At 40.6% G+C, this 144179-nt stretch overlaps 1 protein-coding gene across 2 annotated transcripts; it reads right to left on the bottom strand.

Annotated features, from left to right (window-relative positions):
* Positions 1–15535: 15535 nt before the first annotated feature.
* Positions 15536–78626, bottom strand: LOC149010822 (annexin D5-like). 2 transcript variants are annotated; one of them, XM_089163731.1, is made up of 6 exons: positions 78485–78626; positions 62738–62883; positions 62322–62534; positions 16650–16865; positions 16453–16542; positions 15536–16295 (listed from the first exon to the last, which is right to left on the bottom strand). In XM_089163731.1, exons 1-6 carry the CDS (start codon positions 78558–78560, stop codon positions 16092–16094), a joined length of 945 nt encoding a protein of 314 aa, XP_089019857.1. In that variant the 5' UTR covers positions 78561–78626; the 3' UTR covers positions 15536–16091. The 2 variants fall into 2 exon arrangements, with proteins under 2 accessions (XP_089019857.1, XP_089019858.1); XM_089163732.1 differs by having other exon boundaries at positions 16174–16295; positions 16453–16558.
* Between the last annotated feature and the right edge of the window lie 65553 nt (positions 78627–144179).

Consider the following 144179-nt stretch of genomic DNA (forward strand, 5'->3'; position numbering starts at 1 on the left):
AGATCACCAAAGAATGCAAGGGAATGGGTTAGATTAGGGTTCTAACTCGTTCCAGAGGCTTAGGAGGCAGAGGAGGCGGAGTATTCCCGAGATTAGACTTAAATAGAAGAGACAGGATTCAAATTTCAAAAACAGAATCAATTGGTCGATTGATTGGTCGATTGGTCCAATCGACCAATGAGTCGACCAATCAAGACAGCAACTTCAAAACAAGGAATTGAAGGCTCAGATCAAGTCCAAACATCAAGGGGTTTTGCACACCTCTAGAGTGACTTACCTAGGAGTTAGAAATGCCTTTGAATCAATACAGAGACCACTCCAAGACCATCAACTAATCAAATCTTCATCCGGGTGCAAGTTCCACCATTGGGACACTAGCATCAACACTCATGGATTCCAATCCAGCCATCAAGTCTTCAACAGAAATGGCCCAAAGATGACTTCTTGCCTTACTTCGGGTCACTGGACCTACAATAAACAGAGTTTCCGGATTGGGGTCAGGGCTGGGTTTCACAAGAGCAGAGCAGTTGCTCCAACATGAATCAAAAGGTTTGAGTGCGGATTTGACGTATGATGAAGAACCGGCTGAGATTTTTGATCGGAAGGACAAGTAGTTGAGAAACCGGACTATACCTTTGGTGAAGATCAGATGAAAGAATCATTCGTTTGAGGAAGCATCTTAGGAGAAAGAAGATGAGATGCGGTCCAAGTATCCTCACTTTTTGGACCTTCACGTACGTTGTAATTTCGGGGATGAAATTTCTTTTAAGGAGAGAGGAATGTAACAACCCCCGTATTTTTAACCCGAGATCCGTATTTCAGGTCCGAGAACCCGAAGGTCTAGTCGGGTGAATTTGTGGAGTGTCCAGATAGAAGTCCATGTTCCATACCCTGAACCCATGGATCTGGATCCTTTGTCTGAAGAGCCTGCCTTGCTTGGTTTTTGGAATTCTGGAAGTCAACTGTTGTTCGGAGATGTCCGGAATGAAGGTAAGATCTCCCCCATCTCTTCTTTAGGGCTAGGTTGGCCTTGGGTATCACCCCCCTAGCAAAAGCACCCTTGTATGGCAAATTACATGGGGGCGGTTGCTAGTGGCGGTCGATTAAACCAAGCGACCGCCTGGAGCGACCGCCCGGTCTGTTTTCGAGAATTTTTCCCTATTTTGCCCCCTGACTTCTATAAAAGGCAACCCTCGTCTAAATAACGAATATTTTATTCGTGGTTGCTAAATTTGGAGGTTAGACGGCTGCGGGGAAGTTGCGAAAGTGGATCTGGAGTGCTGGCAGTGACTTGGAGATCAGTTCTTCCCATTTTCTGGCTTTCTGACGTGAGGTAATGAATTTATCCTTTGTTCTTTACTCTCTTTGTCTGTTAGTTTAGTGTTAACCCATCTCCTCGTCATTGTGGTTAACCCCTTTGATCATTGTGACTCTCTTTCCAATCTGCTTGAGATGAATTACCCGTAAACGAAACCCTGTTTTCGTGAGAAGGATAATCCAGTCAAGGGGAGAGTTCTGGGTAACCCAATGATGGTAATTACTAGGATTTCCTTCACCCTTTGGCTTAGGGAGTATTAGATTTGAGACTTAGGTCATGATTACTCGAAATCCGGATTGAAAACGAGTAATCAGAAGCCTAAGTTTCGGATTGAAACTCTCTGTTTTTGGGGTGGTCACTAGTGGCGGTCGCTCAACCTAAGCGACCGGCTGGTAAACAGAGACCAAATGACTTTTCGTTCTGATTCTCTTTGATTTATTTAACTTATATAGTATTGTAACATTGTGTTTAGGTATACTCTGTTTGAAAAGAAAGACTTGTAATAGTTAACGGATATCTTTTTACGGACAGTTTTACTTATATGCAGGTAAGGACAATTCATCCTATCTCTTGAATAGACTTGTAATATGTTAATCTAGTGTCTATTTGAAATTGTATTTCTTTATATATGCTGTTGTATTCATGTCTTAAATATAAATCATGTTACTTTATTGTTGTTTGTCTTACTTACATACATACGGTGTTGATTATGAAAGTTATGTATTGATGATAGTTGGTATATGGTTCTGATGGATGAGGTATCTAATTTTGGGATATCTTAGCTAGGGATATCAGAAGGTTGTGGAATGGGACACATGCCTTCTGATGTCTCCAGCACCGTCTTTACTAATTGATGGCATTGTTAGGTAGAGTCTAGAATTGCATGGCTAGGTACCCCACATGCTACTACCCTTTCGGTAGGGGGATTGAAACCGAGTGACCCGTGATGACAGTAAGGTGACATTGGTCCACTGTTAGTCATGTAAATGGTAGGGTTGCATATGTTAGGGTTGGGCTCATGGATGTCCAAGGATCGGACTGGGTGTCGTGAGGAATCATGAGAGCATCCGCCCCAATAATATGTGGATGACCATAGGGTTAAGGAGTGGAGTCCAACAACAGTAGTCAGTCCGTGAGGATTCTCTCTCCTAGGTTGTGAAGGATACTGAACCGAGTTGGTTGGTGCCATAGGGGATGTATCTGGACTTCATGTAGACATGTAACCTGTCACATCCACCCAGCCGGTATCCTATCTAGCATACCCGGGATGTGATCCACAGCCCGAAGATCCAGATCGAGCAGCCATGCCTCCCACATACACGATAACATAATCATGAACAATATAATCATGAACAATATAATCAATGTATAAAACAAGCCATAAATAGATCAATTGAATAAGAGAAGATAGTAAATCAGAGTATGGAAATATATTAAGTATCGAATTCTAAATAACAAAGTCTCAAAGAGAAAGAGTGATCAGAAGTCACACCTTCACCAATAGCGGAACAGTGATAAATCAAGTTAAGTTACACCCAGTGTTATGAACAAATACATAAGAACTAGAGAGAGAATATCCAAATGATTACAGTCATCCAGAGAAATGGGGCCTACACATAGGTTTCCTCAATCCTAATGATATCCTCTTCAAAAGTATGGATAAAGTAAACCCAACGTTGCCACTCCCTCACTAATGTGGGGCTAACCCTGGTATGCACTATAATCCTCCTCGGTATAGCAATCCTGACTCTTCGCATAGCCATCACCCGAAGGGTAGTATGCGGGATCATAGCTCGGGTCATAAGACGTGCCATCAAGGTCTTCTGTACCTGCAGTGTAATCTAAAAAATTGCACAAAAGGAATGAGTTCAAAAAGAACTCAACAAGGCAAGTCGTTTCATAATCCACAGTTCAATCAACATAAGTCAAAATAGGATGCAATATGATATGAGATAATGATGAATGATGATTCTAATCTTAAGTATGCTAGTCTCTAGAGTAGACATGCTTTAAGTCACGGCACCATACTTCTTTGGGTCGTCAGTCACTCCCCTTAATCATAAGATATCTTGGGTCTGCCCGGGGAAGTTCGGTAAAGTCATCTCAAAACCATGGTTGGGGATTTAGTCACCACTCTCTCACATCAATGTTTGGTATAAGTACTGGCGCATGTCAAAGGAAAACCTAGCCCAATGCAAGTCATCTACTCAGTCATATCACGTCAGATCCTGATACGTCCATTCCTCGCCCCCGGCGATCCTTTCCAGTATCCTTCACACTAGAGTCAGCATAATCCTGGATTACGGACTCATCAATCCTATTGGTCATCCACATATAGTAAACGGGAAGCTCTCACGTCCTCTCACGGGTTGGTTACCGGTCTTGAGCGCCCGTGAGCCCAAGTCTATCCATATGCAACCCTACCAATAAATGGCCCCTTTCGGGTATCCGCAATATAGTTCAAGTCCTCTCACGGAGTGGGTACCGGTCTTGAGCGCCCTTCAACCATATTCTACCACAAGTCGTTCGGTCTCAATACCCTTCCGATTCGGGTCTGATATGACAAGGGAAATCCTAACCATACACCAAGACAATCCTATACATGTCATCCAATAACCCGAGAAAGCGTCGATGGACACCTTCGGGGAATATCCCATACTACTTCCTCCAATGTCCAAGGACAGAAGTGTCAAAAGGACACCTCTCAATCCCAAGTCATACGTAGTCAATCACAATCTCAATCTCATCATATTATACTAAATCAATGATTCGTCATATAAACAAATACATATCATAACATGATTAATCATACATGAATCATAAAGTAAAACTGAACATGATATTCTAAATGGTATATACATTCTATTACTGATAAGGAAACACATAACAATCATGTATAGTAAAGGATTTCTCATATGATCATAACCAATAAGTTCCCATAATGTAAGCATGTTGGTATAATTAACATACTTGAGTTAACGACTGTCCTTACCTTACTCAAGTTGTAAATAGATTCAATGATTACCAACTATGGTCCCAAAATCAATGTTGATACCCTAGATAATCATACAATTAATGTCAGAGAAGAAAACAATTGAATTGGGGTTCAAACGGATCAAATTGGTTGAGTACAGAGCCTTAACAACTCTTGGTTGACTGGCTTGGTCGACTGTCAGTCGACCAAGCAGTCGACCAAGACTTGTTATCTTTAGGAGAGCAATGGAAACTTGATCCGAAACTGCCCTTACGGTGCTCCAATCGTCATGAAATTTGGAGGGCATGTTTATAACAGTAAGAGGATATTACACACTAATTTTCATTATGATCCAATGGTTCAATCAAAAATACCCAAATCAAATTTTAGGTTCTATATGATGCTTAGCAAGAATTAAATTGGAACTTATAGAAATTGAAAGGGATGAAAAGAATCAATCAAATGAGTGCTAAGAATCAAGCTAGAATCTTAATTTCATTACAGCCTAAGCTTATCATGCATCTACATATCAGATTAGAATCAAAATAGGTTAGATTGAATAGAATCAAAGTGATGGAGTGCAATTAATCTCATTTGAATCATAGCATAGCAAGAGTGGAGGAGGATTAAGGAATTGAAAGGGGGGAAACCCATGGTTAATTGTTTGCAAGGTTGCAGCACTTCAGCCATGGTTTCAAGATCATTAATTGATAGAAACATGAGTAGATTAGAAGAGGAATAGGAGAAATCATACCTTGAGTTGATGATTAGTGTATACAATAAAGAATGGAGTCAAAGATCTTCCCAAACTTCAAGGAATAGCCCAAGAGAGTGCCCAACCTCGAGCTCTGGAGTGCAAATGATTAGTTTAGGTCCTCATTCACAAGTTCCAAAAAGGTAGGGGCAAAATAAGAGATTTAGTGCAAACTCAGATTTCATTACTCTTGGTCGACTGTCAGTTGACCAAGCACTCGACCAAGCTATGACAGCAACTTCAGGAGTGGATTTGGAAGGCTATACAGGGTCAAATTGAGCGGGGTTTTCTCCTACAAGTCAATCAACAAGTCTAGTTTTAGAAGATACCTTCGGATTGATCACGGGGTTCCGGGAAGTGATTCAACTAATTCAATCTTCATCAATGCGCAGATTTTTACTCAACACTGACAAGGTGCACAAGTGAGGGGCATCATTGTCAATGTCCATAGGCTCAGCATCAAGCATCGAATCATCCACTAAGAGGGCCCACAGGTCTCTTCTACCACCACTTCGGGTCTTTGGACTTGCAACAGTATAAAATCCGGGCCGGGTCAGGGTAAGGATAAGGCCGGATTTTACAAACTAGTATGACCTTGCATTGGATTAGAAACCCCGACATGCGCCAGTACTCATTACCAATGGTCGTGGTGAGAGAGTGTTGACTTAACCCTAGCCATGGAAATGAGAGCCAGGTGTGGATTTTTCCTTTTTCCCAGGATCCCTACAGAGGTAGCCAGTCCTTGCCGGATCAGAGTGATGAGACTTAACCAAAGGAGGGCTGGTGTATAACTTAAAGCATGTCAACTATTAGAGACCTACATAGTTAGAAATCATAGTATCATTCATATTTTGCATTCATTCTTATTATTTGTACATTTTGGCATTGTTGGATAATTGATGGGATTTGTGATTGTTTCTTACTGAGTTCTTTAGAACTCACGTCTTTATTTTGTATATGTTTATTAGCCTGCACAGAAGAAGGAATTATACAGGAAGATGGAGTGGTTTCCTATGAAGGAACCATCCCGTATGAAGAAGATGTGGCACCGTCAATAGGAGATGGAAATAGCATGTGCGGGAGCTCCTACAGCTGCATGGAGTGCGCTTATCGCACCTATTGATGGTCAAAGACGGAAGGTGGTCAGAAAGTTCGCTCAGCGAATAGAGAAGAACTGGAGGACACCCTACCTTGAGATTCATGAAAAACACTTTTTAAACTTAGAAAAGGAAACTGGGAAGAAATTGATATAACTCTTTTGTTTACTTCCGTTGAACCCTTATTTATTTTATTCATTATTTCTTTCCTTTAGTATTGTTATTGGAGTATTTGGACTCTTGTAATTCATTTAATTCAGTTATTGAATAGTCTTTGCTCTTAATTATCTTTATTTGTCTTAAATATTGTTGATAGACTAAAACCTTGGATCTTGTGACGGATCGCACCCACGGGTTGTCGGGCGGGTAACCGAGACCGGCGGGTGGGGTGTGACAGTTGTAGTTTCTTAACTACAGTAGTACTTGTTCCTGTGATTCAATTATTATTTTAGTCATGAATGATTATTTACTTATGTGTGGTTTTACCAGTTGTGCTTGTGAATGACTGATGACTGACTTGGGAATGTGATTGCCTGTGTTGTGATTGGGGGAATGGGGAATGGCCTTTGGGTGCTTCTGTCATTGGACACCAACGGAGGTGGTATGGGACGCATTCCTATGGTGCCCCTTGGCGCTTTCACTAATTACTGGTTGACATACTTAGGGCATGTCTAGAAGTGTTTGGCTAGGATGTCCCTATTATATCAGACCCGATCGGAAGGGAATTAAGACCGAGCAACCCATGGCAGCAATGGGGATTCGTGGGCACTCAAGACTGGTAACCAACCCGTGAGATGACATGGATCACATTATGAGGGGTCGTTCATTGGTAGGGTTGATGTGGTGGACGTGGGCTCATGGGCTCTCAAGACCGGTATCCAACCCTTGAGAGGACATGAGAGCTACTTGTTTACTATTTGTGGATGACCAATATGGTTGATGAGTCTGTATTTCGAATTGGTTGTAGCCATAGGATACGCTGACTCTAGGGGGAAGGATACTGGAATGGATCCCATGAGGGGAGGAATAGAAGTATCTGGATCTAAGTTGATATAACTAAGTAGAAGACTTGCGTTTGTTTAGGCTTATCCTTGACATGCACCAGTACTCAGGCCAAACAGAGGTGTGAGAGAGTGTTGACCCAAACCCCAACCAAGGAATGTTCGAGAGGGATGCAGGACCCATTGCCAACCGGAGAACCCAAGTTACCGAGATGGTTGAGGGAGAGTGATTTAGACCCTACCTGGAGGAGTATGGTGCTATGACTTAATGCATGTCTACCAATAGAGACTAGCACACATAGATTTAGAATCATACTTGCATTCTGTATGATTTGCTATCATGTGTTATTATGTTATTATGGAATGAGCTACCTTGCTGAGTTCTTTTGAACTCACTCCTTTTTGCAATATCTTTGTTAGACTTACCTGTAGGTACTGATGATTATGATTGTCAACACTATGAAGAACAAGCTGATGACTCATACGATACTCAAGGTACTAGCTATGGTGACTACGACGGTGAAGACTACCAATACAAGACTAAAGCTTATCAGGATTAGTTTGACTATAGCACTTGTGTGCTAGCGATGGGACATCATCTCTTTCTCTTTTTGACTTTTATAGATTCGATGAGACCTTAGAAGTTTGTTTTCCCTTTCATTTTGGGAATCGTTTGTAATCTCTCTTTTACTTTGATCTACTTTTCTGTTGCTACTGTAAAGTATATTTCCGCTACACTCTACATTTGATTTATTCTATTGGTATCATTTTACCGCACTCTGATTGTATTCTCTTGAATCTTATCTTGATCTTTTGATTCATATAATTAACTTTGATTTAATCTTGTTCTCGATTATATTATTGTAAATGTGGGAGGTTGATTTCCTTGATACTGAATCTTTGGGAATGTGGATCACACACTCGGGTATGCCAAATAGGGTACCGGCTAGGTGGATGTGACAATCACCCTCATCGGCATCCTCATCCTCAATATCATCATCCTCAGCATCCTCATCATCATCATGCTCATCCTTTGACCTAGCTACGTCACGAAGCCTCATCTTCCTGATCAACTATGAACCGATGTCCTCTCCTATGTCTCGGCGATAGAGCATCGCTATATCCTCGAGATTGACATCAAAGTATTGGAAGATGCGTGTCAAGAGTGGACCAAAATTTAAGTTCCTAACCCTAGGAAACTCAACTCATTCGATCATGACGTGCTGCATGATGTAAGCCAAGTCTATCTGAAAGCTGGTGTAGATGTTGTATATGACTAATGCCTCCATCACCGACACCTTGCTGTGGTGCCCCGCCTTCGGAATGATATTTCACTCGATGATGCGAGCGATAACCCAAGAAAAGGGATGCATTGTAGTGCCGCTCTGTAAACTGTGGCAGCGAAAATCATCCCAAAGTGTCATGCAGATCTCATGAAGCTCATGCGGAAGAAGAGCCTCTTTAATGTCTGTGCTAGCCAAGATCCACCAGTGGGAATCCTGAACGTATGGAACATCAAGAATGCGGGCTAGTACCCTGGTGGTGATGCTGATCTCTCTGCCCCTAACCATAGACTGAATGACAATCCTAGAACCATCGCGTGAGTCTAGCTCTGCACGGATGGTCAGGTTACTATAGAAGTACTTGACAAGGTTTAGGTAAACTGGATAATCCATAGTGTATAAATGCAACAAATCCATAGCCCCAAGCCTTTGTCTGATGCGGAATGTCTCCAGATCATCTAAGATAACCAACCGCCCATGCTCAATCGGTAGATCTCTGAAGTAGTACTCATGTTGGAACTCGGCCTCTGGAGTACTAAAAAGACCCTCTTGTAGAACTACTGGCCATGGAACGTGTCCCCGACCCTTGTCTACTCGTCGTCCTCCCCTAGGCATAGTGAACCTGTTGAGATAAGAGAAAGATTGCAATTGGATTAGTTCTTGTGCTTGTTTGTATTAAAGAAGGGCATTTTCCTAATTTTTTTGAAAAATTTCAATTTTGGCAAAATTGCAATTTGGACATACTAGCATGTGCATAAGACTTGGATAAACATGTTGGGATGGATTGTTTGAAGAAAATCCATCAAAAAGAAGGAGGAAGAAATCCTCTTTTGGGCTAGGTTTTGTGATTTTTGGAAAGTCGGGTTTTGGCCGAACAAAGTGCGTGAGCATCTTCCTCATATTGAATCAGTCATATAGGAAATGGTTTGGTGTCAAAATCCCTTTTGGTTTGAAAATGGTGCATGTTTTTCAAAAGTTGGGATTTCGGTGTTGTGAAATCGGTTCAAAGTGTGTGAAATCTTGTTGTTAAAGTATGGCATTGTGTGGGAAATGGTTGGAGCATGTTTCTAAACCTTCCTAGACATGTTTCTAACCTAGAACAACAAGCATTTTTATAGTTTTGAAAGAAATCAAGATGTTGGTAGTGACATTAGAGAAGTGAGAAAGTTGCTTACTTTATGTGTTGATCAAAGTGTGATGAAGAGTTGTTGTGGAAGCCTTGAGCAAGCCTTGGAAGCCTTAGAAACCCTAGAAAACCTTTTCTCCAGAGCTAAAATTTGAAGGGAGTGGAATTAGAAATGATTTTGAAGTGAAGGAAGTGGGACCTTAAAAGTTGTTTTTCGCGCAAATTCCCTTTGGTCGATCCCATTGATCAAAGAGCATCAACCAAGCGGGCCAGTTTTTGCTGTTTTGGCCATTTTTTAGAAATTTTGATTTTTGATGCCTTGTTTGGATTTCTAATGGCTTGTGCAGTTGAGTTAAGTGTATTTGACATTTGGGAATGTAAGTTTGACTTTGGATTAAAATTTCGTGGATTTTTTGACTTTTGTTGGTTTAGCAAAATGGTTTGAAGAAGGAACCATGGTGCCTCCTCTAGTCGGAATGGAAGTAGGATTGCCCCTAATGCTAGTGTATCTACTGATGGTGTTGATGACCAGAATCCTCCGAATGGTCAAGCTGCTGGTAATCAACCCATGCTCCTCCAATGGTCAGTATCCATGATATTGCTAATATCATGGGGTGTGATGCAATAGCAGAGTGCACAGTTTAATCAAATGTTGACTATGATAATGGCTATGCACAATGAGACCCGTGCTGCTGCCTAGGCAAACCCTAATCTTGTTGTTGTGCCTAATGCCGAAAGGTATGCGGGAACTCCTTATACCCGATTAATGGAGAGTTTTCTGAAGCTACAAGTTTTGAGCTTCACAGGTGTGACAATGGATACTTTGTTCCCTAACAACTGGCTGAGGGAATTAAAGAAAGCTTTTAGAAACTTGCAGTGCTCTGAAGATCCTGTTCCCCGACCAGAAGCTCCAGCACGAAGTTGATGCGTGGTGGAGGAACTTGACCCATCCTATCCTTGAAGCCTTGCATGTTGATGGTATCTCTTGAGAAATATTTAAGGAAGCATTTTGTAAGAATTATTTCCTTGAGTCTGTGAAGGATGCGAAAGAGTCGGAGTTTATGGCTCTTACACCAGGTCCCCTTTCTGTACTTGAGTATCAACAAAAATTTGAGGAATTGTTTTCTTCTCTCCTGAACCCTTGAAGGCAGATAGAGATAAAGAAAAGAAGCTCTTCAAAGGACTGAGACCCTCGATCAAGGCATATCTCACCGTCTTGCCAATTGAGAGCTATGCTCAAATAGTGCAGAATTCGAAGAAAGTTAAAGAAGCTAAGAGAGAGAATGTTCGTCACCTGAGTTCCCTGCCAAGTAGAAGTCTCAGTTATGTTGACAGGACCAATAGGAAGTTCACTAGACTTGTACCATATCCCACCTCGACTTTTCAGCCCCAAACTGTGGGACAAGTTGTTGGGAATGCAAACCCAAGGCCAGTGACTGAAAGACCTCTAGCATCAGTGCAACCTGTGGGACAGAGAGAGCTTGTTTGTTATTTCTACCAACAAACAAGACATCCCACCCGTCTTTTCCCTAGTAAACCAAGTCGTCAAGCTGCAATAGTTGTGAAGCCAGTTCAAGCCCCTCCTACCAGTAAAGTGTATAGCGTACTTTGAAGCGAGATAGACTCGAATCAAGATGTCATGACCGGTACGTTACTCTTAGCCTTAAACTCCTGCTGTTAATTTATTCTTTGCTTGTGCATTGCATACATGCCATATGCATTGTTTTGATTTATTCCTTGCCGTATGAGTTGCCTAGTTTCTTTTGGAAGAAGTTGAGGGACAAAAGTTTAACTCCGAAGGAAATTTTTGGGAGAAGGAAGTCAAGATGAAAATGAAGTAACCCTCATCTCTTTGGAAGCCAAGTACTCTCCCAATTTCGAGGACAATTTATTTTTAGGGGGGGGAGAATGTGAAATCCAGCCCTAACCTAACCTGGACACCCTGTCTGTTTTGGATGAGAAGTGACTTAAATGGTGTTTGACCTTGAAGGTGGACCTTGAGTTCAATGTGGATAGCTTTAGAAGGTCCTAGGAGGTCAGGTTAGACTTTTCCCTAAGTTGGTTGAAAGCCTAAGTGTCGGTTTTGACCCTAGAGATCCAAAATTCAGCATGTTGACAAAGGGAAACCCTTTGGTCAATCCCATCGACCAAAGCAACTCCGAAAACAGAATTTGTTATTTTTGGAAGTTTTGGATTTTGGATCCCCTATATATTGCAACCTCATTCTAAACCTAATTGTTTGGCCTCTAAACTATTGGAGAATGTGGGAAGAACCCTAGAGCCTCTTCCTCAAGCCAAGGAAGATCCCCAAGCATTCAACCAAGGTTTCCTCTTTGATTTCTCTCATTCAAGGTTTGTGATCTATCTCCTACTGCTGTAATCTCTTCTCTCGATAGAATGATCGTCCAACTCGGTACTAATGCTATTTCTCCTTGCAAAATGCAGAAAACCATGTTCACTTCCGACTTTCAGAGTGAAGTAATTTCCAAAGAGATTGATAGAGGGGGTGCGCCCCATCTTTTGGATGAATGCACAAAAATAGTTGATAAGTCTCCAACAATTTGGAGTCAATTGGCAATGACATATTTTATAGTAATCAAGAAGAGATTGAACCCAAGAACTTAGAGGAATCCTAAAGCCAGCCTCTAGACACTTGATGTAAACGGCGATAACACCAAGAGTAGTCTGATGAGTGCGATTAGAGGGTCCAGGGATCCAAACTTTGGCCTTAGGTGGGATTTGATAATCACAAAAATAAGAAGGTAACTTGGTCATCTTGATCTTCATAGGGTACCACTTAGGACCAGCTGTTTTTGAATTCTTCTTCGTTTTTTTTAACGTCCACAAGTTCATAAGGGATTCTTGCTTCATTATGGGCTATGGAATAGGGTTCCAATCTGAGTTAGGGGCTTGACTAGCAGAAGGACCGGCATGGTTTTCTTTTGGAACAGTTTTTAAAGGGGTCCCAACTTCTTGAGCAGAACTGGAACCAGAAGGCACAACAAGATGACCCATGAAGGATTGGAAAGAAAAAAGTTAAGAAGATATGAGTATTATCTAATAGAGATGTGGAGTAAGTGGTAGAGAAATAAGAGAGGCAAAGATGAAGTTGAGAAGCAGACGAATAGGGAAAGAGGCAACGAAGAGGGAGTAAATATAAGGAACATAACGACGTGAATGGAAACTCTCAAATCTTGGAATTTTGGAGGGAAAATATGCAATGATTCGAATAGACGGTTGTGACTAGTCCAAACTGACGTTTGAGTTGAATCACTTAAGTTTTGGAAATGACGTGGTTGGACACATGGAGAAGACGAGTAAGTCAAGGAAAAGTATTGAAATCGTACATCAAGAGATTAGCCATATCTGTTGAAATGAAGGATGACATTTATGGAGAGAGAGAGAAAAAGGCTGACAAGGTAAGGTTTGTGTCAAATATTCAAGGTGATTTTGGGGGCTGAAATTTATCTTCGAAATGATTACAGAGATTAAATGTTTTCCCAAGACAGAAAAATTCATTTCCAGAGATGTTCAAACCGCAAATTATAATTACAGTTTCCAAAAATTAACTCTGGTGAGTTCAAAAATTCAAACATTGACGAATCCAAATCTTGTCACGTGGATGATGAATGTGAGAATCAACATTCAAAGGTGAAACAATTAAACTCCCAAAGTAGAAGATAACTGAAGATGCCTCTTATTGAATCAAGTACTCATTGACGAACTCTCCAGCTCAAAGAAGGATTTGACGATACCCGATGATCTCCCTTGAGCAAATGATGAGCTCAAGATCCTGATGAGCTCTATAATCCAATAGATTGAACTCAGGATTTTTGATGAACTCAGTTGGTCAAAGGATGAGCTCGGAAGTTTCTGATGAGCTCCATAGGTTGGAAGATGAGCTCGGAATTTCTGATGAACTCTTCCAACTAGAGGATGAACTCAGTGTTTGAATATTTTCTCTTGACTAGAGATGAGCTCAAATACTGAAGAATTCTCACAGCCCATATTAGATGAAGAGACAAATGGAAGTTAATCAGACGAAGGCAGTAGCTCTAAAGAAATTGGAGGAAAAACCTAAACCTCCTTACAAGAATTTCAATATTGATTTCAACCTGGTCAACAGGCTTGGGGGCTCATGTAGTAAATAAATTGCCCAAGACCCAGCTTGTATTGGTTGAACCGGCCCTAACCGACAAATTGAATCAAGTGCGGGGTCAACCCGAAAACCGTACAAGGATCTAATCCTGACCATCAGATTTATAGCATTCAATCGACGGTTAAGAGAAGATCAAGTTAGTAAAAGGAATCTATAAATAAGGTTTGAAGCATGTACAAAAGGTAAGACACTCTAATTCACTCAATCGCCTACACTTTTCCCGCCTTTAGGCATTCAAACACTTCCTAAGCTCCAAGGAGCTTTGCAACCTAAAACCTTCAACACTCACTAACTTGACCGTCGAAGACAAAACACCGATCCAGCTGGTCGGCTCCTATTGGCGCTCTGTTTCTAACATTCCTTCCTTATTCTTACAGGTTAGAATGGATTCAAGTTCAGATTTAGCCAGATCTAAGGAGTTTGGTGTGATTCACGGTTCATAGGTATCGGCAAATTCTGTACCAACAATACATCAGCTCGAATCACCTTGCTAGTCTAAGCAAGATGAGCAAACCAAACAAATATAATCTAAGATAACCCGAATGGAATCTTGCGGTAACAACGTTGTCTATGGGAACGCATACAGAAAGCTAAACCCCACCTCCGTAGCAAAACTCTCACCTGCCTAGTGCCTCTTAGCCAGGACCAATCACACAAACCACGACTAAGCAGAGGGAGTCAACCTTACCAGTAGCTAGGCACTAGCTAAAGGGGCTCCACCCCCACCATCTAGGGCACAGATGATGAACATGTTCTAGGCCCTACTAGCCCACTTGACATTGGTCAAACATTGGAGGAGAGGCCTAAGGGTGGAAAGAGTTGGAGGCTTCAAAACTCACCCAACAAGCAGCAAGACATTGCTATACAATGCACGAAATGAAAGTTAGGCCAACACCTCTCTACTACATTGTTGTGAATAAATTACCCTAACTCCGGTTCATACCGGATTTAGCTAATGATACGAATCATTTTACAGGTCCTCCAGAAGCTTAAACAGAGGTCTAATCGTGACCATCCGATCTGAACTTTCCATCCGACGGTCATCAGTGATGAAAGATTACATGAAAAGCTTATAAATAGGGCCAAGACACTGACGAAAAGTAAGACATTCAAATTCATACAAAAGCTCACTCTTCCCGCTTGTTTTCCACTAAAGCTCTTCAGAAGCTCTCAGAGAGCTCTGAAACTTGATTTCTAGTCAACTACTTACATCATCGTCGGAGACGAAACGCCAATCCAGCTAATCGGCTCCATTTCTAACAACTTCATTCATCTTGTAGGGAAGTGAGTTCAAACCAGATCAATCGGATCTGAGAGTTTGGTGTGAGATTCCTAGTTCACAGACCTCGATGAGATCTGCACCAACATACATTGACACCAAGAAGGGAAGGGGGCATGCCACATACTTGAAGAAGCTGAGTCCTACTGCTCAGCTCACGCAACCTTGGTGCCCCCAAGGGAAAGACGGAGGGCCTCGCACCTACATGATGAGGTAATGGATGCAAGACTACATCATCCAGTGAACGAGCAGAGCAATGGAAGTTATTGGAGGCTTCTAACAACGTTGCAGATTGCCTAGCCAGGAAGGCATAGACCTTAACAGGAGAGATTGTGGGATATTTCCACTCCCTGGTTGCAAGATTTGTGTTTTGTAACCTCAATTTTGCCCGTTCTCTAATTGAAGCATTATTACGAAAAAAAAAAAAAAAGAGGAAGTTATTGGAGGCACCATGAAAGGCGCTGCCTCAAGGAAAGAGTCCCATAGTTCTTTCTATTTAGTCTTAATACAAGTGACATTTTACCGAAAAAATATAAAATTTATTTTGTACAGATTTCTAGAATTTAGTTTGGGGATAAATATTAATTTCACCAAAAAAAAAAAAAAATTAACTTCCTGGATCTATCTAGTGCTGCAAGCCTCTATCAGAATAAGGCTTTTGCAACTATGTTTAATATACTACAAAACATATCAGGATTAATTGATTAATTTTATCCAGTTCACAGTACCTTGCTTATCAAATAATCTCCAAAAAGATCATATACAATACCAAACCAAGAACAAGAACCATTGCCAGCACCATCTGCTTGAGTAGACTAATCTATGAATCAACATTGAGATTCCCATTTATGGGTAAATTCAAGTACCATAAGCCCCAAAAGCATAAGTGCTCCCACATAGACGATAGATGAACTCTCAAAATGTCTAGATACATAACAGAAAGTTGTGTAAATACACCATCCTTTTAGAGTTGACTTATGAACAGCGAGCTTGAGCCAAGGGATTTAGAAACTAGGAGGAAATGCTCAGACCAAGCATCTCTTGCAATTCGAGTAGACTATATATGATATTTACAGTACCCACCTATTTATGATCAGTAGCTACTCACCATGACCCAAAAGAAAGAGAAGAAAGGTCCTATAATGGCCAGAAGTGTCAGAATGAATTGCATCAAACAAAGTCTTTCCACGTTTCTTGAGGTACTCTGCCTTTATAGATTGCATGTCAATTTCAGTCCTTCCAACAACTATCCTTGTTAGTGTCTTTTCATCTGTTCCAAAGCCTTTCAACGCCTTGTACAGCAACTGAAATGTTTTGGGGCACAGAAGCATTCTTATATTGGCTTGACTTAATGATATAAATGGATAACGAAACAAAATTATACAAGGTTCAACCATCTACTAATGAAACTCAGATATCATTCAAATAGGTTTTGCAGGAAGGAAAGCTGTGGCAAGATACCTTTGCGAAATATTTGCAAGGATTCTCTGCACATCGTATGATTGTCAAAAGAGCAAACTGAAAGTTTCCAGATGTTTCCTTCTTTATTGCCTGCAGTAGACAAAAACTGTTTAATTCTCAAAATAACTACTCTTTTTTTTTTTTTTTTTGGGGGGGCAAAAGTAGTACTTCAAACAGTTAGAATTAAGGTTATTTACCTGTTTCAGGGAGTTGCCATACATTCTATGGTAAATCAGATTAGTAGCAGCTAACTGTCGTCTACTCCGTTCACCGAAAATTTGGATGAAGGGCTCTTTATCTATTCCCCGTTCCTTCTCTCCAGCATCAAAAAGAGCCTTTGCATCCTTCTCAGCTAACATTTGATCAACTTCTGGGCCTTCATAGCGTGTCTTCCTTATATATGCAATCAGTAGCTGCAGGATGGTAAGCTCTCATCTCTCACCATATTTAATACCAATAAAAAATATAAATAAAAATTAAAATAAAGGTGCAAACAGCATACACCCCTGTTACGTTGGGTAAATCAAAGACTCTTGCGTATCGTGACCTCCTCTCACTTTATGCTTAAACATTAGTCCACTTCGTTACTTCTGTAGTTCATTAATTGCTTATTATTTCATATTCCCAATTGCTTATTATTTCATATTCCCAAAACTATCCTTCAGTATCTTGTGACGTTAATACAATGCCCATATTCAGTACTTCCAAAATCAGGCTGGATCTCACTGTGAAGGACTCTCTTGCTCATTGAGCTTCACAGAAAACCAAATCTAACAAATCTAGGGTCTCATAAGTAGACACAAAACATTCCCACTATGGGTTTTGAAAGAAGTGTTTCCAGCAACCTCTGACCAACTGTACAAGTGGAGGAACCTCCATCTCATCTTGTTCTGGTCCAGGCTCTACCTTAGGTTCAAGAGTTTCTTCTTCTCTCTTTTGACCTCTCCTCCATTCTGCAATAGGTCCAGGCGAAGGTTTCTTCCTTCTCAAATAAAATCAGGTGCAGGTTTCATTCTTCATCATCTTATCTTTGCCTTTCAATGAACACAGCCTCGCCTGTAACTCGTCCCTACTATGAGCCATCCACTTTCTTACAATCCCACCCCTGCTGCTCCTTGGAATTACAGATCCAAGGCTGGAGTTCATCAGAATCAAAATGTCAGACTCCACCCTGATAGGGTGATGTGCCCAAGGTTGACCCCCCCCCCCCAAAAAAAATAATAATAATAATAATAATAATTAAAATAATATATAACTGGGCCCAAAAGACCTTATCCAGAGCAGACCAAAATACCCCTGGGTATTTTGGTAATTTTTCTAGCCCTTTTAGGGCTCAAGATGGGTCTGGTTGGAACCCCCTCTGATGTGAACACAAGCACCACACTATACTTGGGTCCCAAAATCCAGATCGAAATGGCCAATCCAAGCTAATCAAATGCCCCAAGAGTATTGGTCATTTTCCAGCCCCTTTTAGGGCTCAATATGGGACTGAATAGATTCCCCTCAATCCAAGGGTCATGGAAATACTTTTGGTTTTCTGTTTGAGTTAGTACTTTACAGTTATTTGAGAGTTTAAGTTGTGTTGAGTTAGTTGTGGATAAGATTCCTTATCCAAATGGCTTCTTATCTTTAGAGTTTGTTTTTATTTGGAAGTGTTAGCTCAAGTCCCAAGTCAAGTGTTTTTACAAGATTCCAATCCTAGGGTTGTGGTCCTGTAGTAATTTGCTTCCTTCTTGAGTGTAGTAGTCTAGAGTTGGGAACCTTATCTATTAAGGATTCCCAACCCTAGCCAGAGTCTTTTATTTTAGGCTATAAGTAGCCTCTTCTTGCATTGTAACATTCAGTTTGGATGAATTAATGAATTGATTGTTTGAGGTCAGGGTCTTCTGTGTGGGTAGGCCCTGGTTGAGTGAAAAGCTTTCAAGTCTTCATTTTCTTCTTCAATTCAGCAGCTCTCAAGAAGTCATCAAAGCATCAAAGCAACCATTCTAGCAGGCATTCCCAAACTCCAAGTACAGCAGCCTTCCCACCCTTCCCCCTCCCTTGCACAAACCCTAGAAGCCCTCTCTTAGCAATTGTAGCAATCTTAGCATCACAACTAACCCCTGCCCCTTCCCTTTCGACTCCAATAAATCCTAACCCTCTCCCTTAGCATTCATGGCCCCTCCCTTTCCCACTTCTTCCCAGCGATACAGCAACCTAGTTCCATTAGGATATCCAAATTCCCAGCCTCTTTCCAACCCCATTCACCCCCAATTGGATCTCAGGATACCCTAGGTTCAAACCCTACCATTATCCTCTATAAATCAGTCTTATCTACCTAAGTTAGAAAAACCTGCACTTCATCTTGAACCTCGGAATTCTAACGAAATTTTAATTTTCCAGAAGTCTGATTTTTGTTGAAGTCTGATCAATTGAACTCAATCTAGTTGAAAGGACAGCAATAGAGTCAGTTCTTGACAGCAGAATCAGCAAAGAAAACCCTTCTCCCACCTTCGCTGAAACCCTAGTTTGACTGTTGAATTAAAATTTCAAATCTGAAATTCTGTTTGCAATAAAATTCAGTTCAGGTTTCCATTCTCAGCAGGCCTAAAACCATCCTAGAAACCCTAATCTCTTGCCCTTTTCACTGGAATTTCCTAGGCAAAACCTTAAGTCTAGGGGAATTACCTGCTTATCCTTTAGCCTCAGACCTGGTTTACATCAATTGTTATCAGAGCTACAGTTTCCAGCAATCCAAACTCCATCTTTGATACATTCCTTACAGCCAAAATCATGGAGGAGTTAGCAGACAACCTTCATATTGAAGGTTATTTCAAGCATGGACTGATAAGACCCTACCAATATCTCAGAAAATCAATATGAAAATACAAGATTAACAAGATAGAACTAGTTTTAATGGTGCCAGTCACCCCCACACCCAAAGGTGTCCCTCAGCCTACGGCTGCCCAAGAAAAACTCTCCAAAACATTCGATACCTCTCCACTCAATTGTCCCTCTATTTATTACCCCTCAACTAACCCTAATTCTCTCTCTCTCTCTCCTCCACATGGCCTCATCCTAGGGTCCTACCCACCGGCCCCTCAAAATCACCTTATCCTCAAGGTGATGGAAAATTTGAGGTTTGGTCTTCACACTTCACATGCTTGCCACATAAACATGCTAGGTCAGCTTCTTGAATGATAGCCATCTTTGGCATCCCATACTCTGGGTACCCCCACAACTTTAAGCAGCCCATATGAAGGAAAAACCTTGAAAATTGGAGCTGATAGAAAGAACACACGAGGAGTAGACATCCGACTGGTAAAATCGACGAAATAGGGGTCTTTCAATCGACCATCAGACTCAAGGGAAATGGATCCAATCTGTCCGTAAGCCTCCATCAAACCCTTGTGAACTGGTTCTGCTACGTTACCTTTGAGATGATCCATCACATATCGAGTTGCATTGAATTTTAATCGAAGGATGAGGGTTTCACTCGCCGTAATCAAGCACTGTATCTCCTCCTCAGTCGCTGCAGCCCCAACGTCACCGCCTCCCTCTCCATCTCAATGTTCAGAGGTTGAAGACGATGGTTCGATCGGACTGCTTATTGGGTAAGTCCTTGGTTCATACTAGTTTTGGGGTTGGGTCTTGGTCCAACTGAGTTATTTGGGTCCAATTTAGAATGGAGAGATATTGGGTTTTGTTGTGATGAAATGGGCCAGGCCTATAATGGGTCTTTTGAGTTGGTGGAGTTCACCCACTTAAACCCATAAGTAGGAAAGGATAGGCTGGGTATTGGGTGAACGGAATGGGCTGGGCTTAATAGAATGAGCTGGGAATAGTGTTTCTTGTAGATCGTTTAAGCCTAACCACTTGAAATCATGGGCTAAGAAAATTGGCTTAATGCAATAGAATGGGCTTGGTTTTAATGGAATAGGTTGGGCCCGAGGTGGGTCTTTTAAATGGGTGGTGTCCAAATACAGACCATGGGTTAAGAGAAATAGGTTGGGCGTTGGTTTGATGGAATGATTTGGGCTTTGGTTCATGAGAATGAGATGGGCCCAAGGAGGTTTCTTTGGGAACCAAGTGACCCAATCTTTAATTGTGGTTTGCTTGGGCCCTATGTGTGAGAATAAACGTACCTGAATTTGGCCCAAATAAAACCATCTTTGGCCCTTAGGGTGTGGACCAAACCCACAAGCCGGTTTGAGGTGAACCAGTCTAACCCCATATACCCTCGAACACCAGCGTCTTCTTCCCCATTTTCTGCAAGCAAACACCCTAACCGCCACCTGCTGGTCTCCGCCGATTGCACTAGACCTCATGCTAGGCTTCTGTTCTTCGCTGTCGTGATTTTCTGCTACTGCAATTTCACCCCGGTAGGCGTCGACATTGAAAACTCTCATTCTCTTCTTCTCTCTTCTCAAGTATCGTATGGGACCACCGTAGCAATCGATCGCTCTCTTCCAGTGATTTCACTTGGCGTTCTTTCCATCAGATTTGCTTGGTCTCCCATTTCCACCACTCCATTAGCACCCATAATTTCTTCCTAGTTGTTGTCCAAAATCACACTCACCTCTATCCCTGGCCATTGCCAAACTCAGTTTGCAGGGCTTCTCTGAAACTCACCCAATCAAACACCGGCCAATTATTTTGGTAAACCCACTCCAAGGCTTCACCATCCAAATGCTGGAGAGCCAGACTCAGTTGTTGCTTATACCCGATCTGATTTGCCCAACAGAAGAACAGTACCTCTATCAACCATTTATGTGCACTTCCATTTCCGAAAAACAGTGACAATGTCATCTCACCTCCCTGGGATCGACACTGCTCTAATGCTAGTTGATAAGACCCTATTAATATCTCAGAAAATCAATACGAAAATACAAGATTAACAAGATAGAACTGGTTTTAATGGTGCCAGTCACCCCCACACCCAAAGGTGTCCCTCAACCTATGGCTGCCCAAGAAAAACTCTCCAAAACATTTGATACCTCTCCACTCAATTGTCCCTCTATTTATTACCCCCTGAACTAACCCTAATTCTCTCTCTCTCCTCCACATGGCCTCATCTGAGGGTCTTAACATGGACCAACGATGAATTTCCTCCCAAAGTTTTTATTTCTGAAGATGAAGATGAAGATTGGAATAGGAGTTGTCCTTTACTGAGGCAAAGCAGGTAATCGTACGGGCAAGGTACTCATTGATAGTGGCAATAGTGTCAACTTGGAATTTGATGTGTTTGTTAAATGGGCAATCTGAAATTAGAAGAGCATCTCCACACCTACAATGTCTCCCTTCTAAATGATGATAGGGTAGAAGTTTCTCAGAGGTGTTTAGTTCCTATCAGTCTTCATGTTTGCTTTGATGAAATTTGGTGCGATGTAATCCTGTGAGGGTAAGTGACATTGTATTTGGGAGAACTTGGTTGTAATGACAATAATATCACCACTAGGGGGAGAGAGAATGTCTATCAGTTTAGCCAAAATGGTCATGTAACTGTCCTATTACCACTAAAACTACCAGCAGAACAAAATAAGGTACAAGCCAGCCAAGCACATCAGATTAGTCCTGTGCCTCAAACTGAAGATCAGCCTGAAGTCAATTTCCTCCCAATCTAGGAAGAATTGAAGCCATAAGCCCTAACTCAAGAAGCTCTACACATAGAAGGCAGCACCATGAGTGACTCTACACACCATTCCACATCAGATGGAAGATCAATCCCACTGACGTAAACCAGGCCTAGGGTTAGGGGTATTTTCCCTTGACTGAGGGTTTAGCCCAGGAAGTTCCAACAAAAGAGGGAAGGGTTTTAGGGTTTCTAATGGGGTTTAGAGCCCACAGACTGATTACCAAATCTGGATTATATTGCAAATACAAATACAGATTTGAAATTGACTCAACAATCAATCAAACTAGGGTTTCAGCTAGGGTCGGGGAAGGAAAAAGGGTTTACTCTCCTGCTGTTCAAACCCACAGATGATAATATTCTGTAGTTCCTGTAGTTCAGAGGTTGTTTCATTGAATGAGGGTTGAGATGTTAGGTACTTAGGATGATGGGGACATCACACCACAACCACGCACCACTCGTTACTACCAGAGGCAGAGGTGGCAGAACCTTTCCATGTGATTCAACTACTAGAGAGGGTCATCTAGACCCTTAGAACCATGGTCCACATACCACATTTTTTCAGATATATTAGTATTTGTGTTGGGGGTTATTTTGTAAGGGTAGTTTAGGATTTTCTTTCTACAATTTAGAATTATTAGATTTTATTTTATTTCCTTGTGTTATTGGGGTATTCTTGGTAGTTTCCTAAATTTATTTTCTTTTAAATATGTAACCAGCCAAAAAGAAGGACGATTACTGAAAAAAGAAAAAGAAAAAAAGAATAGCAGTCTCTCTCCTGGCAGAATGGCTCTTTGTGCTAGCTTCTTCTTCTTCCACCAGTAAGTTCTTCTCTCCTTTGGCCTTATTTCTTATCCAGAAAAATTCCCCTATCCCTCCTCTTCAAACATCTAATCTTTTTTTCTAAAGAAAACCTTTCTTTCTTGCCCTGGAAAATTTTATTTTCTTCCTAAAATCTCGCGGCAGCTCTGTTTCTGCAGAAAATTTCTTCTTATTTTTCCCTTCTTCTCCAACCCTTACGGCATTCTCTGTTCTGTACTGGAAGTTTCTTCTCCTCTTCTTCTACATAACCTCACGGAAGTCCCACTTGTTACCATTATTTATTTCCTGGGCTCTATTTCCTTAGTGTCAAACCATACAGGCAGACTTATTTTTGGCAATATTTGTTCTCCTAATCCTTGTTTACCTAGTTGTTCATTTTCACCTTCCATCCGTTACAGTAGTGCTTCATGCTGATTGATGATGGGTTACTACCTAGGACTGCTGGTTACATAATTGTTACTCCTTTTTAACTCCTACTTGGTGTTGGTACATATTAATTGATTTGGGTTCGGGAATATGAGTTGTGAAATCCAGCCCGAGCCTAACCCGGAATCCTTGATGTTTGTAGGTCCGAAGACCCGAAGTGGTGGGAGAAGACAATTGTGGGCCCTCTCAGTAGAAGACATGATGTTTGATTCCGAACCCATGGACATTGATGATGGTGCCCCTTACTTGGATGCACTGTCAGTGTTTAGTGAAAAGCTGCACCTAGAAGAGGGAAGATTAGTTGAAGTACCTAATGCACTTCTGGACTTGATTCGAAGGTAATACTTTGACCTAGACTTGTTGATTGAGTTGTAGGAGAAAGCCCAAGTGAATTTGAGTTGATCTGGCCTTCCATTTCCCTGATCTAAGTTGTTGTCATTGCTTGGTCAACCAACCAGTCGACCAACAGGTTATTAAATGCGAAATTGCATTTTTCTTGATTATTTTATGCCTACATAAGGGCACCTCGTAGTTAGAACCCTATTATATTCATTTAGCCTCCTGAGAACGTGGAGAGAGCCTCCTAAGACCTCCCCTTGAAAGTTGTGAAGCATTCTTGCATTAATCATTGTCTCTTTACTCAAATCTCTTCTACAAGGTATGTATTCTCTCACTCTCTGTCTAATCTACTCTCACCTCTTCTCTTTGTTGCTGTTGAGACGATGAAGATGGTGCTGCAACCTTGCAACCACCTCTTCTTGTGTTCTCTCCTTGCAAATGCATAAGCCCCTTTCAATCCATCTATGCTATGCTCCCATTTTGATTATTAACCTTGCATTTCCATTATTCTCTTCATAGCAACTTGATTTCTTATCTTAAACTGATTTGTATAGTATGCTAAGTCTGATTTCTTATTAGTATATGATTCTAATCTATTGCTTATCATTCCCTTAGTTGACTCCCTAATGTTCCTAGCAATTACAATCAATTTCATTATGGAAAATGATATTTAGCATATAGAAGTTAGGGTTTCAAATTGGGGATTCTTAATTAGACCATTGATTGATGTTAATTCTTTGCTAGATACTCTTCATTTACTGTTCCTAACATTCCCTCCAAATTTCGGAGTGATCCGAGCTCCGGAAGATAGGTTTTCGGACCAAAAATCCATATTCAACCCCGACACTGTTCACTTGGTCGACTGAGTCAGTCAACCAGTTGAACACAGAATTGATGATTTTGCTCGATTTGATCCGTTTGACCTCCGATTTGCTTGATTCTTCTTCTAATATTGCACATATGATTGTCTAGGGTGCAAGTACTGAACTTGGGATTTTTCTAACTGAACTTTGGATTATCTTCATTTCGATTTAAGGTAAGGACGGTTATTATCATAATTACACGGATTATGTGAATCTTGCCTCTATGTTGGAAACTTAGTATAATTACATTCTTTATTGTATTCTTAACATCATATGACTGTTGTATGTACTTCAAGACAGTAGTACCAAGTTATATATCATTTTGGTTATCATGATTATCTATTCTTGTTAATTTCATATGTGATTGATCATGTTACATTATATCTCTTTTCATATGATGAAATATCATTTATGTATGATATGATGGAATTGAGAATGTGATTGGATAAGTATGATTTGGGATTGGGGAATGTCCTTTCGACATTTTTGTCCTTGGACATCGGAGGGAATAGTATGGGATGTTTCCGATGATGCTCATTGACGCTTTCCCGGATTATTCGATGTCATATATAGGACTCCTCTAGTGGTGTTGGCTAGGATGTCCTTGTTGTATCAGCCCCGAATCGGAAGGGTATTGAGACCGAACGACCCATGGTAGTAATGTGGATTTGTGAGCACTCAAGACCGGTAACCAACCCGTGAGAGGACATAAATCACATTGCGGATACTCGTTAGAGGCCATTTATTGGTAGGGTTGCAAATAGCTAGGCTTGGGCTCACGGGCGCTCAAAATTGGTAACCAACCCGTGAGAGGATGTGAGAGCTTCCCGTCTATTATTTGTGGATGACCAATAAGGTTGATGAGTCCGTAGTCAGGGACTATGACGACTATAGTGTGAAGGATACCGGAAAGGATCGTCAAGGGCGAGGAATGGAAGTATCCAGATCTGACTTGATACGACTGAGTAGATGACTTGCATCAGGCTAGGCTTTACTGTGACATACGCCAATACTTATACCAAATGGTGATGTGAGAGAGAGGTGACTTAAACCCCAGCCATGGATTGTCCCGAGGGATGCAGGACCCATTGCCTACCGGAGCCGAGTGACCGGACCTACCCAAGAAAAGTATGGTGCTATGACTTAAAGCATGTCTACCATAGAGACTAGCATACATAGAGTAGAATGATATTCACATCATCTATTTCATATCATCTTGCATCATGTTATGTTTTGGATCGTGTTAATTATGTATTATGGAATAACTTGCCTTGCTGAGTTTTCTTGAACTCACTCCTTTTGTGCAATGTTTTGTTAGACTATCCTACAGGTGTCGAAGAACTTGATGGCCCCCACTATGAGGAGACCACCAATGAAGCATACTACCCTCCGGTTGCTGGCTACTATGAAGATTACTCTGAAGATCCCGCGGGTGATTATGCTACGTTCCAGGATTAGCTCTACCCTGGAGTGGGAGCGGCCGTGCCTAGTGTCTTTTGTTGACACTTATGAGGATATTTTGTATAAACCCGAAGAAACCTTAGTTTAGATGTTTAACTCTTTATTCTATCTTCTGAGACTTGGTTTGTAAACCTTAACAGTGATTTGAACTACTTTCCGCTGCAATTTAGGGAGTGATTTCCGCTCACTCTCTATACTCTGATTATATTATGCATGGATACCTTTTACTTCCGCACTCTGATTATATTGTCTCTTTTAATCTTGTCTTGATCTCATTGTTTGTGTCATTACATTAATTATATTGTTCATGATTGTGTAATCGTGTATGTGAGAGGCATGGTTCCTCGATACTTGATCTTTGGGGCTATGGATCACATACCCGAGTATGCCAGGTAGGGTACCGGCTAGGTGGATGTGACATGAGTTGTCTTTATCCTCTTTACATTGGTTGTAGCTCACTCCTATATTGAATAGAGTTGGTTGCATTATGTCATGCCTGAATTTTTTTATTTCCTTGAATGTAATGCCCGAATGCCCTCTTGCTTAGTCTTGGATTGGATGGTTAAATCTGATTTGCACTTCCACTTGAATTTGCATGTTAGCTATAATTCTCTTTGCTGGAATTTTAATTTAGTATAGTTCTCTAAGTATGAAAATTAATTATGTGCTGTCCAAAATCCCTCCCTCCATGATTTAGGATCCTTCGTCTTGTAGAATACCGGCCTAGGGCTGTCCTACAACATAGGGTCTTCTGAAAACTCAAAAAAAAATCTGCAATTCCTCTTGAAGAAGATGAAGTACAGGAAATTTCAAACTCCAGAAATTGGCTCATTTGGGGAAACTAAGGTTAGGACTATGATCTAAGGCTTCCTGTGATTCTAATGGAGGTGAAAGGGATGGAAAAGGGGCTGGGAATCAGTGGTTTCTAATAGGGTTAGGATTTGGCACCGTGGGGAAGAAGGGGAAAGGGGAATTGTCATGATGGCTAAGGGAGTCTAGGGATGGGTTAAGGGAGTCGCAGAAGGGTGGGGAGGGTCTCTATAGGTCTGTACAGATGGGGAAGAGGGCCGGAGGGTCTGCGAAGGAAGGGGAAGGGGAATTCTGTTGTGCATAGAGCAGAACAGGGGTGGGAAGGGCTGCCATGGGCTGCAGGGGTGCTGGACTTACTTGGGACCGATCTGAACTGGATTCTGCAGATTGAAGACAGACTTTACTTGCTGGAATTGATGGTTTAAGGCTGAAGATGATGGCTGAATCTGCAGAACTGAAATTAGACTCAAATGCTTGAATGCTCTTGAAGCATGAATGTAAGTTTAGAATGCTTCACCATACAACCACAAGGTCCCCCTCAAAGGAACCCTGCCACCTTTTGGCAAAACACTCAATTCCTCAATCAATCCAAGCTAAAATAACTTATATGAAAAGACTATTTATAGTTTGAAAATAAAGACTTTGTCTCAAACTTGGATCTCCTTACTAATAGGATCCTATTAAATATAGGACTGAACTCTTATCCAAACTATGGACAAAATTTCGGTCAAAATGGTCAAAATTTCAACCGAAATGCTTGCATATTTCAAAAGCAAAACGAAATGTAATTTATTTCACAAAACTAATTGGTATCGACCAAAACGATACAAAATCTTGGTCAATACGATCCGAAATTTCACATCATATTGAAAAGTTACATTCCCAGGTTATAAATTATTAACCTATTTGGAGCGGAACCTACAAAATAACGCAGGTTCTGCCAATTTCGACGATTCCACCACTTGAGATTTCCACCCTATTTTTACCATTTTTTCTCATTTCTCTTGCATTCTACCCACATTTCAGCTCATTTTAGCAACTCCTTTACATTCCTTCTCAAATTTTGCTCCTTCATTTTTGGGTTTTTCAGAATCAAACAAGGTGAACAAAGTTCTCCATTTTTTATTTTTGTTTGTTTATGGTTCAAATCATCTTAGAATGCTTTCAAATTAAAGTATGTCTAGTCTAGAGTGTTGATCTATGAATTTGTGGTGTCAAAATTAAGTTCTGGTTCTTCCTAGTTTTTTTTTTTTTTTTTTTTCCTCCTGTTATTAAAAATTATTTTGTAAATTATGTATATTGTTAAAAATATATATGTATACTTGAATGGTAGATGTATGAGCTTCAAATTGATGTTTGTGAGACACCATATTGCTGTGATGGTGTTAAATCAAATTTTTTGCTATTAATTACCTATTTTTATTAGTTGAAATATATTTAAATATTAAAAAATACTAATTATTTCCTGTTTTAAATTGAAAAATAGGAGAGTATTAGTGGAAGCATGTATGTAATTTTTGGATCATGTTTTGGAGCTTTTTAAGATAATTAATGTGTATTTTATATATTTTTTAAATTATTTAGATATTAAAAAATACTTATTTATCTCTTTTTTTATATTTTAAATAGGAGATTATTATTAAAAGCATGTGTGTAATTTTTGGAGCATATTGTGGAACTTTTAAGACCCTTAGTGTATATTTCTTATATTAGGCACTTTATTTCAACGATGTCAGATATACTTGGCAACATGAGAGGCCACTGACAGCTAGTAGGAAGAAGAGTGAGTGTAATTACTACAAGAAAACAAATAAGAGGAGGTGGGGCCACTAGACTGAAAGTGCATCAGCTGGGGGAAATAGGGATGTAATAGGATGCCAAATGGTGCCCTCAGAGGTCAAGAAGATAATGGCCTCATACTTGGCTAGGGGAAAGCAAAAGAGGAAAGAGAAGAGAACACAGAGGGAAGAGTTCGAGGATGCATGCCTAGATGACCTTCTAGAGCTAGGAGAGTAGGATTTTGATCCAAAGGAGCCAGGAGAGTATGAATGTGACCCTAACACAAAGTCTACATAGATCAAGAGAGCGATGATGATGACTAAGGAGCAGGCGAGGGTTGATAACATAAGAAGGCAGCAAAGGCTATGCGTTGTGGGTCCTCTAGAGAGCTAATAGGTATGGGAGGCACACACAGCTCCCAAGTCCCTACGAGGAGTCAGTGTGTGAGGGAGGAGATTCCTATCTCACAGGCCCCAACAAAGGGTCATGCTTCATCAGCACATCTTACAAATCCAGATCTTGAGATTCTTGGTAATGATCCGACCCTATTAAGGAGGCTTGAGCACAAGCAGAGAAAGTTGAAGCACTTGTGGGGGAATCTGAAGGAGAAAGTGGGGCTGGCTTTCTCCAAATGGGCTATGTACTATAGTATTCCAACACATACAGCTCAAGGACCCTACTATAAGGATATGATTAAGGAGATAAACAAGGCTGGGAATGGTGTACAGGGACCCACTCCACATTAGATATATCATGTCTATTTGCCTAAGCATAAAGAGGACTTGAATGAGTATATTAATGGATTAAAGCCCATGTGGGCTTATAATGGAGTTACTATGATGGCTGATGGTTGGACTGGTCCCACTAGATAGTCCATCATCAACTTAATGTTAAATTGCGATGGGAGGACAATGTCCCTCAAGTCAGTAGATGCATCTAGTGAGAAAAAGGATGCAAAATACATTTATAAATTATTGAAGCAAGTGGTGAAGGGAGGTTGGAGTGGAGATGTGATCCATTGTGACTAATAATGGCTCCAAAAAGTGTATATGTAATGTAAATATGTAATACATGTATTTAAAATTTAAAATTAGTACTAGAAGTAGAAGCATGTTTTGATACCTGGGGTTCCCCTGCATCTTCAACCAACTTTCTTGTATTAAGGCCTTGATGGACAAATATAAGCTCTTTTGGACTCCATATGCTGCTCACTGCATTGACTTAAGGCTAAAGGACATGGGAAAGGTCAAGCTTGTGAAGAAGACCATGGAGAAAACTCGACAAGTTAGAACCTTCATCTATAACCACACCTATGCATTAAAAATGATGAGGGACAAGCGTCAGTGTGACTTAGTGAGGCCAGGCATAACTAGATTTGCTACCAACTGGATAGCACTGTAGAGCTTTAGGAGTAGGAAGACTAGCCTTATGAGCATGTTTGCATCAAAGCAGTGGTTTAACTAGGAGGGTTCTTCATTCGTAGGAAGGAGAGCACAGTTGACCATACTGGATGACAATTTCTGGAATAATATGAAGATTATGGTGAAGATGCTTGAGCCTGTGATGCATGTGTTGAGGACGGTAGATCAGCAAAGAAGACCTACTATACCACACATATGGGGCTATAGTAAATAGGAGGAAGCAACAAGTTGCTCAGGTCTACCCACACAGCAAGAAGAAAATCCTTGACATCATCCAAGTTAGATGGGAGTTTATGTTACAACATAAACTATATAAGGTAGTGAGTTGTCAAGTCTAGGAATCAACTCAATTTTCATTATATTATCACATTATTAAGTATTGACAATTCGCTCTTACTTTTTCTTTTTCTTACACAACATAGTATCTAAATCCCAAGTACCATTACAAAGACAATCTTAGGATGAGACAAGATTTGATAAATGCCGTCCAAACTGTAGTGGAGAGGTAAGAACCGGATCCATCTAAACAAGCAATCATCCTTATAGAAGTGAGATAGTGATTTGATATTCACAATTCATAGTTTTATACTAAGTTATTAAGTGTTAACCTAGTTGTTTTTTTTCCCCCTTTATATATTAGATAAAGGCATTTAGGGATGCCATTGGGAGCTCTGGTCGTTCTATGGCAATATCGGGACAGGAATCCGCCCTTGGGGTAAGTTAATTCATTATATATTTAATTAGTTATATTCTATCTTATATTCTATCTTTAACTTAGTTACTTAAAGTATTGAAATAACTTGGGAGTCGATGTTGCGGCTGAATGGTGGTTGCAATTTGGACGTGACTCACCCCACTTGAGTATGATTGCAAGCAAAGCACTCTCCCAAACATGTTTTGCCACTGGTTGTGAGTGAAATTAGAGCACCTTCAGCCTCATCCACTCAAAGAGGCGTAACTGATTGGGTATAAAGCATCTAGAGGACCTTATCTACTTACACTATAATATGAAACTGAGGGAGCATCATAGTAGACGAGGGAGGATCATATTTGAGATGGATGATGATGATAACCCAATAGTCACTGGTTCAAGGACAGTGGAGAGCCCTTACTGGATGAGAAGGGAGGTCGTCTCAGTAGACAGATTGCAGAGGAGATGTGGGCTGATGTGGAAGACTTCATGGCCCAGGAGGGGAGTGCATATGTAGCGCTCGCCCGTCTGTTTGTGCTAGACACTAGTGCATCCACTTAGGGTGAGGATTTGATTGTTTGGTCCGACACCGAAGATGATGCGACTCAGGCACCCCCCGATGAGGACGACGATTACAATGATAATGGTGGAGGGGATAAGGGTTCCGAACCTCATGATCAGGATTCAACTATTCCTAAGGACAAACCAACACCAGCAATACGTAAGTCAGGGAGGGGGAGGACGACCACCAAGATTCACAGGTGAGAGTCAGTTCACCCACACGACACAAGATTCAAACCATAGTGAGTTGCATCTCGAGGCAAAAATGTTTTATCGACATATTCGACGAAGGGGAAGAGAAGACAGCGCGGTTATGGCACGGAGAACACGCCATCATATAGGTCTTACCGTCCAACTGATGCGGTGAGCTTGGTGGGATCTATGAGATCAATGAGAATAAATGATTTCAGAGACTAGCTCCAGAGGATCCGAATGGCATAGGCCTGCAGAGTCCACATATGATATTGCTATAGAGAGTATTGGTTCTACTAGGTCGACTTATGGAGCTTATGGTCATGGACCTTATAGTGTCCCTCTTGGCTATCAGACTCAGGGTCAGCTACCAGTGGAGCCTTATGGTCATGGAGCTTATGGTGTCCCTGCCCCTGCCGATGACTAGGGTGTTTCTTCATTTGTTAAGCAGATCTTCCACTCTATACCACATTCACCATTAGCCCTTCCATGTGCAGTTAAGCCAGTTCTTTATTCAAAGATTCCCAACTTTCCACCATCAGGACATCTTAGGCATGTGGATGAGGCCACATACAGAGTTGCAATCGTTACATTGACAACTATATGGAGCAAACATCATGGGATGTGTATTATCAATTGTATGGGGTGCAGCGGGAAGAGGGAGACATGGAATAAAGCAAACTTGTACTTGGTAATATTCTTGGTTCTTCTCATACATACTATATACTTGAATGTTACCTTTTCAATGGTTTCTTTTTATAATCTAGTAGTTCCATTGTGTTTTTTATGCTTGAAATAGGTAGTATGCAAGAATCAAAATCATTTTGAGTCCATATGAGGCTCAAAATTGAAGTTCGAAACTTCAATAAAAAAATAATAAAATGTTTCAACCGAAATTTCAATCGGAACTTGAATATTTTGGCCTTTTCCTGGGCTGAAATTCATGTTTAGACCAAAATTTCTTCCTTGATCCAAACACTTATAAGGGGAATCAAATTACTACAAGATTACAACCCTTAGATTGAAATCTCTCTAACACACTTTAAGTTATCCTTTTAAGGACATGCTAAATAGATAACGTAAGACTAAACCAGCCTACTTTAAATCAAACTAGCCTCTTGAGCAAAACCACACCCGACTCAACTTAACAAATTGGACTTTACCAATGTAATGGAAAATCCTAAAATTAATTTCATAAATAAATTAAGGGCTAAAATGCTGTTTCTGCTAAACTATGGTGGTTTCTTAGAGCCATCCTGGGGCCTCACTCGAGCTTTTGGCCAGAGGTCCTTGTGTTCACATCAATATTCCCTTTTTTGAAAACATTCATCTTCTGATGAATGTGCCGCTCTAGTGGTCCTGGCTTAATGCTTTGAAAATCTTTGGTGTGGACTTGTCCTCACATCTTGCAATGAGGAGGGAGTAGTAGGTATAGGGCTCCACTACTGCTCCTAGACAGTGCTCCAGAACAGTGATGGAGTGGTGAATATGCTCTTTAGGTGTAAAGGCATCTTCTTCACTGGTCCAAATAGGCATGATGAAGATTCAGAGTCCAAGGTAGTGTGCTGCTAACATGGCTCTGTCAGGATACCCTTTAAGGCTTAGGGTGGGTCCAATATAGTGCAGGAGAAAGGCTGGTGCTGATTTGGACTTTGTGGGTAGCAACTCTGGAATTTCAGTCTCAGGGCCATGATGATCTTCAATTGAAGCAACTTTCGGAGTTATGTCTTCTGCCGTGTGCTTGCCTGGATCGTGTCCCTGCACCTCTTAGAGGCACTCTCTTTATCAGTCAAGGCTTCGATCTCTACCTGGTTCTTCATGATTGGGGCCTTGTAGTCTCTCTGGAATTCTTTTATAGTTTCCTTAGAAAGTGTGGGCAGCATCATTGTATTTGTTGCTGACTCATCAGGCTTCTGTGGGCTGTCAAAGTGTCATTCACTGTCAAAAAATCCTCTCGGTTTGCTTCTAGAGGTGGACATTGCACTTCCTTTAGAGGAGATGGCTGGTTGCTTTGGGAGACTTTCTACCCCTTCTTTGAGAAAACATACTGACTAGGCAGTCCAAGATGTAGTGGCTAGTGCTGTTCTGGTTACTTTCTTGACTGTGTTCTTCAACCTCTGGATCCACCAAGTGCTGCATCTTGGTATTGAAATCTTTATGAGCTGTTTTGAGGGCCTATGTTTTTCCTAATTTCCCTTGATTGGACTCTGGTGTTGCTTCTCCAATCTTCTTTTGGCTGTGATTGCTCCAGGTTGGCAAAGGTGGAATTCAGCTTAGTTAATTGATTAAGCGTATCTTGCTGAACTTTCAGAATTTGCTCCAGCTTCCTACTTCGCTTATCCACAATGCTTACAGAATGCTTGAAAGGAGTTGGAGGCTACAGCTCTAATACCAATTGATGCAAACCAGCTCTAGAGTTAGGGGTATTTTGGTCAATTCCTTAGAGTTGTGGCCCAGGAAGTTCCAGCAAAAGTGGGAAGGGTTTTAGGGTTTCTAATGGAGTTTAAAGCCCGCTGAGACTGATGATCAGATCTAAATTCTATTTCAAACAGAAGTTGAGATTTGAAGTTTGACTCAACAGTCAAACTACGGTTTCGGCTAGGGTTGGGGAAGGAAGAAGGGTTTGCTGTCCTGCTGCTCAGACCCACAGATGATAATACTCTGTAGTTCAGAGGTTGTTTCAGTGAATGAGGGTTGGGATTTTAGGTACTACAGGTTTTCTGAAAATTCAAAAAATTTGTAATACATCTTGAAGAAAATGAAGTGCAGGAAATTTCAAACCCAGAAATTGGGCTCATTTGGGGAAACAAAGGTTAGGATCATGATCTAAGGCTTCCTGCGGTTCTAATGGAGGTGAAAGGGATGGAGAAGGGGCTGGGAATCAGTGGTTCCTAATAGGGTTAGGATTTGGTGCCGTGAGGAAGAAGGGGAAAGGGGAATGGTCAAGATGGCTAAGGGAGGCTGGGGATGGGTCCACGAAAGTCGTAGTAGGGTGGGGAGGGTCTCTATAGGTCTGTACTAGGTGGACAAGAGCGCTGGAGGGTCTGCGAAGGCAAGGGAAGGGGAATTCTGTTGTCCACAGGAGCAGAACAGGGGTGGGGAGGGCTGTGATGGGATGTACGGGTGCTGGACTTACTTGAGACTGATCTGAACTGAACTCTGCAGATTGAAGGCTGAAGATGATGGCTGAATCTGCAGAACAAAAATTAGAACTTAAATGCTTGAATGCTCTTGAAGAATGAATGCCAGTTCAGAATGCTTCACTAGACAACCGCAGGGGGAGCAGAACCCTGCCACCTCTTGGTAAAACATTCAATTCATTAGTCAATCAAAGCTGAAAATAACTTACATGACAAGGCTATTTTATAGCCTGAAGATAGAGACGCTGGCTCAGACTAGGATCTTCTTACTAGTAGGCTCCCATTACATATAGGACAAGACTCTTATCCAAACACTTAAAAGGGGAATCAAATTACTACGACATCAAACCCTTAGATTGGAAAGTCTCTCACACACTTTAAGTTATCATTTTAAGCATATGCTAATTACATAACTTAAGACTAACAACCTACTTTAAATCAAACTGCACCGTTTTCGTAAAACCAAACCTGACTCAACTTAACAAACTGGACTCTACTAATATACTGAAAAATCCTAAAATTAATTTCAAAATTAATTTAGGGCTAGAAAGCCTAAAACACCCCACAATTAGGGGTTCAACCAAGCTAAAGTGGTTTCTTACAACTATCCTGGGGGCCCCACTTGAGCTTTCAACCAGAGGGGTCCTTGTGTTCACATCACCCCACCTAGTCAGAAGCTTCCTCCAAAAGATGTGCCAGAGATTGATAAAATTGACTTTGGAGTAGAAAAGCACTTAGCCAGGGAGTCTCCTCAAAGAAGGAGAGTTGCTGTCCCCAGCATGCACCAACCAAATCTTGACCCAAAGACCCCATGGCAACCACCAGAGGCAGGTCAGCAGGCAGCCCTATAAGTCCAGAGCATAACAGTTGACAAAGGTGCCCTCACTAAGTGTAGAAACTTGATCAAATCAGTAGCCCCAGTCAGAACTAGCAGTAAAAAGGTACCAACCCCATTGAAGACCCCTTATGTTCCTAGCACCATGGAGAAGATGCTGCCCCCATACATCAGGGCTACAATGACAAGGTAACCTACTTGGACCAACATCAAGGTCCTAGAGAGACTACAAAGAGATACAACTGATGTCCATGACTCCTATAGCTACATTAGGAAAGTTCAATGAGGACCCTATGGCTAGAACAGAAGAGGACCAGAAGAAGATGGCAGCCCTTGAAGTCCAGAGCATAACAGTTGACAAAGGTGTCCTCACTAAGTGTAGAAACTTGATCAAATCAGTAGCCCCAGTCAGAACTAGCAGTAAAAAAGGTACCAACCCCATTGAAGATCCCTTATGTTCCTAGCACCATGGAGAAGATGCTGCCCCCATATATCAGGGCTATACCAGCCCCAATTCCTTACAAGATAAGCCCTCCATTACGTCCCACAATTCTTCTCGGGAGGGATACTACAAGAGTCCTCTGAGCCCTAGCCATGATGCGGACAGAGGTGGAGACAGAAAAGGACTCCAAGAACTTCACCAACCACTTCCTTATGCCTCCTTGCTCCATTAAAGAGGCTCCTAGACTTGAAGATCACATCCGTTAATCCATCATTCTTCTAGAGTTTTGTTTAAAAGCAGTATTGGTTACCCTGTACCTACTACTTCCTACACACTGCAAGATGAGAGGCCGAGTTCACATGCAAGCCCTTCAAAGGATTGATCCTGCAACACATGACAAACACATTCATCAAAAGATGAATGTTTTCAAAAACGAGAGTATTGATGTGAACACAAGGACCCCCTATAATTGGGTCCCAAAATCCAGATCCAAATGTCCAATCCAAGCTGGCTGAATGCCCCCATTGATATTTTGGTCATTTTCCAACCCCTTTCAGGGCACAATACGGGTCTGGATAGATTCCCCTCAATCCAAGGGTCATGGATCTATTGTTGGTTTTTTGTTTGAGTTAGCAGTTTGAAAGTTATTTGAGAGTTTAAATTGTGTTGAGTTAGTTGTGGATAAGATAAGATTCCTTATCCAAAGGGGTTCTTATCTTTAGAGTTTATTTTTATTTGGAAATGTTAGCTTGAGTACCAAGTCAAGTGTCCTTACAAGATTCTAATCCTAAGGTTATAGTCTTATAGTAATTTAGTTCCTTCTTGAGTATGGTAGTCTAGAGTTGGGAACCTTATCTATCAGGGATTCCCAACCCCAGTCAGAGTCCTTTTCATTTTTTGGCTAAAAATAGCCTCCTCTTACATTGTACTATTCAGTTTTGATGAATTAATGAATTGATTGTTTGAGGATCAGGGTCTCTTATGTGGGTAGGCCCTGATTGACTGAAAAGCTTTCAAGTCTTCATTATCTTCTTCAATTCAGCAGCTCTCAAGAGGTCATCAAAGCATCAAAGCAACCATTCCAGCAAGCATTCCCAAACTCCAAGTACAGCAGCCTTCCCACCATTCCCCCTCCCTTGCGCAAACCCTAGAAGCCCTCCCTTAGCAACCGTAGCATCCCCAGCCCCCTCTCCACTTGTTCGACCTAGGAAACTAACCCCTGCTCCTTCTCCTTCAATTCCAGTAAATCCTAACCTCCCCCTTAGCATTCATAACCCCTCCCTTTCCCCCTTCTTCCCAGCGATAAAGCAACCTAGTCCCATTAGGAAATCCCAATTCCCATCCCCTTACCAACCCATTAACCCCCAATTGCATCCACAGGAAACATAGGCTCAAACCCTACCATTATGTTCTACAAATCACTCTTATTTCCCTTAGTTAGAAAAACTTGCACTTCATCTTGAACCTTGGAATTCTGCATAAATTTTAATTTTCATAAATCTGATTTTCTTAAAGTTCGATCAATTGGAACTCAATCTAGTTGAAAGGACAGCAATAGAGTCAGATCTGGACAGCCAGAACCAGCAAAGAAAACCCTTGTCCCACCCTAGCCAAAACCTTACATTGACTATTGAGTTCAAATTTGTTATCTGAAATTCTGCAATACAATTCAGATAGGGTTTTCATTCTCAGCAGGCCTAAAACCACCCTAAACCCTTCCCCCTGTTGCTGGAATTTCCCAGGCGAACCCTAAGTCTAGGGAAATTACCTGATTACCTTTTAGCCCTACACCTGGTTTACATCACCCTGTATCATAACCAGCCCAGGACAACCCAATAAGGGCCGAAGGATGGCCCAGACCCACCCACATTTTGAGCCAAGCCGGGGGGCCAAGCCAATAAAAAGGTATTTTTGTCATTTTTCTATCCCCTGGATCAAGTCCTACCTAATTGGAATGAGTCCAGCTACTTTTATGGAGTTATTTGCAGCTGCTTTTCTTTTTCTATTTGGAGTCCTACTTTGAAAGGTATTTAAGAGCTTTAGTTTGAGTGAAGTTGTTTGGTTGGGATAAGGGGTTCTTATCTTTTAGAATTTGTTTTTATTTAGAAGTTAGTTATTTGAGTCATTGTTTAGCACGTAATTAGTTATTTGAGTCCTTATTTAGCAAGTAATTGGTTTCTTATAAGAGTCAAGTTGGAGTCTAGTCCTCTCTAAAAATACCAATTGAGTCTAGTAAGCAATTTCAGTTTTGATTGATGAATAAAATTAAGATTTGACAGTAGACTACAAGTAGTGGGATCCCTAGCAGTAACTAGGGGTGCAAATGGATAACCGAAATTCGCTTCCGAATTCGCATCCACATCTGTTTAGGAGTATCCGAATCCGTCCGATTACTAATAGGATGTGGATATGGTATACCCCCTTCTTACGATTATTATTCGTCCGATAAAGTTATCTGATTAAGTTACTTATTTAAATTTATTTTTATAATTTTTTTACCTGTGATATGTGACTATTTTTCTAGATTTTCTATTAAAATAATTATCAAAGTTGCTAAATTCTTAAATTTCAAATCTAGTCCTCACAAATAAAATGATAAAAATGTAAACAGGTAGTCGAAAAACTTGTATTCAATTTGTATTGATGCCCATTTAGAAGAATCTACTTAAGATAATAACTATCCGATTATCATCCGAATCCGACTAAATCCGTCCGAAAACCGACAGGATATTATCCGAATCTATCCGAATATAATAGGATACGGATATGGTATTACCACTATCCAATCCGAACCTGGTCCGTTTACACCCCCAACAGTAACCTGCAGCTGGGTAATATGCTAGTGTTTCTGCAATTTTGAAAGCTTTTTTGCTCCTTCAAGTTTCAACAGCAGCCTGCTACAGCCCATAACCCTTCCCTTTAGCAACCGTAGCCTTCTCCTTCCCCCTACCTTCTTCCTGCAATAGCAGCATGATGTATCCAGGGTTGGACACCCCCAAAAAGAGCATAAAAAGGCCCAAGCCCATTGGGATGAAGGCCCAATCAAGGGGGGGCCGAATCTGATCTAGGGGCAATTTGGTCAATTTCAGCCCCTAGTTCGAGTAGTTCAGATCAGATTCAAGGTCTGAATTTTAAATCATGTTTCAAATTTTCAATTTGGAGTCTTAGTGTTTAAGTAAGTCTTGTTGCCTCTTAAGAGTCCTTGAGTTGTAAAATTAGGAAAGAGTTCTTTCCTAATAAAGAGTCCTAGATTTTAGGCTTTAGATTAGTAGCTTTAGGTTGCCAACAAGTTTCCCTTTTAAGTTTGAGTCTTTTGTTTAGGCTATAAATAGCCTCTTGCATTGTAATTTCAGATTAGAGTTGATTGAATAAAAAAGAGTTTTGAAATAACAGGCTGGTAAAGTCGTGGGGATCCTGGGAGGAGAACCTGCAGCTGGTTTAGTGAATTTTTCTTCAAATCTCAAGACCTTCAATCACCAACAGTCATTCTTTAGAAAGCAGTAAATCACCAACAGTCATTCTTTAGAAAGCATACTGCAGTTCCTCCACTACATAAGTTACAAGCTTTTCCACCCCTCCCCCTTCTGTCCACAGCCTTCCACTTCCCTTCCCCTATCAAATCCTCCAACTCCAGCCCCTACCCAAGCCCTACGAACCTTCTTTCTTTCCACGTTTGCAATCCTAAACCTATTAGGAAACCCATATTCCCAGCCCCAATTGGACCCTTTTACTTCTCTTTAGGTCGTCCTTAAGCCTAGAATACAGTCCTACTCTTATTTTCCCCAATTCAGCCCTAGTTCTGGAGTTTAAACAAAAACCATGCAATTCACCTTCTTCGTTGGATTGCAGAAATTTCAGATTTCCAAATTTCTTTAAACCTTCCAAAACTCTAGTGTCCCTGACTTTTAGACTCCCAAATTCTATCCCTAGAATGACAATTACCTTAGGAACACCTCCCCACAACCCCCCGGTCCATTCCAGTACTGAAACCCTTGTTTGAATTTGCAATTCATCTTCTCCATTGAAGTTGCAGAAAATTTCTGATTTTTCTAGATTTTCTGAAAACCTAATTACTTCAGCCCCAACATTCCAGATCTGCCTTTAACCTTTAAGAAACCCCTTTTAGCAACCCTAAACTACCAAGACAGCAAACCCTTAACCCTAGCCAAAACCCTAAACCTACCAATTGGCTGCTGCAACTTGCATGCATGGCCCTGAAGTGAACCCTAAATCTGGGATTACATCACAGCACCATCCTCCCCACTGTTAGGTCCACATCCCCAGCCCCCTTAGACCCCATTCCCCTTCCCCTAGGATCGCACCCAGCATTAGAACCCACTCCTACAGCTATGTTCCCCAAAGAGCCCTATTTCCCTAACATCTCTGCACTTCATCTTCTACCTTGGGCGAATTCTGTAGAAATATCTGAAAACTTCTGAAACCCTAAATTAGGAAACCAAACCTCCCTTAAACCCTCTTGCTCCTTGAGAACAGTTCTGAATTTACAAAATCAGCAACCCAAACCCCAGACCCACCATTAACCCTAATTCCACTTCAATTTGAATTTCAAATCTAGGATTCAGCTTATAGTAGAATTCAGATCTGTTTCCAGTTACAACAAGCCCTAGAATACTCTAACAAAACTCTGAAACATCATTCTCTCTTGTTGGAAATCCTACGTAACCCTAAGAATCTAGCAATATTACTAATCTACCCATAACCCTAGATTCAGGTTACATTATTGGTATCAGAGCTGCTGATTCCTAAGAGATTCAAATCACCATGGATGAACCAGAAGTAAGACAACAGCTGGAGCAAATTCTGAAGGCCCAGCAAGACATGCTCACGCACCTAACTAATGTGACTACCTGGGATACCAACCTTGAACAAGCCAGGATAACCACTTGAGCAAAGACTCGGACCTCCTTCCCCACCTAGACTTAATTCCCAAGTCTATATACCTCATAATGAAGGAGCCAGTGGAGCCACAAGATACAGTGAAGAACAGCCAGAGCCATATCATTCCAAGCGGTCTCGAGGCAGAAACGGCTACACCAGAGAATTGTTATGACAACCAAGAGTATCAAAGGTATGAGCCACAAGGAGCGCAACAAAGAAGGCAACCAGCAATGCAAAAATCCTTTGAAGATTATATGCGAGCCTACTTCACTAGTGACCAAGAGCAAGGAAGGGGAGCAAACCATCACAAGGTAAAGCTAGAACTGAAAGAATTCAACGGGTCCTTTGACCCACAAGTTTTCTACGACTGGAACAGCCCTCGACGGCTATTTCAAATGATATGACCCATCAGAGGAAAGGATGACGCAGCTGGCCAAGACCAAACTAATTAAGCACCAGGGCAAGAGAATTCTACCAAGAAGATAGAGAACCTATTACTTGGAACTAGATGAGAAGAGAACTGATAGACAGATATCTCCCAAGACACTACAAGAATAGTTCCACACATGGTTGTTAAGGCATCGCCTAGGCGTCTAGGCACCGCTGGAAGTGATGAGGCGAGCCTCACCTTATGGAAGCTCCATAAGCCGGTCACTGTGCAGTCCAAGGCATCACCTCAAGCGCCTTGGACCTCAAGGCGTCCGCCTTTTTAATTCTTTTAAAACCCAAAAATGTGATCCATAGAGCATTAGATTCTTATTTGAAAATTCCTATTGGTTGGAAGTATAATCAAATTTACACTGATGCTACATGGGATCAACATATTTTACATTAAAAGAAAAAAATTGTCAAGATTAATGACCTAAGGCTATTCGCAAATTGCAACATATTTCAAACTTTTCTCTCAAGCAGCGTCCATTGGCGACTTGTTGCGACTGTATTAGACTCTCTTCTTCTTGTTGGAGTCTACTAGGAGTCCAACTCTATTAGAACTTGTATTCATGTAAGTTTCTATTTTATTGCTACCCAAGTAAGGGTATTTCTGTAATAGTGTTATTTCCACTTTATTATAAATAGAGGGTTTGAGATCACATTGATCACATCAAGCCATTCTACCACAATCGGCTTTTTCAACATGGCATCAGAGCCTAAGTTCGATTAAGGAAAAGGAAAAAAGACGAAGACCTACCTCCTTCTTCTGAATTTTTTCAAAGCCATCACAATTCTCTGATATTCTGATTCTTTCCAAAAAAACCCATCGCAAACCCTGCACTATCGTTATGCAGTTCCACCCGAAATCTTCCACTGCACTATCGTTCTTCAGTTCCGGCTGAAATCAGCTGCTGCTACTTCCCACTGCTTCCTGCACCATTGAGAGGAAAAAAATAAAAAAAGTTCCTACTGCTACTGCCGCTGCTTCCTGCGCCATCGAGAGAAAAAAAAATTCCAACTGAAATCTGCTGCTGCTACCGCCGTTGCTTCTTGTGCCATCGAGAGAGAGAGAGAAAAAAACAAAAAAAAAAAAAAAAAAAAAAAAAAAAAGGGGGAAGAGAAAGCAAAAGAAAAGCTGCTACTACCACCACTGCTTCCTGCGCCTTAACTCTTAACACAGTGAATAAGTTTAACTCTGATTTTTCTCTCAGTTTCTGGTGTTTAAGTCTCACTCCATTGCGGAAGTCCTTGCGATCGCAATTCTATAGAGTTCCATAGCCTTGGGGCCTCTTCTATGGATTGAACTTTACCGTAGGCTAAAAAAACATAAAAACGAGATTGAGGGGTTTAGTTTGCAAATCGGCATCTTTTAGAGATAGCCCGTTCACTTATGATTGCTATGAATGTCCCTGACCAATACTGGAGTGATGCTATATTCACTGCGTCTTACCTTATGAATAGAATGCCCAGTAGGATACTTATTTTAAATGTCCTAATGAGCTTCTCCAGGGAACCACTTCTTTTGTCATTCCCCTAAAGGTTTTTGGATGTGTATGTTATACCAAAATCATAGCCCATCAAAGTAAGTTGGCTCCCCGCGGCCTACACTACATATTTCTCGGAATTCTGCCACTCCAGAAAGGGTATAAATGTTATCATCCTCCTTCTAGGAAAATCATTGTCTCCATGGATGTAATTTTTAATAAGTCTTATGCTTACTATACACCTCTCCAGGGGGAGAGTCCTAAAGGAGATGTGTTTTTTCCAACTCTAGACCTCTCTATCACACCACCACAACACAACTTAGGAGTTCAAGAAGTGTTTCCTAACTAGGGGAAAACTTCAGCCAATACACCTAAGGACTCTAATTCTCCCCCTCCGTTTTCTAAACCATGTGAAGAACCTAGTCAAGGGGAGACCACTCCTCTGAGACACACTACAGAGGTCTTTCAAAATACGATTGACCAGAACAAGGAGGTGCAGACTTATCAGAGGAAGAATTACAACCGGCTAAAGCAGATGGAGAAAGGTGACACGTTACCACTTCAGTCTCCTGCTCCAGAATCAGATTCTACTATTCCCCTTGAGGTATCTTCTTTTGATCTTCCTATTGCTGTTAGAAAATAGTCAGATCTTGTACTCAGCGTCCCATAGCTAAATATGTTTCTTCTGACTCTTTGTCTGACTCTTACTGTGCTTTTATATCCTCTCTATCATCTATATTTGTTCCGAAAAGTTGGCAAGAAGCCTATACTAATAAGAAATGGAAGGCAGCTATGGTAGAGGAAATGCAGGCAATGAAGAAAAATGATACTTGGGAGCTAGTAACACTTCCTCCAGGAAAAAAACCCATGGGCTGCAAAATGGGTGTTTGTGGTTAAATAAAATATGGATGGATCAATCAACAGGTTGAAGGCTAGACTAGTTGCAAAGGGGTTTACCCAGACATATGGGATTAATTATCAAGAGACTTTTGCCCCTGTTGCAAAACTGAACACTGTCAGAGTTCTGTTGTCAATAGCTGTGAACAAAGACTGAAACTTACACCAACTACACGTAAAGAATGCCTTCTTACATAAGGAGTTAGAGGAAGAAGTCTATATGGAAATCCCACATGGTTTCTCTGATGACAACACTGCAGGGAAAGTATGTCAGTTGAAGAGGTCAATTTATGGGTTAAAACAATCTCCTAGATGCTGGTTTGGATGCCTCCTAAAGGCAATGACTTCTATTGGGTACAAGCAAAGCAATGTTGATCATACACTATTTGTCATGAAGTCAAGTACCAACATCACAGTTCTCATTGTTTATGTAAACGATATTGTCATCACAGGGAATTATGGTAAAGAAATTCAAAGTTTAAAGGACTTTCTTGGCAGAGAGTTTGAGATTAAAGATCTAGGGAAGTTACAATACTTCTTAGGGATTGAGGTGGCTCTATCAAAGAAGGGTATATTCCTATACCAAAGAAAATTATGTCCTAGATTTATTATCAGAAGTGGCAATGTTGGAGTGTAAAGCAGTTGATACCCCTATTCAAGCCGGAGCTAAACTTAAGGAAAAATAGGGAGAACCAATGGACAAAGGAAGATATCAAAGGCTGGTAGGGAAGCTTATTTACTTGTCCCACACCAAGCCAGACATCACTTATGCCGTGGGGATAGTAAGCCAGTTCATGTATGATTCATATTTAGCTCAAATGAAGGCTGTTACCAGAATTTTGCAATATTTGAAGGTAACTCCTTGAAAAGGAATACTTTTGTCACCTAGTGATAATCTAAGAATAGAAGCATATACTGATGCAAACTGAAGTGGATCTCCTGACAGAAAGTCAATTTCAGGTTACTGTACCTTTGTTGGAGGTAATCTAGTTACTTGGAGAAGTAAAAAGCAGAATGTGATAGCTTTATCTAGTACTGAAGCTGAATATAGAGCAATGGTTCGTGAAGTTTCTGAGCTACTATGGTTGAAAGGCTTGCTAGAAGATATTGGAGTCCAAGTTCCAAACCTTATGATGTTATATTGTGACAACAAGGCTACCATTAGTATTGCCAATAATCCTGTACAACATGATCGAACTAAGCACATTGAAATTGATAGGTTTTTTGTCAAAGAAAAGCTGGAACAAGGGCTCATCTACATGCCTTTTGTGAGGTATGGAAACCAAGTGGCAAATATTTTCACCAAGGGTTTGAAAGAAGGAGATTTCCTTCCTATTGTAGGCAAGTTGGGCATGACTAACATCTATGCCTCAACTTGAGGGGAAGTGTTGGAGTCTACTAGGAGTCCAACTCTATTAGAGTTTTGTATTCATGTAATTTTCTATTTTATTGTTACCCAAGTAAGGGTACTTATGTAATAGTGTTATTTCCACTTAATTATAAATAGCGGGCTTGAGATCACATTGATCACATCAAGCCATTCTACCACAATCGGCTTTTTCAACACTTCTCACTAAACTCTCTCTCTCTCTCTCTCTCTCTCTCTCTCTCTCTCTCTCTCTCTCTCTCTCTCTCTCTCTCTCTCTCTCTCTCTCTCTCTGGCAAAGAACGAAGTTATGTCACTCGACTCTCTCCAATGACTGTTCTCTTCTTTTTTTTTAAGAAAAACAAAAAATCTGCTACTCTTTGTTACAGAGTAACAAAATGGAAACCTTGCAATGGCAGCTACAGCAATGTTTGCAGAACACTCAGCAACTCTTTGAGTCTTTGTTGACCATCTTCTCAGGCAATGGTATGTCTCCGACGATTTTTTATTTTATTTTAAAAAACTCTATTACAGTGAATTTTTTATTTTATTCCTACTGAGACATTGTTCCTCTGTTACTGTTTATGTTCCTGTTTCCTCTTCCCCAACCCCCGGGGCTTTGTCCTCTTATTCAGTTTCAGGCTTCTATTATTTGTTTCCTCTTTTCTTCTCCCAGTCTCCTCGTCCTAGTATTATTTTTTTTTTCAGCTTTTTCTTTCTTCTGTCATCCTCTTCTTCTGGTTCCATCACTTATTTTTATTTTAGAATTTTCTTAGATTTCAAATGATTCTTCTACTTATTTGGATGCCTGCGTTGCTCCATTTGATGGTATCCTGCCACTCCTCCCTGAAACCCTCTATTTCCCTATCTCTTTTTATTCTTTTATTTCCGTGCTTCTTCAGTCTTTGCTTCTCTAAGACAGTATATCCCTGGTGACTCTTTTTTTTAAGAAACTCTGTTATAGTGAGTCTTTTTCTTTTTCTAATTCCTACTGAGACAAAAAAAAAAAAAAATGGGCTCATCACTTAATTCTAGTATCCTTCGGCCATTTGCAACATCTGTTTTTTTTTTAAACTCTGGTATGTTGTTATAATGTTACTGACGTATACTCTAGTATGTGTGGTTTGTCGTATGTTGGATGACTTACAATTGCCTAATGTTAGTTCTTTTATTATATTAGATTTATCATATTATAATGAACTAGAGTGTATGGGATGTACACTAAAAAAATTCACTTAAAACGCCTTGACAGCCTCAAAAGCACCTCAGCAGGCGCCTCATCCCCTCACCGCCTCACCGCCTCAACTAGTCTAAACCGCCTTGCTTTGCCTCATCACCAATCACCATGACTCCTATGGTCCCACACCCTGAAGCAAGGTAGCTTATCTCTTTTAGAGTACATCCAACAATTTGACACCTTAGTTTCTAAGACTAGTACTAAGGAGAGTCCACTTCATTCCATGACTAGGTTTAATTAAGGCTAAAGCCAGACATCCAACTGGCCTTGGGGTTGACTGACATCATTGACCAAGGGGACCTATTTGACAAAGCCCTAGGGGCCAAAACCTTTTTGGCCCAAAAGAAACAACCCAATTAGGATGCCAGTAGAAACACAACAAATGCTATGCCTCCTCCCTCTACTACTGCCAACCATAGTGTTCAGCCACCTAAGATAGATGTTAGGATGTTAAATCACTATAGATAAGCCAGAACTAAGTAGACAACTGGGGCAAATTCTGAAGGGCCAGCAAGATCTACTTAACTAATTAAGCTAGATTCCAAGCTTGCAAACTTGGAGCAAGCAAAGCCAGGAAAAGATGGGAGGAGGAATTGCCCTTTCTACACCAAAGTCCAATCAGAGGAAATCAGGAAGACATAGACCCTCAACATGACTCAGAAGGATCCCAATACCAAGATGCAGCACTCGGAGGACCAAAAGCTAAAGCACCTAGTCAAGAAAGTAGCCCCAGCTCTTACAGCAAGGACTATCCAGCTAGTAAGTGCCCTCAAAGAAGGGGATATTTAGTCTCCCAATTACACGAACCAGCCTGGAAGAAGAAATCCTTTGCCAACCTCTAGAAGCAGGGCTCAATAATAAAGACAAAACCTTGAATGAGCACCATGGGTCCAAAGAGTTGCTGCCCCAGAATTTTGGGGGTGACACCAAAGTTGCTCGATCTAGTTTCCCCTCTATGCGATATTCATCGTACATAAAGAAGAGGTAACTCATGAAGCTAACCCAACAGAAGACTACACACTTGAGGGTCACAAGAACAAAGCCAAGACAGAGAAGGACCTAGCCAATGTATAAAGTGGGAAACTAGAATGCTCAAAGCTGGCAGTAGGTCTCCTCCGTGGAAACCCACAACTCTGCTCGACATCTCTTCCTTCAATCAAATTTTATTAATCATCAAAGTTGTCAAGGGCGGGCTATATTTATAGCCTAATATGAAGGATCCATACTAGGACTTAACATTAGAAAGCAAATCAAACTAGGACTTCTACTTGGCTCATGACTCTCATTCTAGGGAATTACTTAACTAATCCTAGGATTATTTGAACTTCAAAATAAGAGTAGGAGTAGTCTCACAGTAGAACTTAAACTACAACTAAAGGAATCCCTCTCTAAGTGGGACTCCTGACTTAACTAGGACTCTATCATAACTTGACAAAGAAGGATTCAAACAACATAATAAGATTAGGACTAGAATCCAGACAAAATTTTGGTTGTACTTGCATCAAGTTGGGTTGTTCCAGGGGCACCCAAAATGACCAAGTGCCCATATGCTGGCAGGGCCTTAAGCCTCCTCTGGCATGGACCTAGGTCTGGTTCACATCATCCCTTTGTCCTAGACCTCAATTCTTCCTTATAGCAGCAGCCAGTCGATTGTCTGGGAGGTCAGCCGGTCGATTGGCATTCAACTGGACTAAAAAAATCCAGAATTGAATCCAGATTTTGGGGTCTTAAATACCCAAGCGTTAGTAAGTTTCTCCTCAGTGCAATCCATCATACCATTAGTTTATAAGCATAATTACCGCATCAATTTGATACAATTTCATTAGCATGCATAACTAATGACAAATCCTAACATTAGCATGCTATTGGTGATCCTTAGCTCACCCTTTCTGTAATTAGAGCATTTGGGGCTTACTGTGCTTTCCTAAATGAGTAGATTACTCTGCAGTACTTAATCTTCATAAGCCCTTGGGTTACCTCCCATTTCTAGGCATAGACCAAGGAATTCACCTCTAGAATCATCCAAATTCATCAAATGTAACACGTAGAGCTAGAACAGCAAGATTTACCTGAATTTGTGGTTTATTGCAGGACTCCAACGGCTCTAGGGACCTCAAATGGCAAGATTCCAGCTCCCTTTGCTTCTAGTTTCCTCTTTCCCCTTTCCTAGCTCCCAATCTATAGTAGATTAAGGGTTTTAAATAGGGTTTTAGGGTAGCCTCTGAGGGCATTTGGATCCTTTTGGGTCAGTTTTCATGCATTAAATTCAATCAATTGGGTCACCAAGCAGTTGATTGGCAATCAACTGGCTCAATTGAACTCCCCCTGTTTGACAGCAGCAGGAATCTACCCCTGTTAACTGTGTGGACAAGAACTCCCTTGATACTGACCCAATTGACTTGATTCTTTTTGCATTGTTTTCTAGACTCAACAAGCTTTATTTTATGTGAAAAACACTTGGTCTAAATCCATCTCTAACCTCCCTAGTCTGGTTTGGAACTCGGCTGCTGTGCTGCCAGCAGGGTAATTGGGTGTCCAGTGCTACCATGTCTTCGGGTCTGAGTACCATGTCACACCACAGGGATTAGAAAACTAGGTAGGGGTACTACACAAGACCTAGCTGTAACCAACCTGCTGACACCAGGAATCTCAGTCAGATTCTTTCAATCTTCAATCATTAGATCACTCAAAACTCAGAAGTCAAGACACCAAAAGAACCAGCTCTCTTGCTGCCTGTGTTGGTGCATGGGCGGGCAAAAGTAGGGGTGGAATGGGGCTGCAGCACACGGTAGGATGGTGGAATAGCTTGAGGATGTTGTAGATATCTCCTCTGCAAGTCTGTATCATGTAGAGAACTGACTCTCCTGAGCACCAAATACTCCTTAATATGTAGTTTCCTGTTTAATGGCTCTTTCTCTATCAGCTGCATAACCCTTCTTCTAGGAGAAGCAACACGATGGAAAAGGAAGATGAAGCCATGGAGGAGTCACACTGAAGAGCTTAACAGTCTAAAACCTCAGACAGCCTCCTAGAGTATCAAGCTTAAGCACAAGAGAAAGAACCAAAGATGGGCATGAAGTTTTTAAAGAAAACCATGAAATAAGAAGCATGAAGAGTTTACAGGAATGGAAGGCAGAGGCATTTTGGGCTCTTAGTTCTGGGATGGGTTTGTCTTTGAATGGTTTCATCATGCAAATCAAAATGAAGTTTTCAAAGAAAACCCAAAGAAGGACAAAGGGCATAGCTTGGACCGAGGAAGAACATAGATAAAGACAAACTTGAATCGTGCACACAAAGGAAAATTGAAAAGTGAAGGTGCTCTTAAAGAGGGTAATGGTCTTTTCAACCACATACTTAACAGTTCTAACAGTTGCGGGGACAGTAGTTACATGGTGCCTCTGAATTAGTCCATGTAACTGTTTTTAACCCTAAAATAAAAAATACACCACAATATATTGACAATTCTTGACAGAATGCTATTTGGCTTTATACTCAGCAATTATTTGGAAATTAGAAACGGGTTCTTGCAGTAGACCTAACAGACCTAGATGGACAAATAACCATTCAATGCAACAACTTCTTCAAGCCATTCTGCATGGTCATTTTTTTCTCTTCCATATGTAAGATTACAGTTCATGACTCTGAAAGACAGAAGGAAGCAATTAAGTATTCATAATTCAATAAGTTCCAAGGTCCTGATTCGGACGATTACACCATTCACCAAGGCATCAATTTTCAAAAACCTATGTGGAGAATTTCAATGTCCGAAGTAAAAGAAGCACTAAGGAGGATGAAACTAGGCAAGACACAAGGTCCTGATGAAATCCCAATAGAAGTATGGAAGAGCTTAGAAACCCACCGCTAGTTTGGTTGACTAAGATGTTTAACAAGATTATGAGCACAAGGAAAATGCCAGATGAATAGAGGAGAAGCATTATGGTTCCAATTTACAAAAATAAAGGAGATATTCAAAGTTGTAATAACTATAGGGGCATTAAACTAATGAGCCATACCATGAAATTATGGGACAGAGTAATTGAAACCCGTTTGAGACTCTGAACCACAATTACAAAGAACCAGTTTGGGTTTGTGCCCGGAAGATCTACAATGGTGGTTATTTACCTAATAAAGAGACTCATTAAAAGGCTTAAAGAGTGTAGGAAAGACCTTAATATGGTATTTATAGACCTAAAAAAAGCCTATGATAGAGTTCCTAGAGCATTAATTTGGCAAGTACTAGAGAAAATAAATGTTGCAAGTAAATATGCAAACATAGTTAAGGATATGTATGATGGTTCAATGACAAGTGTAAGAACAGTGGGGGGACAAAGTAATGAATTCCCAATTACAATTGGGCTACATTAAGGATCAACTTTAAGCCCATATTTATTTGCACTTGTAATGGATGAATTAACCAAAGACATTCAAGACGATGTCCCTTGGTGTATGCTTTTTGCTGATGATATTGTGTTGATAGATGAGACTCAAGTGGGGATTAATACCAAGTTAGAATCATGGAGTTTCTACTTTGGAATCAAGAGGGTTTAAATTAAGTAGAACGAAGACAGAATATCTAGTTTGTAACTTTAGTTAAGATCGGGCAAACGATGAGGTAGTGAAACTTGACAATAAGGAGATTCCTCAAAGTGATTCTTTTAGGTACCTAGGTTCAATCATAAATAAAAGAGGTGATATACAAGATGATGTTTCCAAAGGATTAAAAGGAATGTTGGGCTATTAAAAGGAATCATATAGATAAACTCAGTGTAGCAGAAATGAGGATGCTACGATGGATGAGTGGCAAAACTAGGAAGAATAAGATAAGGAATGATCGTATTAGAGTTGGTTTGGAAGTTTCTCCCATAAGTGATAAGCTTCAGGAAAGTCGTGTGAGGTGGCTCGACCATGTTCAATGGAGACCTATAAATGCCACTGTACGGAGAAGTGATATAATCCAGATTGAAGGAACTAGAAGAGCTAGGGGTAGACCTAAGATAACCTTAAGAGAAGTGGTGAGAAAGGACATGTATAGCTTAAGCCTTGTCTCTAGCATGGCCTCAGACAGAACTAATTGGAAGGCAAGAATCCAAGTAGCTGACCCCATTTAGTTGGGACAAGGCTTATTGTTGTTGTTGTTGTTGTTGTTGTTGTTGTTGTTGTTGTTGTTGTTGTTGTTATAATTCAATACGTTCCAACAGAAAACAGCACTTACACGCAACAAATAGAGTAACGTAACCATGACTAAACCTAAAATTGAGGCAAAATGATGTCCAACATACGGCAAACACAGACTAAGTAAAAAAAGTCTCTCTAGGCGATTACTACTCTCAGTAGTCATCACATACTTGAATACCAAAGCATATAAAATCATGTGAATATCAATATGCATATCGTCAATGCAGCTGAATATGGTAAGTTCTCATCCATGCCAACCTCTTGGTTATGCCAAACAGTATCATGCAGATCAAACAAATTTCCATTAGGACCAGGTAATCCTGACACACATTCTGACAGCTCCACTATGTGCACTGATGGCTTCGTACTTGCCTCCATGATTCTCAAACTCAATAAATACTTACCAGGTTTCTCGCTTTAGTAGGTCTATTCAGACGCAGAAATGGATTTAGTACTGTCTACTACTATCTCCACAAAACCAGTTCAACCCCTACGGACTAAATATACACAAAGAAAATTATATAAGGTGGTATTTTTTTTTCTCAATATGATTCAAGTTGCTGGGTTACGTCAGCAGATCAAAACAAACATATGACACCACCAAGTGGAACCAAGAGGCACAACACATAACGCAATCCCCTCCCTACACTTTCCAGGGGTTCTAATACCATGTAAAACCTTTTATCATTGAAAACCAAGCTATTGCAAGATTTAGCAGCTTGTGTATTTCCAGCAGAAATCGATAATAAGGTGTAAGAACACACACTTCAATCTTGTTTCTTTGAAACATTACAAACAAGACTAATTAATGCAACATCGAGTTGTAACATCAGTTACCAGAATATTCACTGAAAATTTTGATCTTGAAGAAAACATGCTCGTACTAACCTTATCCAGTTGATCATAAGATTATACAATTATAAATCTTTAAATGATGACAGTCACATTTCAGAATTGCAGAATCAGATATGAATGCAGATCAGTTGAAGAACGTGACAGACATCTTAGTTAAGGAAATGTTTAGGTTTACTGATTTGATGTATCACACTCATGAGGCACATGCTGAAGGCAAGCTAATCCACCAAAAAGAATGATGTTACCACAGCATGCCACTTATAGTATATAGATTTTTTTTTTATTATTCTGGTACATAGAGTTAGAAGCCCACGCTATTAGGCAAGGTAGTAATGTCTAGTACCAAGAATGGAACTCCTTTTGAAACTCAACAGATCTCCTGCAAACCACCACAATGAACAGGTTGTTGGAATTCCAGAATCTGCGATCAGGTTAAGAAGACTGAGAAGAAGAAGAGGAAGAGAGAAGAGGAAGAGAGAAGATGAAGAGAAGAAGAGATGGGGGGATGAGAGTTCATATGCGTTCTCCCCCTGTCGAGAATCGAGATAGATTTATTTATAGATTTAGGGATTAGGGAAAGTCTCCTAATCATGATAACATAAGCTCCCTAAAACTGATAAAATATTATGGAAACAATAGCGTAAAATAGAAAGCCAATATTGAGCCCAAGATGGATCCTTGTCATCCAAGTAACCAAAAATAGTGTTGAAAGAATGGACTGACATTTTATAATTAGAATAGGATTTTGTTTCCTAATAAGTCTAGAGTAGTTTTTTATTTCTATTTGTTTTGTATTTCCTTTTCCTACTTAGTGTGGGACTTGACTAGATTGCAACTATAAATACCCTATTGGGGTCTATGAATCAATATACTTTCCGAGCAATAATTTCTTTACATTACAACGTGGTATCAAAGCCTAATTTCAAGTAGGGAAGAAAGAGGGAACTAGAGAAACCTTTTTTCTCTCGATTTCCCTCATTGTTGCTGCCTCTACCGCTACTGCTGCCTCCACCTCCTCAACCATACCACCACCACCACTGTCACTGCTCCCTGGACCCATTCCAGCAACCTCTCTTCTTCTCACATGGTGCTACTCTTCCACCTCTGTATACCTGAAACCATCACCGTCACCCCTTATGTAAGAGAGAATCGAACCTATTTTGTGTCTTTTAATCCCTCTAGAACCTATCACCTGACCTAACCGGACCTTGTGAATGTTCCTACACCCATTGATGTCTCTTAAGGATGTTTCTAAGATCATGGCAGATTTCCTTCGATTCACAGGGGGTTGTTTCGTAAATTCTAATAGTTATGGGGGGCTGTTTTGCAAATTCGAATTCCATAGGCCTTTTTTCAAAAATTCAAATAGTTTCAGGTTTCTTTCTAAATGTGAAAACTTTCAAGGGTTTTTTTGTAAATTCGAAAACTTTTAGGGCTTTTTTGTGACTTTAAAAACTTTCAGGGAGCTTTACGTAAATTTGAATAGTCGCAGGGACCTTTACGCAAATTCAGATCTTACCAAGGGTCTATTTGTAAATTAAAATAGTTCTAGGGACCTATTTGTAAATTTAAGTGATTTCTTCTTGCGATGGCTGATCCCATACCTCCCTTGTCTTGTACATTAGAAGAGTCTCCCATGTCTTTCATTCATAAGGATCGTGAGTTTTATCTGCTTCAAATGACCACTGTGAAACTTAATGGGACAAATTATCTTAAATGGTCTCATTCAATTTCCCTTCATATTCGTGCTCGTGGTCTTACTGGCCATCTTGATGGGACTTCTACCAAACCTTCCACACCTGGTCTACAACTTTCCAAGTGGTATAAAAATGAATGCTTGGTCATGGGTTTTCTCATCAATTCCATTGAATCAAGCATAGCAGAGAGTTATCTCCTCCTTCCTGAAGTGTCATAGTATGAAAATTTTGAAATCATGAGAAAACATCACTTTTTAGGTGAAGTAAACCCATGTGGTCCTAGTGCAACAGTCAAAATCCTTCGTACGAATAAAGGAACTAAGTATTTGGGTGGAGCATTCCCTTCATACTTAGCAAACCATGGCATCATACACCAAACTAGTTGCGTCAACACTCCACCTCAAAATGGGGTTGCCAAACGCAAGAATAAACATCTACTTGAGGCAGCACTTTCCCTCATGTTTATTATGCATGCGCCTACTCGGTTTTGGGAGGACACTGTTCTTATTGTAACATATCTAATTAACCGAATGCCTTCCCAAGTCTTAGACCAATGCTATCCCCTTGAGGTTCTTTTAGGGACAACAGCCTTTACAGTGCCACCTAAGGTTTTTAGATGTGTTGCCTTTGTCCGGAACCACCATGTTCATGGAAAGTTGAATCCTCGTGGGTTAAAGTGCATTTTCTTGGGTTATCCTCCTACACAGAAGGGGTATAAGTGTTATCATCCTAGTTCTCGTCGTTTTTTTGTCTATATGGATGTTGTGTTCCAAGAACAGATTCCTTATTTTCCCCATACACTTTTTCAAGGGGAGAGTTTTAGTGAAGAGGTTTCAGTGTTGATTCCTCCTTTCGATATTTCTCCTGAGATTCTTGCAGATGATCCTCCTTTGAAAAATGGAGTGACCGGACAGAAACAGCTGGTGGATGATATACAGGGGGAGACTGGACCTCTGAAGACCTATCAAAGAAAGCAACGAGTGACCCCTTCTGAACCAAGCCAGTTAAAAGCTTTGGTTCCTGGCCCTGAACAATCCGTTCCTCCAGGTGAGTCTGTCTTTGACCATTCTTCTGATCCTACTTTGGGCTTACCAATTGCATTAAGAAAGCAGCCTCGAACTTGTACCAAACATCTTATTTTCAATTATGTTTCATATCAGTCCTTATCCCTAGAATTTCAAAGTTTTATTTCCTCTTTGTCCTTTACTTCTATTCCTAACACTTAGCAGGAGGCATTATCTCACTCAAACTGGAAGGAAGCTATGGATGAGGAAATGCAAGCTCTGGAGAAAAACAAAACGTGGGAATTGGTGACTTTGTCCACAGGAAAGTGAGCTATTAGGTGCAAATGAGTGTTTGTGATCAATAACAAGGCAGATGGGGCTGTTGAAAGGAACAAGGCAAGATTGGTGGCCAAAGGTTTCACTCAGACTTATGGCGTTGACTATAAGGAGACATTTGCCTCTATTGCCAAGATGAACACAGTTCGTACTATTATTTCATGTGCAATTAACAAAGGGTGGAGTTTACAACAATTAGATGTGAAGAATGTTTTTTTGCATGGAGAACTCCAAGAGGAGGTATACATGGATGTACCACCTGGGTATTCTACTACCGAGACTTATAAGAAAGTGTGCAAGTTAAAGAGAGCTTTATATGGGTTGAAGCAATCTCCAAGAGCGTGGTTTGGAAGGTTCCATAAGGCAATGATATCTAATGGCTATAAGCAGAGCAATGCAGACCACACTTTGTTTATTAAAAGAGATGGGTCCCACACTACTATACTTTTAGTATATGTGGATGATATTGTGATCACAGGCAGTAATGAGGATGAGATTTCAGCATTGAAGACTTCTTAGGGACCTAATTTGATATCAAAAGACATTAGAAAACTCAGATATTTCCTAAGTTTAGAGTTGGCATATTCTGCTAGTAGTGTATCTCTATCCCAGAGGAAGTATACATTGGATCTCCTTGAGGAAACTAGAATGCTAGGATGTAAGCCTACTGAGACTCCTATTGAGCCTAACCTACACTTGAAGGCAAAGGAAGGAAAACCATTTGACAAGATAAGGTATCAGAAATTAGTGGGAAAGTTGATCTATTTATCTCACATTAGGCCTAACATCACATTTGCAGTTAGTCTTGTTAGCCAATATATGCATGATCCCTACTCCTCACACTTGGATGCAGTATATCAGATCTTGAGATACTTAAAGGCCACTTTAGGAAGCAGGATTTTAATTTCAGCTCATGGACATTTGAAGATTGAGGCATATACAAATGCAAACTGCATAGGATGTCTAGATGATAGGAGGTCTACCTATGGGTATTGTGTGTATGTAAGAGGTAACCTTGTGACTTGGAGAAGCAAGAAATAGGTTGTGGTTGCGCGGTCCAGTGTCGAGGCTGAGTTTAAGGCGATTACTCAAGGCATTTGTGAGGTACTATAGCTTAAAGGGTTGCTCCAGGAGGCTGGGAGCCTAGGACAGATTTGGAGGTTCCTATACAAGTATACTCAGAAAGTAAGTCAGCGATCAGCATAGCTAACAACCTAGTACAGCATGACAGGATTAAGCATGTGGAGATTGACAGACATTTCATCAAAGAGAAGGTTGAGGATGGGTTGATCCATATCACTTTTGTTACTTCAAACAAGCAGTGGGTTGATGTGCTCACAAGGAGCTTGAGCACGAAGGTATTCAATTATATTATGAGCAAGTTAGGCATGATAAATATCTATGCTCAAACTTGAGGGGGAGTATTGAAAGCATGGACCGAGGTTTTTTAATGTTTCCTAATAAGTCTAGAGTCGGTTTTTTATTTCTATTTGTTTTGCATTTCCTTTTCCTACTTAGTGTGGGACTTAACTAGATATACCCTATTGGGGTCTATGAATTTGTATACTTTCTAAGCAATAATTTCTTCACATTACAACAAATAGAAACCTAAGCTAAAATAGAATGTGAAATAATATTCCCCTCAAGATGGGGCATACATATTCAAGGCTCCAGCTTGAATAACGAAAACACATATTAAGAACTTCATCAATCTGGAGCACAACTAACAATAGCTAACATTGATAAACACCGAGAGAGCTTCACCCAAGAGATAATTGACAGCAACTTAAGAAACAATTGTCACATCGAACAAACAATCCAACGTTGATAACAAATAGGCGGCATTAAAGATGAACCATAAGTATAGCAGCATCAAAGGCACTGTCCAACTAATGCCACTAGTAGGGAGGAAACTCCACACAAGGAGATAAAATGTGCAGCCCAATGTTGTATATAAGCTCTTCACAAGAAGGCAGGTAGTAGGTTAAAGTATGGGTAGGCAAAGGCAACGGGACTGTCGACCAGTAGGTAGGTAAATGGCAGCGGGGTTTACTGCAAACCAGGCAAGTAGGTAAAAGGTAGTATGGGTTACTAAACCAAGTAGGTAGGTAAAAGGCAGAATAAGTTATTGTCCACTCAATTAGGAAGGTAAAAGTTAGTACGAGTTACAATTGGACCAAGTTGGTAGATATATTTCTGTACAATACCATTCTTATGAAGAAAATATATATTAAATCTTCACAAATAATACTCTTAAAAAAAATTTGAGTAGCAGAATAAGTCTCCAATCTCCCTCTCACGTGTAGCACTACACGTGGACTAAAAAAAGACAAAATCTCCAAGGAAAAGCTCCATATATCTTCAAACAATCTCCCACTAAAAGATAAAATCCCAAACCAATGCAGTCAATGGTTCACCAAAATAAGATAATGGCAAATTAGTGATTAGTCCACCATTCCAATTTAATCCTTGGCTGAGTCCAAGCAATCATACCAAATAACAGTCAATCATGGGTTTTAGACCCATTTTGATAACTCATAGGCTCACTAAATCAGAAAACTGGCCCTACTTAAAGAAATAAATGACAATACTGTAATAAACCAGAATTCTTCAAGGGGTTATGGTAAATTGAGGAAAAGAATGGCAAATCTGCAAATATCACAAACCTGAAACGCGAATGGCATGAACGTAATTACGAGAAATCTCAAAAGGAGATACAAATCAAAGCCAAATGGCAAACTAGAAAGGGGAAAACTTTTAGTGTCAACATGTAAATAACATGGAAGATATGGGTAATAATTCGAGATGGTATTCCCATACATTAAATACCAAATAACTTAAAGCTAAGAAAGAGGGAAGAAGAAGTCAAATCAGGTAGTATTAGGTAATGTGACTAACACCAACAAAATAGAAATTCTTTTTATCAACCAAAATGGAAATTATGGAAATAAAAAACTAGGAGAACCTCATCGGCTTTAATCCCTAGACTCCAAGCAGCAGCAGTAAACCGGGAAAGGTAACAGCAAGAAATTACACAACTAACACAAAGAAATAGAAGCAGAAGTAAGAACTAGTATTAGAATTAGAATGAACAAAAGAATAAGTTGGAGACAAATTTTGATCAGCAACAATAGTTTTTTTTGAACATCATGTCAGTTGAAGACTTTGCATGACCATAATGAAGACAGAGATGCAGAACAAGCAACAACAACCCAAAAATAGGGTAAGAAGCAGTGCAAATAAAACTCAACCAACCAAGTGTCACATCCCGACTTGTCAGTAATCCGGATTAGCTCGTCAGCACAGGATTTCCGCACAGGCACCCCCTTAGATCAGCCAAATACAGTACCATAATCGATGCACACTTAAGATATACAAGACAGAAATGGTAAAAATTCACATTAACTTGTTAAATAAACTACCGAAGAAATTGTAATTAGGTCATGCTTACAGTTATCCAAAGCTTATATGTAAATTAAGCAATTCCTAACTGTGTTCCCCAATTGTGTCCACCCCATTCTAGGCCCATCTCTAAGAGATGCGAGACCTATAGGAACAGGTGTAGCACGAATGGCTCCTCCAAGTCTGCAGCACTAGACTCCTCCGCCTGCACGGCTTCTCCCACATGTACAATTTTAAGACCAGCATTAGCAGATAAAAGGAGAGTCCCCGAAGGTTTGAGTTCCACCGAACTCGTGAGGAGAAAACAAACACATCCCAATGCATATGATGTTGCCTTACATGCCATCCATTACATACATGATATGCAGGCCTCTAATTTTGGTAACACGCTTTAATGAATACCAGCCCTCACGGACGGTCTCTCAGTCCATAAAAGAAGATATACGACTGGAGCATAGGGTATGGGCCACACTACATACCACAATCGAGGTCAAGGGATATTAGGTCCACACCTAGCTTCCCATCCCTCCTCATCCTCACCATCCGTTCAGCTTGACCATTGGCATAGACTAGCACATGTCAAGACTTACCTAGCCTAATGTGAAGTCTCTCCTCTAGATGCACTCCATGGTTTGGGGATACCACCTACAAGCACCCACTATCTTGGATGTACACCCTTACCACCCTATGTCGCAACCTCAACCCCCGCTACATTGACAAGGCATAACTAGTACAATAGGGTACCCAGTGTCCCTCACGGCTCTCATTTCATCTGTTGGGCGACCAATGCTACCACTACTCCATACCACAGGTCACCAATCTCAATTCCCCTGTTAGTAAGGTGGTTGCACTCCGGGATTGGTCATAACCCAATGCAACAATATAGACATGGATGCGTATGCAGATATGCATGATGATATGAGGTGCATAAGTGTTCGAAGGCAATGGTGTAGCCACCACCCCCCGAATTATTATAAGGATGCATTATCCCCCAATAACTGGTGATCATATTATGTCACATGAAGCATGGTGATAATACTAAGTAAGACATTAACATACAAGCATAATGTATGTGTTGCTGTGGGACCCACATACAAGCATAATGTATGTGTTGAGTGTGGGACCCTTATGTTATATTCTTGGATGCAAGCATCATATCATAGATAGCTTTTCATTCATATCACAGCACACGTAACATTCATAGCATAAGGAAGTATTTAAATTACATTTAAGGTCTAGCATCGAAGTCATCCTCACCTTGTTTGGGTTTTTTATTTGATTCAAATGCAGTTCCGAGGTGAGTTGTGGTACTCCGAACTCAACCAATGTTCCCTAGATATGACGTACACATGTTAGTGGCCTGTAGGAATATCCATCTCCCAAATTCCTCCTCAATGTAGTCCCAAGTCACCCCTATTCAGCCCCCTGGTCAATATAATCCTTAGTCGGTCGTTGCTATATCGATCGGCTGTAACAACCAGAAAGCCTACAAGGAAAGCCATTCCGAAAATTAGGGCTCTCTCTCTCCCATTTCCAATGGGCTTTCCAATGAGTGTTCCACACTCTTTGACCCTGTTTTAGCTATGATTACTCAGTCAATTGGCCCCTTATTCTATCCTCAACCTGGGTTCGATTTCACCCAATTTTGGGGTTTCAAACCCAAGTCTTTCACAAGCTTGCTGAATCACTACTTTTTTCATTTTAGTAGTCTACTCTAGGGCCTTAAAACATGCAAAGGTTATTAATAGGGAAAACCCCTTTGTTTTCCCCATTCCCTTGCATTAATAGTTCCACCAAATGGCCCATCATTAACCAAATGTAATGAAACTTATATGGACAAGTAAGGGAGAGAGAGATTCACCTTGCACTAGTGTTTTCTCAGCAGGAAACACAATCTTTAATCTCCAATAGGGCTTGCCAACACTAGGCCTTGAGCTTTCCTTCTCCTTCTTCCCTTAGCTACTGGTTCACAGTGTTTTTCACAAAATGAAGACCTCTTCTCACTTAGGGTTGTCACTAGGATTGATGGCCTCAAATTTACATTTTTACTTTACCAATTTACCATCGACCGACTAGGTCTGGCGGTCCAGCAAGTCTAACTGTCCCTTCCTAGAGCTCTGGTGGGCTCCACACCCACCCCTGGTCATCCTTAACACTTTCTCACCCATCCCCGAAGATTTTTTCTCTGCATACTAGGTCTCTAAGCCTAATGCTGCTCTTGGTATAGACTCTTACATTAAAAGACCCTTTGACTTGTCAATCCCCACAAGTTCCCGGGTTAGTTCTTAACCCTCAGTTAAGCCAGGATGGGGAATATCACACCAAGGTTATGAATAGCCATGTAACTAGATGCAAATTAGCAAATACAGTAGGAAGACAAAACCCCAAAAATGAAGACCAAACAAGTGAGATCAAGGGCATCTGAAGGGCAGATTTTAGATCACAGAAAGAACTTCAAAAACAGGGGTTCCGCCAGGTATACTGGAAGTACTTCTTGTGAAGGATCCAGATAACGAAGCTGCTCAAATTAGGCACCAAGCTCTTCTTTTAAGTAGCAAAATAGGTCTTTAACATCACAGCACCCTCACAAGACGCAAAGATACCACACAGATTCTCAAATAAATTTCAGAATATGCTATCGCAGACCCAGATCTTGAATATTCTGCTCTTCATTTATGTTGTTCTCTGATTGAGAAGCAACCAATGTAAGCAGCAACTGTTGTGATAACTTAAGAAGGTAAAGAAGACGAGATACTATGGTAGATTCTCAAAACTGCAGGAAAAAGTAGCAACTCAAGCCTCAGATTAATGCTCTGATACCGTGTTAGAATTCCAAAATCTGTAATAAGGTTAAGAATAGAGAGGAAGACGAAAGAAAACTGAGAAGAAGAAACGAGAAGAGAGAAGAAAAAGAGAAGAAGAGATGGAGGGATGAGAGTTCATGTGTGTTCTCCCCCAGTCAAGATAGCTATCCTTATAAATTCTGGGATTAGGAACAGTCTCCTAATCCTGCTTACATAAAGTTTCCTAAAACTGATTACATATTTTGGTGCAACACATAGAGTACATAGAAGGCCAATATGGAGCCCATGATGGATCCTTGTCATCCAAGTAACCAAAAATAAACACGTAAGCTAAAATAGAAAGTGAAATATTAACATAAAATTGAGGTTATCAGTACTTACAGTACTCGACAGAAATAAAAGTGCAACATTATCAGGATGGTCAAAAAGCTTACCTAGGACTTTTTGGCTGGTGAGATTCCCAATAAATTTGCAGGAGTTTGTTTAATATTAATGAAACTAAAAACATAACAAGAATAGTTGTATATTGATTCAAAAGTACCCTGATATCAATCGAGGTCTCTAATGTTCTTAGGTAAATCATTCATGCCTACACAGTAAGTGTCATTGAATATAATTCCATATTTTTATAAATCCTAAGCGTTCAATGATAAAAAAATATATGGCAAAAGTGTAAAGGGTAGCTAAAAGAATTCATCTAGTTGCTGGTATCAGGAAAAGTCAAATCACTGTTACTCCTATAGCAAATAAAAGTATCTATTACAACATAATAATCTGAGTAGTCAATAATTTGGGAACCCAATTCAACTAATCTATCTAATAGAAAGAACAATTGTGAAGGGAGAGGGAGGAAGGAGGAGAGATAGAGATAGAGAGGGGGATTACTTCTTTTAATGCTCCAGAGGCTTTAGATTCAATATCTTCCTCAAGGTCACCAAACTTCGAATGGTAAATTTGTTTTAATTGCTGCATCTCTGATGGGGCATGAGAACATATCACTTCGATCACGGCTTGCATATCAATTAAAACGTTCAACGCTTCTCTGAGAATTTCCGTATCACGTACAATTGGATCATGCATCCAGAGTAGAACTGCTTCCTGTAAAAGGCAAAAGTTCAACTGGAGGAAGAACAGAAAAGTAGAAAACCCAAATTTTTGGACTCTGATGCATTGATAGCTAACCAGTAACTACTACTTAAGGACTAGAAAGTATCTGCGGATTTCATTGCAAGGAATTAGTGAATACGAGCATCATTTCATTCAAGAGTAGCAAAAAAAGCATTCAGGTACTATAGTGATACCTTTAAATCACCACTAAGTTCTGCAGATAACCGTTCCATCAAGTCATCACTATATGTGATTTTGTACTCTTGCTGGATGAGAGCACGTTGAGTTGCATCACGATGAGCAAGGGTGCAGATAACTTCATTCTTATCACAGCCCAATCCTGAAGACACCAGGTACAAATATCTCATACACATAACTAGATATAGTATTGCACTTGATTAATGATATAATCATGGAGAATTCCATAGATAAGTGTACAGTTTTCACATCAGTCGCATCATTTTTCAATAACTCTTGGAACATTTCACCTCCCTTAACATTCAGAACTTCATCCATGTTTGAAGTGTTTGAAGGATTCAGAATGAATCTCTCATCCATGTTTGAAGTGTTAGAAGGATTCAGAATGAATCTCTTATTGTGTGGATTCACTCTTTAAAATGTGTTGCTGTTAAAAAATTGTTCCAAGTTATAAACAGAGGAATTCTGCTTGGCTTCTGAACAGGGCATAACCCACATTTTAGCAGAATTAGAGCAGGTTCAGACACTTTTGCAGTTCCCTACATCCAATAATGAAGTTTTTATTGGAGTCTGGACGTGTTTTTTTCTTTTCTTTTCTAATTGAAGTTTGTTTCGTAGTTGTAAATTTGGTAAAACCATATGTCCTCATGATTTTGTTCCTGTTTTTGGTTTGTCAAGCATCTTCTTTGAAAATTCTAGGTGATCTGCATTGTACAGAAGAAGATTTAGGTTAAAAAGATTTGAATATAAAATAAGACGACAACCTCAGAAACCTTGTTTGGCAGATGGCTGATCCATAAACTCATTTTGAATTAAAACTGGTAAAACGGAGATTTCAGGTGCGACATATTAGAGATATTCCTAACTTACCTTAACAGCTGTGGGAATGATGTCTAGTACTTCATCATGTGTACTGTTATGGTAAGTCTATATTTGATGGTTCAACCACCGTTGGTTGGACGGTCCGACCATGATCAACCCGAAGACATCTGGGCTGACCATACTTTGAGCTATTTATAAAGAAGATAACATCTGAAACGTACACCCTAAGCATAACTAACCTCCTTAAAGATAGGGATAAGAATCAGGATCAAGTCGGATAGTTTAAATCACTATTAGAGTCCAGATCGGACTACACAACTACAATCCAAGTAATACTCTCTTGGAGGATAACATTCTTCTCCCCAGGAAGTTAGCAGCAATTATAGAGTTTCATTTGAACTCCATTACTGCACAGTTAAGGTAACCTCTCCTAAGATTTATAAATACCCACACCTTCCTCATTAACAGATACGCACTCTTAGCCTACTCTCTCTAGCATTAAGAGCACGACAAATTTTTTGTCCTTCTAAAGTTGTGCGCTTCCACTAACTCGATCGTCAGAGACGTTACTCGACCAACCTGGTTGAGCACATTTTTTGCAGGTTGTTCGCTTGCGCTGCCAAACAGGATTTTGCAGCAACAATTGGTGCCGTCTATGGGAACCTTGATCAAAAAGCCATCATTTAAATCATATCAAGAATGCTAAATCAACCCTCCGAATAATGATTAAACATGAGGTGATCAGAAGTTCCCTTATCACAGGTGAATACATGTAGCGTTCGGACTGGCGACTGGCAGCAAAAAAAATAAAAAAGGAATTCCATCAAAGCAGGCATGGAAGAGAACCTAACCACTCCATCGTATCTTCAATTTCACCAGCAAATTTTTGGTAAGTAATCACTTGGCTGGAATTCCCATGGCTGAAAAACCCTCTCGATGGAGAGTGGAAAAGCATCCACTATTTCACTTTTGAAAAATGAACCACGATTCAACCCAATTCTTGAGATGGTTGTGGAATTGAATAGGGATATTTTATTTTGAAATCAACTGGATTCATCTTTTGATAAAAAAATATATATATAAAAGGGTTGAAGATGGGTTGCTCAAATTGAACGTTTGTGCTAAGAAAGAAAGAAAGAAAGATGGGAGCTGAAGAAGAAAGAAATATCCGATATTTCTTCTCTACAACTCCTGGTCTCTCAACTTTGTGCAACCTCTTCATCTCGTCTTCTCCTCCTCACTGTTGGCGATCCTCTGTTCCATAATTGGCGTCTCTCTACAGCCTCCTTATTCGATTATCTCAAATAAAATTTCTGAGTTTAGAGCGAATGATGACAGCGGAGCATTTAATAGAAGAGGATGAGGAGAGAAGTGAAGCAGAAGAAGACTATGAAGAATCGCTGACACGGCAGCAGTCGTCGTCATCCTTCCTGCTCACGCTGCCCCTTAGAGAGTCGGCGGACTCGTTGTCGTCCTTCAATCTAGAAAAGGCAGTGTGCAGTCAACATGGAGAGTCGTGGCAGTGAAGAATCCGTGGGAATTTTCAATACTAACTTGACCCACCAACTCAAATCGTTGTCGATTCCATCTCCAATTGATAAATTCAAGTGTGTGTCAAAGTGGTGGTATCACGTTATTTCGGATCTTTCTTTGGTCAACACAATAAGAATAAGAAGAAGCAGCAGTAGCATCAGCCTCAGAAATGATACACTCTTGGGATTTTTTCCACATTTCAAGAAATAGTAATTGGTCATTCACGTCGAGCCCTTCAGTTGAAATTGAAAGTGTTAATCATAGTGGGTGGGTTCCACTACAATTTGGTCATAGGTGGCAGCAAACGGTTACATAGTCTAGGATGACTACCCCTCTATTTAGTTGAGTCTAAGCAAGTCTCTAATATTGATTTTCCTCACTTAGTTGAGTCTAAGTAAAATTCTAATTAAAGAATTAGGGTTGAGGGAAAATATTATAAATAGAGGGATGGAATACCAAATAGAGGATTGATAACAAAATATTCTCCTTTGCTTTGCGAATTCTCCAAGCTAATCTTAAACCTCCATCACTGTGGTTCGTCGATGTGGAAGCATGGAAAGCAAGGCAAATCAAGGGAAAGGGAACACGAAGAAGCACCTCTTGTTTCTAGATCCATTGTAGTCAAGATCACTAAGGTAAAAGATCTAGAACTTTTCCTTTGATGATTTTGATTAACATTGGTATCCGAGCCAGGTTGGGGTTAAGGTCGCCGGCAACGGCTGGTTTTATGGGTGTTGGTTGACTTAGGATGAAAATCATGGGTTTTATTTTTTCCATTGACATGATTGAGTGTCAGATTTAATCCATAACCAATTGTCTGACCTCTACCCAATTTGTGATATGCAATTTAATGAGAAGTTTTTTTTTCCTCACGATTTACATTGAACGAAGTTCTTCTAGATCTTCACGTGAAGAAAGTTTTTTTTTTCTAATTTTTTTTATTCAGTTAAAAAAAAGGAGGGAAGATAAACGGCAAAGGAGGGTGAACTTCAAAGCCCCAACCATTTGTCCTTTCTTTTGTTTTTTTTTTTTTTTTTTTAGATTTGGACTTCACTAGTCTCCTCTTTGTATGGGGAGAGAGAGAGATTTGGACTTCACTAGTCTCCTCTTTGTATGGGGGGAGAGAGAGAGTGGAGATCATGGAGATCCTCCCCGTGAGGTTTATTTTCTCCCTTTTTCTTTCAATTTAGGTTAAAAACATAGAAAAATAATAAACCAAATAAATCTTATGGTTTGTTAATCAAATACTCAAACCAACTGAGCTATTCCAACACTATGTTTAGTTTCTGAATTAAAAAGATATTAGTCTGGAGTTATTTATTATTGAATTCTTTTATGTTTTTGCATAAAATTTGTTTTTGTGCAATTTTTTTATTATCATTAACTTAACTGTTATGTTTGTTATATTGCTTTTAAAATTCTTTACCATGATGATTATACAAAAAATTTAATTAGCAATGGTACCCTCCCATGGCGGTTTAGACTTTTGATTCGCTCCATTTTATGGATGCAGAATCAATCTTTTCCAAATAGACCATACAAGTATTTATTTATTCTTAGAAGAGATCAAGTTTGGTGCTACCATAATGACACATTTTATGTATGTACGCAAGAATTAGTATTTAAGAGTGATGCAAAGTGTGGTACACCCTAGTAGTGTTGTAGTAGGATTCCTTGAAATGTAATTAAAGGATTGTAATTTTAATTATTTTTTTGAAGCCATGTAAAAGGGTTACCACCACATTACGCATCGCAATCTTGTACTGACTCGATGTGTCATTCGAAATACCAAATTTTGGGTTCCTCTGGTGGGACCCATGCGCACTCGTATGTATGGCGCAATTATGTGATAAGAGATGCCCAATCCTCCGCTGTATACTTTATTGGAATAATTTAAATTAATTATTCTCAATACATAATTAGTGGGGTTTGACATCGAACGGTGTTAGATGATTGACACCACAGTATGGATTAAGGAGAAAATCTCCAATGAGTGGTAAAAAAATAATATATCCTATGTCTTTTCGCATTCTGGATGTAGTCAAGATGGCCTCTAAAAATGTGATTGTTGACCTACTAATGGGTGAGAAGCTTCTCGGTCATGAGAACTATGAGAAGTGTCAACGAAAAGTCCAGTACTACCTTAATGACCAAGATTGCCTAGAGCATCTTAGCATAGAAATGATTGAACCAACCAATCCTCCCTTAGGAAGAGAGACTGCCCAATCTTGTAGAGATAAGGATCTGAATGATGCTTGGTTTAAGAAAGACTGAAGTGCGCGGTTTTTCATGCTAAGTGCCATGTAAGATGACCTACAAAGGGAATATGAGGGTTTCCCTACAACTAAGTCCATGTGAGATGAGCTGAAGCGTGCTTTTGGTGGTATATCCACAACTAGACTACAAGGTATGATCCTCAAGTTTGAGATGTACCGAATGGACCCCAAGCATAAAATGACTGAGCACATCAGAACTATCAAGGAAATGGTTCTCAAATTAACAGATGTTGGACATGACCTTTCTAATGAGCAACAGATCTAGACCTTGATTAGGACCCTACTTGATTTGTGGGCACCAATGAAACAAGCACTTGCTCACCTTGAGAACATCAAAACGTGTGTTGATCTAGCTCAACACCTTGAAATGGAAGAAGAGCACGTAGAGGTGACTTGCACAACTGCTTTTGTTGCTCAAACAAGTACACGTAAGGGCAAATGGCCCAAATGTAAAGGACTTAAGAGAGGAAATCAGGAGGGTACCAGGAACTTGGCACCTAGGGAGGAATGGTCAAACAGAAACGTGAAAGCGTCAGGGTAAGAAAGACATGTCCAAAGTAACGTGCTATAACTGCCAAAAGAAGGGACACTTTGCGTGATTGCACTGAGTCAAAGAAGGTATCATCTTTATCTTTTCTTTGTACCTTTGTGAGTACGCATGTTTTGGTTGCCCTAACACAATCAAATTGGATTGTTGATACAAGAGCAACCAAGAACGGACATGGGAAAGAGGCAGCTCCATAAATTATCACAAAATGTCACTGGGAATGCATAGGATATACATGGGAAACGACACCAATATTGATGTTCAAGGCATTAGAGCAGTCCAACTTAACTTACAAACGGGCCGCACGTTGATCCTCCATGATGTACTCTATGCACCAAACGTTGATGCATAATTCAGTTTCGGTTTCAGCACTTTTAAGTTTTGGATATTATTTCAATTTTTCCAACAGTGCCTTGGATTTGTTATTTGATGGGACCATATAGGGCCACTGCATTCTTGACAATGGATTTTTTAAATTAGTTGATTCTGGTTATCTCTAATTCTTCTTCTTTAATTGTTGACAGTAATATGCAATCTATAAAATGGCATTCTAGGTTAGGTCACATTGGGAAGGATAGGATGTCACGGTTAACTAAAGTCGGCCTTTTAGGCTCACTCGCTAAAGTAGACCTGCCCATATGTGAACCTTGTCTGGCTGGAAAGGCTCGGAGGCCTTTTGAAAAGGCACCCAAATCAACTAAACCATTAAAGTTAGTACACTTTGACATCTGTGGACCCATGAATGTTAAGACAAGACATGGAGCCTCATATTTTCTCACTTTTATAGTGATCATTCGCAATATGGTTAAGTTTATTTGATCGTTCACCGTCATGAAGCATTAGATTGCTTCAAACACTTTGTGACAAAGGTTGAGAATCAATTAGGCAGGAATATAAAAATTCTACGAACTGACCGTGGACGCGAATATTTATCTAAACAATTTAAAGAATTGTGTGAAGAAAAAGGAATTATGAGACAATTAACTATTCCTAACACTCTGCAACAAAATGATGTAGTAGAAAAAAGGAATAAAACTCTATTGGACATGGTTAGGTCCATGATGGCGCATGCAAACCTCCCAATTAGTTTTTGGAAAGATACACTTTAGATTGCAGCCTATATCCTAAATAGAGTACCATCTCAATCAATACCATCTACACCCTATGAGCTATGGAAAGGTACAAAGCCTACTCTACGACATTTATGACCATGGGATTGTGCTGGGTATGTTCACACCCCTTCCCATAAGTATGGGAAGTTAGGACCTAGAGCTAAGAAATGCATCTTTATAAGGTATCCTAATAGCTCTAAGGGATACGTTATGTACGGTGAACACCCTAGTGGAGGTATGACTAAGATTGAATCACGAGATGTTAAATTTCTAGAAGCAGATTACCCTAGTTTATCTAATACACATAGAGATCTTGAACTCTATGAGATAAAGGAGGATCACAGTCATACCAAATCCTATTGGCGAGGATGGGGATAGAACACATCCTATAGTCGCCAGAGAAGAGATTGGTTATAGTGCACCAAGTGGGAGCACGAATGTAGACTGTGAACCTAGTGGGAGTGTACCTGGTGGGGATACACCCATATACCAATGTGATCCCAATACGTGCAAAAGCACAAGAGGACATATTCCCCATCGTCAATTTGAGATTGAAGGAGACGCCCTTTTGTGTGCCTTAGCTAATGAGGAGGAGCATGCATTCCTTAAGGAAGCGTTATCATCATATGCTAAGGACAAATGATTGACTGCTATAGAAGATGAGTTGAGTTCTATGAAAAAAAACCAAGTCTGGGAGTTAGTTGATCCTCCACCTAATTGCAAAACTAATGGGAACAAATGGGTTTTTAAGGTTAAGTGTAAGGCCGATGGATCAGTTGACAAATACAAGGCATGACTTATGGCGAAAGGCTACACCCAAAGAGAGGGTGTGGACTATGATGAGACATTCTCTCCTGTGTTGAGGATAGCATCCATTTGCCTTATATTGTCCATTGTGGCAAGACTAGATCTAGAACTCTTTTTTCAAATGAACGTTAAAACGGCATTTCTCAATGGAGAACTGGACAAAGAGATCTATATGGATCAACAAGTGGGTTTTGAGTGGCATGAGCGCAAAGTTTGACGCCTTAAACATTCCATATATGGCCTCAAACAAGCGTCCAGACAATGGTATTTTAGATATCATCATGCTGGTATTTTAGATATCATCATGCCATAACTTCGAATGGCTTTGATGTGATTGAATAAGATCATTGTGTATATAAAGCGGTCTAAGAAAGGATTCTTAGTTCTCTGTTAATATGTCGTCGATATCCTTTTAGCAAGGAATGACATTGACATGATTGTCGCCATTAAAGAGTGGTTGTCCTCCACATTTGAAATGAAGGACATGGACGAAGCCAACTTTGTGTTAGGCATCAAGATAGTGAGGAATCGCTCAAAGAATTTTCTTGGTTTGTCTCATCAAACTTATTTAGAGAAAGTCCTTATACGATTCCACATGCAAAATTCCAAGCCCATTGACACACCAATGGACAAAATGTGCAGATTGAGACCTAGATAAATGCCTTAAGAATGAAGAAGAGAAAAAACAAATGTCAAGAGTTCCCTATGCTTTTGTGATTGGTAGTCTGATGTTCGTGATAATATGCACGCACTGAAATATCTGTTATGCTGTTGGGATGGTCAGTCGTTACCAAAGTAACCCAAGACCTACCCATAGGTAGGCAATAAAAAGGATTTTCCGTTACCTTCGTGGGACAACAAATCTCATGCTCACATTTAGTGGTTCAAATTTGAGGTTGAGAGGTTATAATGATGCTGACTGGGGCAGCGATCAGGATAAGCAAAAGTCTACCTCAGTTACGTTTTTGTCCTTGGAGGCGAAGCTGTTACTTGGAGCAGCAAGAAACAAACATGCATTGCTTTGTCCACGATGGAGGCCGAGTATATTGTATGCTCTGTTGTTCAAGAGGCAATTTGGCTTAGAATATTCTTAAGAAGTCTCAGCCTATTCTCACATGCAAATCATATGGTGCTCCTACACACTGATAGAACGACAGCTTTGGCTTTTTCTAGGGAGGCTAAGTTCCATGGAAAAGCCAAACACATAGAGATCCGCTACCATTTTGTCCAAGATATGATTGCCAGGGGAGAAGTTGTCTTAAAACACATCTCCACATCTAGCATGGCGGCTGACCTATTGACTAAGCCTATACCAAGGGATGTGTTTCTGTCACATGTTAGGAGTCTGGGTCTTTGACGTGGATGATGTTTTCTCCTATTTTTTTTCTTTAAAACATCTTCTTTTGGGCATAATAAAATCATTTTTTTAATGTGCATATTTGACGCATGTTTATGATAAATAAGTATATTTTTATGAAGATGTCACTAGGCATTGAATTGACCCACTCACACGAGTAATTTGCCTTGGCGCTTGTAGATAGTGAGCAAAATGATCCTATGGGTTTTGTAAGGCTTTAGGGGGCTTTCAAACCAATGACAAGCGCCTTAGTTGGAACTAAAATGAGACCTCAATGGTAAACATAGAATCATCACATTTTTGTGTTGCCTATATTGTAATCGAATGTGAATCTTTTATAATTGATCATTGAGTGATTGATTGTAAAAGAATCAAGTTAGGCGCTTTAGGTAGCGACTGAACCAAAATTTGTATAACGTTTTTTTTTCTTTTGTGACATGCTCATATCAGTGGGAGTTACACCATAGCATGCATGTTTGTTGCATATGCTGAAGTCGACCAATGATGAGTGATTGAATGGATCCCTGCTTCGTAACTGTGTAAGCCATCAAGATTACATTTTGTTGATCCTACTTGTACCCTTCACCTTAGACTATGCCACGAAGAGGACACCCAATGATGCTACTTTAGCTTGTTCCTTACGATCAGGGATGATGCGGTCTTGCAAGACAAGACTGGTAAAGCAGTTGGGGATAATCCAAATGGCATGAGAGCTATAGGAAAACTTTTCATTCTGTACCCAACAGTGATATGACTCATTGCCCGGGCAACTTGTCATTTGACAAAGTCATGAGTACGTCATATGAGGATAGTTCACATTGCTCACTATGAGGGATCAAGAGTGTGGAACTAGATATAATTGAATTGTTTAGAGTATAATGAGATAATTTCAAATGATGTGCTAAGTTGGTTAAATGGAGACTTGATATAGCACTCCTACCCTAGATACAGCTCTTAGGTCACACGTTCCACTTCCGCATTGAAAGGATTAGAGTTGATGAGAGCATTTGGATAACTCCGCCACCTTGTGGTGAGTGGGAGATGTTAATTGTAGTGGGTGGGTCCCACTACAATTTGCGCCATAGGTGGCAGCAAGACGGTTACATAATCCAGGATGACTACCCCTCTATTTAGTTGAATCTAAGCAAGACTCTAATATTGATTTCCCTCACTTAGTTGAATCTAAGTAAAACTCTAATTAAGGAATTAGGGTTAAGGGAAAATATTATAAATAGAGTAATGGAATACCAAATAAAGGACTGATAATAAATTACTCTCCTTTGCTCCGCGAATTCTCTAAGCTAATCCTGAACCTCCATCACTGCGGTTCATCAATTGGAAGCGTGGAACGCAAGGCAAATCAAGAGAAAGAGAACACAAAGAAGCACCTCCTGTGTCTAGATCCATTGCAGTCAAGATCAGTAAGGTAAAAGATTTAGAACTCTTCCTTTGATGATTTTGATCAACAAAAGGAAGGAGGATTAAGAAGAAGAATAGGAGTCAGTTAAGAGTTTGTAATCATTATTTCCAACAAGAATAAATGGACAATGCATCTGTTCTTGCGATGGCCTTTTTCTTCTCCGTTGTCGTAGCAACGACCAATACTGCGATTGCTATCACATATTTGACCCTCTCACTAGAGAGAATGATGATAGCAGAGCAAAAAATGCTCGTGTGGTATCGGATTGCTTATTTTGAGCGAACGTCAGACGATTCTCCAGATCGAAATCCTCCATTGTTTCTCTTATACACACGAAGTTACAATTCAGAAAATCAATTCGCAGGTGGAAGAGATGAACGAAAAGATTTGAAGTTCACTAAGATGCAGAATGTCATCTGTAGGAGATATAATCTTCTTCCTCAAGGCTCCTATATCTTGGTTCTTTAACTACTGATTCCTCATGGCTCCTTCCGGTGGCAATTATGGTAAACTAAATTTGATTCCGTCCACTTTCTCAATTTTGACAGATTTAGAATTTTATTCTATCTATCGTTCATGGCCTTTTTTGGAATCTATTTACCATGCATATCCTATGTTTGTTCAATTTCCTCTTCCATTCCATCCACTGTATATGAATGGGAATTAGAAGACAAACTTGGGCTGATTGAGATTAATATTCCAATGCCACATATTTATTCGAATATATTTATCATGAGACTATTCAGATATATTTTTTCTGAATCCATCATCACATCTATAATCTTGTTCAAGAATTGTTTTTGACTTTGCTGCTTTCATCATAATCATTGACACATGATTACACAGTAGTGGCCATGGATTTAGTTCAAACACTGTTCATATAAAATCTCGAGTGGTTACAAGTCATCCTAGATGGGTTCTTTATTGTAGCCAGGAGTCAGCAATGGCCCTATGCCTACCACATTCACTTACAATGTGGTTTTGGACAACCTTTGCAAGAATGGGTTCATTGGAATTGCATATTGTTTTTTTTTGGAACCATAGAAGAAGTTGAACTTCACCATGCAATATCCTAATAAATTCTTCAAAAAATAAGGAGATGATGTGAAGGTAGAAGAGTTGTTACAGGATATGTACAAAAAGGGAATACAACCTGATTTGGTTACAAATGGGTCCCTTATCAATTGCCTTCGAAAGGGAAGACATTAGTTGCCCTCTTTCTGCAGGACCAGATGGTAAAGGCCAACCATCACCATACACAATATCTTATTGAAATCCATTATTCAAACTGGCAAAATATGGGAGGTCATCTTGCTATTGAAAGAGATGGTTGTAATTGGGCTTGAGCCAAATATGAATTCTATTGATATTCTAAATCAAGCTATTTCTAAAGGCAAGCTGAAGAGATTCCCTGAGGCCACAGCAGCTTTTAAACTTGTGATTAGCAACAACTACAGCAGAGGCACTAATGTTGGTGAAATAACAGGCTGAAAAAGTAACAAACTGGTCTTTTGTGAAATTTATATTGTCGTCACTTCTGTTTTCATGGTCTGTTCTAAAACTTGCTAGCTCTTTGATTATAGTCTTTGTTTGGTTATTTACTTTAAAATTTTCCAATCCAATGTTGGGTGAGACCAAAGTCAAAATCTGAAATCCAAAATCTGAGAAGAATTATTATGATTTTGATAGCACGATAAAAATTTTTAGGGGTATGGGTAGTATCATACTTCTCCAGTTAAGTCATATTCAATTTCAGTAAAGCAGTGTGCCCGGTAAGGGAAGCAACTTTCAGTTAGCATTTACTTTGATTTCTTCCAATCCGAATTTCAACTATGGCAGTGCATTGTGTATGGCAAATTATTGTTGTAGACCACAAAGGTGAGCAAACAAGGTAGTAATGCATGATACTTTTAGTCTATTATTCTAAAGCTACTACATGTGATTTGTCAAATTCTTTCCCCTAGATGGGTAGAGCTCCGGAGTACCAGCACCTTACTGACATTTGAGTTGTTGTTTGCATTATCTTACAACTGAAAATTTGATTTGACTCCAAGCCTATAAAATAACTTAGTTTCAGAAGATATCTTAACAACATTAGAAAAAGGCTCATTTTCTTTAAAAAAGATTTTACACCAACCATACTTGGCTGGTCAACTAGTCACTTGGACAATTGAGCTCAAAAAGCATTAGATCGAATTCCGACCATTGACGGCCATTAAAGGTCAAGCTCTGGCAGACTTTATAGTAGAAACTTAACATCCACAAGAGGAAGAGGAAGCAATTCCCCAGCAGGTAAGAACAAGGGTCATATCTATAGATGGATCCAGTAATACGCAAGATAGTAGAGCAAGATTACTTCTCCAAAGCCTAGGAGGATTCATGACAAAGTATGAACTCCAATTCAAGTTCAGAGTTTTCAAAGCGGAGTATGGAGCACTGTTGGCCGGACTCAAACTAGCTACGCCACTTGGAGCATATTACTAATGCGACCCAAAGGTCAAACAAAAGGTTACTCAATCATGAAATTCAAGCAATCTCAAAAAATAATATCAATAAGTCTTCTTAAGATCGTTCAAGCACTAGAATGATTTTGCTCAACCAACGTTGGAGTGTTTCTACTCAGCCAAAACAATGACTCGGCTCAACCAGGACAAAAATTTGCTATTTAGCATCAAAGTTCTCATTGAGCAAATCTTCGAGTCGCTGTTAAGCATCACTATAAATTTTGCTTCCTGAGCAAATCTTCGAGTCGCTATTAAGCATGGATGTAATTTTTGCTTCCTGAGCAAATCTTCAAGTCGTTGTTAAACATCGACGTAAATTTTGCTTCCTGAGCAAATCTTCGAGCCGCTGTTAAACATCGATATAAATTTTGCTTCCTGAACAGTTTGCTTCCTAAGCAAATCTTCGAGTCGCTATTAAGCATCAACGATGTAAATTTGCTTCGTGAGCAAACCTTCAAGTCGCTGTTAAGATTCGATGTAAATTTCGCTTCCTGAGCAAATCTTCGAGTTGCTATTAAGCATCGATGTAAATTTTGCTTTCTGAGCAAATCTTTGAGTCGCTGTTAAGCATCAATGTAAGTTTTGCTTCCTGAACAAATCTTCGAGTCGCCATTAAGCATTGATGTACTTTTGCTTCCTGGGCAAATCTTCAAGTCGTTGTTAAGCATTGATGTAAATTTTGCTTCCTGGACAAATCTTCAATTCGCTGTTAAGCATCGATGTAAGTTTCGCTTCTTGAGCAAACACTTGATTCGCTGCTTAGCATCAATTCGCTTTTTAAGCAATTCCCAAGTTACCATGCTCGGGAGAAGGGGTCAAACATATATCTACATATACCGGACAGGTAACCATGGCAACTTGGCAAAGTCAAGAATAGGTAACCATGGCACTTGGCAAAATCATCAATCAAAGAGGAGGACGATCAATGATAATTCAATAGCCAAAGAAGCGAAAAAGATGACCAAAGGATTTATGAAAGGATTAACACAATGTTTGACCAATACAGGATCGACCAAACAAACTTGCTATCAAATAACAAAAGTTTTACTTACAAAGGCCAACATATGGACGACTAAACCTAGGTCAGACCAAGAAAATTTGTGGTTTGGCTAACCTTGTCTTCCTCACTAAAGGAGCCTTCTTGACCAAACTAGCCGGAACCTCATTCATCGAACTCATCCTATTCGGCAACACTGGTCTCCTTCTCGGCTGTTTGAAAACTGACAACTTGGAATTAAAGCTCAAGAGCTCGACCAGTTCAACGATTCTGCTCGACCACAAACAGTTCAATTAGATCAATGGTTTGAGCACTACGAAAATTCAGATGCGTCCGACCAGAACACTAGCTTAAACGGAGATAATGCAAAAGATCTTATGCCCATAAATGCAATGCTTGCAGCATTGGTCGAACAAAAGTCGGACCAAACTCTACTTGACCAAATCCAGGCTTGATTAAGAAGAAGACTAGTCCCTTGGTCCGAGCATGGAGCCACCGTGACCAAGTGACTTATGGTCAACCTCAAATAGACCGACCAGGGTCAAGAAGACAGCAAAGAAGTCTCCGATAAAGTTGCAAAAATGAAAATCATGCTTGACCAAGATCAAGGGCAATCAAGGATTTTTACCATTAAATAAAGTATAAGTCGTCGCCCGCGAGATCGACTAACAAAAGTGGCCGATCCAACAAAAGCATTAATGCAAATAATTAGCTAGCTAAGCAACCCTTCGACTCTCTATTTTAGCATCGAACAAGTATAGAACAATTTTCGACCATAAAAAATGGTGGTTGATGAACCAAATCGAAATATTCAAGCACTACAAGTTGTGGACTCGCAAAGTTATAAAGCAAAAGATTTATACAAGCCAGTTCAGTCAATTACAAAAAAGGCTCGAGCAAATCGAGTACAAAAATAAAGTGAGCAAAACCAAACTAAGTTGTAACTTAGCAAAGAATAAACTGATCAAATTCTAGCATCTTTCCATGCTACAAGTATTACTCTGTGCGATTGTCACATCAGCATCAAACGTGCCACTTGCACTATTTTTTAAAAAAAAATTGACTAAGAAAGAATCAAGTCAAGAATCGCTCGACCAGATTGAAGCCTGACCGGGAAAAACTTAGTCCCTTGGCCCGAGCACAAAGCTATCTAGACCAAGTGATTGGAGGGCTTATGTTATGGTCAGTCTATATTTGATGATTCGACCACTATTGGTTGGATGGTTCGACCATGATCAACCCGAAGACATCTGAGCCGACCATACTTTGAGCTGTTCATAAACAAAATAACATTTGAAATGTACACCCTAAGCATAACTAACCTCCTTAAAGGCAAGGATAAAAATCATGATCAAGTCGGATAGTTTAAATCGCTATTAGAGTCGAGATCGGACTCCACAACCACAATCCAAGTAATATTCTTTTGGAGGATAAGATTCTTCTCTCTAGAAAGTTAACAGCAATTATAGAGTACCATTCGAACTCCATTACTGCACAGTTAAGGTAACCTCTCCTGAGATCTATAAATACTCACACTTTCCTCATTATCAGGTATGCATTCTTGGTTTACTCTCTCTAGCATTGAGAGCACCTACAAATTGTTTTCTTCTTCTACAGTTGTGTTCTTCCACTAACTCGATCTTCGAAGATGTTCCTCGACCAAGCCGGTCGAGCACGTTTTTTGCAGGTTGTTCACTTGCGCTGCCGAACAGAATTTTGCAGCAACATGTAGTAACAAGTTGATTCCAAATTGCCATTTAGGCCAAATAAGTATTAAAATGAAACTCTAGTACAAGATTTGCCCAAAAAATATTATTAAGGGTTTTTTTTTTCTCTTGTAAAGCAATATGAGAAAATTGTGAACATAAGCAGCCATAAACCCATACATCTCCCCGTAGAATGAAATTTTGCCGAACCACAAAAATCTCTGTCTGATTTGTGTGATCGTTTGCAGTTTCCAAATCTTCTTTTTTTACATCATAATACGTTTTGCATTATACGCTAAACCACTGGTAAAAAACTGAGGTGCAAGGTGCAAGGCGCAAAACAATATATCTGCGCTTCTAGCATACAAAATGTGTAGACACTGAAAACTATCTGAAGTTACTTGTTACACGCTTAGAGGCTGCAAATTGTGCTGCAATTAAATTTCATATGTTTCAAACACTGCAAGCTTTGTACAGGAAGATGGATGGTGTCTTTAAATTAATATAACTAGGGATAAACCAAACAATAAGGTCATTTTCTCATAAATTAACAAGAAACATGGTTCAGGTACCCTAAGCAAATAAGCACATTTCCCTGAAGATGCAAATAGTTCTTAACACTGGAAGGAGAAGAACAAAGAAATAAGCTCACAGGAAAGTACCCTTGAAAGCACCGTGAAGTTTGTTGGCGTCTTCGAGGGGAGAAGGTGACACAGCTGGAATATTCAGAGTGGACATCTCCTTCTAGTGCTCAACTCACTTCAAGCACTCTCCGACCGAAAGTCTGATGTAACCTCCCCTCTCACCGACTTTCCCTTTGCTAAAAGCCTAAAAGAGAGTAACGATTTTTATTTAAAAATAAAAAAATAAAAAAATAAAAATAAAATAAAAAAAAAAAAGAAGAAGAAGAAGAAGAAAAAAAAAAAGATAAGGAAGAAAGAAAATAATGATTCTGGTTGAAAGGAAACTATTCCTCTTTTTTTTTTGTAAAACAACTTTTTATAAAAGATTAAGCAAACACTTACAGCATACATTCCTGTGGAAGTTCATATCTGCTAATTTACCTATCAAGGAAAATGTTTTCTGGGTGATTAGGAATTTAAACATAATTAGAGGAGTCTTAATACAATTTATGAGATCAAACAACAGGGGTATAAGGTTTAAGGGCCATTTAAAATTCATCATCCCATGGTATAGATTTTTCAGTTCCTCATCATTACATCAGATTTCTTGTGGTGTGATTTGCCATTGCTCTGTGACCCTGATGCCTTCTCGAATCCCATGGATTATCGTTTGTGTCATTGTCCCCTTGCTGATGATACCTTTATTTAGGTATTGTATTTTCCCTTTCCATATGACCCAATACTCCAAGCTGATCCATCTAGCTCTGGTTTATGAACCCCTGCACAAATCAATATAGGTAAGTGGATTTCCTTTATTTTTTTCACATATACAAATGTTGGTATTTTCGCAAGAGAAATCCGAAGTCAGTTCAGTGTCCTTAGACTGAATAGTCCAAGATGATATCAATTGAAGCTCCCCCACCCATCTAGTTATGGTATTGAGTAACAAGTCTAAGTTTGGCTGCTTTCCCAAGAAGACAGCATTATTTCTTTCCTTCCAGACAAAGTAGCAAGTAATACTGAATATTGACATAGTCCATTTTTGTGTAGAGTTATTTATCCCCCAATCAAGAACCATGGTTTCACATAACTTGAGAATGGAATCTGAATGGGCCGTGAGATTTTCCGTTCTAAGGGCCAAGAGTCCTACTGCCCATATTCGTTTGGTCCATTCGCAAGAAATGAACAAATGCCAATATGATTCATTGGCCTCAAAACAGAATCTGCATAACGATGATGAACTTATTCAAGGAGTCAAAGTTGTAAGAAGAGGTAATCCGTTGTTCAATAGCCTCCAAAAAAAGGTCTTGAACTTGGGGTGTATGGGTAGTTTCCACAGGATTTTCCACCACCTTGAGCTCCCCAACATATTTGTGGTTGGATTTATTTTCCACATTACTTCTCCCGCCTGTTTTGTCGTGAAGGTTCCACTGATTGATATCAACGAAATCCACAAATCATATTCATTGGTTAATAGTGTGTTAGATGGTAAAGCAAGGCTTTGAGAGTACTCCCTGTTTTTGAATGGCATAGAGTTGACTATGTCTTCTACTGTTGCATTAGACGGCCAAGGTCCTAAAGACGAATCAGTTACCAAATGGTTTGTGGTTGAAGGTATCCATGGGTCAAACCAGAATGAGGTATTTTTTCCATTTTGCACCTGTCTCTTAACCATCAATTGTAGAGCTGGCAGAACTACACAAATGTTGTTCCACATCCATGATCCTCTTTTTCTTTTTTTCTTTTTTGGATCAAATAGGGATACGTTTGGAAAATATTTCACCTTCAAGACATTGGCCCAAATAGTGTCACACCCCACCCACCGGTTTCTGTTACCCGCCCGACAACCCGTGGGAGTGAACCGTCACAGGATCCACGGTCTTACCATCAATAGTAATAAATGCAAGTAATAGATAATCATGAGCAAGAATAAGTGCAATAATTAATAGAAAGATTACAGGAGTCCAAATACTCCAATAAAATAATAAATGAAAGAATAAATGATCAAAAAGAATATGAGTTCAGCAGAAGCAAATCAAAATAATTCAAATAATCTTCTTTCTAGTTTTTTTCTCTAAAGCTAAGAACTAGGACTCAAGTTTAGCAAGGTGAGGGGTTCTCCAATTCTTCTCCATACGATTGGCAAAATGCCTAGCAACCCGTCTCCTCTATCCATCAATGGGTGCTATAAGCACACTCCATGCACTCGCAGGAGCTCCTGCACAAGCTATCTCCATATCCCATTGTCAGTGCGACATCCTCTTCATACGAGAAAGCTCCTTCATGGGGTACTAGTCCAATTTCCGGCGCATGTCTTCCATATGTACAAGCTAATACAACATGGAAATAAAGGAATGAGTTCTGTCGAACTCAGTGAGAACAACATAATTCTCATCCATATGTCAACACCATCATAAATGCATATATGATATGTCACAGCCAACCAGCCGGTACCCTATCTGGCATACCCGAGTGTGTGATCCACAGCCCCGAAGATCAAGTATCGAGGAAATCATCCTCCCACATAAGCAATAACTTAATCATGAACAGGAATAATTGATGTATAAAAATAAAATCAAGAGATCCAAATAAGGAAAGAATAAGATCATATGATATCAAAATGCAAAAGATAACAGATAAGGTATCTAATCAAAAGAAGTAGAGTGAGGCAGAATCTCACTCCACAAGTGCAGCGGAAAGTAGCTCAAAAGAAAGAAAGATATTACAACTGTTCTCAAAAAGAAGTAATAAAACTAAACTAAGAGTTTTCAACTATAAAGAATGTCTTTATAAGTGTAGACTTCTGAAATCAGGCACGGACACTTCAACTCCACAGTCGGGCTAATCATAGTACGAAGCATGATCACACAAGGGATCTTCACCATAATCATCGTAACTGCTATTACCTTGCATGAAGTATACCTCAAAACCTGTAGAGAAGTCTAACAAAAGATATTGTACAAAAGGAGTGAATTTCAAAGAAACTTAATAAGGCAAGTTAAATCCACTATAACATAAATAGCATGATTGTATCCTCAGGGGAGCTTTAAATATTAATGCCGCCGAGTGGGTGCGAACCAAAGACCTCCCCTAGGGAAGCTGGGTCTTTAACCACTTTAACATACCACCTTTGGCAACACCATACTTCTTTAGGAAGGTCTCATCACACAACGCCGTTTGGTAGTGGGTCCTCCATACCTCAGGACAATCCATGGTTGGGGTATAGGTAACGCTCTCTCACATCACCATTGGTCTAAGTATTGGCGCATGCCAGGGTTAAGCCTATCCAAATGCAAGTCTTCTACTTAGTTACATCAAGTCAGATCCAGATACGTCCATTCCTCGCCCCTGGCGATCCTTTCCGGTATCCTTCACACTAGAGTCCTCATAGTCCCTGACTACGGACTCATCAACCCTATTGGTCATCCACAAATGGTAAACAGGAAGCTCTCACGTCCTCTCACGGGTAGGTTACCGGTCTTGAGAGTCCGTGAGCCCAAGTCTAGCCATTTGTAACCTTACCAATAAATGGCCCCCACAATGATCAAAATATAAAGGTACTAAATAGGAAACAAAACTTTCTATAAAAGTAACAATCAGGGTTTTCGATGAAAACGTAGTATGATCATGAAGGGAAAATCGGAGATTGAGGGATTATCATTATAGTAAAGAAATAACAGAGATTATGTGAAATCCAGCCCTATCCTAACCCTAACCCTAACCCAAAAACCCGGTTGTTTTTAGGTCCGATGACCCGGAGTAAAGGAAGAAGCCAACTATGGGCCATCTTAGTAGAAGATATGAAGTTTGACTCTGAACCCATGGATGTTGATGTTGGTGTTCCAATCTTGGAAGTCTGTGCAGAACTAGAAAGGAAATTGCACCTGTCTGAGGATGAGATTAGTTCAAGGACTTGGAGTATTATCTGACTTGGTTCGAAGGCATTTCTACACCCTAGGTATGTCACTTGATGTGTGTGTAAAAACCCTTGATGTTTAGCGTCCATTTGATCCTCCAATTCCCTATTTGAACTTTGCTGACCTGATTGGTCGACTGGGCCAGTCGACCAAGCACTCGACCAATTGTGTGTTAAATCCGAGAAAATCCAATTTTAGGGTTTTTCACTCTCTATTTAAACACACGAATTAGTATCCTCTGCCTCCAAAACACTATGAGAACGTGGGAAGACTCGTTTGAAACTCTATTTGGTGATTTCAAAGATTCCTCTGCAAGATCTGAAGTCTCTCATCTCAGATCTGCCAATTCAAGGTTAGTAATTCTTCAGTGCTATGATTTATTCCTCTTTAATCTTGTTCTTGTCTGAGATTGAGAAGAAGATGCTGCATTATTGCAACCATCTCTTTCATGATCTCATTCTTTTCTTTAGGGTTTATGATCAGCATAGAGATCTCAACCCTAATGTAAGATCCGTTTGAAACCCTAGTTCTTCTTATGGATCTGATTTCTTAGCCGACCGAATCTAAATTTCATGGCGTACTTGTATTTGATTCTGATTACCTTTTTCTTGGATGAGATCTAAATCATCCCTTGTCTTTGCTATGATTTCCATAGTTTATTTTTCATCGAATTCTAAGGTTTTCACCCAATTGGGGAAACCATGATTTTAAATTGAAGATTGTGTTTTTAATCATTATTAGTGCCCGATCTTTACTCTCTTAGTGTTAGAATACTATCCTAAAGTTTTCCTCCAAGTTTCGTGAAGTTCCGAACCCTATAGATTGAGTTTCGGATCAGAATTCCCGTATTTGCTTCATACTGACTCTATTGGTCGACTGGGTCAATAGACCAATCAATCGACCAATGAAGTCAGTAGGTTTGTTTTTCACTCAGTTTGATTCGTTTGCTCTCTAATCTTTTAGGCATCTTTCCTAATGTTATATCTATGATTGTTAGGGGTTTAATTGCTAAGTTTGGAGCCTCGCTCTTTGATCTTTGGATTATCTTCGACAATAATCAAGGTAAGGATAGTTATTTTATAATAACATAGATCGCGTATACCTTGGTTTCTAATTTAAGAAACTCTGAGTTTAACTACTATTCTTATATTTTATACTTTTGATGTACTACTGTAAGTACAATAGCACTTCATTTATGTCTTCTTTTTCATTATTCATGATTATATGAAATGCTTACTATTACATATTGTTTAATGAATAGATTATGCTTTTACATTCTCTTTGTATGATGAAGTGTTGATTTTGTATGTCATGATTGATTTGAGAATGTGATTGAATAGGTATTGTTTGGGATTGAGAGGTGTCCTTTTGAAACTTCTGTCCTTGGACATCAACGGAAATAGTATAGGATGTTTCCGGGGTTGCCCATTGACACATTCCCGAACCATTGGTTGTCATACTTAGGGCTGTCTAGCTGTCACATCCCGCCAAATCCACCCAACCTCTACCCTATCTGGGTTACCCGGGGGAGTGATCCATAGCCCAAAAGATCAAGTTTAGGAACGATCATATCCATTTAGCACAATAACATAATCAAAAGTAAGAACAAATCATTGTATTCTAATAAGTTAATAATAAAATTCAAGAAAGGATCTCAGAAGGATCACTAAGAATATCAGAGTACGGAAAACATGATACCAAATAAAAAGGCAATTGTAGAGTATAGCGGAAATATACTCCACAGACATGTGCGGAAGGTAGATCAAATTCTAAAGCAAAGCCCTAAGCTAATGCAAGTAAAATAAAAGTCTAGAAAAAATAAGAGAAATCTAATCCACATCTTCAGTCAGCTCTTCTTCTTCTTCAGTCTTCATCTTCTTCACCTTGTGCTTCCTAGTACGTACCGTCATAGTAATCCGAACCTGTAGAGAAGTCTAACAAAAGATATGGTACAAAAGGAGTGAGTTTCGAAAGAAACCCAGTAAGGCAGTTAAATCCACAATAACATAGATCACATGATTACATAACATAACATGATGAAATATGATATGAAACAGACAATGTATGTATGAATCTAACTCTATGTATGCTCTCTATTGGCTGACATGCTTTAAGTCATAGCACCATACTTCTTTGGGAAGGACTCATCACACAACGCCGTTTGATAGTGGGTCCGACATCCCTTGGGACATTCCATGGCTAGGGTTTGGGTCACCTCTCTCTCACATCACCATTGGTCTAAGTATTGGCGCATGTCAAGGTAAAGCCTAGCCAAATGCAAGTCTTCTACTTAGTTATATCAACTCAATTCCAAATACGTCCATTCCTTGCCCTTGGCGGTCCTTTCGGTATCCTTCACACTAGAGTCCTCATAGTCCCTGATTACGAACTCATCAACCCTATTGGTTACCCACATATGGTAAACGGGAAGCTCTCATGTCCCCTCACGAGTTGGTTACCGGTCTTGAGCACCCATGAGCCCAAGTCTATCCATATGCAACCCTACCAATGAATGGCCCCCACAATGTGATTCCTGTCCTCTCATGGGTTGGTTACCGGTCTTGAGCGCCCACAAATCCCCATTGCTACCACAAGTCGTTCGGTCTTAATACCCCCCGACTAGGGTCTAATATAACCGGGACATCCTAGCCAAACACTTCTAGACAGTCCTAGGTATGACAACCAACAGTTCAGGAATGTGTCAAAGGGCATCTCTGGAAACATCCCATAATATTCCCGTTGATGTCTAAGGACAGAAGTGTCAAAAGGACACCTCTCCTTTCCAAACCATACCTAATCAGTCACATTCATCAATCAATCATATCACAAGTATAGTAACTCCCCATATGGAAAGTAATCAAGAACATGATCCAACTCATATATAATTGGCAAGTAAAGTCATACATAAACTAAATAATGTAAACAAGTAATGCTGTTGTAATTAGAGTAGTTGCATCAGTAGTACATCAATATAAGAATCTACTTTTGGAAATAAATCAGAAAGATTCAAATATGGAAACTAAATCATGCAACCTATGTAATTAAAGAAATAACTATCCTTACCTTAAATAATTCATAAAGAATCCCGAGAATCAAGGAAGATCTTTCCTAATCTTGGAAAGAGGATTCTAGACAATATATATACCTTATTAGGAAAGAACTCCAGAAGGTAGGAATCAAATCAACCAAAAATAAACCAAAACAGAAACTACTGACTTGATTGGTCGATTGATTGGTTGATTGTTCCAATCGACCAATCAGTCGACCAACAATAACAGTGACAGACAGTAAGGGTATTTCTGATCAGAAAAATGGATATTTGTGATCCAAAACACCACTAAACAAGAAGGGGATTACTAGGATAGTGTATTGGTCTAAAGAGAAATTCAAAACCCTAACAACATCAAGTCCTAAAGTCATAGAATAGGAAATAAAACTTACCATAAATAGGTCAGTCAGGGTTCTTGGAGAAATCATGACAAATTCATGGAGGGGAAACTAAAGAATGATATATTACTAATCTAATAGAGAAATCATGGAAAACATGTACAAAACTTCTAGAAAAACAGATCTAAGATTGAAGAACTTTGAATAAAAAATGAGAAAGAAGATAAAGACATGGTTTCCTTCAAAAGCAAGTGATGATCTTGATTAAGATCATCCATCAAGCCTTAAATCCTTAGGAAAAACAGAGAAATGAGTGGAGTGATGGTTGCAACAGAAATGCAACATCAACCCCACTTTTCTCAGTCAAAAAAGAAAAGAAAAACTAAAGAAAACTAAAGATGGAGAAGAAAGGAGGGTGATCACATACCTTGTGATGCAAGAGCAAGAGAATTGATGAAGATCGAACAAGAAAACCACCAAAGGTGTACAGGAAATGACTTGGGGAGAGCTCTGGTTCGTTCTAGAGGCTTAGGAGGCAGAGGAGGCAAAAAGAACTCGAGCATGCACTTAAATAGAAAAGCCAAGACTTAAATCCACAAAACAGATCTCATTGGTCGATTGATTGGTCTATTGGCCCCAATCGATCAATCAGTCCACCAATGGGGACAACAAGGCCAAAATGCATTGTTTTGGTCATAACTTCTTCGTTTGAAGTCCGATTGATCCAAAATTCGAAAGGGAACCTCACACAAACATACCAAGACTATCTAGCATGAATTGGACATCATCCATGGTCAGAAATCAATACTTTATAATTTGGGAACATGAGTTTCTAAATTGGAAACAACATGGTTTTCATAGCAAACTCACCATGGATTCAAGGGAAGAATTAGAGAGAACAAGGCTTCACTCTAATGGAATATCAAAAACATATCAGAGGCAAGAATAACTAAATAGAAAATCAAAAGAATACTAATCCTAGAATGAGAGGAATCAAATAGAAACTTACTAGAATGCTTATATAAATGATCAACATAGAAGGCTATAATGACTAGAAAGAAAAGGGGAATTGATTCAAAAGATGAAATACATTAGAACAGCAGTAAAGGCTAAGATCAAACATGTTAAACGTTAATTAGAAAGGAAGCTATAGTAGAATGATCATGCTGTCCAAAATTCAATCAAAATCAGTGAAGAATTGAGGAGATTCACCATGTGGTTTCAAGGAATGCATAGAGTGATTGGGGTTCACTCTAAGACATAAGGAGATTAGAGAATAGGTAGTTAAAGTAGTGTAATACCTTCTCCACAATCAAAACATCAAGATAAAACAGTAAGAAGAAGAAAAGACGAGGTTGGACACTCTCTTGGGCTTTTCTTGGTGTTTAGGAAGATTTTTGACTCCATTCATTAGTATTGCACATCAATCATCAACTCAAGGTATGATTCCTTCTATCCTTCTTCTAATCTATTCTTTTTCTACCAAATTATGATCTTAAGACCATGGTTAAGTGTTTGCAAGGTATTGAAGTGCTGCAACCTTGCAAACACTTAACCATGAGTTTTCCCCATTCAATCCCATGATTAGCACCCCTTTCTTGCTATGTTATGATTCAATTAGGATTGCTTACATTTCATTACTTTGATTCTTCCCATTTCAACCTTGTCTTGATTCAAAACTGATATGTAAATGCATGTTAGGTCTAGATTACTATGAATTCATGATTCTAATTTAATTCTTACCATTCACTTAATTGATTTCCATCATTCCTTACAATTTCAATCGATCCCAATTCGATTCTTGATATTTAGCATATAGAACATAAGGCTTCGATTTGGGTGTTTTCAATTGGACCGTTGGATCGTCATGAAATTTAATGTGTAGTATCCTCATATTGTTATAATCATGCCCTCCAAATTTCGTGTCGATCAGAGCACCGAAAGGTCAGTTTCGGATCAAGTTTTCAATTCTGCCTATGGTTAACAAGTCTTGGTCGACTGCTTGGTTGACTGACAGTCGACCAAGCCAGTCAACCAAGATATGAGAACACCCCTGTACTTGGCCAAATTGATTCGTTTGACCTCCGATTCGATTGTTTTCTTCTCTGATGTTACTTGTATGTTGTCTAGGATACCAGCACTGATTTTTTTGGGACTATTATTGATGGTCATTGATTTTATTTACGACTCGATTAAGGTAAGGACGGTCGTTAACACAAGTACATTAATTATGTAATCATGCTTATGCTTTGAGAATTCAGTAAATATATTTCCTATGTGTACTTCTTTACCATGCATGACTTTTACATGTATTCTTATCAGTAATAGTATGTTACATGTCATTCGGAATATTATGCTTAATTATATTTTATGATTTCGTATATGATCAATCATGTTATGATATGTCTTTGTTTATATGATGAATTACTGATTGTGAATGATATGATGAGATTGAGCTTGTGATTGACTACGTATGACTTGGGTTTGGGAAGTGTCCTTCCGACACTTCTGTCCTTGGACATCGGAGGGAATAGTATGGGATATTCTCCGAAGGTGTCCATCGACGCTTTCCCGGGTTATTGGATGACATACATAGGATTGTCTAGGTGTATGGTTAGGACTTTCCTTGTCATATCAAGACTCAAATCGAAGGGTATTGAGACCGAACAACCCGTGGTAGAGTATGGTTGATGGGCGCTCAAGACTGGTATCCACTCTGTTAGAGGACTTGAACCATACTACGGATACCCAAAAGGGGCCATTTATTGGTAGGGTTGCAAATGGATAGACCTGGGCCCACGGGCGCTCAAGACCGGTAACCAACCTGTGAGAGCTTCCCGTTTACCATTTGTGGATGACCAATAGGGTTGATGAGTCCGTAGTCCGAGTTGGTCGGTGCCATAGGATACGCTGACTCTAGTGTGAAGGATACGGAACCGAGTTGGTCGGTGCCATAGGGGAAGTATCCATATCTGACATGATACGACTGAGTAGATGACTTGCATTGGGCTAGGCTATGCCGTGACATGCGCCAGTACTTATACCAATGGTGATGTGAGAGAGTGGTGACTTAACCCCCAACCATGGTTTGATGAGGACTTTACCCAATTACCCCGGCAAACCCAAGATATCTTGTATGATTGAGGGGGAGTGACAGACGACCTAAAGAAGTATGGTGATATGGCTTAAAGCATGTCTACCTTAGAGACCAACACACTTAGGGTTAGAATCATACATCATCATTGTCTCATATCATATTGCATCATATCATGAATTGTATCGGATGAACTGTGTATTATGAAACGACTTGCCTTGCTGAGTTCTTTTGAACTCATTCCTTTCGTGCAATTTGTTAGATTATCTTGCAGGTATAGAAGACTCTGATGGTGCACACTACGACCCGAGCTATGATCCCGCATACTACCCTTCGGGTGATGGCTACGATGAGAGTCAGGATTATGGTTCGTACCAGGGTTAGCCCCACCATGGTGAGGGAGCGGCCACGCTGGGTTCACTTCATCCACACTTACGAATAAACATTCATTAGGATAGAAGAAACCTTTGCGTAGTGCCCCATTTCCCTGGATGACTGTAAAACTTATGGATATATTGTCTATAACTCTGATGGAATTACTCTTAATACTGTTTGTAATTAAGTTTGAATAACCACTTTTCCGCTATCTTGGAGGGGTGACTTCTGATTACTCTTTCCCCTTGAGATTTCTTTTATGAGAAGTTGATACTTAATATTTCCGCACTCTGATTGATTATCTTTTATTATCCATTTGATCTGTTTATTGCTTACTTTAAACATTGATTATATTGTTCATGATTATGTTATCGTGTGTGTGGGAGGCATGGCCACTCGATCTGGATCTTCGGGCTATGGATCACATCCCGGGTATGCCAGATAGGATACCGGCTGGGTGGATGTGACACATGATCAAAGTAATAAGAGAAATACATGATCAAGGTCTTATTGTACTTAGAGTACTTACAGTAGTTATATCATGATAAGAAATTATAAGAACAACAGTAAACCCATGCAATTCCCAATTTAGAAACTAAGATCATTCAAATCTAGGTTAATATGGAAACAACCGTCCTTACCTTAGTTAAGTTTGAAGAAATTCCGGAGATCAAGGAGAATATGTCCAAGGTTAGCAAACAAACCCTAAAAAAGCATAGATACATCATTAGGAATAAGCCCTAGAAGATTGGAGGTCAGACAGATCAAATCGGACGAAGAAAACCAATATTGTCAGCCTTGGCAGCTTGCTTGGCAGCTTGGTCCAGTCGACCAAGTGAACAGTACGCAGCAGAAATCAGAGTTTTGATCCAAAACTCATATTTTGGGATTCAAAACACTTCAAAAATTCAAAGGAACATTAGGAATAGTAATCTAAGACTAACTAGCATGGATTAGACACCAACCATGATCAAAATCATGACTTTCTAATTTGAAAACATGACTTACTAATTTGGTAAAAAAACATGGTTTTCAATGAAATCAAACCATGGATTCAAAGGAAAAATTAGAGAGAACAAGGTTTCACTCTAAAGGAACATTAGGAATAGATCAGAGATAACAACTATCATGAGAATGGGCCTAACATGCTAGAGAAATAAGATTAAACATGCATTCATGAAGATATCAATGATCTCACTTAGAAAATCAAATATGGAGTTCATAGCATCATTGGAATGAATGGAGATTCATTCTCAACTTTGGAGATTGTAGAAGAGGTGTTTGCAAGGATGCAACACCTTCCTCATAATCATAGTAACAAGATTAGATCAGTACAAGAGTAAATCAATAGAAAGTTAAGAGTTTACTAACCTTGATGCTGATCAAGAGATGAAGAACTTGAGAATTTTGCAAGTAGATCTTCCACAACACCAAGAGAGGCTTTGAGAGGGGTTCTCCATGTTCTCTAGGGGTTTTAGAAACAAAAGAGGCTAAGAAACACAAAGTCCTATTAAATAGAGCATCAAAACCCTAATCAGAGGATCTTACCAGATCTTGTTGTCCCTGTTGGTCGACTGGCCCAGTCGACCAAGGCTGACAGCAAGCCTTAGTCAGGGACTTCAAGGCCCAACCTTCTTCCAATTCAAATGGGCTTCTCCCAACTCTTCAAATGACTCATCTAGCATAGAGGAATGCCTTCAAACCATGTCCAACTAGGCTTTAGGTCCATCAACCAAGCTCTTCTTCATCAAGGTGTAATTTCTTCTCTAACACTGCCAACGTTTCCAAGTATGGAACACCATCATCAATTTTTGATAGGTTCCGGGTCAAACACCATGTCTTCCATTGAGATGGCCCGTAGTTGCCTTCTTCCTCCACTTCGGGTCTTTGGACCTACAAACAACAGGGTTTTCAAGTTAAAGCTAGGGCTGGATTTCACAAAGTCAGTCTTTCTAACAAATGCACATGAAATGAATGAATGAGATGCACTCGTATCAAACAACACAAATGCAGGTATAGAAGTGACTAACAATGTACCTATCACAACTTCATGGTTCACATCCTGTTCAGTACCAGATATACTGAACACTCTTCCAGATGGAGGGGCAGGAGCACTCTTCGTTACAGGGACAGACGACTGATTCATCTTTCTAGGGCAAGCACGAGCGAAGTGTCCGGTCTACTAAAAAGGAAATGGGATCCCTTGGTACAACTGCAGGTACTGCCACTGAAGGCTTCTGGATCAACGATATAGGATTCACACTCACTGGCCTAGCAACTGGAACATTCATGGCTTGCCTGTTCCCACTGAATTGATTCTGCTAACCGGCCTCTGCACACGAGTGCTATCTTTCTCCGCTTCTTCTAACTTCTTTGCATTCTGCACAACCTCGGCGTAGCTCTCAATAGGAAGAATAGTGAGATAAGCCCTAATTGCAGGTCACAATCCCTTGAAGAATTTCTTTGCCTTTGCACGATCAGGTCTCATAGATTCTGGGGCAAAGAAGAAAAGTTCTTCAAACTTCTGTTGGTATTCCAGCATAGAGAGAGGTCCTTACACAAGAGCCAAAAATTGGGCTTCTTTGGCATTTTTCACCGCTTCAGGGAAATAGTTCTTACAAAATGCATCCTTAAAAATTTCATAAGTAACCACACCAGCATGCAAATCTTCAAGAATCAGACAGGTGGAGTTCCACCAAGCATCAGCTTCATACTGGAGCTTCTACTTAGTGAACAGAATCTTCTAAGCATTAGAACACTACAAATTGTGAAAAGCCTTCTCTGGTTCCCGCAGCCACTTATTCGGAAATAGAGTGTCCTTTGAAACACCAATAAAAGTTGGAACTTGCAACTTGAAAAAACTCTCCATCAGTCGGGTATGGGGAGTTCTAGCCAATCTTTCGCATATTAGCAGTAGTAAGGGTCTCATTATGCAGAGTCATAAAACCCGTCATCATTTGATTGAAGTGAGTAGCTTGCTGCTGCATAATATTTCCCATGATGTTGGCAATATCCTGGAAATTTCCCCCTGGTGGAGCACCAGGGAGATCACTGGCAGTCTAGCCATTCAAAAGAATCAGCTGACCGGGGGCACCATCAGGTATGGTCCCATTAGGTACTCTCCTAGACTCGCTACAATTAGCACCAGTGTTACGATTTCTCAAATTAATCATTCTGCAAAACTGCAGAAAATCAAAACACGAATTCGAAGATTCAACAATATCCATTTGATCACTTGCTTGGCATACTCAAATCAGACTTAGAATCATCAATATAGTCATCATATTGTGAAATCCAGCCCAAACCCTAATCTAGACACCCTATCTATTTTGGATGAAGAAGGGCTTGTTTGTTGTTTGACCTTGAAGTTGGACCTTGAGTGCAGTGTTGATATCTTCGGAAGGTCCTAGGAAGCCAAGTCAGACCTCTCCCTTCGTGTAGATCTGAAGTCCAAAGCGAAGGAAGAAGACTTTGTGGGCCATCTTAGTGGAAGGCATGGTGTAATATCCAGCCCTATTCTAACCCTGACCCTAACCCGGATCCACTGTTGTACTTAGGCCCGAAGACCCGAAGCGGTGGTAGAAGAGACTTATGGATCCTTTTGATTGATAATTATGATTCGGAGACCGAGCCCATGGACATTGACGATGATACCCCTTGCCTGAGTACATTGTCGGTGTTTAATGAAAGTCTGCGCATCGGAGAAGATTGATTTAGTTGAGGTACCTAATGACCTCCCGTGCACAATCCGAAGGTATTCCTCGAAACTAGACTTCTTGATAGAATTGCAGAAGAAAACCTCACTCAATTTGACCTTGTATAGCCTTTCAAAACCCCACTTGAAGTTGCTGAACTAAACCTGTTTTTCTGCTGAGAAATATTTTGGTCGATGCCATTGACCAAAGACCATCGACCAAAGTTCCCCAGTCAGCCAAGTTAATGATTCTATGGAATATTCCCTAATCTATTTATACTAGCCTCATGTTTTGAGCCATATTGCAATCATTTTCAAAGCAACTCCTAGGCATATGTGAAGGATACTCCACCAAAACTCATATCATTGATTCTTGTCTCCATCTACAACTACAAGGTATGATTCATCATTCCACTCTCTATTCTACCTTTTTCTATTCTTCTCTATTCCTCTCTTGCTGTTGAGACATTGGAGGTGGTGCTGCAACCTTGCAACCATCACTCCAAGTGTCCACTCATGCTTAACCTATGATCTTCTTAGCCATCTATTGATGCTATGCCCCCATCTCAAGCCTAGCATATGTATTCCTTGATTTTCCTCTTAACATCATGTCATTTTGTACAAAACTGAGTTGTATGGTATGCTATGTTCATGTTTATCACTATCATATGATTCCAATCGAATTTCTATAAGTTCCCCTAGCTATTGCATGCTATTTCTATGTCAATGCAATCAATTCCAATTCATGCCATGATGCTTGTCACTTGAACTTGATAGCTCAATTTGGGGCTTTCTATTTAGACCCTTAGATTATGTTAAATTCTTGATTTGTAGTGTCCTCATACTGTTCTTAAGCATTCCTCCAAGTTCCGGATTGATCCGAACCCCGGAAAACCAATTTCGGATCAAAACCCCCAAAATCCACTATTCTGTCCCAAAGAAGTTTTGGTCGATGCCATCGACCAAAGACCATCGACCAAAGTTGTTGCTGACAGCAACCTTAACCAGTTTTGACCCGATTAACATCCGATCTTCCCGATTCCTTCTCTAACTTATTATTGATGTTTGTTTAGGGTCTTAAACAATTCTTTTGGACCATTTCTTGGTATTCTCAATTCATCATCAACTCAACCTAAGGTAAGGATGGTTATCTCCATAAACATATAGGCCATCAACTTATGATTTGTGTTCATACTTAAAGAATAGAATCTCTTGATTGCTTTTAATTACTATAAGGCTGATATACATGTGTTAGGATAGTAATATCACAATTCATATTCTCTTGTCAATGTCAAATTATTATTCTTGATTACTTGTGTTTATGATGGTTCATTTCAATATCATGATTTAACTTTTATTATGAAGATGTATTGGATGCATGAGAAATGATGAACTTGAATACGTGATTGCCTACGTATAACTTGGGATTGCGGAGTCCTATTGACACTTCTGTCCTTGGGCATTGGAGGGAATAGTATGGGATGTTCTCCGAAGGTGCCTGTAAAATCCAGCTTTTACCTAACCTTGACCCGACCCGGTCATTGTTGTGTTTGTAGGTCCGAAGACCCGAAGTGGTGGTAGGAGGGACTTATGGGCCCTACTGGTTGATGACGTAATGTTGGAACTCCAGTTTATGGACATTGATGATGCTGCTCCTTCCTTGAGCACATTAGCTGTCACATCCTCCCAGCCGGTACCCTAACTGGCATACCCGAGAGTGTGATCCACAGCCCAAAAGATCAAGTTTAGGAACGATCATATCCATTTAGCACAATAACAAATCAAAAACAAGAACAAATCATTGTATTCTAATAAGTTAATAATAAAATTCAAGAAAAGATCTCAAAAGAATCACTAAGAATATCAGAGTGCGAAAACATGATACCAAATCAAAAGACAACTGTAGAGTATAGTGGAAATATACTCCACAACATATGCGGAAGGTAGATCGAAATCTAAGTAAAGCTCTAAGCTAATACAAGTAAAGTAAAAGATAAGTCTAGAAGAAACAAGAGAAATCTAATCCAAGTCTAGAAGAAACAAGAGAAATCTAATCCACATCTTCAGTCTGCTCTTCTTCATCTTCAGTCTTCATCTTCTTCACCTTGCCCTTCCTTATATGGACCGTCATCATATTTCAAACCTGCAGAGAAGTCTAACAAAAGATATGGTACAAAAGGAGTGAGTTTCGAAAGAAACCCAGTAAGGCAGTTAAATCCATAATAACATAAATGGCAGGATTTCAAAACAAACATAAATGCAATATGGTATGAGACAAACAATGAATGTATGAATCTAACTCTATGTATGCTGGTCTCTATTGGCATACATGCTTTAAGTCATAGCACCATACTTCTTTGGGAAGGTCTCATCACACAACGCCTTTTGGTAGTGGGTCCGGCATCCCTCGGGACATTCCATGGCTGGGGGTTAAGTCACCTCTCTCTCACATCACCATTGGTCTAAGTACTGGCGCATGTCAGGGTAAAGCCTAGCCAAATGCAAGTCTTCTACTTAGTTATATCAAGTCAGATCCAGATACGTCCATTCCTTGCCCCTGGCGATCCTTTCCGGTATCCTTCACACTAGAGTCCTCATAGTCCCTGACTACGGACTCATCAACCCTAATGGTTATCCACATATGGTAAACGGGAAGCTCTCACGTCCTCTCACGGGTTGGTTGCCGGTCTTAAGCGCCCGTGAGCCCAAGTCTAACCATATGCAACCCTACCAATAAATGGTCCCCACAATGTGATTCCTGTCCTCTCACGGGTTGGTTACCGGTCTTGAGCACCCACAAATCCCCATTGCTACCACGGGTCGTTCGGTCTCAATACCCCTCCGATTAGGGTCTGACATAACGGGACATCCTAGCCAAACACTACTAGACAGTCCTAAATATGTCATCCAACAGTTTAGGAAGGTGTCCAGAGGGCATCTCCGGAAACATCCCATAATATTCCCGTAGTTGTCCAAGGACAGAAGTGTCAAAAGGACACCTCTCCTTCCCGAACCATACTTAATCAATCACAATCACAAATCAATCATATCATACACATTTACAGTATATAGAAAATATACCATAATAAGATTCATCTCATATACAGTTGACAAATAAAGACTTTCATAAACTAAAGAAAGCAAGTAAATAATGCTACTGTAATTGAAGTAAATACAGCAGTAATATATTCATAAAAGAATCTAATTATGGTAACAAATCCAAAAGATTCTAATATAGAAACTAAAATCACACAATCTATGCTATTATAGAAGTAACCATCCTTACCTTATATAACTTGAAGAGAATCTCCAAGGATCAAGGAGAATCTTCCCAAACTTGGCAAGAAGGTCCTAAACAAGTATATATATCATATTAGGAAAGAAACCTAGAAGGAAAGATATCAAAACATCCAAAACAGACCAAATCTGGAGTTGCTGTACTCATTGGTCGATTGGATTGGTCTACTGTCTCAGTCGACCAACAGAGACAGTGGCCTTCAAAATCAGAGTTTGTAGAATATAGAACCGAATTTGGTGGCTCAAAAGGGTACCAAACAAGGGGGAAACTACTATGAAAGTATCCTAGTATATAGAGGACTTCAAAACACTAATCAAATCAAGTCTTCAAGTTACAAATTAGGAAACAAAAGTTACCATAATTAGATCAATCATGGTTCTTGAAGAATTCATAGTAAAAATCATGGACACGAACGATAGGATGATGGATCATTGATTGTGATAAAGAAATCATGAAAAGCATGCATAGATCTTCAAGAAAAATAGATCTAAGACTGAAGAACATGAATCTAAATAAGGAAACAAAACTTACCATAAATGTATCAGTTATGGTTTTCGAAGAAAGCATGGTATGATCAAGAAGAAAGAACTAAAGATTGACAGGTTACAACTCTTGTAAAGAAAACACAGCGATTAACTACTAATATGATCAATAAAACAGATCTAAGAAGATCAGAATTTGAATCAAAAGATGAACAAAGACAAGATCATGATTTAGATCATGATTCCTTCAAAAGCTTGCAATGATCATGGTTAAGATCATTGCATTAGCCATTAATCCTTAGGAAGATCATGAGGGATGAGTAGAGAGATGTTTGCAACAGAGAATGCTGCATCTTCTCTACTGTCTCAGCCCAAAAAGGAAAGAAAAACAGAGATGGAGAAGAAGAAGAGAGTGTAGACATACCTTTGATGCAAGAGGAAGAAGATTACTTGAGTTCTTGTGAGGGATCAACCAAGGATGCAAGGAAATTGATTAGAATGGAGTTCTAACTCGTTCCAGAGGCTTAGGAGGCAGAGGAGACGAACTAATCCCGAGATTGGACTTAAATAGAGCAACAAAGACCTAAATCTGGAAAACAGATCTCATTGGTCGATTGGATTGGTCTACTGGCCCAGTCGACCAATCAGTCGACCAATGGAGACAGCAAGGTACATATTGCACTGTTTTGGTCATAACTTCTTCGTTTGAAGTCCGATTGATCCGAAATTTGAAAGGGAACTTCACACAAACATACTAAGACTATCTAGCATGAATTTGACATCATCCATGGTCCAAAAATCAGTACTTTATTACTTGGGAACATGAGTTTCTAAATTGGAAACAACATGGTTCTCATAGCAAACTCACCATGGATTCAAGGGAAGAATTAGAGAGAACAAGGCTTCTCTCTAATGGAATATCAACAACATATCATAGGCAAGAATAACTAAATAGAAAATCAAAAGAATACTAATCCTAGAATGAGAGGAATCAAAAATAGAAACTTACTAGAATGCTTATATCAATGGTCAACATAGAAGGCTAAAATGGCTAGAAAGAAAGGGGAATTGATTCAAGGAGATGAAATACATTGGAACAGTAGTAAAGGCTAAGACCAAACATGTTAAACATTAATTAGAAAAGAAGCTACAGTAAAATGATCATGCTATCCAAAATTCAATCAAAATCAGTGAAGAATTGAGGAGATTCACCATGTGGTTTCAAGGAATGCATAGAGTGATTGGGGGTTCACTCTAAGACATAAGGAGATTAGAGAATAGGTAGTTATAGTAGTGTAACACCTTCTCCACAATCAAAACATCAAGATAGAACAGTAAGAAGAAGAAAAGAGAGAAGAAGGAGACAGAACACTGAAATCAAGGTCCAACATCAAGATGTAACATTAAACTAACCTTTCTTCACCTAAAATAGATAGGGTAAGCTGGCTAGGTTTGGGCTGGATTTCACATTAGCAGTGTTAAGTTAGAATCTGCGCACTGAAGAAAAGTGAGACAGTTGAAATATCAAACGGACTCCTGTGCATAATGCGAAGGTACTCCCTAAAACTAGACCTCTTGAGTGAACTGTAGGAGAAAACCCCATGCAATTTGACTTTGTATAGCCCTCCAAGTCCGCACCTAAAGTTGCTGAACTATTCTATAAAATTCTGAAGAAACATGTTTTGGTCGATACTATCGACCAAATGTATCGACCAACAGGTTTGCTGAACCCAGATTTAAAGATTCTTGGAATATTCTTTTCTATTTATTTATTCCTCGAGACTGGAGCCCTATTCTCGCGTTTTTAACATCTGGGAACGTGGGAGAGCCTCTCAAGAACTTTTCCTTGGTAGTGGTGAAGCATCTTCTTCACCAATCATTGCCAACCACTCATTCCTACTTTCTTGTTCCACTTTAAAGGTATGACTCTCTCTCCTAATCACTTTCTCACTCATCTTTTCTCTATTTCACTGTTGGGACCATGGCCAAGGTGCTGCAACCTTGCAAACACCTTGCCATGAACCTTCTAAACCCCATACAATGATGTTTTCACCGATATGACTATGATTGATTCACCTCATGATCATTAACTACACATTTCCATGATTTATTGCTTACCAACTTGCTTTATTTACCAAAACTGAGATGAAGCTTATGATTAACCTAATCTATACCTTGCATATGAGTTCAATGTTACTTCTAAATGATTCCCTACCTAATCCCCCATGTTTTTCCCCCAATTTGCATTAAGATGTAGCCAATGCCATGATCTACAATTCCTAACCTTGATATGTCAATTTGGGGATTTCCAAATGGACCATTGGATTATGATGATTTCTTGATAATTAGTGCCCCTATGTTGTGCTTAGACTATCCTCCAAGTTTCGTGTTGATCCGAGACCCGGAAGACCAAATCTGGGCAAAAATCCAAAAAGCCAGGTTGCTGTCCGAAAATTGATTTGGTCGATACTATTGGTCGATACTATCGACCAAATGTATCGACCAATAGAGTTGATGTCAGCAACTTTTGCCTAGTTCTTATTCGTTTGATCTCCAATTGTTCTGATTTCTTCTCTAACCTTTCATATATGCTTGTTTAGGACTTTAAGGCTATTTGGGCCACTTGCTTGTGATCTTGGACCATTCTCTTCTCCGATTCAAGGTAAGGATAGTTATCGATATAATTACCTAAGATATGGAATCTTGACTTGGTATCCCTAACTTAGTAAATATAGTTTCTATTTCATATTCTTATCATGTTAGACTTGCTACATATGTCTTTCAACAGTAGCTTTGTGTTTACATTATGTTATTTCAATGTCTTATCATGTTTATCAATTTCAATATATGATGACTTATGTCAAATGTCATGAATTGGATGTTTATTATGATGTTGTATCTTGTGAACTAATATGATGAACTTGGGCATGTGATTGCTTAAGTATAACTTGGGATTGAGGGGTACCCTACTGGTGCTTCTGTCCTTGGACATCGGAGGGAATAGTATGGGATGTTCTCCGAAGGTGTCCCTCGACGCTTCCTGGGTTATTGAATGACATACATAGGACTTGTCTAGATGTATGGCTAGGATGTCCCTATCATATCAGACCCGACTTGGAAGGGCATTGAGACCGAACAACCCGGGGTAGTAGTGTGGATTTGTGGGTGCTCAAGACCGGTATCCACTCCGTGAGAGGACATAAATTGCATTACGGTTACTCGAAAGGGGCCATTTATTGGTAGGGTTGCAAATGGCTAGACTTGGGCTCACGGGCACTCAAGACCGGTGAAATGATCCGTGAGAGGGACGTGAGAGCTCCCCGTTTACCATTTGTGGTGACCAATAGGGTTGATGAATCCGGTGAGTAATATCCGTGACTCTAGTGTGAAGGATACCGGAAAGGATCCCGAGAGGGGAGGAATGGACGTATTTGGAACTGACATGATATGATTAAGTAGATGACTTGCATTGGGCTAGGCTATACCTTGACATGCGCCAATACTTAGACCAAACGGTTATGTGAGAGAGTGGTGACCGAAACCCCCAACCATGGATTTGTCCGAGAGGGATGCAGGACCCAATTCCCCCCGGTGATGAGTGACTGAGACTACCTAAGGAAGTATGGTGCTATGACTTAAAGCATGTCTACCATAGATGACCAGCATACTTAGAATAAAATCATATTGCATTATATGCCTCATATCATCTGCATCATGTTATGATTATCTTGTGGTTTATGTGTGGTGGAATAACTTCCTTGCTGAGTTCTTTTGAACTCATTCCTTTTCTGTTGCAATATTTTGTTAGGCTATTCTACAAGTGATTACTCTGATGGCACACTCCCTGAGGCGGACCCGAATACCTCATACTACTATCCGAAGACTAGCTACATTGAAGACTTCGGTGACCGTACCGAAGAAGATCACCCGGCGTACCAGGGTTAGCCCTGGAGTTGTATGGGAGCAGTCATGTTGGATCTCCATGGTCCTCACCTTTGAAGAGGACATATCTATTGTGGAGGAGACTTATGAGTAGTTACCCCCCTTTTTTTTTGTGACAATTAAACTTAGAAGAATTGTAATAACTTTAGCTTATCTTCATAACTTGAGACTTGTACTTACCTAAATTTTGACCTCACTTCCGCTTGGTGAAGGAGTGGATTCCGCCCACTGCCTTCTTAATTTATCTGATTTGATATTTACTTTCGTACTTTGATTATCCTTGATATCTCATTCCTGAATTCTATTTTATTGATTGTAGCTTAATATTGATTGTTCATGATTGTGTTATTGTCGATGTGGCTGATGTGGTCTCTGAACTATGGATCTTCGGGGCTGTGGATCACATCTCGGGTATGCCAGATAGGGTACCGGCTGGGTGGATGTGACAGAGTGGTATAAGAGCCCCAGGTTCAGTAAGATCCTAACCACGGAAGCGATGATGGAACATTCCGAGTTACCGATCAAAAGGGTAACTCAACTAATCTTAGAGCTGAATAATAGATAAACGAGATTTGTGACTGAATAAATGAAACCTAACTGATTGTGGAATAAGACACAATAATATAAGTGAAACAACTTGATCTCATTAATCACATAAGAAAATTTTTACAAGTCTGAAAGAAATTACATTTGGGAAAACATAAAAGGAAATTCCTAATGCTATCTATCTAGGTGATCTACTCCGACGATCTGTCTGATCCCTCCTCGATCTGAACTCATCCTCGAGTCGTGTAAACCTCTCACCTAAAGTGTGCATGTATGTCTCCATCCTCATCTGTCGAGCCTCAATCCTCTCGAGTATGGAATAAATCGCAGATTGATGAGAAGCCACACCTGGAGCCTTAGAAGTCTGGTGAGATGGACCTTCATCCTTAGAAAATTGTGGAGCAGGAATCTCCTCATGCCCCTGATCATCATTCTGAGCTGGAGTTAGGGATACCAAGTCAAGATTTACTATCGATGTCGGCCTCATCATCTGATCTAACTGCATTACCAAGCCCCATCTTCCTGATCGACCATGCACAGAGGTCCTCACCTATCTCTATATCAGGAATCACCATTGTGTCCTCTAGATCCACCCGGAAGTACTGGAAGATGCATGTCAAGACCCGACCAAAAGCTAAGTTCCTGACCCCGGGAAGCTCAACTCGGTCTATCATGATATGCTGCATGATGTGAGCCAAGTCTATCTGCACGCCAGTGTAAATGCAATAGATGACTAATGCCTCCATAATCGTCACTCTATTGTGATGCCCTACCTTCGGAACAATGTTTCGCCCGAAAAAGCGAGCGATAACTCGAGCAGATGGTAGCATAGAAGTGCCACTCCTAGGCATGTAGCAGTTCTCATCGTCCCACAGAGTCATGCATACCTCGTGTGTCTCGTGTGGAAGAAGAGCCTCCATGATGTCAGTGCGAGGAGGAATCCACCAACAAAAGTCTGGTACGGACGGCACTCCCAAGATCGTAGCCAACTCGCTGGTGGTGAATATGATCTCAATGCCTCTGACCACAGAGCTGATGACAATCCGAGAACCCTCTCGCGGGTCATCCTCGAATCGGTAGGTCAGGTTACTATAGAAGTACCTGACAAGCTCTGGATAGACTGGATATGGTGTGGTGTACAAAGGTAGCCATCCCATTGCCTCTAACCTCTCCCGTATGCGAAAGGTCTCTAGCTCATCTAAGACTACCAACCGCCCGTACTCGATCGGTATGTCATAGAAGTAGCGCTCAAATAGGAACTCTGCTTGAGGTGAAATAAAGAGGTCCTCCTCGGTAACCTCCTGTCGTGGAGCATGCCCTATACCTCTGTCAGCCCTCCGTCCTCCTCTGGGCATGATGAACCTGTGGAGACAAGGAAGAAATTTCATTTTGATTAGTTCCCTTGTACATTTGTTAGATGAAGGGCATTTTCGTAATTTTTCGAGAAAATTAAAATTTTTGCGAAAATGCGATTCGAACATACTAGCATGTGCATAAGACTTGGATAAACATGCTGGGATGTTTCGTTTGGTGAAAATCTAACATTTTGGCCTTGTGGAAGTGAAAATTCAGCAAGATATGTGAAGGAAATCCCTCTTTGGGCTATGTTTGAGATTTTTTCAAAAGTTGGAATTTCGGAAAACCGAATGTGGGAACACCTTCCCCATGGTAAATTAGTCATGTGAGACTTGGTTTCATGTCAAAATTCAATTTGGTTTAAAAATGAGACAAGTGTTTGCAAAGTTGGAAATATTGAGATGAATAGTGATTTTTGGAACCTAAGAATGTGAAATCTTGTGTTTCATGCTTAGTTTTGGTTGTAGAATGGTGGGAGCATGTTTCTAAACGTCCCCAGACATGATTCTAACCATTAGCACCAACCATTTTGCAGTTTTGAAGGAAAACTATATCTTGGTAAATGAAAATGCAAGAAAAGAGAAGAAGAGAATGAGACTTGTGTTGTTGATCAATGCAAGCTTGCAGAGTGTTGGAAGCCTCAAATCACCCCTAAAACCCTTAGAGACCTTAAGAAGAAGTTTTCCCCAGAGCCAAGATTGAGATTGAAATGTTTTGAAATGAAACGAGTGGGCCATATATTCTGTTTTTCGCACAGGATATTTTTGGTCGATACTATTGGTCGATGCCATCGACCAAATGTATCGACCAATAGGGAAAAATTTCTGCTTTTGGGCTTTTTGTGGAAATCTGATTTGTGATTTGTTTCTTACCAATGTTGGACTATAATCTTGCTATGTTGATGAATTTAAGCATGTTTTGGGCATTCCTTGCTATTGTTCAAATGATCTTGACAAGTTTGACTTTCGATGTTGTAATTTCCAATGTTTGCAGAATGGTGCTTCTAAGGAATTGTTTGATTGGTTATGATAATTTTGGAGTTGAAGATGTGCCTGCTGGGACCCCGGACCAGCAAAGAAAAGGAGAGCACCCCACCCCTAATGGAGTCCCCGATGCTCCTGAAATCGGAAGCTTCAGAGACATTGCTAGCATTATGACCAACATGATGCAGCAACAGGCGGCACAGTTCAATCAAATGATGACCGGATTTTTGGCTATGTGAGAAGAGAACCGAGTAGGTGGTTCAAGAAACCCTGGCCGTGTAGCTCCGTATGTGGAGAGGTCCACTGAGATCCCGCATACCAAGCTGATGGAAAGTTTTCTTAAACTTCAAGTACCATCTTTTACCGGAATGACCAAGGACACCCTCTTTCCTAAAAAATGGTTGAGAGAACTGGAGAAGGCATTTAGACACCTGCAGTGTTCAGATAATCAGAAGGTGTTGTTTGTAGAACAGAAGCTTCAACATGAAGCTGATGCATGGTGGACCTCCACCAGGCCTATTCTCGAGAACCTTCATGCTGGTGTGGTTACTTGGGAGTTGTTTAAGGAAGCATTCTGTAGAAACTATTTCCCTGAGTTGGTGAAAGATGCCAAGGAGGCAGAATTTATGGCATTGGTGCAAGGTACCCTTTCTGTGCTGGAATACCAGCAGAAGTTTGAAGAACTCTTTTTCTTCGCTCTTGATTCCTTGAGTTCCGATGTTGCCAAGGCCAAGAAATTCTTCAAAGGGCTGCGACCTTTGATCAAAGTCCACCTCACTGCCTTACCACTTGGAGACTATGCTCAGGCCGTTGAGAATGCAAAGAAAATTGAGGAAATTGAGAAGGAGAATGCGCGAGCACAGAAACCTTGGCAATCCAGACCTTCTGGATTTGTTGATCGTACTGACCGTCGCTTTGTGAGGCCTGGACTGTACCCTACTCCCATCTATCAGCCCCGGAGTGTTGGGCCGAGTCCTAGTGCTGTTCATGTAGGCCAGTATGGCCAGTCTAGTGGGACCCGACTTGCAGGAATTGTTCAGCCTCCTCAACCTGGAATGGTGCACCCCAGGCCTGCATTTCAGAGATCTCCAGTGGCAGCCACCTCTGTTGGATCGAAGGATAATGTTTGCTTCTTTTGCAAACAGCCCGGCCATTTTGCCCGCCTCTGCCCCAAGAAGTCTGTTCAGCCCGGTGCTCCTGTTCGTAAGAGTGTCCCCGCTCCTCCTACCGGCGAGTCTTCGAGATATCCGGTGCACCGACCAAAAAGTATATATATATAATGTCATGATGTTGTTACAGGTACATTGTTAGTCGCTTCTTTACCAGCATTTGTGTTGTTTGATACGGGTGCATCTCATTCATTCATTTCATCTACTTTTGCTGTGAAGACTAACCTAACACCCAGATGTTTGTCTAGTTATTTGTCAATTTGTACCCCTGTTGGGTCTGCTGTTAAACTAGATAAAGTGTTAGAAGAATGTCCTGTTTGTGTTTGTGGTTTGAACTTGAAGGCAAGGTTGGTGTTGTTCGATATGAGAGATTTCGACGTGATCTTGGGAATTGATTGGTTGACATCCTACAACGCTGTGATCTTGTGCTCTTCAAAGAAGATCCAATTCCGATTGGAGGGGAATTCAGTTTTGGAGTTCCAAGGGAAGAAGGGAAGAGTGAGCAAGAAGACTTTGACCGCTTTAATGCAAGTCCACTCCCTGGTGGAAGATGCTTCATCTGGAAGCAAGGTCAAGGAAAAGAAAAGACTTGAAGATGTCAGTGTTGTTTGTAACTTTGCTGATGTGTTTCCAGACGATCTATCAGGACTACCCCCTTATAGAGAGGTTGAGTTCTCTATAGACTTAACTCCTGGAGCGTCTCCGGTGTCTAAGGCTCCTTACAGGATGGCGCCTACCGAGCTAGAGGAGTTGCAAACTTAGCTGAATGAACTCCTGGATAGAGGTTTGTGCAGCCAAGTGTGTCACCCTGGGGAGCTCCGGTCTTGTTCGTTAAGAAGAAAGACGGTAGTATGCGCCTATGCATTGACTACCGAGAGTTGAACAAGTTAACGATCAAGAATAGATACCCGTTGCCTCGGATTGATGACCTGTTTGACCAGTTGAAGGGCGCGTCTGTGTTCTCGAAGATTGACTTGAGATCGGGGTATCACCAGTTGAAAGTGAAGTCAAGTGATATCTTTAAGACGGCGTTCCGAACAAGGTATGGACACTATGAATTCAAAGTTATGCCTTTCAGTTTAACAAATGCCCGTGCCGTGTTCATGGACCTCATGAACCGGGTATTTCATGATGTGCTCGATAAGTTTGTGATCGTGTTCATTGATGACATCTTGATTTACTCGAAGAATGAGGAAGAGCATGCGGAACATCTGAACTTCACTTTGCAAAGGTTGAGAGAAAAGAAACTCTATGCTAAGTTTAGCAAGTGTGACTTTTGGCTCTCAAAGGTAGTGTTTCTTGGCCATGTTGTTTCAGCCGAAGGTATTCGTGTTGACCCGGAGAAAGTGCAAACGGTTACCGATTGGGAAAGACCAAAGACCGTGACTGAGATAAGAAGTTTCCTAGGATTGGCAAGATACTATTGGAGATTTATCGAGAATTTTTCTAGGTTGGCTGCCCCTATGACTAAGCTAACTAGAAAGGAAGAGAATTTCATTTGGACTGAAACTTGCGAGAAGAATTTTGAAGAGTTGAAGGTTAGATTGACAAGTGCCCCGGTTTTAGCTATACCTGATAGTTCCGGTGGGTTGACAGTCTACACCAATGCTTCCATGATCGGATTGGGTTGCGTGTTGATGCAACACGGCAAAGTTGTGGCTTATGCCTCTTGGCAATTGAAAGACTATGAGCGAAATTATCCCACTCACGACTTAGAGCTTGCCGCAGTTGTCTTTGCTTTAAAGATTTGGAGACATTACCTATACGGTGAGAAGATCGCTATCTTCACAGATCTTAAGAGTTTGAAATACTTCTTCACCCAAAAAGAGCTGAATATGAGACAAAGAAGATGGTTGGAGTTGGTTTCTGACTATGATTGCGATATCCAATATCACCCAGGCAAAGCAAATGTGGTTGCAGATGCTCTTAGTAGGAAGGGTCAGAGGAAGGATTTGAACTTGTGTGCTTTGAGTCGACCTTTGTTGTTGTCAATGGAAAGGTTTGGCTTAGAAGTGGTTCCTGAGGGTTCGGATTGTATTCTTTATGCCATGACGGCAAGATCCACCCTTAGAGACCGGATCGTTGCTTTGCAAAGTTTTGACCTTGAATTGAAAGAGAAGATTGAGAAGGTTGCCACAAATTCAGAAATGGACCCTGTTTTTAGTACATCTTTAGATGGTACTTTATTGTTTAGAGGTAGACTCTGTGTGCCTGCTGTTGATGAAATCAAGAAGGAAATATTGAAAGAAGCACACCAGTCGATCCTTACAATACACCCTGGAAGTACCAAAATGTATAAAGACTTGAGGGAACATTTTTGGTGGAATAGTTTGAAAGCGGATGTTGAAGACTTTGTTGCCAAGTGCGAGACTTGTCAGCGTGTTAAAGCTGTTCGTCAACCTCCGTCCGGATTGCTTCAGCCCCTTCCTGTTCCTAGTTGGAAGTGGGAAGATATCTCCATGGACTTCGTGACTAGCTTGCCGCGGACAAGTAAAGGAAATGACATTGTGTGGGTGATTGTTGATAGGTTGACTAAATCAGCCCATTTCATTCCTATGAAGATCACTTACACTTTGGACAAGCAGGCTAGACTTTATGTGGACAACGTGGTTCGTCTGCACGGAGTGCCGGTGAGTATTGTCTCTGATCGTGATCCTAGGTTCACCTCAAGGTTTTGGAATGGATTGCAGAAAGCCTTGGGAACCCAATTGAATCTGAGTACAGCTCATCATCCACAGTCTGATGGACAATCTGAGCGGACAATTCAAATTTTAGAAGATATGCTTAGATCTTGTGTGGTGGATATGGGTGGAAAATGGGATGAACACTTAGCTTTAGTTGAGTTTGCCTATAACAACAGTTATCAATCAACAATAGGCATGGCTCCTTTTAAAGCTTTGTACGGTAACACTTGTAGAACACCTTTGTATTGGACTGAGACAGGTGAAAGAAAAGTCTTAGGCCCGGAAATGATTGAAGCTACAAGTGCTATGGTCGACATGATTAGAGAAAGGATTAAGTCTGCCCAGTCAAGACAGAAATCCTATGCAGACAAGAGAAGGACCGATCTGAAGTTTCCAATTGGAGAGAAAGTTTTCCTTAAAGTATCACCTATGAAAGGAGTGATGAGAATCAATGTGAGAGGAAAGCTTAGCCCCCGCTTCATCGGACCTTTTGAAATCTTGGAAAGGGTTGGATCTGTTGCTTATCGCTTGGCCTTGCCTCCATCTCTTGCTGGAGTTCACAATGTGTTCCATGTTTCGATGCTTTGGAAGTACATAGAGAACCCGGAACACATACTACAGCAAGCACCCGAAGGACTTAGCGCCGATCTTTCTTACGATGAAGGACCAGCCGAAATCCTAGATAAAAAGGACAAGCAACTGCAGAATCACACCATCCCTTTGGTGAAGATTCGGTGGAAGAACCACACCCCGGAAGAAGCTTAATGGGAAAAGGAAGAAGAAATGAAGGAGAAGTTTCCTCATCTTTTTGGAAGCACAGGTACGCTATCAATTTCGAGGACGAAATTCTTTTAAGGGTGGGAGAATGTAAAATCCAGCTTTTACCTAACCTTGACCCGACCCGGTCATTTTTGTGTTTGTAGGTCCGAAGACCCGAAGTGGTGGTAGGAGGGACTTATGGGCCCTACTGGTTGATGACGTAATGTCGAAACTCCAGTTTATGGACATTGATGATGCTACTCCTTCCTTGAGCACATTAGCAGTGTTAAGTTAGAATCTGCGCACTGATGAAGGTACTCCCTAAAACTAGACCTCTTGAGTGAACTGTAGGAGAAAAACCCATGCAATTTGACCTTGTATAGCCCTCCAAGTCTGCACCTAAAGTTGCTGAACTATTCTGTAAAATTCTGCAGAAACATATTTTGGTCGATACTATTGGTCGATACTATCGACCAAATGTATCGACCAACAGGTTTGCTGAACCCAGATTTAAAGATTCTTGGAATATTCTTTTCTATTTATTTATTCCTCGAGACTGGAGCCCTATTCTCGCGTTTTTAACATCTGGGAATGTGGGAGAGCCTCTCAAGAACTCCTCCTTGGTAGTGGTGAAGCATCTTCTTCATCAATCATTGCCAACCACTCATTCCTACTTTCTTGTTCCACTTTAAAGGTATTACTCTCTCTCCAAATCACTTTCTCACTCATTTTTTCTCTATTTCACTGTTGGGACCATGGCCAAGGTGCTGCAACCTTGCAAACACCTTGCCATGAACCTTCTAAACCCCATACAATGATGTTTTCACCGATATGACTATGATTGATTCACCTCATGATCATTAACTACACATTTCCATGATTTATTGCTTACCAACTTGCTTTATTTACCAAAACTGAGATGAAGCTTATGATTAACCTAATCTATACCTTGCATATGAGTTCAATGTTACTTCTAAATGATTCCCTACCTAATCCCCCATGTTTTCCCCCAATTTGCATTAAGATGTAGCCAATGCCATGATCTACAACTCTTAACCTTGATATGTCAATTTGGGGATTTCCAAATGGACCATTGGATTATGATGATTTCTTGATAATTAGTGCCCCTATGTTGTGCTTAGACTATCCTCCAAGTTTCGTGTTGATCCGAGACCCGGAAGACCAAATTTGGGCAAGAATCCAAAAAGCTAGGTTGCTGTCTGAAAATTGATTTGGTCGATACTATCGACCAAATGTATCGACCAATAGAGTTGATGTCAGCAACTTTTGCCTAGTTCTTATTCGTTTGATCTCCAATTGTTCTGATTTCTTCTCTAACCTTTCATATATGCTTGTTTAGGACTTTAAGGCTATTTGGGCCACTTGCTTGTGATCTTGGACCATTCTCTTCTCCGATTCAAGGTAAGGATAGTTATCGATATAATTACCTAAGATATGGAATCTTGACTTGGTATCCCTAACTTAGTAAATATAGTTTCTATTTCATATTCTTATCATGTTAGACTTGCTACATATGTCTTTCAACAGTAGCTTTGTGTTTACATTATGTTATTTCAATGTCTTATCATGTTTATCAATTTCAATATATGATGACTTATGTCAAATGTCATGAATTGGATGTTTATTATGATGTTGTATCTTGTGAACTAATATGATGAACTTGGGCATGTGATTGCTTAAGTATAACTTGGGATTGAGGGGTACCCTACTGGTGCTTCTGTCCTTGGACATCGGAGGGAATAGTATGGGATGTTCTCCGAAGGTGTCCCTCGACGCTTCCCGGGTTATTGAATGACATACATAGGACTTGTCTAGATGTATGGCTAGGATGTCCCTATCATATCAGACCCGATTTGGAAGCGCATTGAGACCGAACAACCTGGGGTAGTAGTGTGGATTTGTGGGTGCTCAAGACCGGTATCCACTCCGTGAGAGGACATAAATTGCATTACGGTTACTCGGAAGGGGCCATTTATTGGTAGGGTTGCAAATGGCTAGACTTGGGCTCACGGGCACTCAAGACCGGTGAAATGATTCGTGAGAGGGACGTGAGAGCTCCCCATTTACCATTTGTGGATGACCAATAGGGTTGATGAATCCGGTGAGTAATATCCGTGACTCTAGTGTGAAGGATACCGGAAAGGATCCCGAGAGGGGAGGAATGGACGTATCTGGAACATACATGAGATGATTAAGTAGATGACTTGCATTGGGCTAGGCTATACCTTGACATGTGCCAATACTTAGACCAAACGGTGATGTGAGAGAGTGGTGACCGAAACCCCCAACCATGGATTTGTCCGAGAGGGATGCAGGACCCAATTCCCCCCGGTGATGAGTGACTGAGACTACCTAAGGAAGTATGGTGCTATGACTTAAAGCATGTCTACCATAGATGACCAGCATACTTAGAATAAAATCATATTGCATTATATGCCTCATATCATCTGGATCATGTTATGATTATCTTGTGGTTTATGTGTGGTGGAATAACGTCCTTGCTAAGTTCTTTTGAACTCATTCCTTTTCTGTTGCAATATTTTGTTAGGCTATTCTACAGGTGATTACTCTGATGGCACACTCCCTGAGGCGGACCCGGATACCTCATACTACTATCCGGAGACTAGCTACATTGAAGACTTCGGTGACCGTACCGAAGAAGATCACCCGGCGTACCAGGGTTAGCCCTGGAGTTGTATGGGAGCAGTCATGTTGGATCTCCATGGTCCTCACCTTTAAAGAGGACATATCTATTGTGGAGGAGACTTATGAGTAGTTACCCCCTTTTTTTTTTGTGACAATTAAACTTAGAAGAATTGTAATAACTTTAGCTTATCTTCATAACTTGAGACTTGTACTTACCTAAATTTTGACCTCACTTCCGCTTGGTGAAGGAGTGGATTCCGTCCACTGCCTTCTTAATTTATTTGATTTGATATTTATTTCCGTACTCTGATTATCCTTGATATCTCATTCCTGAATTCTATTTTATTGATTGTAGCTTAATATTGATTGTTCATGATTGTGTTATTGTCGATGTGGCTGATGTGGTCTCTGAACTATGGATCTTCGGGGCTGTGGATCACATCTCGGGTATGCCAGATAGGGTACCGGCTGGGTGGATGTGACAGTGCCTATCGACACTTTCCCGGGTTATTGGATGACATACATAGGATTGTCTAGTTGGGTGGCTAGGATTGTCCTTGTCGTGTCAGACATGAATCGGAAGGGCATTGAGATCGAATGACCCGTGGTAGTGTATGGTTTGATGGGTGCTCTAGGCCGGTAACCAATCCGGTAGGGGACATAAACCATACTACGGATACCCAAAAGGGGCCATTTATTGGTAGGGTTGCAAATAGCTAGACTTGGGCTCATGAGCGCTCAAGACCGGTAACCAATCCTTGAGAGGACGTGGGAGCTTCCCGTTTACTATTTGTGGATGACCAATAAGGTTGATGAGTCTGTAATCTGGGATTACGCTGACTCTAGTGTGAAGGATACTGGAAAGGATCGCCAGGGGCGAGGAATGGACGTATCTAGATCTGACTTGATACGACTGAGTAGATGACTTGCATTGGGCTTGGTTTTCTGTGACATGCGCCGGTACTTATACCAAACGGTGATGTGAGAGAGCGGAGACCGATTCCCCTACCATGGTTTTGAGATGACTTTACCCAATTACCATGGCATTCCCAAGATACGGAATAGGTTAAGGGAGAGTGATTGACAACCCAAAGAAGTACGGTGCTATGACTTAAAGCATGTCTACCCTAGAGACTAGCATTCATAGAGTTAGAATCACATCTGCATCATATGTTTCATCTCACATTGCATGATGTTATGTTTTGTATATGTATGATTTTAATTATGGAATAACTACCTTGCTAAGTTCTTCGAACTCATTCCTTTTGTACAAATGTTTTTAGATTATCCTACAGGTACTGAAGATTATGATGGCACCCCCTTCGAGACGGACTTTGATCCCGCATACTACCCTCCGGGTGGTATCTTCGGCGAAGATCAGAGTGTTGGTACCGAAGAGGATTACTATTCGCACCAGGGTTAGCACCGCGATAGTGCGAGAGCGGCAGAGCTGGGCTTTCTTCATCCATACCATTGAGGAGACGATCATTAGGATAGAAGAAACCCTAGTCTAGTGCCCCATTTCCCTGGTTTATCTACGGAACAATTGGACATGTAATTAACTTGCTTTGGATTATCTTTTGATACTTGGAGTTGTAAATAACTTAATTATACTTCATTTCCGCTGCTCTGAGAGAGTGATTATCACATATTCTCTCATCTTTATGATCACATTTATACTTTGACATTTCCTGTTTTCCGCACTCTGATTTATTGAATCTTATCTTATTCATGATATTTAGTATTAGTTGCTTTTACCTTGATTATTATTGTTCATGATTATGTTATCGTGTATGTGGGAGGCATGGTCCCTCGATTCTTGATCCTTGGATTGTGGATCACATTCCCGGGTATGCTAGATAGGGTACCGGCTGGGTGGATGTGACACATGGTGTTTGAATCAATACCCATGGTGATTGATGATGGAGTTCCCTTTTTGGAAGCCTTTTCTGTTTTAGAGATGAACTGCATCTTAGTGTTGAAGAGCATGGTTGATGGACTTGAGTCCTAGTTGGACATGTTTTTGAAGGCATTCCCTATGCTAGGAAAGTTGCTTGTTGAGTTGGGAAAAGCCCCATAAAAAATTTTGGGGTTTGGAGCTCGAAATCCCTAGTTCTAGGCTTGTTGTCAGCCTGGGTCAACTGGGCCAGTAGACCCAGCAATCGACCCATAGGTAGGGGCTTTTGTGTCAAACTTTGTTTTTTAGGGTTTTTGAAGCTCTATTTATTAGAATTTCGTGGTGATCAGCCCCATTATGTTGCTAAGACTCTGGAGAATGTGGGAAGGACCTTAGAACCTCCACTTCAAAGCCAAGGAAGATCCCCAAGCATCTGTTAGAGTTTCTCTATCGAATCTTCTTCTGCAAGGTTAGTAATTGATCTGTTTCTCTCTAGATCTACTCTCTCTTCTATTTTTTCTAATTTGTTTTGTTTGTGTTAAAGGTATTACACTACTATAATGGCCTATTCTCTGATCCTCATAGTCTTAGAGTGAATCCCCATTCACTCTATGTTCTTCCTTGAAGCCATATGGTGATGTTCCATGTATTTGATCTGGCATGAGATCATGAGTTACCCTCTCCTAATCTTCTACCTATCTTTATGATTGTGGAAAAGGTCTCACACCATTGTTTCAACCTTTCCTTCAATCCCTATAATTTGTGGGTGAATCCCTTTTCCCTTTCTACTTTGTGAATCTACCTTGGGTTTATTGTTAAGGAAAATTTTGGGTAACCTTCAAGAAAGGGTATCCCATTTGAGAACCTTGATTTTCATTTATTTGTTGGATCCTTTCCAATACCTTTCTTGACTTTGAAATACTATTCTTTCTTTCCCTAAAGTGAATCCTCATTCTCTCTAGCCTCTTCATAGAATCCACAGACTGTTTTCTCAGAAAACCCTAGTTTGAATCATATTAGGACTCTATATTTTGACCATGTCTGATGCTTAGACCTTCCTAAATAGTCTTAGTATGTTTTTGGGGAACTTGTCACATCCACCCAGCCGGTACCCCATTTGGAATACCCGGGATGTGATCCACAATCCAAGGATCAATGATCTGAGGTCCATGCCTCCCACATACACGGTAACACAATCATGAACAGTAATAATCAATGGTAAAAACAGTTAATACTAAATATCATGAATAAGATAAGACTAAATAAATCAGAGTGCGGAAGGCAATAACATTAAAGCATAATCATAAGGGTGAGAGAAGGTATGATAACCACTCTCTCAGAATAGCAGAAAAGAAGTGTGATAACGTCAAATACATGTCTAAGTGTCAAAAGGTAAACTCAAAGATAAGTTAGTTACAAGACCAATGGTTCCACAAATACACCAGGGGAATGGGGCACTATGCTAGGGTTTCTTCTATACTAATAGTAGTCTCCTCAACAAGACGGATGAAGTAAACCCAGTACTGCCGCTCCCCGCACAACCGTGGGGCTAACCCCGGTGCGAATAATAATCCTCCTCGGCTCCAATATACGAATCCTCACCGACGCCACTACCCGGAGGGTAGTATGTGGAATCATAGTCCGCCTCATAGGAGGTGCCATCGTAATCTTCGGTACCTGGAATGTAATCTAAAACATTTGCACAAAAGGAATGAGTTCGAAGAACTCAAGCAAGGAAGTTATTCCATAATTAGAAATCATACACATTCGTAACATATAATAATGCAATGTGATATGGAACATATGATGCAGATATGAGCCTAACTCTATGAATGCTGGTCTCTAAGGTAGACATGCTTTAAGTCATAGCACCGTATTTCTCTAGGTCGTCAGTCACTCTCCCATTTCCATTTCTTAGGAATGCCCGGGGAAGATCGGTAAAGTCATCAAAAACCATGGTAAGGGGAATCGGTCACCGCTCTCTTACATCACCATTTGGTCAAGTATCTTGGCGCATGTCACGGTAAAGCCTAGCCCAATGCAAGTCATCTACTCGATCGGTCAAGTCGATTCAGATACATCCATTCCTCGCCCCCGGCGATCCTTTCCGGTATCCTTCACACTAGAGTCAGCGAAATCCCAGATTTCGGACTCATCAACCCTATTGTTCATCCACATATAGTAAACGGGAAGCTCTCACGTCCTCTCACGGATTGGTTACTGGTCTTGAGCTCCCGTGAGCCCAAGTCTATCCATATGCAACCCTACCAATAAATGGCCCCTTTCAGGTATCCGTAGCATGGTTTATGTCCCCTACCGGATTGGCTACCGGCCTAGAGCGCCCATCTAACCATACACTACCACGGGTTGTTCGGTCTCAATGCCCTTCCGATTCGGGTCTGACACGACAAGGATGAACCTAGCCACACCACTAGACACTCCTATGTATGTCATCCAATAACTCGGGAGAGTGTCGATAGGCACCATCGGAGAATATCCCATACTATTCCCTCTGATGCCCAAGGACAGAAGTGTCAGTAGGACACCCTCCAATCCCAAGTCATATGTAAGCAATCACACATCAGATCTCATCATTTCTCATGCATCCAATGCATATTCATAATAGTACTCAAATCATGATATTGAAACGAATCATTATAAACATAAGCAAATCAAAATGATAGAGTAACACAACAATTGTATAAAGGTTTAAATATTACTGTTCCAACACATATGTATCAGTATCATAATGATTGAAAGAATTTAGGGACTTCATTCTTTGAATAAAGCATAGTTCAATATTTGATGACTTATATGTTTATGGATATAACCATCCTTACCTTGGATGAGTTGATGATGAATTGAGAATACCAAGAATAGTCCAATAGAAGTGTTAAGGCCCTAAACAAACATCAATAATAAGTTAGAAAAGAAGTCGGGAAGATCGGATGTCATTCGAGTCAAAACTGACCAAGGTTGCTGTCAGCAACAACTTTGGTCGATGGTTTTGGTCGATGGTATCGACCAAAATGATCGACCAAAATAGTCCTTGGGCAGAATAGTGGATTTTGGGGATTTTTTGTCCGAAATGAGTCTTCCGGTGGTCGGATCAATCTGGAACTTGGAGGCATACTTAAGAACAGTAGTAGGACACTATAAATCAAGGAATTAACCCAATCCAATGGTCTAATTAAAAAGCCCCAATTTGAGCTATCAAGTTCAAGTGATAAACATCATGGCATGAGTTGGAATTGATTGCATTGATGAGGAATAGCATGCAATAGCTAGAGGAACTAATAGAAATTCGATTGGAATCATATGGCAATGTTAAACATGAACATAATACACTTTATAGCTCAGTTTGATATCAAATGGTATGATGTTAATAGGTAAAGCATGGAATACATATGCTAGGCATGAGATATAAGCATTAGCATCAATGAATGGCTAAGGGAATCATGGATTGAGCATGAGTAGGCACTTGGAGTGGTGGTTGCATGGTTGCAGCACCATTCCAAATATCCCATCAGCAAGATGACAATAGAAAGGAGTAGAAAATGGTAGGGTAGAGAGTGGAATGAAGAGTCTTACCTTAGTGTAGAAGATGAATGCAAGAATCAATGATGAACTAAGTGTCTTGGATGAGATACCCTTCACACTAACCAAGGAGCTGCTTTGGGAAGCTCTCCCCACGTTCCCAGGTGAGAAAAATGATTGCAAAAGGCTCAAGGCTCGAGGTCATATTAAATAGAAAAGGAATATTCCATGGAATCATTAACTTGGTAGACTGGGACATTTTGGTCGATGCTTTTGGTCGATGGTATCGACCAAAATGATCGACCAAGATGATTTCAGCAGAAAACTCAGGTTTAGAACAACAACTTCAAGTAGGGATTTGAAAGGCTATACAAGGTCAAATTGAGTGAGGTTTTCTTCCACAATTTAATCAAGAAGTCTAGTTTCGGGGAATACCTTCGGATTGTGTACAGGAGGTCATTTGGTACATCAACCATATTAATCTTCTCCGATGCGCAGATTTTCCTTAAACACTGACAATGCATTTAAGCAAGGGGTATCATTGTCAATGTCCGTGGGCTCAGTCTCCAAATCATGATCATCAATCAGGATGGTCCATAGATCTCTTCTTCCACCGCTTCGGGTCCTCGGACCTGAATACAATAGTGGATCCGGGTCAGGGTCAAGGTTAGAATAGGGCTGGATATTACAGAACTCCCCTTCGAATTTTGGAGTAATCAGACTTCAAACAAAGAAGTTATGACCGATTTAGGGTTTGCTGTCGCGTATTGTTCACTCGGTTGACTTGCTCAAGCTGCCCAGCAATCGACCCACTGAGTCAGCAATTCCAATTTTGTTATGTTTTGACTCCTATCTCTTGGATTGACTTCTTATGACCTATACATGTTTTCTCAAGCTTGTTTAGGTGATTTTGGAATTGATCTCTAATCTCTTACTTGAAGATTATAATTTCAAAATATGAGGTGAGTACTCCACTCACAATATGCATATTTACATACCTTGTTATGATGTGATTCGAATGTATGATTTAGCTACTATTGTTTTACCCTCTTAACATTGTATCACTTCTGTAATTGCAGTAGCATGTTCATATTGTGATTTACATATTGGAATTGATGATTTAATGTTGTGAATGAGATTTGGACTATGATGTAAATGTGGATGCGAATGTGATATATATGGAATAATGATATGATGTGAATGCCTAGGTTGTAGTTGTGGAATGGGGAATGCCCTTTTGCAATTTCTGTCTTTGGACACTAGTGGAGGTGGTATGGAACGCTTTCCCATGGTGCCCCTTGGCACTTTCCCTGACTACTGGTTGACATACCTAGGATTGGTTTAGAAGTGTTTGGCTAGGAAACCCTTGTCATATCTGACCCCATCGGAAGGGGAATTGAGACCGAGTGACCCGAGGCAGCAATGGGGATTTGTGGGCGCTCAAGACCGGTAACCAACCCGTGAGAGGACATGAATCACATTGTGGGGGCCATTCATTGGTAGGGTTGCATGTGGTAGACTTGGGCTCGTGGGTGCTTGAGATTGCGGGAAGCATGAGAGGACACTAGAGCTTCCTATTTACTATGTGTGGATGACCAATAGGGTTAAGAGTTTACGTAGCCAAGAAGGAGACGGTGATTCTAGTGGGAAAGGTATCGGAAAGGATTGCGAGAAGCGAGGAATGGTCGTATCTAACCCTGAGTAGATGTGACTCAGTAGATGACTTCCACTGGGCTAAGATTAACCCTGTACATGCGCCAATACTCAGACCAAATGGTGATGTGAGAGATTGTTGACCTAAACCCCAACCAAGGTATGTCCTGGAAGGTTTCAGGACCCATTTACCAAATGGAGAACCTAAGATGTTGGGAAGGCTGAGGGAGAGTGATTTGAGACCCACCTAGAGGAGTATGGTGCTATGACTTAAAGCGTGTCTGCCAATAGTGACCAGCATACATATATAGAGTTAGAAGCATCCTTGCATTTATTGTTTCATATCATTGTATTTATGTTTGTGAAATCCAGCCCAAACCTAGCTAGGACACCCTATCTGTTTTGGGTGAAGAAAGGTTAGTTTAATGTTTGACCTTGAAGTTGGACCTTGATAACAGTGTGGCTACCCTTTGAAAACCTTAGGAAGTCATGTCAAACCTTTCCTTAGGATAAATCCAAGGTCCCGATGTGAAGGAAGAAGTCTTTGTGGGCTCTCTCTGTAGAAGACATGGTGTGTGACCCAAAACCCATGGATATTGTTGATGGTGATCCATACTTGGAAGCATTGTCAATGTTTAGTGAGAAACTGCGCATCGAAGAGGGGTGAATTATTTGAAGTACCTAATGAACTTCCATGCTCAATCCGAAGGTATTTCTAGAAACTAGGCTTCTTGATTGACTTGTAGGAGAAAACCCCACTCAATTTGACCCTGTATAGCCCTCTGAATCCCTGTCCAAAGTTGCTGAACTGTGCATTGGTCGACTGGTTGGTCGATTGGGGCCAGTAGACCAATCAATCGACCAATGGTGTGTTAAATCCGAGAAAATCTTCGATTTAGGGTTTTTCACTCTCTATTTAACCCTACTTCGAGTTTCTTAGTTACAGCTGCCTCCTAAACACCCAAAGAACGTGGGAAGACCTTTCCAAAATTTTTTTCGGTGATTTCGAAGATTCCTCTGGCAAATCGAAGCCTCTCATCTCTGATCTGACAATTCAAGGTTAGTATCTCTTCTACATTCTAAATTTTTATTCCTTCTTCGATCTTGTTCTTGATTGAGATCAGGAAGAAGATGCTGCATTCTTGCAACCATCTATTCCATGATCTCATTATATTCCTTGAGATCTATGATCATCATTGTGATCTTAACCCTAGCCGAATATTTTCTTCAAACCCTGACCCTTGTTTGATTTTTTTTGGAAACCTTTGGTAACCTCCCATGTGAGGGTTGTCACATCCACCTAGCCGGTACCCTATCTGGCATACCAGGGATGTGATCCACTGCCCCGAAGATCCATAGTTCAGGGACCACATCATCCACATCGACGATAACACAATTATGAACAATCAATATTAAACTAACAATTGATAATAATAGAATTCAGAAATGAGATACCAAAGATAATCAGAGTACGGAAATAAATATCATATCAGATAAATTAAGAAGGCAGTGGGCGGAATCCACTCCTTCAGTCAGGCGGAAGTGAGGTCAAAACTGATTAACATGTAAATCCCAAGTTATGAAAATAAGTCAAAGTTATTACAATTCTCCCAAGTTTAATTGTCACAAAAAGGGGGGAGGGGGCAGCTACATATAAGTCTCCTCCACAATAAATAAATCTTCTTCAAAAGCGAAGACCATGGAGATCCAAAATGGCTGTTCCCATACTACTCCAGAGCTAACCCTAATACGCCGGAGGATCTGCTTCGGTACCGTCACCGAAGTCCTCATTGTAGCTAGCCTCCGGATAGTAGTATGAGGTATCCGGGTCCGCCTCAGGGAACATACCATCAGAGTAATCACCTGCAGAGTAGCCTAGCAAAATATTGCAACAGAAAAGGGATGAGTTCAAAAGAACTCAGCAAGGTAGTTATTCCACAACACATAAGCCACAAGATAATCATAAAATGATGCAGATGATATGAGACATATAATGCAATATGATTCTACTCTAAGTATGCTGGTCATCTATGGTAGACATGCTTTAAGTCATAGCACCATACTTCTTTAGGTAGTCTCAGTCACTCATCACCGGGGGAAATTGGGTCCTGCATCCCTCTCGGACAAATCCATGGTTGGGGGTTTCGGTCACCACTCTCTCACATCACCATTTGGTACAAGTATTGGTGTATGTCAAGGTTGTCACATCCTCCCAGCCGGTACCCTATCTGGCATACCCGAGAGTGTGATCCACAGCCCGAAGATCAGGTATCAAGTAATCAACCTCCCACATAAACAATAACATAATCATGAACAATAACAATAAAAGTGCGGAAGATAAACCATAGATCCAAATAAGGAGAGAATGAATCATATATAAATCAGAGTACTAGATATAGTCAGAGTGTCTAAATCAGATAAGTAAAGTGAGGCGAAATCCCACTCTACAACCAGCGGAATAGTAGTTCTAAAAGAGAATAAGCAAGACATAATCTAATCCCAGTAGCAGGTACAATAGGTAACTAAATTGTTCTCAACATTATAGACAACATCCCTATAAGTATAAATCTCATAAACAGCACAAGGGCGCTTCCACTCAATGGTCGGACTAAGCATCGTACGGAGCATAACCACTCGCGGGATCTTCAGTGTAATTGTTGTAACCGCAATCACCTTCCTGGAGTTATGCCTCTTCTCCTTGCGCTTCTTCATAGGGGTCGTCATAATATTCAGTACCTGTAGAATAGTCTAACAAACATTGTACAATAAAGGAATGAGTTTCAAAGAAACTCAGTAAGGCAGTTAAATCCATAATAACATAAATGGCAGGATTTCCGAACAAACATAAATGCAATATGGTATGAAACAAACAATGAATGTATGAATCTAACTCTACATATGCTGGTCTCTATTGGCAGACATGCTTTAAGTCATAGCACCGTACTTCTTTAGGAAGGTCTCAATCACTCATCATCAGTTGGTAATGGGTCCGGCATCCCTTGGGACATTCCATGGCTGGGGGTTAAGTCACCACTCTCTCACATCACCATTGGTCTAAGTACCGGCGCATGTCAGGGTAAAGCCTAGCCAAATGCAAGTCTTCTACTTAGTTACATCAAGTCAGATCTAGATACGTCCATTCCTCGTCCCTGACGATCCTTTCCGGTATCCTTCACACTAGAGTCCTCATAGTCCCTGACTACGGACTCATCAACCCTACTGGTCATCCACATATGGTAAACGGGAAGCTCTCACGTCCTCTCACGGGTTGGTTACCGGTCTTAAGTGTCACGCCCTCCCAGCCGGTACCCTATCTGGCATACCCGAGAGTGTGATCCACAGCCCGAAGATCAGGTATCGAGTGATCAACCTCCCACATAAACAATAACATAATCATGAACAATCATAACAAGAGTGCGGAAGATAAATCATAGATCCAATAAAGAAAGAATGAATCATAAATGAATCAGAATAATAGATATAATCGAGTATCAAACGGATAAGTAAAGTGAGGCAAAATCCCACTTTACAACCAGCGGAAAAGTAGCTCTAAAGAATAAACTAGACAAAACCTAATCCCAGTAGCAAGTACATTGGGTAACTAAATTGTTCTCCACTTTATAGACAACATCCTTGTAAGTGTAAATCTCATAAATGGCACAAGGACGCTTCCACTCAATGGTCGGACTAAGCATCGTACGGAGCATAACCACTCGCGGGATCTTCAGAGTAATTGTGGTAACCGCAATCACCTTCCCGGAGATATGCCTCTTCGCCTTGTGCTTCTTCATAGGGACCGTCATAGTACTCAAGACTGCAGGATAGTCTAACAACATTGTACAATAAAGGAATGAGTTTCAAAGAAACTCAATAAGGCGATTAAAATCCATAATAACATAAATGGCAGGATTCCAGAACAAACATAAATGCAATATGATATGAGACAAGCAATGAATGAATGAATCTAACTCTATGTATGCTGGTCTCTATTGGCGGACATGCTTTAAGTCATAGCACCGTACTTCTTTAGGAAAGTCCACTCACATCCTCAACCATTTAAGATATCTTGGATTCTCTCACGGATCATTTCACCGGTCTTGAGCAGCCGATTGGTAATGGGTCCTTCATCCCTCGGGACAAACCTTGGCGGGGGGTTAAGTCAACACACTCTCTCACAACCATTTGGTATAAGTACTTGGCGCATGTCGGGTAAAACCTAGCCAAATGCAAGTCTTCTACTTAGTTACATCAAGTCGGATCCGGATACGTCCATTCCTCGTCCCCGACGATCCTTTCCGGTATCCTTCACACTAGAGTCCTCATAGTCCCTGACTACGGACTCACCAACCCTATTGATCATCCACATATGGTAAACGGGAAGCTCTCACGTCCTCTCACGGGTTGGTTACCGGTCTTAAGCGCCCGTGAGCCCAAGTCTAACCATATGCAACCCTACCAATAAATGGCCCCCACAATGTGATTCCTGTCCTCTCACGGGTTGGTTACCGGTCTTGAGCGCCCATGAATCCCCATTGCTACCACGGGTCGTTCGGTCTCAATACCCCTCCGATTAGGGTCCGACATAACAGGACATCCTAGCCAAACACTACTAGACAATCCTAGATATGTCATCCAACAGTTTAGGAAGGTGTCCAGAGGGCATCTCCGGAAACATCCCATAATATTCCCGTAGTAGTCCAAGAACAGAAGTGTCAAAAGGACACCTCTCCTTTCCAAACCATACTTAAGCATACACATGCATCAATTCATATCATCACATATATGGTAACTTCATATATGGAAAGAAATCAATAATTACAATCACTTTTATAACATTGGTAAGTAAATCATACATGAATCAATTTAATATGAATAAGTAATGCTACTGTAATCAAAGTTATGCAACAGTAGTATATCATTGTAAGAATCTAATTTAGGAATCATATCTATGATATTCAAATATAGAAACTAGATTCATGCTATCTATGTAATTAAGGAAATAACCATCCTTACCTTTTATAACTCGCAAAGGAATCCTAAGAAATCAAGTAAGATCTCGGCAAACTTGAGAAGAAGGTCCTAAACAAGTATATACAACATATTAGGAAAGATCCCTAACAGAAAAGATACCAAAACATCCAACATAGACCAATTCCGGAGTTGCTTGTACTCATTGGTCGAGTGGATTGGTCGATCTGGTCCAGTCGACCAATCGATCGACCAATGCAGACGATAACCTAAAAAAACAGAGTTTTAAGATATGAAATCCGAATTTGGTGGTTCAAAAGGGTACTAATCAAGGGGTAGACTACATCAGTAGTATTCTAACATATAGGGGACCTCAAAACACTAATCCAATCAAGATATCAAGATCCAAATTAGGAAACAAAAAGTTACCATAATTAAATCAACCATGGATCTTGATGAATTTGAAATAGAAAACAAAGACAAGAACAATAGGAGGATGGATCATTGCTTTAGGTAAAGGTATCATGAAAACATACTTAGATCTTCATGGAATAAGGCTTAGAAGCATAAATCTAAATAAGGAAATAAAACCTACCATATATGTAACTACCATGCATCATGAAGAACACATAGTAAGGTAGAAGAGAACAACTAGAGATTTATAGATTATGGATCATGGAAGGAAAACACGATAATTAACTACTAACATGATCAACATAGAAGATCCAAAGAGATCAGAATTCAGATTAGAAGTTTAACAAAGATTAGATCATGGTTTGATCATGATTCCTTCAAAAGCTTGCAATGATCATGGTTAAGATCATTGTTCTAGCCTCAAATCCTTAGGATGATCATGAGAACATGTTCGAGAGATGTTTGCAACAGAGAGAATGCAGCATCTCTTCTACTGTCTCAACTCAAAAAGGAAAGAAAAACAAAGATGGAGGAGAAGAAGAGAGAGTAGACATACCTTTTGATGCAAAAAGAAGAGTTTCGACGAAGATCCGTCAAGAAAACACCAAGGATGCAAGAGAGATGACTTGCAGAGGTCTTTGGTTCGTTCCGAGAGAGTTTGGAGGCAGCAAATACGAAGTGGACTCGAGATTGGACTTAAATAGAGCAAGAACAACCTAATTGCCAAAGACAACACTCATTGGTCGAGTGGATTGGTCGACTGGTCCAGTCGACCAATCAGTCGACCAATGCTGACAGCAAGACCAAAACAGGGAATTGAAGGTCCAGATCAAATCCAATCCTAAAGGGGTTTTGCACACAAGTCAAGTGACTTACCTAATAGGTAGAAATGCCTTCAAACCAAGATAGAGAGCACTCCAAGTCCATCAACTAATCAGATCTTCATCAGGATTCAGTTTACATAAATAGAACCTCATCATCAACTTTCATGGATTCAAAGCCAGACACCAAGTCCTCCACTGGGATGGCCCAAAGCTGACTTCTTACTTTACTTCGGGTCATCGGACCTACAAATAACAAGGTTTCCGGGTCAAGGTTAGGGCTGGGTTTTACATTAAGCGCCCGTGAGCCCAAGTCTATCCATATGCAACCCTACCAATAAATGGCCCCCACAATGTGATTCCTGTCCTCTCACGGGTTGGTTACCGGTCTTGAGTGCCCATGAATCCCCATTGCTACCACGGGTCATTCGGTCTCAATACCCCTCTGATTAGGGTCTGACATAACGAGACATCCTAGCCAAACACTACTAGACAATCCTAGATATGTCATCCAACAGTTTAGGAAGGTGTCCAGAGGGCCTCTCCGGAAACATCCCATAATATTCCCATAGTAGTCCAAGGACAGAAGTGTCAAAAGGATACCTCTCCTTTCCAAACCATACTTAAGCATACACAAGCATCAATTCATAACATCACATATATGGTAACTTCATATATGGAAAGAAATCAATAACTACAATCAATTTGTATATAACTGGTAAGTAAATCATACATGAGTCAATTCAATATGAATAAGTAATGCTACTGATATCAAGACAGTACCACAGTAGTATAACATTATAAGAATCTAATTAAAGAAATAACTTAACAAGATTCAAATATAGAAACTAAGATTTACAATTCATGTTGTTAAAGAAGTAACCATCCTTACCTTTAATAACTCGCAAAGGAATCCTAAGAAATCAAGTAAGATCTTGGCAAACTTGAGAAGGAGGTCCTAAACAAGTGTATACAACATATTAGGAAAGATCCCTAACAGAAAAGATACCAAAACATCCACAACAGACCAATTCTGGAGTTGTTGTACTCATTGGTCGAGTGGATTGGTCGACTGGTCCAGTCGACCAATCAGTCGACCAATGCAGACAGTAGCCTATAAAATCAGAGTTTTAAGATATAAAATCCGAATTTGGTGGTTCAAAAGGGTACTAATCAAGGGGTAAACTACATTAGTAGTATCCTAACATATAGGGGATCTCAAAACACTAATCAAATCAAGTCATCAAGATACAAATTAGGAAACAAAAAGTTACCATAATTAGATCAATCATGGTTCTTGAAGAATTCAAGATAGAAATCAAAGACAAGAACAATAGGAGAATGGATCATTGCTTCAGGTAAGGGTATCATGAAAAGCATACTTAGATCTTCAAGAAAATAGACCTAAGAGCATAAATCTAAATAAGGAAACAAAACCTACCATATATGTAACTATCATGATTTATGAAGGAAACATGGTATGGTAGAAGAGAAACAACTAGAGATTGATAGATCATGGATCATGAAAAGAAAACACAGCAATTGACTACTAACATGATCAATCTAGTAGATCCAAGGAGATCAGAATTCAAATCAAAAGATAAACAAAGACTAGATCATGGTTTGATCATGATTCCTTCAAAAGCTTGCAATGATCATGGTTAAGATCATTGTTTTAGCCATTAATCATTAGGAAGATCATGAGAGACAAGTCCAGAGATGTTTGCAACAGATAATGCAGCATCTCCTCTACTGTCTCAACTCAAAAAGGAAAGAAAAACAGAGATGGAGGAGAAGAAGAGAGTGTAGACATACCTTTGATGCAAAAGGAAGAGTTTTGACGAAGATCCGTCAAGAAAATCACCAAGGATGCAAGGGAGATGACTTGCGAGAGGTCTTTGGTTCGTTCCAAAGAGTTTGGAGGCAGAAAATACGAAGTAGACTCGAGATTGGACTTAAATAGAGCAAACAAGACCTAATTGCCAAAGACAGCACTCATTGGTCGAGTGGATTGGTCGACTTGTCCAGTCGACCAATCAGTCGACCAATGCAGACAGCAATTCCAAAACAGGGAATTGAAGACCCAGATCAAATCCAATCTTAAAGGGGTTTTGCACACATATCAAGTGACTTACCTAATAGGTAGAAATGCCTTCAAACCATGATAGAGAGCACTCCAAGTCCATCAACTAATCCGATCTTCATCAAGATTCAGTTTCCATAAATAGAACTTCATCATCAACTCTCATGGATTCAAAGCCAGACACCAAGTCCTCCACTGGGATGGCCCAAAGCTGACTTCTTACTTTACTTCGGGTCACTGGACCTACAAATAACAAGGTTTCCGGGTCAAGGTTAGGGCTGGGTTTTACAAAGGTAAAGCCTAGCCCAATGCAAGTCATCTACTTAATCATATCATGTCAGTTCCAGATACGTCCATTCCTCCCCTCTCGGGATACTTTCCGGTATCCTTCGCACTAGAGTCACGGATAATACTCACCGGACTCATCAACCCTATTGGTCATCCACAAATGGTAGACGGGAAGCTTTCACGTCCCCCTCACGGATTATTTTCACTGGTCTTGAGTGCCCGTGAGCCCAAGTCTAGCCATTTGCAACCTTACCAATAAATGGCCCCTTTCGGGTAACCACAATGCAATTTATGTCCTCTCACGGGGTGGTTACCAGTCTTGAGCGTCCACAAATCCACACTACTACCACGGGTTGTTCGGTCTCAATGCCCTTCCGATTCGGGTTTGATATGATAGGGACATCCTAGCCAAACGCCACTAGACAAGTCCTATGTATGTCATCCAATTACCCGGGAAAGCGTCGATGGACACCTTCGGAGAACATCCCATACTATTCCCTCCGATGTCCAAGGACAGAAGCACCAGTAGGGTACTCCTCAATCCCAAGTTATACTTAAGCAATCACATGCCCAAGTCATCATTTCAATTCACAAGATGCAACATCATAATAAACATTTGATTCATGACATTGACATAATTCATCATATATTGAAATTGAATTATTTATTGATATATTGTTTAACGATTAGCTTATGCTTTTATATTCTCTTTTATATGATGAAGTGTTGATTGAGTATGTCATGACTGATCTGAGAATGTGTTTGACTAGGTATAGTTTCGGATTGAGAGGTGTCCTTTTGACTCTTTTGTCATTGGACATTCCCAGAAATAGTATGGGATGTTTCCGGGGTTGCCCATTGACGCTTTCCCGAATCATTGGTTGTCATACCTAGGGCTGTCTAGCAGTGTTTGGCTAGGATGTCCCCGTTATATCATACTCGAATCGGAAGGGTATTGAGACCGAACGACCCGTGGTAGCAATGTGATTCACGGGCGCTCAAGACCGGTAACCAACCCTTGAGAGGACGGGAATCACATTGTGGGGGCCATTTATTGGAGGGTTGCATATGGATAGACTTGGGCTCATGGGCACTCAAGACCAGTAACCAACCCGTGAGAGGACATGAGAGCTTCCTGTTTACCATATGTGGATAACCAATAGGGTTGATGAGTCCATAGTCAGGGACTATTAGGACTCCAGTGGAAAGGATACCGAAAAGGATTTTCAGGGGCGAGGAATGGATGTATTTGGACCTGAGTTGATGTAACTGAGTAGATGACTTGCATTGGGCTAGGCTTTACCCTGACATGCGCCAGTACTTAGATCAATGGTGATGTGAGAGAGCGATGACTTAACCCCCAGCCATGGAATGTCCTGAGGGATGCCGGACCCACTACCAAAAGGCGTTGTGTGACTAACTTACCCAAAAAAGTACAGTGCTATGACTTAAAGCATGTCTGCCATAGAGACCAGCATACATAGAGTTTAGATGCATACATACATTATCTATTTCATATTGTATTGCATCTTGTTATGTTCTGCAACATGTTATTTATGTTGTTATGAGTTAACTTGCCTTACTGGGTTTATTTCGAAACTCACTCCTTTTGTACCATATCTTTTGTTAGACTTCTCTACAGGTTCGAAATACCATGACGGTACGTACGAGGAAGCACAGGGTGAAGAAGATGAAGACTGAAGAAGAAGAAGAGCTGACTGAAGATGTGGAATAATTTTCTCTACATTCTTCTAGACTTTTACTTTACTTGTATTAGCTTAGCGCTTAGATTTTGATCTACCTTCCGCATATGTTGTGGAGTGTATTTCCGCTATACTCTACAGTTGTCTTTTGATTTGGTATCTTGTTTTCCGCACTCTGATATTCTTAGTGATTCTTCTGAGATCCTTTCTTGAATTTCATTATTAACTTATTAGAATAAAATGATTTGTTCTTGCTTTTGATTATGTTATTGTGCGAAATGGATATACATATCGTTCCTAAACTTGATCTTTTGGGCTGTGGATCACTCCCCCGAGTAACCCAGATAAGGTATAGGCTGGGTGTATTTGGGTGGGATGTGACAATGTTTGCCTTGGATTGTGTGTGAAGATGTTTGTTGTGATTGGATACTTGCTAAGTTCTTTTTGAGCTTACCCTTCGGGGGACTTGTTTTTAGATGATCTCGTAGGTTTGGAAGAGAACCCGTGCTATAGTACGGAGGACCCTTCCTTATATGATGCATCTCCGAAAGTCTCTGGAGAAGGTTATGACCAGTGGGGGCAGCCACCTCATAGGTTTGGACTGCTCTAATGGTTCCTATTGACGGCAGTCGACATCGTCTTGTTCGCTGATGGGATCATGAGTTAGATGCGGACTTGAAGCTACAAGAGCACAACCTAACGGTGAAGAAGATGAAGATTGAATAAGAAGAAGAGCCGACAGAAGATGTTGATTAGATTTCTCTTATTCTTCTATACCTTTACTTTTATTTGTTTTAACTTAGACTTTGCTTTAGTTTTCGATCTACCTTGCGCGCTTGTTGTGGGGTATATTTCCGCTATACTCTACAGTTCCTTTTGATTGGTATCTTGTTATTTCTGTACTCTGATGTTCTTTTGTGATCCTTCTGAGATCATTTCTTGATTTTATTATTAAATTACTTGAATACAATGATTTGTTCTTGCTTTTGATTATATTATTGTGCTAAGAGGATATGATCGTTCCTAAACTTGATCTTCGGGGCTGTGGATCACACTCTGGTATTCCAGATAGGGTACCAGCTGGGTAGATGAGACACATTGTAATATCCAGCCCTATTCTAACCTTGACCCTGACTCGAATCCACTGTTGTATTCAGGTCCGAAGACCCGAAGCGGTGGAAGAAGAGATTTATGGACCATTCTGATTGATGATCATGATTCGGAGACTGAGCCCATGGACATTGACAATGATACCCCTTGCTTAAATGCATTGTCAGTGTTTAAGGAAAGTCTGCGCATCGGAGAAGATTAATATGATTGATGTACCAAATGACCTCCTGTGCACAATCCGAAGGTATTCCCCGAAACTAGACTTCTTGATTGAATTGTGGAAGAAAACCTCAGTCAATTTGACCTTGTATAGCCTTTTAAATCCCTACTTAAAGTTGCTGTTCTAAACCTGAGTTCTCTGCTGAAAATATTTTGGTCGATACCATCGACCAAGGACCATCAACCAATATATATCCCAGCCTGCCAAGTTAATGATTCCATGGAATATTCCTTTTCTATTTAATATGACCTCGAGCCTTGAGCCTTTTGCAATCATTTTTCTCACCTGGGAACGTGGGGAGAGCCTTCCTAAAGCAGCTCCTTGGTTAGTGTGAAGGGTATCTCATCAAAGACACTTAGTTTATCATTGATTCTTGTCTTCATCTTCCACACTAAGGTATGACTCCTCATTCCACTCTCTACCCTACCATTTTCTACTCTTTTCTATTGTCATCTTGCTGATGAGACATTTGGAATGGTGCTGCAACCTTGCAACCACCACTCCAAGTGCCTACTCATGCTCAATCCATGATTTCCTTAGCCATTCATTGATGCTATGCTTATATCTCATGCCTAGCATATGTATTCCATGATTTACCTATTAACATCATACCATTTGATATCAAACTGAGCTATAGAGTGTATTATGTTGATGTTTAACATTGCCATATGATTCCAATCGAATTTCTATTAGTTCCTCTAACTATTGCATGCTATTCCTCATCAATGCATTCAATTCCAACTCATGCCATGATGTTTATCACTTGAACTTGATAGCTCAAATTGGGGCTTTTTAATTAGACCATACTCGTTTCGGACCAAAATCCCCAAAATCCACTATTCTGCCCTCGAGGACAATTTTGGTCGATCCTTTTGGTCGATACCATCGACCAAGACCATCGACCAAAGTTGTTGTTGCGACAACCTTGGTCAGTTTTGACCCAAATGACATCCGATCTTCCCAACTTCTTTTCTAACTTATTATTGATGTTTGTTTAGGGCCTCAACAACTCTATTGGACTATTCTTGGTATTCTCAATTCATCATCAACTCATCCAAGGTAAGGATGGTTATATCCATAAACATATAAGTCATCAAATATTGAACTGTGCTTTATTTAAAGAATGAAATCCCTAAATTTCCTTTCAATCATTATGAGACTGTTACATATGTGTTAGAACAGTAGCATTTAAATCTTTATACTTTTGTTGTGTTACTTTATCATTTTGATTTGCTTATGTTTATAATGATTCGTTTCAATATCATGATTTGATTACTATTATGAATATGCATTGGATGCATGAGAAATGATGAGATTGGATGTGTGATTGCTTATGTATGACTTGGGATCTGGGGGTGTCCTACTGACACTTCCGTCTTTGGGCATCGGAGGGAATAGTATGGGATGTTCTCCGATGGTGCCTATCGACACTTTCCCGAGTTATTGGATGACATACATAGGATTGTCTAGTTGTGTGGCTAGGTTCATCCTAGTCGTGTCAGGCCCGAATCGGAAGGGCATTGAGACCGAACAACCCGTGGTAGTGTATGGTTGGATGGGCGCTCTAGGCCGGTAGCCAATCCGGTAGGGGACATAAACCATGCTACAGATACCTGAAAGGGGCCATTTATTAGTAGAGTTGCATATGGATAGACTTGGGCTCACGGGCGCTCAAGACCGGTAACCAATCCGTGAGAGGACGTGAGAGCTTCCCGTTTACTATATGTGGATGACCAATAGGGTTGATGAGTCCGAAATCCGGGATTTCGCTGACTCTAGTGTGAAGGATACCGGAAAGGATCGCCGGGGGCGAGGAATGGACGTATCTGAATCTGACTTGACCGACTGAGTAGATGACTTGCATTAGGCTAGGCTTTACTATGACATGCGCCAGTACTTGACCAAATGGTGATGTGAGAGAGTGGTGACCGATCCCCTTACCACGGCTTTTTGATGACCTTACCGATCTTCCCCGGGCATTCCCAAGATATGGAAATGGGAGAGTGACTGACGACCCAGAGAAGTACGGTTCTATGACTTAAAGCATGTCTACCTTAGAGACCAGCATTCATAGAGTTAGGCTCATATCTGCATCATATGTTCCATATCACATTGCATTATTATATGTTCTGAATGTGTATGATTTCTAATTATGGAATAACTTCCTTGCTGAGTTCTTCGAACTCATTCCTTTTTGTGCAAATGTTTTAGATTACATTCCAAGTACCGAAGATTACGATGGCACCTCCTATGAGGCGGACTATGATTCCACATACTACCCTCCGGGTAGTGGCGTCGGTGAGGATCCGTATATTGGAGCCGAGGAGGATTACTATCCGCACCAGGGTTAGCCCCACAGTTGTCCGGGAGCGGCAGCGTTGGGTTTACTTCATCCGTACTGTTGAGGAGACTACCATTAGTATAGAAGAAACCCTAGCATAGTGCCCCATTCCCCTGGTGTATTTGTGGAACCCTGGATATTGTAATTAACTTGTCTTTGAATTATTCCGGTGACACTTGGATATGTAACTAACTTGATTTAATACTTTTCCGCTGCTCTGAGAGGGTGGCTACCACACCTTCTCACCCTTTATGATTTTGATCATACCTTAATTATTATCTATGTTCCGCACTCTGATTTAGTTAATCTTGTCTTATTCATGATACTTGATATTAGCTGTTTTTTTACCATTGATTATTACTGTTCATGATTGTGTTACCGTGTATGTGGGAGGCATGGACCTTAGATCATTGATCCTTGGACTGTGGATCACATCCCGGGTATTCCTAATGGGGTATCGGTTGGGTGGATGTGACAGATTGGTATCAGAGCCCAAGATCAAGTGGAACCCCGACCACAGAAACGGTGACGGAACATTCCGAGTCACAGATCCGAAAGTGACTCAAGTACTCCTAGAAGTGAATAATAGATAACCTGGACTAGAAACCAAAATATTTAAACATAATTTGACTCATGAATAAGACACAATAATATAGACAAAACAACTGAACTTCATTGATTTCATAGGGAAATTTATACAAGTCTGAAAAAGAGAAATACATCCATAATGACATAAAAGAAAATTCCTAGTGATGTCTATGTAGGTGAACGACTCCTGCGATCTGTCTGATCCCTCCTAGATCTGAACTCCTCCTCCAGTAGTGCAAACCTCTCACTGAGGGTGCACATGTGTAACTCCATCCTCTCCTGCCGAGCCTCGATCCTCTCAAGAATAGAGTAAATCGAGGACTGATGAGAAGCCACATCTGGAGCCTCAGAAGTCTTGTGTGATGGGCCTCCGACCTCAGTAAATCGTGGAGCGGGAACCTCCTCATGTCTCGGAGCCTCCTTATGACCCTGATCATCATGGCCCTGATCATCATCCTCACTATGCTCATCATCGTCACCACCATCATCATCATCAGTACTATCATCCTCTGAGTCGTCATCTCCTGATGCATCATCGATATCATCCTCATCCTCTGATCTGACTGCATCCTGGAGCCCCATCTTCCTGATCAACCATGTACAAATGGGCTCACCTAAATCTCGACCCTGAATCGTAGGTGTATGCTCCAAGTCCACACCAAAGTACTCAAAGATACGAGTCAAGAGTCGACCGAAAGCCAAGTTCCTATCCCAAGGAAACTCGATCCGATCAATCATGACATTTTGCATGATGCATGCTAAATCGATTTGTACTCCACTATAAATGACCAGTGCCTCCATCGCCGACACTTTGCTATGATGCCCTGCCTTCGGAAGGATGTTTCGCCCGACGATGTGAGCGATAACTCTAGTTGAAGGACGCATCGCGGTACCACACCGGGGCATATAGCAGTCAATGTCATCCCATAGAGTCATGCACACCTCGTATACCTCATAGGGAAGAAGCACCTCTGTGATATCTGTGCCAGCGGGAATCCACCAACGGGAATCTCGTACGATTGGTACATCTAAGATGCGAGCCAGTGTCCTTGTCACATCCACCCAGCCGGTACCCCATTTGGAATACCCGGGATGTGATCCACAGTCCAAGGATCAATGATCTGAGGTCCATGCCTCCCACATACACGGTAACACAATCATGAACAGTAATAATCAATGGTAAAAACAACTAATATCAAGTATCATGAATAAGACAAGATTAACTAAATCAGAGTGCGGAATATAGATAATAGATAAGGTATGATCAAAATCATAAAGGGTGAGAAGGTATGGTAGTCACCCTCTCAGAGCAGCGGAAAAGTATTAAATTAAGTTAGTTACATATCCAAGTATCACCGGAATAATTCAAGACAAGTTAATTACAAAATCTAAGGTTCCACAAATACACCAGGGGAATGGGGCACTATGCTAGGGTTTCTTCGATACTAATAGTAGTCTCCTCAACAGTACGGATGAAGTAAACCCAAAGGCTGCCGCTCTCGCACAACTGTGGGGCTAACCCGGGTGCGAATAATAATCCTCCTCGGCTCCAATATACGAATCCTCACCGACGCCACTACCCGGAGGGTAGTATGTGGAATCATAGTCCGCCTCATAGGAGGTGCCATCGTAATCTTCGGTACTGGAATGTAATCTAAAACATTTGCACAAAAGGAATGAGTTCGAAGAACTCAAAGAAGGAAGTTATTCCATAATTAGAAATCATACACATTCAGAACATATAATAATGCAATGTGATATGGAACATATGATGCAGATATGAGTCTAACTCTATGAATGCTGGTCTCTAAGGTAGACATGCTTTAAGTCATAGCATCGTACTTCTCTGGGTCGTCAGTCACTCTCCCATTTCCATATCTTGGGAATGCCCGGGAAGATCGGTAAAGTCATCAAAACCATGGTAAGGGGAATCGGTCACCGCTCTCTCACATCACCATTTGGTCAAGTCTGGCGCATGTCACAAGTAAAGCCTAGCCCAATGCAAGTCATCTACTCAGTCGGTCAAGTCAGATTCAGATACGTCCATTCCTCGCCCCCGGCGATCCTTCACACTAGAGTCAGCGAAATCCCGGATTTCGGACTCATCAACCCTATTGGTCATCCACATATAGTAAACGGGAAGCTCTCACGTCCTCTCACGGATTGGTTACCGGTCTTGAGCGCCCGTGAGCCCAAGTCTATCCATATGCAACCCTACCAATAAATGGCCCCTTTCAGGTATCCGTAGTATGGTTTATGTCCCCTACCGGATTGGCTACCGGCCTAAAGCGCCCATCCAACCATACACTACCACGGGTTGTTCGGTCTCAATGCCCTTCCGATTTGGGTCTGACATGACAAGGATGAACCTAGCCACACCACTAGACACTCCTATGTATGTCATCCAATAACTCGGGAAAGTGTCGATAGGCACCATCGGAGAATATCCCATACTATTCCCTCCGATGCCCGGACGGTGTCAATAGGACACCCTCCAATCCCAAGTCATCGTAAGCAATCACACATCAGATCTCATCATTTCTCATGCATCCAATGCATATTCATAATAGTACTCAAATCATGATATTGAAACGAATCATTATAAACATAAGCAAATCAAATGATAGAGTAACACAACAATTGTACAAAGATTTAAATACTACTGTTCCAACACATATGTATCAGTATCATAATGATTGAAAGAATTTAGGGACTTCATTCTTTGAATAAAGCATAGTTCAATATTTGATGACTTATATGTTTATGGATATAACCATCCTTACCTTGGATGAGTTGATGATGAATTGAGAATACCAAGAATAGTCCAATAGAAGTGTTAAGGCCCTAAACAGACATCAATAATAAGTTAGAAGAGAAGTCGGGAAGATCGGATGTCATTTGAGTCCAAACTGACCAAGGTTGCTGTCAAGGCCTTGGTCGATGGTTTTGGTCGATGGTATCGACCAAAATGATCGACCAAAATAGTCCTCGGGCAGAATAGTGGGTTTTGGGGATTTTTGGTCCGAAATGAGTCTTCCGGTGTTCGGATCAATCTGGAATTTGGAGGCATACTTAACAACAGTAGTAGGACACTATAAATCAAGGAATTAACCCAATCCAATGGTCTAATTAAAAAGCCCCAATTTGAGCTATCAAGTTCAAGTGATAAACATCATGGTATGAGTTGGAATTGATTGCATTGATGAGTAATAGCATGCAATAGTTAGAGGAACTAATAGAAATTCGATTGGAATCATATGGCAATGTTAAACATGAACATAATACACTTTATAGCTCAGTTTGATATCAAATGGTGTGGTGTTAATAGGTAAATCATGGAATACATATGCTAGGCATGAGATATAAGCATTAGCATCAATGAATGGTTGAGGGAATCATGGATTGAGCATGAGTAGGCAGTTGGAGTGGTGGTTGCAAGGTTGTAGCACCATTCCAAATGTCCCATCAGCAAGATGACAATAGAAAGGAGTAGAAAAATGGTAGGGTAGAGAGTGGAATGAAGAGTCTTACCTTAGTGTAGAAGATGAAGGCAAGAATCAATGATAAACTAAGTGTCTTTGATGAGATACCCTTCACACTAGCCAAGGAGCTGCTTTGGGAAGCTCTCCCCACGTTTACAGGTGAGAAAAATGATTGCAAAAGGCTCAAGGCTCGAGGTCATATTAAATAGAAAAGGAATATTCCATGGAATCATTAACTTGGCAGACTGGGACATTTTGGTCGATGCTTTTGGTCGATGGTATCGACCAAAATGATCGACCAAGATGATTTCAGCAGAAAACTCAGGTTTAGAACAGCAACTTCAAGTAGGGATTTGAAAGGCTATACAAGGTCAAATTGAGTGAGGTTTTCTTCCACAATTCAATCAAGAAGTCTAGTTTCGGGGAATACCTTCGGATTGTGCACAGGAGGTCATTTGGTACATCAACCATGTTAATCTTCTCCGATGCGTAGACTTTCCTTAAACACTGACAATGCATTTAAGCAAGGGGTATCATTGTCAATGTCCATGGACTCGGTCTCCAAATCATGATCATCAATCAGGATGGTCCATAGATCTCTTCTTCCACCGCTTCGGGTCCTTGGACCTGAATACAACAAAGGGATCCGGGTCGTGGTCAAGGTTAGAATAGGGCTGGATATTACATTCTCCCCCCTTAAAAGAATTTCGTCCTCGAAATTGAAAGCGTACCTGTGCTTCCAAAAAGATGAGGAAACTTCTCCTTCATGTCTTCTTCTTTCTCCCATGAAGCTTCTTCAGGGGTATGGTTTTTCCATCGGATCTTCACCAAAGGGATGGTGCGATTCCGCAACTGCTTGTCCTTTCTATCTAGGATCTCGGCTGGTCCTTCATCGTAAGAAAGATCGGTACTAAGTCCTTCGGGTGCTTGCTGTAGTATGTGCTCCGGGTTTTCTAGGTATTTCCGAAGCATTGAAACATGGAACACATTGTGAACTCCAGCAAGTGACGGAGGCAAGGCCAAGCGGTATACTACTGGTCCAACCCTTTCCAGAATCTCAAAAGGTCCAATGAAGCGGGGACTTAGCTTTCCTTTCACATTGAATCTTGTCACCCCTTTCATAGGTGATACTTTAAGGAAGACTTTCTCTCCAATTGGAAATTCTAAGTCGGTTCTTCTCTTGTCGGCATACGACTTCTGTCTAGATTGAGCAGACTTAATCCTTTCCCGAATCTTGTCAACTATATCACTGGTGGCTTCAATCATCTCTGGACCTAAGACTTTTCTTTCACCAGTCTCAGTCCAATACAAGGGTGTTCTACAAGTGTTACCATACAAAGCCTTAAACGGAGCCATGCCTATTGTTGCTTGATAACTGTTGTTATAGGGAAACTCGACTAAGGTTAGGTGTTCATCCCAATTTCCACCCATGTCAACCACACAGGACCTAAGCATGTCTTCAAGAATGTGAATTGTCCGCTCAGATTGTCCATCAGACTGTGGGTGATGAGCTGTACTCAGATTCAATTGGGTTCCCAAGGCTTTCTGCAATCCATTCCAAAACCTTGAGGTGAACCTAGGATCACGGTCTGAAACGATACTCACTGGTACTCCGTGTAGATGAACTACATTGTCCACATAAAGTCTAGCTAGCTTATCCAAAGAGTAGGTGATCTTCATAGGAATGAAATGGGCTGATTTAGTCAACCTATCAACAATCACCCACACAGTGTCATTTCCCTTACTCGTCTGCGGCAAGCTAGTCACAAAGTCCATTGAGATATCTTCCCACTTCCAACTAGGAATAGGAAGGGGCTGAAGTAATCCAGATGGGGGTTGGCGAACAGCTTTCACACGTTGGCAAGTTCCACACCTGGCAACAAAGTCTTCAACATCTGCTTTCAAACCATTCCACCAAAAATGTTCCCTTAAGTCCTTGTACATTTTGGTACTTCCAGGGTGTACTGTAAAGATGGACTGGTGTGCTTCTTTCAATATTTCTTTCTTGATTTCATCGACAGCGGGCACACAGAGTCTACCTCTAAACAATAATGTACCATCCGTAGATGTACTAAAAGCGTGGTCCATTTCCGAATTCGAGACAATCTTATCAATCTTCTCTTTCAACTCCCGATCGAAACTTTGCAAGGCAACAATTCTATCTCTAAGGGAGGATCTTGCAGTCATAGCATAGAGAATACAATCCGAACCCTTAGGGATCACTTCCAAACCAAATCTTTCCATTGAGGACAACAAAGGCCGACTCAAAGCATTTAAATCCAACTCTTTTCTTTGACTCTTTCTACTAAGAGCATCTGCTACTACATTTGCTTTACCCGGGTGGTACTGGATGTCACAATCATAGTCGAGACCAACTCCAACCATCTTCTCTGTCTCATATTCAACTCCTTCGGGTGAAGAAGTATTTCAAACTTTTATGATCCGTGAAGATGGCGATCTTCTCACCGTATAGATAGTGTCTCCAAATTTTCAAAGCAAATACAACAGTTGCAAGCTCTAAGTCATGAGTGGGGTAGTTCCGCTCATAATCCTTTAGTTGTCGAGAGGCATAAGCCACTACCTTTCCGTGTTGCATCAACACGCAGCCCAAACCGATTTTAGAAGCATCAGTGTAGACCGTCAATCCACCGGAACTATCAGGTATAGTCAGAACCGGCGCGCTTGTCAATCTAACTTTCAGCTCCTCGAAGTTCTTCTCACAAGAATCAGTCCAGACAAACTTCTCCTCTTTTCTAGTTAGCTTAGTCATAGGGGCAGCCAACCTAGAAAAGTTTTCAATGAATCTCCGGTAGTATCCTGCTAATCCAAGAAAACTTCTTATCTCGGTCACAGTCTTCGGTCTTTCCCAATCAGTAACAGTTTGGACTTTCTCTGGGTCAACACGAATGCCCTCGGCTGAAACAACATGGCCAAGAAACACTACACTTGAGAGCCAGAAGTCACACTTGCTAAATTTAGCATAGAGTTTCTTTTCTCTCAACCTTTGCAACGTGCAGTTCAGGTGCTCCGCATGCTCTTCCTCATTCTTTGAGTAAATCAAGATGTCATCAATGAAGACGATTACAAATTTATCGAGTACATCGTGAAATACTCGGTTCATGAGATCCATGAACACGGCGGGGGCATTAGTCAAGCCGAAAGGCATCACTTTAAATTCATAATGTCCGTACCTTGTTCTGAACACTGTCTTAAGGATGTCACTTGACTTCACCTTCAGCTGGGTGATATCCCGATCTCAAATCAATCTTTGAAAAGACAACAGCACCCTTCAACCGATCAAAAAGGTCATCAATCCGAGGCAGAGGATATCTATTCTTGATTGTCAGCTTGTTCAATTCCCAGTAGTCAATGCACAGACGCATACTACCATCTTTCTTCTTTACAAACAAGACCGGAGCTCCCCAAGGTGACACACTTGGCTGCACGAAACCTCTCTCTAAGAGTTCATTTAATTGAGTTTGCAACTCTTCGAGTTCGGTAGGTGCCATTCTGTAAGGGGCCTTGGATACAGGAGCCGCTCCAGGAATTAAGTCTATAGAAAACTCAACTTCCCTATCAGGAGGCAAACCTGACAAGTCATCCGGAAAAACATCAGGGAATTCACTAACAACTCTGACTTCTTTTAGTCTCTTCTTCTCTCTGACCTTACTTCCAGACGAAGCATTTCCCAAAAAGGTATGGACTTGCATTAGAGTGGACAAGGTCTTTTTGCTAAATCTTCCCTTCTCTCCTTGAAATTCGAAGACTGAATTCTCTTCTACACGGAACTGAATCTTCTTTGAGGAACATAAGATCACGGCATTGTAGAAGGTCAACCAGTCGATTCCCAAGATTACATCAAAATCTCTCATGTCAAATAATACAAGGTTTGCCTTCAGATTTCTTCCACAAATCAAAATAGAACAATCTTCTAACACTTTATCTAGTTTAACAAAGAGATCCAACAGGGTACAAATAGACAAATGACTAGATAAACAACGAGGTGTCAAGTTAGTCCTCAAGGCAAAAGTAGATGATATGAATGAATGTGATGCACCCGTATCAAATAATACAAATGCGGGAAGAGAAGCTACTAACAGTACAGTTGCAAACATCGTGGCGGGGGTCTTGCTCGGTACCAGATATACTAAACACTCGCCGCAGGGGAGGGGCGAAGTAGCAGCAGGAGTACTCTTCACTACAGGAGCTTGAGATTGCACAGACTTGTTGGGGCAAGAACGAGCATAATGGCCTGCTTGCTTGCAGAGGAAGCAAGTAGTATCTTTCGGTCCAATAGGGGCTGCAGTAGGGGAAGGTCTCTGATAAGCTGGTCTAGGATTCACCATCCCAGGCCTAGGAGGATAAGTAGCTCCCTGAGGTCTGGTTCCACTGGACTGACCATGATAGTTTACAGGAAGGGAATTAGGATTCTGACCAACATGTCTCGGCTGAAAGGCGGGTGCAGGATAAGGAGTAGGTCTAGCAAAACGCCGATCAGTGTGGTCCACAAATCCAGAAGATCTAGGCTGCCGTGGGTTTCGAACTCGAGCATTTTCCTTTTCATTCTCTTCAAGCTTCTTCGAGTTTTGAACCACCCGAGCATATCCTTCAAGAGGCAAGACAAGTGAGGTATGCCTTAATAGAAGGTCGCAAACCCTTGAAAAACTTTTTCGCCTTGGCTTCTTCAGACTTAATAGACTCGGGGGCGAAGAAGAAAAGTTCTTCAAATTTCTGCTGATACTCAAGCACAGACAAAGTACCTTGTACTAAGGCCATGAACTCGGCCTCCTTTGCGTCCTTAACAGCTTCCGGAAAGTAGTTCTTGCAAAAAGCTTCTTTAAACTTCTCCCAGGTAACGACACCACCATTCAAGGTCTCAAGGATAGGCCTAGTGGAAGCCCACCATGCATCGCTTCTTCTTGTCAAGCTTCGCTCGGCAAACAACACTTTCTCGAGCATCGAACATTGCAAATGTCTCAAGGCCTTCTCCAACTCACGAAGCCACTTGTTCGGAAAGAGGGTGTCCTTTGTTACACCAATAAAGGAAGGTACTTGCAACTTTAGGAAACTTTCCATCAAACGGGTGTGGGGTGTCCCGGTGAATCTTTCCATAAGAGGGGCTGCGGCTCCAGAAGTTCCAATTCCGGCACGGTTCTCATTGCGAAGGGTAGCAAAACCAGTCATCATTTGATTAAATTGGGCAGCCTGCTGTTGCATCATGTTGGTCATGACGCTGGCGATATCTCTAAAGCTTCCGATATCGGGGGCACCAGGAATGCCATTCGTGGTGTGGCTATCGTCCTGTGTCTGTTGATCAGAGCCCCCAGCAGGGGTTTCTTCGTTTCCGTTGCTTCCGGATCCGACGAAACGATTTCTAAGTAAGACCATTCTGCAAGGATCAAAGATAAGGATACCAAAATTTCAAATTTGACAGAGACAACTTGGCCAACGGATAGGATAACCAAATCATGGTTAGAATTATCAATATAACAGTAAAATAATTCAGCATTGATCAAAATCCAAAGGAAATGAGTCCAAGAATCAAAACTCCCAAAATAACCCAATGCAGAAAAATGAAGGATTTTGGTCGATGGTATCGACCAAAATGATCGACCAAGATAAATTCTGCGCGAAAAATCAGATTTAAAGGGCCCACTTCTCATTTCATTTTCATTTCTCACTCAACCATTTCGGGTTTAGCTCTGGAGAAAGCAATTTTCTAGGGTTTTCAAGAGTGCTAGGACTTGATTCAAGGCTTCAATCATTCTTGATAATCTCACTTGATCATCTACACAAGTAAGTTCTCTTTCTTTTTCTCTTTTCTTATAAACTTCGTTCACCATTGTTGTGTTCTTCAATAAAACTGAGTAATACTTGCAGCCAATGGTTAGAATCATACATATACATGATTAGAAACATGTTTTCATAACTTTTTCAAATAAGATTAAGTTCCAAACACAAGATTGCATCCATTTTGGTTACCAAAACACTATTCATTTCACAAAAATTCAACTTTACAAGCACTTGTCTCATTTTCAACCCAAAAGGAATTTTGACATGAAACAAATTTCTACAACACTGATCTACTAGGGGTAAAGTGTTCCCATTCTCCATTCGGTCAAATTCCAATTTTTCAAAAATCACGATTGCAAGCCAAAAGAGTGATTTTTCTCTCTCTTACTTGCTGAATTTTCACTTTGAATATGCCAAAAAGATGGATTTTCACTCAATAAAGTATTCTAGCATGCTTGTGTAGGTCTTATGCATATGTTAGAATGATCAAACCAAAATTTCACCAAAAATCGAATTTCCTGAAAATTTACGAAAATGCCCTTCATCTAACAATCATACACTAAGACTAATCCGAATGAGTTTCTTTCCTTGTTTCAACAGATACACCATGCCTAGAAGAGGGAGACGAGTGGACAGGGGTAGAGGACTTGTTCCCCGGGCTGAGGTCATAGACGAGGAGCATTTCACTACTCCTATGGCGGAGTTTCTATACGAGCATTATTTCCATGATATATCGATCGAGCACGGACGACTGGTGGATGTGGATGATTTAGAGGTATTTCGCATCCGAGAGAGATTAGAGGCTATGGATTGGCTTCACTTATACACTATGGCACAGCCAGTCTACCCAGCTCTTATCAAATACTTCTATAGTAATCTGACTTACCGTATAGAGGATGATCCGAGGGATGGTTCTAGGATTGTCATAGATTCCATGGTCGGAGGTAGAGAGATCAGTTTCACCATGAGGACACTGGCTCGCATCTTAGATGTACCGATCGTGCGAGATTCCCGTTGGTGGATTCCTGCTGGTACAGATATCACAGAGGTGCTTCTTCCTTACGAGGTATACGAGGTGTGCATGACTCTATGGGATGACATTGACTGTTATGTGCCCCGGTGTGGTACCACGATGCGTCCTTCAGCTAGAGTTATCGCACGCATCGTCGGGCGAAACATCCTTCCGAAGGCAGGGCATCATAGCAAAGTGTCGGCGATGGAGGCACTGATCATTTATAGTATGTATACTGGAGTACAAATCGATTTAGCATACATCATGCAAAACGTCATGATTGATCGGATCGAGTTTCTTGGGGATAGGAACTTGGCTTTCGGTCGACTCTTGACTCGTATCTTTGAGTATTTTGGTGTGGACTTGGAGCATACACCTATGATTCAGGGTCGAGATTTAGGTGAGCCCATTTGTGCATGGTTGATCAGGAAGATGGGGCTCCAGGATGCAGTCAGATCAGAGGATGAGGATGATATCGATGATGCATCAGGAGATGACGACTCAGAGGATGATAGTACTGATGATGACGGTGGTAACGATGATGAGCATAGTGAGGGCGATGATAGTACTTTGGACAAGCTAGCTAGACTCTATGTGGACAACGTGGTTCGTCTACACGGTGTGCCGGTGAGTATTGTGTCTGACCGTGATCCTAGGTTCACCTCAAGGTTTTGGAATGGATTGCAGAAAGCCCTGGGAACCCAATTAAACTTGAGTACAGCTCATCATCCCCAGTCTGATGGACAATCTGAGCGGACGATTCAAATTTTAGAAGATATGCTTAGATCTTGTGTGGTGGACATGGGTGGAAATTGGGATGAACACTTAGCTTTAGTGGAGTTTGCCTATAACAACAGTTATCAATCAACATTAGGCATGGCTCCTTTTAAAGCTTTGTACGGTAACACTTGTAGAACGCCTTTGTATTGGACTGAGACAGGTGAAAGAAAAGTCTTAGGCCTGGAAATGATTGAAGCTACAAGTGCTATGGTCGACATGATTAGAGAGAGGATTAAGTCTGCTCAGTCAAGACAGAAATCCTATGCCGACAAGAGAAGGACCGATCTGGAGTTTCCTATTGGAGAGAAAGTTTTCCTTAAGGTATCACCTATGAAAGGTGTGATGAGATTCAATGTGAGAGGAAAGCTTAGCCCCCGCTTCATCGGACCTTTTGAAATCTTGGAAAGGGTTGGATCTGTTGCTTATCGCTTGGCCTTGCCTCCATCTCTTGCTGGAGTTCACAATGTGTTCCATGTTTCGATGCTTCGGAAGTACATAGAGAACCCGGAACACATACTACAGCAAGCACCCGAAGGACTTAGTGCTGATCTTTCTTACGATGAAGGACCAGCTGAAATCCTAGATAAAAAGGACAAGCAACATGGAATCGCACCATCCCTTTGGTGAAGATTCGGTGGAAGAACCATACCCCGGAAGAGGCTTCATGGGAAAAGGAAGAAGAAATGAAGGA

This window comes from Hakea prostrata, chromosome 7, assembly GCF_041222555.1.
Source record: "Hakea prostrata isolate BN-2017 chromosome 7, UWA_Hpros_2, whole genome shotgun sequence".
Classification (NCBI taxonomy): domain Eukaryota; kingdom Viridiplantae; phylum Streptophyta; class Magnoliopsida; order Proteales; family Proteaceae; genus Hakea; species Hakea prostrata.

Coding starts and splice junctions, on each gene's coding strand:
- LOC149010822 (XM_089163731.1), bottom strand. CDS start 78,560: ATGTCCACTCTGAATATTCCAGCTGTGTCACCTTCTCCCCTCGAAGAC. Junction 16,543..16,649: donor ATGGCAACTCCCTGAAACAG/GTAAATAACCTT, acceptor TGTCTACTGCAG/GCAATAAAGAAGGAAACATC. Junction 16,296..16,452: donor CTTGCAAATATTTCGCAAAG/GTATCTTGCCAC, acceptor AAAACATTTCAG/TTGCTGTACAAGGCGTTGAA.